Source organism: Ambystoma mexicanum, chromosome 9, assembly GCF_040938575.1.
Source record: "Ambystoma mexicanum isolate Mex_15411 chromosome 9, UKY_AmexF1_1, whole genome shotgun sequence".
Classification (NCBI taxonomy): domain Eukaryota; kingdom Metazoa; phylum Chordata; class Amphibia; order Caudata; family Ambystomatidae; genus Ambystoma; species Ambystoma mexicanum.
The window spans coordinates 459,808,145-459,952,323 of NC_090931.1; the positions used below are offsets into that span (position 1 = coordinate 459,808,145).

General features: G+C 45.8%; 1 long non-coding RNA gene across 1 annotated transcript; it reads right to left on the reverse strand.

Annotated features, from left to right (window-relative positions):
• Positions 1-41,453: 41,453 nt before the first annotated feature.
• On the reverse strand, positions 41,454-101,157 carry LOC138488187 (uncharacterized). The gene is made up of 3 exons (XR_011274603.1): positions 100,997-101,157; positions 48,202-48,360; positions 41,454-45,376 (listed from the first exon to the last, which is right to left on the reverse strand). It is a non-coding gene; the product is annotated as an uncharacterized lncRNA (long non-coding RNA).
• Between the last annotated feature and the right edge of the window lie 43,022 nt (positions 101,158-144,179).

Consider the following 144,179-nt stretch of genomic DNA (forward strand, 5'->3'; position numbering starts at 1 on the left):
AGCAAATCCAAGGGAAAAAAATAAGTGAAATCCATTGCTCCATGGTGAAATGAAAAAATAAAAAATAAATCCACTGTTCAACTATATACAAATCACCAATCCAGGGTCCATGAGCCCAACAAATGAAATGAAACCTACAAAAAAGACTACCTAATAAAGAACTATATACAAAAACGTGGTGCATTGTCCAAGTGCCCCAAAATAAACAAAAACAGAAAGGAAACCTAACACTATCTAACTATTTACAATGGCAGCGGGCTAGTCCAACGGCTCACTTATTGATGTCCCAGGCCAGGGCATCTTCGAACTCCCGCTCAATGTCCTGGATGCAGTCCTCTTCCATGGCCCTGAGGGTTCGCAGGGACGACGACATGTTCACCTCCAACTCCCTGCGAATTGCTTCGAGGCACTCGGCCCGCCTCAGGGCCCTCCGCATGGAGGTCTCCGCCGTGGCCATTGTGAGCCGTGCCTCTTCCGCCCGCTGCCACTCCGCATCTATGGTGTGGCCCAACCACTGCCACACGGAAGACACTTGAAATCCGGGGTCCTCCTGCCCTATGGCCGATGCCTGCCCCTCCGGTGTTGAAGGCCCCGAGCCATCATTGCTCCTACCATGTTGCTGCTGCTGTGCCTGTGCCTGCACCCTGGCTCTTGCTGCCTGCACGTCCTCCTCCGGCTGGGGTGCAGTTGTTGTGGTGGACACCCCTGCTGGACGTCTGACTCCCGACTGTGGCAGGGATGTGTCCTCCACCAGCCTGGCTGCTGGGTCAGGGCAGCTCCACAGGGTACCCAGGTGACACATGGGTGGGAAGATGGCATGGAGGACTGGCGCGTAGGGTATTCAGGAGAGGAGGGGGTCACAAGAAGGTCCAGCACACGGAGGAATCCAGCACCGGTGACCCCTCCCAGTAGGTCAACATGGTCAAAGAGGCATGCAAGACGACGTGCAGTCTCTCCACAAAAAGACTGCAGGTCACCTCACATGCCCCGTTGATGCAACGCTATCCCACTCAGGACAGGCTCAACACGGTCCTGGATAGCCACGTCCGCAGGGAGAGGAAGGCCAGTTGTCGTGCGCTCATCCCCTCCCTGAAAACAGGTCTGGACATAGGCATCCCTGCTGATGCCAGATGATGCAGTGACGGGATCAGGGACAGGATTACACACAGCCACCTCCGCGGCGGCCTGTGCTGCCTCCTGTCCCTGCCCCTGCACTGCACCACTAGCACCAGTGGAATCCCCACCTCCAGACCCCGTGTGTGTCCCTTCAGCTGCCTCCTCCTCCACCAAACCCCCCACCAACCTGGATGACTCTGTGCCATCTTCCTCCGTTGGACCCTGTGGGGTCTCAGCTGCCCCTTCTGCTGCTGAGGAGTCCACCTCTGACCTCTGCCTCCTGGACCTACCCTCGGCAGCTGCGGCCTGGGACGCGGCACCAGACTCCTCACTCCCCGACGAGATGGCAATATGGGAGGGGAGCCGGGCCTTGCGTCTCCGACTGGTGGTGCGATCCCTGCCGCTGTGCTCCACAGCACCCTCTCCGCCCTCTTCATCAGTTGATGTTGCAGGCAGGGAGAGATAAAACACAGACATCAGGGCACTGTACAATGGACTGATACACACATGACAGTTGCACATGAGTGGCAGTGTCAAACATCAGACATGGCATCACACTCCACGACACAAATGTCATTTCAACTCACACACATGAGCATTTCCACTGCAATATTGCACCAGGCAGCAACATCCATACACATACAACAGCGTGATCAGCCGAAGGTGAGCCTGACATCACATGAAACACAGGGAGTGCACTAGACACGCACACACGCCACCACACTTACATGCATGTCTACATCTCCTCCAACTGTCGCAGTGATGCGATCGCCATACATGTCACATCTGGCATTCAGCCTTCTACATATCAGTGTCACGTGCATCCATGTTGCATCACAGTTGCACACTTGTCAAATACAGGCACATACACATGTACACAGTGCAGATACATGCAGCAGGAACCACCATCCATGTATGACACCACAACCATGCCAACGTACATACACAGAAATTCAAACATGTGTGCTACCACACCTGCATTTGCACAGCATGCTTACCAACACATGCACCATCGATGTGACTCACACCTAAGAGGACTCACATGTGGCAGCCTCACACTCCTGTTCATACACATCCCTACATGGCCCTACGAAAACACATGTGCAACCTGCACACTACTGGCACACCACCACACGCACACAGCGTCCAATCAGTATGCATGTACACTTACTGCTCGACTCCAGACGGGTCTGCCTCTCAAGGACCTGGACATGGCACGCTGGGCATATGTGTTCCAGGACCCTCATCTGGTGGTCGGACAGGTGGCCCCGGTGCCCCTTGGTATCCGCTGCTGTCCTCAAGAGGCACCGGGCCTTGTTGAGGGTCCTGGACCTGAAGTCCTCCCAGCGCTTCTTGACATGGTGCAAGTCGCGGACTGCCACCCCCTCCGCGTTGATGGCAGTCACGATGTCCATCCAGATCCTGGTCCGTCCTTCATTGTCGGTGCGCAAACTTCCAAAGAGGGAATCATACTGCCCCAGGACTTGCTCCACCAGGACACCAACTTCCCTGGCACTGAAGCTGGTGGCCCTCTGCCTCTCTGGCTGGGGGTTGCCAGTGGTGCCAGATGGTGTTGTGCCCGACATGGCAACCCCAGAGGCAGGATTGGGTGGGCAACTGGGTTCTGGGGCTGGGCTGTGGAGCGATGGTATTCGAGTCGGGAGTCTTCGGTTCCAGCAGGGGTGGTCACAGCAACTGCACCCCTGGCTGACGTGCAGGCAGCAAATAGCAGGGCGCGTGGGCAGCAGGCAGTCAGGCAGCAGTAGATGGCAGGTGGGAGCGTGCTCGGGGCTCTGTGGGGCAGTAATTCGGCCTTCTGGGCAGGAGCATGGTCTTCCGTGTGTTGTTGTGTGGCCAGCTTGATACGGAGTGATTCGGCACGTGAAAATCTTGCACGTCAGCGTGTAATTCGAGGAAAGGCCCTTTGCGCGTAAGCGCGTCAGCACACATACGCGGTTTCATTGGATCAAAGGCCCTTAGCGCGTAAGCGCTTCTGTGACGTGACTCGCACCGGCGTTTCCCTCGTGACGTGGGCATAGTGGTTCAGAGTGCGTGGAAAAACTGCATGTCCACGTGTGGATGCGTGTAATCCGAGCAAAGGGCCTACGCGCGTAAGTGACGTGACGCGTGCGGGCATTTCCATCAACACGGGTGCATGTTCATCGTACACGTCCAAAAACTGCATGTCCGAGTGTCAGCTTGTGTAATTGGAGGAAAGGGCCTTAGTGCGTACATGCATAAGTGACGCTGTACGTGTGGGCCGCTTTAAAAGGTATGTGTAGGACCCCATTCCCTTGTACGTGCCTTTCGTAAAGAGTGAGTGGGTGAATTCTGTACTACTTGTCAGTTCACATGCAATTACTTCACAGAGTTTCAAGTTCGTACTCCTTGTTACCTCTGACAGCGTTCTTTATTTTTTTTGGGCCTGTTTCCTCAAACAGCGTTCACGTCTTCTTTTGTCCTGTCTCCTCAGACAGCGTACAGTTCTTCTTTTGGCGGGGGTGTTGCCTACGCGCACACGTGCGTTTTTTTCACGTTATTTTTCCAGGCAGACAGTGAGTCGCGCACGCATTTACCAACTGTGCTTGCCCCGTGTGTCGCGTACCCCTTCAGAGGTCATTGTAGGCTGCATGTAACACGCGTATGCTTGTTTTTGTGTTTCTGGGTGCCACAGCGTAGTGCGGGTTCATTTTTCCACGCACGTGGTCTACGAGGGGTTGCGTGCACGTTACTTTTTGTTTTTGGGGTGCCTGTGTGTTGCGTGACCCGTCATCTTCCCCCAGGGGTCACAGACAGCCTTGCTAGATCACTAAGGTATGAATTCCATCTAGTACCTTACCCCTTTCACCCCCAATTGTCCAGGACAATTGTTTACTGCAACTCCCATACGCACAACAACATTAGTGCCATGGTTGGGAGGCGACCTAGCGGTAAGGGAGGCAAAGGTGGCCGACCTCCAAAAGGTGGGTGTGGTGGGCACGGTAGGGGACGTTGCCAGGATTTGCAGGGTGCCCCAAGACCCCCATGTGTGGAGGACCAATCAGGGACACCCATGCCCCCCCCGGTTGAGGGAAACGTGGCTGACACCACCCCAGCTCAGCCCTTGTTGGACCAGCCCATTGTGGCACCTGAGCCGGCACAGGATGACTCCCAGGCTGACTTCCAGGTCAGCAAGTCTAAGCCACATGTGTCGGTGCAAGACGGTGTCACCAGGCCACGTATATCTGGGGCAGCGATGTCATCTGCTGCCCCAAGTAGGCAGGGTGGGGAGGCTGCAGGGGCAGCTGCAGCTCTATTGATCCCAGCTCTGAATCTCCCAGCCGGGACAGTGTCGGTCCTGGTCCATCAAACTGACGTTGCCCCTGCCAACATCACACTTCAGCTAATGCCTGCACAAAGTTCTATGGTCATTGTGCCTTTGCACACTCCCAGTACCCAGTCCACCTGCGCTTCTGCCCCTACTGACCAGAGCGGCGCAAGCCACTCAGGCTCATCTACACCTTTGAAGAAGAGGAAGAAGGGTGCTCTGGCACTACAGGCTGAGACTCCAGACACGGCTACACAGTCTGGCACTCAAGGAAGCCTAGCTTTAATGACCCCGAACTTGATGCACTTGTGAGCTATGTGTCGGCACATAGCCGCAAAATGTTGGTGACTGCAGGGTGCAAGACCACACCTGGTCAACGTAGGGCACACTGGCAGACCATCGTGGACCGCATAAGTGCCCTTGGATTTGTGAGGCGCACAGCTGATGATTGCTACAAGCGGTGGAATGACCTGAAACGCAGAGCAAAGAACAAGTTGGCCTCAAATCATGCTGCTACTCTGGTGACTGGCGGTGGATCTCCACAAGAGGACAACAAACTCACTGAACATGAGTCTTTTGCTGGGACCTTCTTCACAGAGGAACAGATCCAAGGTGTGGGAGAACTACCTGATTACGACGCATTGTCCGGTGAGGGCCCGTGCTTGTGTGTGTAATCCATGTGTATGTTGTTTCAATGACGGGTTCTGATTGAGTGCCAGGTGAGGGTGTGTACTCCTGAGTGTTATGGGTCACCCATTTGCTTCCTCCCATACATTCACGTGCCTTGGATTTGGGTATGACTGTATCCCTTCTGCCCACAGTTGCCAATTAGGCCCACATTAGTGCACTTTACCTTGAACTGTCATCTTGCAAGTACATTGTTCAGATTTTGTAAGTGTTCATTCAGGCAGCAGATTGTTTCCACTCTCCCATTTTTGCTACGCATTATTGTGCCCTATTGCAACATATGTGATATGCTTCGGTCATTGTTTACAGCCCACACTGGGACACTACTTTTACCTGGTTATGTCAATGATTACACCTTTCAGGCCGATGTAGTATTGGGCTGCAGACATTTTTTATTAGGGCCTGTTTGCATGTGGAAGATGACAGATGTTTCCTGTAATGTTAAAGTGACCAACCATTGATCAGCCCACGACTGTGTTAGACACTGGATGTGTTTCAGTGTGTGGCACATGCATATTTTGCAACACTATTCAGCATCAATCTTCGCATCATGTCGATGTGACATGAATGTGTGACAGTACTCATTCACTGACATATTGCTGTAGTTTTGTAATTTACTGTGGCTATGCTACATGACATCTGTGTGGTGGCATGTGTCATGTATGTGTATTGGACATGCCACTCACAGCCTGATGTGTGATACCAGTGCTACCCAACATGCTGCAAATGTGTTGCATATCCATCTTGCTCTCCCCAGTGTCTGCCTTTTTGACTCCACTTCAGTGGGGGACGTGGTGTGGTGGTGGGTGAAAACCCAATGTTACTGCAAACCATACTGTCCAGGGGTGCCTCTGGGTGCACCTCCCCAGACCTCTATTCAGGTGCTGAGTCGGATGATGAGACTTATGTGCAGTCGCAGGTAAGTGTTTCTGGCAGGGATTCTGTTCTGTCCAACCCACCTGGACCAGGGGTAGAACCCTCCATGGGGATGTCATTGTTGGTAGGTCCGCCTTTGGCGGTTATGGATGCAGGGTCACACTCCACAGCATCTGATCCTGTTCCTGGGCCAGCAGATCAGAGGGGGAATGCAGTCCTGCAGCCTCAGGCAGTGCCAGCAAAGCAAGGTGCAGATCGCCTTGCCGCAAACAGGTGTGGTGCCCGTCGACGCGGTGGCCGTGCCCCACCAGGCAATACTGTATGGGAAAACTCCATGTACAGTATGGCAACCCAACAGGCAGCATCAGTAGAAATGATGGCTCAGGCAATGGAAAGGGTGGCCACTTCCATTATCCACCCTGAAAGGCAGATGGAGCAACAACAGCAGGCAACAGACTCCATTTGACAATCACACAGGGAAGACATGTTGGCGTCCAACAGGGACAGACGGGCGGCACTGGAGACTCTGTGCAAATCCATATCAATAGAGTCCCAGGGCCACAGGGAAGCCCTGAGGGTAGAACTACATAACCTCAGGCAGACTCTGGTTGCACTTAAGGCTTCCAGTAATTTAAGGGCAGAACAGCAGCTGGAGCAGCTCACACGTTCGTTCTCAGCTGAGCTGCATGCAACACGTGAGGAGATCTGGGCATCACGTGAGGCCATGCGTGCAGAAATGCAGGCAACCCGTGATGTGCTGCATGGGGATCTCCGCACTTTAATCCTCCAGAATCAGACCTTCCAAACCCACATGCTTGCTGCCATGGAGGACCATGCCAGGGCTTTGCGTGGGCTGCCTCCCATAGTGCCACCGCCTCCTGATGCAGCAGCAGAGGATGAGCAGAGCGACAGCAGGTCTCCCACAATGGCATAGCCGTGCAGGCCATGAGCCCCAGGAGGTATTTCTTTTCTCGCAACATCCACGCAGGTAGGTGTTGGTGTGCACCCTGTTCTCGAACCTCCTGGGTGGCCTCCACCACCCCCCTGGCCCCCACATGGCCATTTTTGTTTTTTGATTTTTTTTTTACAGTGTGTTGCCTTGTGTGGCTCCCGTGGGCATCCACTGTGTTCCGGCTGGGCACATGCAGGCTTGTCCTGAGTTTGGGTTAGATGCTTGGAGTCGTGAGACACACACCCCTCCTGCTTCCCATTTCCATGGGCTTGCAAAGGGTGTGACCAAGTGACAGTGAATTACACAGTGACGTTGGGCTCCCATGAGCCGTGTGGGCAGTCTGTAGTCAATACTGTGTAGACATCCCTAGTGGATATTGTTGTTGTATTGTACACTGCATGGTGTATTGATATGTGCTTGTGCATCCATGTCTTCCTCCTAATCTGCCGTTTCCTTCCTCATGTCTTCACAAGGCCGTCTACTTTGCAGATGCAGTTCATGTTCTATGCAGTACACTGAGACATTTGCGTGGCAGCAACACTCTACAGTTTTAAGGGGTCGATGTGCTGGCATATTCAAGTTGTAAGACTACCACTACTTGAATTTAGTACTGTCATATTTTTGCATTTTCCCATGGTGTGTTGCAGCATTGTGTTGGTGGTAAGTATTTGGTAATGTGTGCTGTTAGTTATACATTACTGGAAGCATATTGTGTGTGAGCAGTTTCCATTAGGGACAGTGTACTTTGTGACACTTGTGTCAGGTCTTGTGCATTGCTTTTTTTGCTTTCACATTGCATGACATGCCATGGTGTGTTTGGTGGTGGAGCTGGGGAGGGGTTGGGTGACATGGCACTGTTCTCATGTTGTATTTAGCAAGGGGGTAATGAAATTAGCAGCATAGATGTATGTCTTTTGATGACACAGCATTGGTGGTGTTTGGGTAGGTAGGGATGCACACAATGTAACACTACCAGGTGACCAATCTCAGGCTGGTATGGTTGTGACAGTTGAGTGTCCCTTGTGTCATCATCATTGGTTGTCAGCTGGTATGTGCCACGGCTGTGTGCACTCCACAGGGTGCAATTTTATGTGAAGTAATTAGCCACCAGCTGCATACGGGCTGCCTCACTACGTGCCCTTTCCCCTCCCATGCACAGCGGGCGCGCATGTGGTTAGGGATGTGGGGGCACCACCATGTCCACCGGCAGGCCCCGGCGTGTTGCAACGTTGTGCAGGACACATGCTGCCACTATGATCCTGCACACTACTGGGGGAGCATATTACAGCTGCCCACCAGAGTGGTCAAGGGACGAAAGCGTGACTTGAGCACTCAGAATGTGCGCTCCACTATGCCCCGGTTTGCAATATGGGCTGTGTTGTATCTTACCTCGGGTGGCGTGGTGGGGTTCCGAATTGGCGTCATCATGTGGGTGCTCAGAGGGTAGGCACTGTCCCCTGGGGAGGTGGTAATGGGTATCATTAGTGGGGTTGTGACATTACTCAGTATCTGACATGCATGCATGTGCAGAGGCATTTATACTCACCAAGCAGCCATGTATCGGCATGCCGCCCAGCTTCTAGGTCCCTGTTTAGGGTTGACATTCTGTAAATGAAACTGTCGTGGGTGGACCCTGGATAGTTGGCATATACTGAGGGGATGATTCCCTTGACATCACATACTACATGGACGTTGATGGAATTCCAGTGCTTGCGGTTTCTATAGATGTGCTCAGATGCCCTGGGGGGACGTAGAGCCACATGGGTGCAATCAATGGCACCTAACACTTTGGGGAATTGTGCCACCCATAGAAATTCTGGACGACAGCCTGTCTTTCTGCAGGTGTTCTGGGCAGGTATATGTGCCTGCGGACCGATGGGCGTGCAGTCATGATGGCCAACCCCTGGTGTAGGCAGCATGACTGCGTGGCCTGTGACACCCCCCCCCCCCCACTATAGCACTTGTCCGCTGAAATGATCCAGTGGCCAAGAAGTGCAGTACATTGAAGACCTTCTCCATGGGGCTGAGTGCTTGGGAGCACAGGGTGGGTGATGTGAGGTCATCCTCCCACTCACTCACCAGGTCGAGTATTATGTGAGGTGGAAACCTGTAACTCCCATACACCTGGTCATTGGGCATCCCAAAAAGGCTGGTTCTGGGTGTAAAAATTCTGGGCCTGACTATCCTCCTCCTCCTGCGGTATCAAACGACCACTGCTGCTAGGAATGGTATATTCATCTTGGCGCCTGGGGTTGTTTGTTGTTTGCACGCACTTTTATACTGCGCGGGTCCACGTACGCCTGCTTCCTGCTGGCGTACGTGTTTCCGGATTAGCGCGTCTTTTTTGGCGCACGCATTAGCCCCTTTCAATTCCATGAATACATGTTGTAGACGCGTGTGTGGGTGTTCCGCGCATTTGCCTCCTGTACTTCCCCCGTGACGCCCACATTTTCACACGTTGTTCCCCGTTCCGCGTGTTACGCCCCCTGTTCCGCCTACTTTTGTTGTGTGCGCTGCACTATTTGTGCGCTTTTGCTGTGCACTTAGCGCATGCTATTTGGAGACGTGTGCGCCAGCCTGCGCCACGCAGAATTTTAGCACACATCCACGGATTTACACGCGCATGGACTTCCATGAATCGCTGTGCGCAGGTTTCGCTGCGATTTTCGCACTTGCACTGCAATTTGCACGCTTTCGCACGCTACGCCGAAAATTTCAGCGCTCATTAATTCCATGAATCGGCCTCCTAATGTTAGTCATGGCTGCAGCAGCGATTGTAAATCTGTGTCTGCTGATAGCCGTTCGTGTAAGTAAGATGGCTTTTTGAGTTGCGGTGGGCTGCTGCTGAGGGGTTCTATCGTATATTAGATATTGTTTTTAAGCTGGCACTTCGGTTATTAGAAAAATCGGGAAACCGACGCTGCCACAAATTATGCTAGGTAATCCCGCTATTAACAGGGGCGCTGCAATAAAACAAGCATTTTGCCATTTTGTTGCCTTGGCTATTGGTGGTAATGCTTTGAACTATTAACAGAAATTATTTTATTACCATTTGGTTGATCGCCATTATACAAGCATGATCTGCTATGTTATTTAAAACTTTGGTAATTTACACTTTTTATATTTCTTTATGCCGTTCCAGTTATCGGTATGTCCACTACATCATGTGGAACATCATTCCGTCCTGGCAGGATCTTCTCTTTCCTTTTTTCTCAGACATAATAATGTTTATTGTCGTCTGCAACACAATGCCAAGCTTGAATTTAATTTCGTCTTGTGCATTTACATTTAGGTGAGCACAATTTTTTTGATTATATGCTTTTTTTGGGAAGGACTGCAGGGCAGTGGTTTTGCATTGTTTTTCTTGGAGATGCTTTCAGCCACCAAATCACCCCTCCTTGTTTATAACATGTTCCAGTTTGTGTTTTTTGCAGTTCTAATTAGTAGAGAACTTGCCTTGCTGGCCTACATTCATTTCTCAGGATGTACATTTGGGTAAAAGTGACCAGTTGAAAAGGTTGAGATAACGGTAAATTGATAATTGAATTGTTAAACCTTTTCTCCCTTGAACAAGTATGGAGGGGAGTTTTTCCGGACACTTTTGGAGGGAGGCGGGTGCTCTGTTCGTTACCTCACAGACCATTTTTGACTAATAAAATATTTTTAAATATTCCTATGTATTGTTCTAGTATGTGAGTTTAGTTTAGTTTAGTTTTATAATACTTGTACATAACACATTTATAGTTTGATTCAATTGTGGTTCTCGTTTTTCTTTTTGTCTGATGTTTTAGGCAAAATCATGGATTCAGCTTGCATAATTCTTTACAGCTGAACGCATTATTGTTCTTTATATGCATTGTACCACACTGTAAATTTTAGTGGCATATATCGCAATGGGAGTGCATCGTCCTGAAGAAGATGGGCATCAATCGTGAAATAGCTTAGATGCTCTGTACCATCGAAACTACTCTGTGTTTTCATGTCAGACCTGGTATATGCAGTAGGTTATGACAGTTTAGTAGTTGACGCATGGCATCCTATTGAGTTCTAACTTAAGAAGTCATTATTATTGCCTTGTCCATATATTTGTGGTTGTTCTTATATTAATTAGCGTGGCGCAGTTTCTGACCACCTAGCCGGATGATCCCCTTCAACCGGCTTGTTGTTCAGATTGCCCGGCTACATTAGGTTGGTATTGACTGAATTATCAGCCGTGTTTTTAGACAAGCATTCTGCTTGATCATGCATTTTATTTGTGAATCAAATGTTGCTACTTAGATATGAGCTCGCAAACATGATTTAATATGTATGTTTTAAATGTATAATGAAATAAAAATAAAATGTTCATGTTTTCTAATTATTTCTCTTCTTGTATGGTCTGACCTGTGGTTCCGAATTTGGTGACCCCTCTCCCCGTCCTTGTTGCCGGACTCTTCCTTAAACTTGATTTCTTCCACTGACATAAATATGTGTACATTATTATTGTTAACTCCTCTTTGTCAGTGAAGTAGAGGTCTACCCATCCCTTGGTGCTTCTTCTAGTTCAATTGGTCTATTGCATGGTTTTAATTCTAACCCCTTCCTTTATGGTTACAGGTTCATTGTTTATTCAACAGTGAGACCATCGACTGCAATCCTTCCCATAAATTCTTGTTATACTTGTTGCACAGATTTTCCTCTTCTTTTCTGTGTTTCTTCTTTTCTGTTGTGTTATTTCACATTCAATTATCATTTTTGGTTGTTGAGCTGTGAACTTTTTTTTAGGATGGCTGTCTCAGACACTTTTTCGTTCAGCGAGGAACAATTGGCAGAGGCAGTTCGTGTGCCTTCCTTCTTTGATTCCTTGAACCAGGTAGAGGGTGAAGAATCTGGTGGTGGCATCACTAGTGAGAGTATACTTAAACTTAGGAGGAAAAAGTTTAGAACGGAAACGCACGGACACTTGCTTACCGAATATTTGAAGAAAAACATCATCCCACAGGGATTATTGGCAAGGAATGAGCCATGCCTCTTTATTGTCGACTTGGAATACAAAACTGCTTTTTCAGGTATAGGTATCAAATGTAGCAGAGATTGGATGCTATTGACCATCAACACCGCCCTTAAAAAAAGTATTGCGGTAGGCAACGAAATAGACGAGGCGGAAGCGGCCTTTGCACTTGATACTACAATCTTGAACATAAAAGAAAAACTGGAGCTTATTGATAAACACACGAAGGAATTTATCAAACTAACTACCACCAAAAAGATGGAGAAGCTTAAAAAGGCTATTTCCAACTTTTCCAAAGAAAATTCTTACCCAGATTACGCTGGTCCTGGGCAATGGCATGATCCAACTTTGGCCAACCCAGGCCAACAGAACTATAGAAAAAGAGTCACCTTTTCTGATAGCGCTTCAGATGGTAGCAGTTCCTTTCCCAATGAAAACCAAAGGGGCCAGAGAGGCCGCTCATGGAACAGAGGTCAATACAGGGGGCGAAGAGGATGCCAAAATTGGCAATTTCAACAATATCCTCAGATGCCCATGTATGCCCCGCAGGGCCCGTACCCTGGGATCCCTCCGTCAAACCTTCCTTTTCCTTCAACCGATCTAGGGCCCCCAACCATAGAAAACGTGATTCAGACCAGGAGGAAGGCATATTGGCGGTGAGTACCCCCAATAATCTTTCAGCCGTCTACAACATATCCAAACGGATACTCTCGACACAATGTTAAAACTGATATAATATTGTTTCGTCCTCATTGTATTTGTTGGCCTATGCCCAGTCGCTTTGCGAGGAAATCCGTATTGTAAGGTCGTGACCTTAAGTGAATCAAGCCTCCATTTTAGGTTAAAGCCGCCATTTTAGTTTATCGTGCAAAGTCACCCTGTGGCCTAAAATGGCCGACATATGTTCTCTTGTTCTTGCTTTAACCTCTTCAACCTCTGTAGGAGAGTTAATGTCCAACCTGCCTGCAGGCTACATGGTAGGGTCATGTAGACCTTGTCCTTTGTTGACCTCGGGATCAGGGGATTACTTGAATCAGCGATGTTAACCTACAAATATACAAGAACAATAACGCTATATAAACACGATATGCGAAACATCTGTTTGACCTGTATTAAAGCAATGTGTAAAGAGTGTAAAGTTAAACCTAGAGAATAATAGTGTTTGTTAGTAAATGTATTCAAAAGTAAACCGCATGCACGAGATATGTAAATTAGGAACGAACCTGGCACGACCCTAGCCCATTACATGATTAACTTATAGGAGGCTGGACATCGTTATAAAGAAACTGTATAAATACGCTGATGTCCAGCTAGAAATTCTTGTTCACTGCTCACATTGAACCCTGCTGGTGGTCTCTGTGATGTATTGATGGCCAAATAGCTATTTGTGTACTTTGTTTTGTAAACTGTGCAGAATTGCAATAAAGATTCTGGGAATGTTTACAAGCCCGTGTCAGTGTATTTCTCTTTGCATGGTGTAAAAGCCTTAGGGCCTCATTACATGGTAGGCGGTGAACCATGGCGCAATTAGCGCCATGGTCCATGCCAGTAAAATACCGGCACCGCCTTGGTGGAAAGGGGAATTACCGCCCCATTCCAAGGTTGGAGGGGCGGTAATTCCCCCTTCCACCATTGCCCTTCCCCATTCCCATTTTTGCCCCATAGGGCATAATGGGAATGGGGAAGGTGCTAATTACGGCACCGCAAATTGCGGTACCGTAATTAGCTCCCTGGGTCCCTTTGTGGGTTGGTTTTTAACGCCTGCAAAAAGCAGGCGTTAAAATCCCCAACCCGCAAAGGGACCTTGTAGTAAAACGGTAAGGATTTACCGGTACCGGTAAAATACCGGTACCGGTAAACCCATACCGCCTACCGTGTAATGAGGCGCTTAATATTGTATTTTCTGATTACACAGATGGTGCCCGAATAGGGACCCTCAAGATTGACTTCGTCTCGTTGAAGGTTGGCTCGGCTATCGGACCGGGATCGGACGGTGCGTCTGTACTGGTAAAGAAAAAGGCTAGACCTGCAGTATTTGACGCATTGCACAGTTGGAAAATAGAAACTTTGCAACAACAAAAGAGTAGAGAGAAACATATGCGTCGACATATGGCGAGTGTCAAAAGGCACAGTTATATGATGAAAATAAACAATTGGAATCAGTTAGGAACGCGGACAGAGCGTTTCAATTAGGCATTCAGAAAATCTACCCTTCGACAGATTTTCATATGTCCGATGAATTGATTAACAAACTTCTGCATGAACGAAGGCCCGATGCCTCTGCACCACCCCCGTACGTCCCTCCTCCTGGTGCTTTGCCCCTTCCTGTTGTTATTCCTCCTCCTATAGTTCCTCCGGTCCTCCCTATTGTTCTTCCCGTTGTTCCTCCAGCCGCCACGCCTTTGCCTGCCCCCTTGCCCACACCTGTTGACATTCAGAATGTGCCTACTCTTTCTCTTCCAAGTGATTCCGTATCGCTTGTAGTAATCCAGGGAGCGGGATCAAGGGTTGTGACTCGTAATACTGTGTCCCAAGATAAAAAGAATGAATTGATTGCTTGGGCTAAACATTGTATGGCGAAGGGTGAACAAGCTGATGTTTTTTCCACACTCGAAAATTTAAAAAGTATTCCTGAGAAAAATGTTTTTATTGAAGGGTTAGGAATTCAATTGAGCATAATGTGGAATAGATTAAATGATGTAGATCTCCCACAAGGGTTACGGGATTTGAACGCCTTAGCGTTGTCTAGAGATACTGCGGAGAAAGTATATGAGCATGTCAAGAGGATTTTTGTATATAAGAAGGAGTTGGAAGAGTTACAGAATGAAGAAATAGATGATGATAGTTTAGGCACTATGTTCTTACAGAAACGGTTTTCTCCTCGTCGGGAATTGATAGGTGAGGAAGCACGAATTTGTACAAAGGATACGATAAGATGGATTTCGGATATGTCGATAAGTATATGACACAAATGGTCAGTATACGTTAGAAATGCAAAAGAAAGTGATTCAGGTTATGGCAGAATACCTGCAGAATGATTGTGTAAAAAGAAAGATTTGTTACCCCGCAGAAATGTTGAGTGTTTATAAGAGAGCCTTTTCGATGGATACCTCTTCGACTGCCTTAGCGCTTGATTTGGCTCTGTTGCTTAGTAAGCGTTCGGAGCTGCCTACTTCTCAGTTGCCTATGAGAGAGGTCCCTCCGACATTTGTCCCGAAAGTTGAGATTGCGGCCAATGCTGCACAAGGAATACTTGCGGTGGACATTCCTGCACATTACGTATCGCAGTTTGTTCACGTCCCGTTCTCAAGACAGGAAGTGAACACTATAAAGCAATCTATTCCTGATATAAGAAAGAATCCAACGGGGTTCTATAAAGAAATAGAGTTGGTCTTACAATCATCGGTGTTCACCTTAAGTGATATTGCTTTATTATTTCCCGTGCTCCTGCCAGCTGATTTGTGGAAACAGATTAGGACTATAGATGATGTACCTGGGTTAGGAGATACATGGATAACATAGTTAGGCTCGACAGAGAAAGACCAGCTGGCGTGTGACCGCCTCAAGTGATATTAACTTTGCCTGATAGGATTATTGTAAAATTAAAAACTATAGTTCCTGAAAAAAGAATCATTTGGGACAAGCTTACGGCCTGTGTCCAAAGAAAGTCTGAGGGTGCAACCGATTTTTTCAATCAGTTTGAACAGGTATTTTCAGATTTCAGTGGACAAGACTTAGGCACAGAGTCAGGGAAAAGGCTGTTTGTCGACAAATTTGTACGTGGATTGCTGCCTGATATCCAGTTGCAGATTATGTCCTCCGAAAGCGCTTGGCAGGTGAAGTCTCATTCAGAAGTACTGCACATGGCTCAGTACTATGAAAATCGTGTAAATAATGAAAAGGAAAAACTTGAGAAAAAAAAGGGTGACCTAAAATCAAAAGTCCTATTACAACAGATTGTTAGAAACCTTAGAGGGGGTAATCAATTTAGAGGTCAGTATGTTCGACAGGGAAGTACGCCCCCTGGCGCCGGTAACCATTAACCAGTGTGCCTATTGTCGACAGGAAGGTCACTGGTGCGCACAATGTCCGAACTTGCAGCAAAGGTCATTTGGGAACATGGGTAGACCATCCAGAGGTTGCCCAGGGCCAGGGGGCCCTGAAAGAGGTCAGTTTGCACCAGAATCACAGCAACCTCCTTCACAGGATAGACAAGTATTGAGTGTGGATAATAGAAACATTTTTGATCACCCTTCTGCCGCGTACCTCTCTGAAGAGCTTCCTTTTGACGACATTCTGTTTCGCTAGGATTGCCCGAAGCAGGATTTGGAACCGACGCCTATTCCCGTTCATCAGAAAGGTCCCTACGTTGAGATGGCAGTGGGAAATAGGAAGCATCTATTTTTAGTAGATACGGGAGCACAGAAATGTTCCATTGACCATTCACGGGTTCCAAACATTCCCCTGTCAGGGCAGTCCAACGTTTCCGTAGGGTTTTCAGGCACACCTGTAGTTTGTCCGGTCTCTTTGCCGGTACCGATAACACTGGGTCCCTTCACAGAGCAGTGTCCATTTTTAATTACGACAAACTGTGGAGAGAATTTGCTGGGGATAAATTTGTTGAAGGAATTGCATGCAGTAATACATTGTTCCCCGGAAGGAGTTTGGTTAACAATTTCACCTCAGCAATCACTCGCCTCTCAGTTTTTGACTCGACCTTTACCGCCAGAATTCAATAATATTCCGGAATGCTTATGGACAATTGATGATAATGATGTGGGCATTCTTCAAATTGAACTTGTTAAAATTATTCTGAAACATGGAGTAAAATTGCCTCGCATCCCGCAATGTAAGATCTCAGTTGAAGGCGAACAGGCTTTGAAATGTATAGTCTCTGATTTTGTACATCGTGGAGTCATTGAGGAAATTACTGGTAGTTTGTGTAACAGCCCGATTTTGCTAGTATACAAAAAAGGCGATAATGCGATTCCCTTTCGGTTTATAATTGATTTGCATGCTATTAACAAAATTGTGGCTCCTCAATTTCCTATTGTACCTGATGTTACAACAATGCTAACCATGATTCCGGCTTCTGCCACTCACTTTAGCGTTGTTGACCTCAAAAACATGTTTTTCAGTATTCCCATACACAATGATAGCAGGTATTTGTTTGCGTTTACCCTAGGTGGACGCTCATTCACATTCACACGTGCACCACCAGGGTACACTGAAAGTCCAAGTGTTACTAGTAGGGCGTTAAAAGAGCAGCTCGATACCCTCGAGTTGCCTACTACTTGCACGTTACTACAGTATGTAGATGATCTCCTCTTGGCTGCTGATTCTGAGAGTGCCTGTAAAGAAGGCACCGTGTTGTTGCTTTGTCATCTAGCAAAACATGGCCACAAAGCTTCACTCAAGAAATTCCAATATTGTTGTCAGGAGGTCGCCTATTTAGGCTATCTCCTGTGAAAGGAGGGAAGAAGGTTGACACTGAACAAATAAAAACTATTTCTGGCATGTCTGTCCCAAATACGCAGAAGGAAGTTAGAGCCCTGATAGGTATGGCTTCTTACTGTAGATTGTGGATCCCTAACTTTTAGTTAACGATTAAACCAATGTTGGCTTTGACAAAGAAGGGCATTTCTTTGACATTGCCATGGACTTTGGAACACCAGACAGCATTTGACTTGCTCAAAACCGCGCTGTGTTCGGCACCGGTTTTAGGAACTCCAAATTATGAAAAGGCCTTCGTGTTGTATGTGCATGAACGTGATGGATGTGCTTTGGCTGTGTTAACGCAGGAACATGGAGGGAAGAATAGGTTGTGCGGCTATTTCTCATCCATCCTTGATCCTGTTGCATGCGCTTTGCCGAGATGTTTGAGAGCTGTCGCTGCTGCTGCTGCGTCTGTAAAACTGAGCGAGGGAATGGTCCTGGGCCATGCGTTAACCCTAATGGTACCTCACTCTGTAGATATTTTATTGAATAGAACTCAAATGCAACACCTCACTTCTGCACGATTGACAAGATACGAATTGATCTTGTTTGCTCCCCACATTCAAATTCAGAGGTGTTGTGTATTAAATCCGGCTGAACTTTTACCTGTCCCGCAAGATACTGTTGATGGTGACGAAACGTCACACGATTGCCTTTATACGACAGAACAAGAGACTAAAGGTAGAATCGATTTGAAAGACACGCCTTTGAATAACCCACAAGGAGAGCTATTTTGTGATGGCTCTTGTTTTAAACTTCCGAATGGTACATCCACGGCTGCTTATGTCGTCACTACTTTAAGCACGATTGTGGAAACCAAAAGAATTATGCATAATTCCGCACAGGCCGCAGAAATTATAGCGTTAACTCGAGCTTGTGAAATTTCTGAAGGGCTTACAGTAAATATATATACCGACAGTCAGTATGCTTTTCGGGTGGTTCACAACTTCGGTCGACTTTGGAAAGAACGAGGTTTCCTGACCTCACATGGCACGAAAATTCGGCATGGCACTTTAATAGTGCAATTACTTTCAGCGCTCGCACTCCCTGTTCAGTTAGGCATTATAAAATGTGCAGCACATCAAAAGATTACAGATGATATAGGAAAAGGGAATTCTTTCGCTGATCAGATAGCTAAGCAAACTGCCACTGATTTTATTTCAGAATGTATGCTGTAAGAGAAACTGTAAATATTTGCACTTTTGGTGAAAGTATCGATTCTGTAAAAGACATTCAAGCAGATGCTACTATAGAGGAAACCAAGAAATGGGCCAAGGGTGCAGGAAGATTGGATGATGATGGGTGTTGGGTGGACAATGTTGAAGGAAAATGGTTACTCCCTGACGACTACATTACAATGATGGTCATTATGGCTCATGGTCCGACACATTTCTGCGCGCGTAAATTGACTAAAATGTTACATAGTGTATGGGCCAATGATAACATTTTCAGAATTGCAGAGCGCTTTGTCCAAGGGTGCATGGTCTGCTTGCAGCACAATGTAGGAAAAGGTATCTCGACTCCTAGAGGAAGTTTCGCTCCACCTTCTGTTCCGTTTGAGGTTATCCACTTTGATTTTATTGAAATGGAACGTTGCAACAATCTTAAATATGTGTTGGTTGTCATTTGTGCCTTTAGTAAGTGGGTTGAGGCCTTCCCTGTTAGAGATGCAACGGCCATAACCATGGCAAAAACTCTGTTGAAAGAGTTTTTTCTTAGGTTTGGGCTGCCGAGAGTCATCTGGTCGGATAATGGGCCACACTTTATCGCTGCCATAATCATACAAATATGCAAAGGATTGCAGATTGATAAACGGTTCCATTCGGCCAGACATGCCCAAAGTGCCGGATTAGTGGAAAGACACAACGGCATTATAAAGAACAAGCTCGCTAAGACGTGTGCCGGCACCAAGTTAAAGTGGCCGGACGCCTTACCGATCATGTTGCTGTCGATGAGAACAACCCCTCAAACTAAGACTGGGCTCTCTCCCTTTGAGGTGGTAATGGGGAGGCCTGCTAATATTTGGGGTATGCCAAAAAGTCACTCATTGCGGGATATAGAGAATGTGCTTCTTTCAGATTACTGTAACCAGCTGACTAAAAATCTGTTTTCAATTTATCACCAGGTGCAGAAGGCATTACCTGTACGTTATGAGGGTCCTTGTCACAGTCTACAACCGGGGGACTGGATCCTCAGGAAAGTTTTCGAGAGGTCGTCTTGCCTTGCACCTCGGTGGAGGAGTCCCTACCAGGTCCTGCTAGTCACCCAGACTGCTGTGTGGGTAGCGGGTCGTAAGAACTGGATCCACGCGAGACACACCAAACGGATCCCGCAGCCCATGCCATACGATACAGAAGACACAGAATCCCTTTCCAATGCTGTAACCAACGTGCCTGAAACAGCAACAACTGACAAGAGAGTATCGGAGACCGTTCCAGAATTCGTAAGGCCAGACAAAACGACCATCTTGTCTCCGCACTCTCCAACAGTGGTACTTCCGGATCAATCATTTTCTGATCCCATTTTCGTTCACTCGCCACCTCCAGTGGGAAGTGACAACATTGTGTTATCCGATCCTTCGACACCAGAAATTGCGAAATATAATTTACGTCCAAGAAAATAGATGTGCGGCACGGTTTGACTGTGCGATTGAGGAAATCATTTGAGGGCTTGCCTTTTGGCCCGACTGTACGAAAGAATTCTGTTGGCTAAGGGTTGTGGGAAAGACATTAAGAAGACGCGCAACTGGAGTCGCCAGCAAACTAACAATTGGTGTTTTTTCGATTGAAGACTACAATGCCTGCACCCGCTACCGCTTGTACCAAACTTTTAGATAGATATGTGACTAGCAGAGACAATGATCAAGCATGTAAGGGGACCCTGAAAGTGTATTGTTGTTTTTTTTTATAATAACTGGGTTTTTAGTAACTATTGGTTTTGGGTTATGGTATCTGGAGGAAGCATATCCGCCAGAGGACTTTTTACCTGTTGAAAATGTATCTGTTTTCCCCACTCCTTCCATGCAATTGCATACCTTGTTGCCTAGAGATTCTTCGCATAGACGGAATTATCAGAATAATACTCTTTTGTTAATAATGAATGCCACTCATGCAATTTTGAATAAAACCAACTGCTGGATCTGCTCACATCTACCGCAACATGGGGATAAGGGGCTAGGTTGGTATATTCATCCTTTACCATTGACAATTGCTTGTTATGCTTCTCTTAGAGCACTGTTCTTTGGCCGATGGAATGACAGATTCTCAGGGAACTTTGATGATACAAATTTGAATAGTTTTGAAAAACGTGTTTTGATGCCCCTGTGATGCTCATTTTTTTTGCAAATAGGAGTAAGCCAAACGTTGCTTCTGTTAGGCCCTCTGATAGATTGTCTCGTCCTTTTCAGTCTTTGATTTCTTTCAAAATGGCTCCTATAGGCAATAAGGATGCCACGTCTCCATCTTATTCTGTTAACCATAGCCCCGATTCAGTATCCTTCTGCATACAGAGGAATGGAACACGGTCAATGGGTAATTTTAGAAAATGCACTAACGATGCGAATTTGACTAGTGAGAACAGACCTCTGTACGTAGGTGAACCTGTCTATTTTGTTTGCGGTAATGTGGCATTTCCATGGTTGCCCAGGGATTGGCAAGGAACCTGTTATTTAGGGATTCTATTACCTGGGGTATTTATTGCCAGTACTGCAGAAATTTCGAAGACTCGTCCACGACGAGGTGTGAAGGGGGATACTCCAGCGCAAACTCTAGGAGACATCATGAAATCCTTTGTGCCATTTTTTGGGCAAATTACGATTCAGAAGATATCAGGGGACTAGCAAGAGTATTGGAGAGAACCATCAACCGGACCACTGACATACTCTATAATATGACGTTAGAACAGAAAGCGATAAGATTAGTGGCTCTTCAGAACCGGATGGCATTAGATGTCATCCTGGCAGAGCGTGGAGGAGTATGTAAATTAGTGGGGTCCACTTGCTGTATTTACGTACCAGACTCCTCTCCGACGATCTTTAGGGCTATCCAAAATCTACATGTTCTTAGTTCAGAAGTGCATGTTCCTGAGGGAAACTGGGAACTTAGTGCATGGTTTTGGGACCTCCTACGGTTGTGGGGATGGAAGTTGTTTTCGGCCCTGCTGATTATCTTGGGTAGTTTTCTGTTCCTTTGTTGTTGTATACTGTGTCTCCCTGGTATATGTTCAGTATTAGGGGGGTGTTGCGCGCAAGTAACAAGTGTATTAGGGCATAAAATATATGCCCCAGACAAGGTTTCCAAGGAGTATGTGTTGAAAGAAACTCTAGTGTCTGATCTAATGGCAATAGATATGTCTGACAATGATTCGGGGTGTATAGACGTTGAAATGTGGAGTTAGTCGCAAAGTGATTGAAGGTAGTTATGCGCTTGGCATAGGCCAAAGGGAGGGTTTGTTAAAACTGATATAATATTGTTTCATCCTCATTGTATATGTTGGCCTATGCCCAGTCGCTTTGCGAGGAAATCCGTATTGTAAGGTCGTGACCTTAAGTGAATCAAGCCTACATTTTAGGTTAAAGCCTCCATTTTAGTTTATCGTGCAAAGTCACCCTGTGGCCTAAAATGGCCAACCTGTGATCTCTTGTTCTTGCTTTAACCTCTTCAACCTCTGTAGGAGAGTTAATGTATAACCTGCCTGCAGGCTACATGGTAGGGTCATGTAGACCTTGTCCTTTGTTGACCTCGGGATCAGGGGATTACTTAAATCAGTGATGTTAACCTACAAGTATACAAGGACAATAACGCTATATAAACACGATATGCAAAACATCTGTTTGACCTGTATTAAAGCAATGTGTAAAGAGTGTAAAGTTAAACCTAGAGAATAATAGTGTTTGTTAGTAAATGTATTAAACAGTAAACCGCATGCACGAGATATGTAAATTAGGAACGAACCTGGCGCGACCCTAGCCCAGTACATGATTAACTTGTAGGAGGCTGGACATCGTTATAAAGAAACTGTATAAATACGCTGATGCCCAGCTTGCAATTCCTGTTCACTGCTCACATTTAACCTTGCTGGTGGTCTCTGTGATATATTGACGGCCAAATAGCTATTTGTGTACTTGAATAATACTCCATTCCATTTAAAGTCTGTGTTCACACTGTCCTCTCAAATGATTTCTCCTGAAACCGCGATTTTCGAGCGGTCGGTACTTAGAGATTTCCATTCTATCTTCTCTACCTCCACTGATGCCAAACACAACAAGTCATACAATTTCTCTAAGAAGGAATGGGAATGCCTCAAAGAACATAAAGAAGATCCTTCTATTATTATCAAGCAGGCCGACAAAGGGGGAGGTGTGGTTGTCTGCGATGCCACATACTATGACTCTGAGGTAATGAGTCAATTAAATAACACTTCTTTTTACTTGAAACTCAGAGGAGATCCGACAGATAGTATAAGGGCTGAGATCCTTGCCCTGGGCACACGGGCACGTAACATCAGTATTTTGAGCCCTAAGGAATTTTCATTCCTTACTATTCAAGGCACTAAAGCTCAGCTGTTCTAAGTCCTTCCTAAAATCCACAAGGATAGGTTGAATCCACCAGGTAGACCGATAGTGTCTTTATGTGGCTCCATCTTAGAACCTCTGGGCAAGTATCTTGATTATTTTCTCAAACCTCTTGCTGCTGATACTCCCACATATTTGGCAGACACAACGGATGCCATTGTACACTTAGAGGGTTTACCCTTCAATACTGCCACCAACTTATTCAACACTTTAGACGTAGAATCGTTATATTCTAACATTCCACAGTCAGAAGCTCTTCCCATTATTACATTTTTTTGGACATGAGAGACGACCCTCAGTAGGTTCCCAGTGAATTCCTCATTGACCTCTTAGAAATCGCACTCACAAAGAACTATTTTCGTTCAAGGAGGACTTCTTTTTACAAATTAAAGGAACCGCTATGGGAGCCTCATTTGCTCCAAACTATGCAACCTTGTTTATGTGGGCTTTTGAGAAGGTTTCCATCCTTGATGAATCTAATCCCTAACTTCAATCTATTATCTTCTATCGAAGATATATAGATGATATTATAATAATTTGGGACAAAACTTTGGGCAATCACAAAACTTTTCTCACATGGATGAATTCCTTGATCGACCACCTTCGTTTCACCATGACTGCTGACAACATGTCAATAGCCTTTTTGGACCTTTTGTTGAAGGCGCAGGATGGGGTAATTGCAGTAGATTTATATTGTAAGCCCACAGACAGAAACACCATCCTCCACTTTGAAAGCTTTCATCCTCAATCATTAAGAGTTAGTATCCCCTATGGCCAATTTTTGAGGGCAAGATGTGATTGTTCTGACAAAACAGCCTTTTCCAAACAGGCCGACATTATTGAAAATAGACTTGCGGATCGGGGCTATCCTCGTCACATATTGCGACAATCCCGTAAGAGGGCACGCCATCAGCATCGCGAGATACTTTTAACAAAGAATACTCGCGACAAATCGAATCGGTCAAGAATGGTCTGTGTGATGACTTACAATACCCATCACTCGGCCATTAAGAAAGCAATTAGCAAGCATTGGCATCTTTTACAGCTGAACCACTCAGACTTGGTCCCTCCTATGTTTGCTTTTAAAAAAGGTAAAAACCTGAATAGCTGGCTTTCGAGAGCTGATAGGTTCTCCTTTCCAACCGGACCTAAAACCATCACTGAGATGTGGGGTATGAACAGAGTTCAGGGGCATTTCCCATGTGGATATTGTTGCCACTGCAGGGCAACAACAGCTACTACTACTGTGAACATCAACAACAGAGTATGGAAACTCAGGAACCATACTACATGCAACTCAAAGAACGTTATATATGCAGTTACATGCCCCTATGATAAAACCTAAATTAGGAAGACCTCAAGACCTGTGAAACTCAGAATTTCTGAACACAAGTCGAGGATCCCCTGGCACTCCACTTCTCACAACAACATCATAATTGTGAGGATTTACGCTGGTATTTGAACTATTTCAGTTCAGTAAAATAGTAGTTGCCCCCACAGGGCTTTACTTTCATTATTGTTCGGTCTGCATCTGCGCTACCATTTGGCAGTGCATTTATTTATTTCTGTGGCGCTGGTCAATGCCCCTGCGCCAACACAGTATCATTGAGGGCCTCCACCCAACCTTAGCTTACCGTGTCCAGCTGTGGCTCATTTGGCGCCGGCATGCCGACACCCTTGCTAAATGATAAACGCAGTGCGCTAACATCCACCCAATTGACTATTTAAACTCTTCGAGTAGACGGAGTGTAGGCGACCCTCTGAAAGCTCCAGGCCTCAGGACGTTCGCAAGGTTATGCGCGAACACAGTTAAGTTAAGCCGGGCTGAAAGGGTTGTTCGCTGGTCTGTTTATTTGTCTGCTAGACACTTAGCCACGTGCAAAGAGCGGGAGCATCGTGTTTCCATTTATACCGCGCCAAGTAAACACATCTACAGGCCGATTCATGGAATGAATGTGCGCTGAAAAAACGGCGCACGCATGCGAAAATGTGCGATTTGCAGTGAAATAGAGAAAATCGCAGTGCAAGTGCGATTATCGCATATAAAACAGCGCACATCTATTCATGGAAGTCCGTGCATGCGCAAAATGTGGGATGTGCGCTGAAAAGGTGCGCGGCGCACGCTGGCACACGCTGGCGCACGCTGGCGCACGGGTCATCGAACGCCGAGCGATAATGCCACAGCGAATTCGCACATAGCGCGGCGCACATAACAAAAGTAGGCGTAACACGGGGCATTACACGCAGAATGGGGAACAACTCGTGAAAATGTGGGCGTCACGGGGGAAGTACAGGAGGCAAGTGGGCGGAACGCCCACACGCTCACCTACAACACGTATTCATGGAATGGAATAGGGAAAAACAGCGCACGGCCAAAGACGCGCACAGGCCCATACATGTCCGCCACACGAAAGCAGGCGGTAGCGTCCCTGCGCAGGAAAAAAATGTGCGCCAAAGTTCTACACGCGCGAGAAGTTCCACACGCGATCGGGCCTGGGGGAGCGTGTGCGTGTATTTCAGAGGTGCGCGAGAAGTTTCACACGCGATTGGCCTGGGCGCGTGTATTTCAGAGGTGCCCGAGAAGTTTCACACGCGATCGGGCCTGGGGGAGCGTGTGCGTGTAATTCAGGGGTGCGCGAGAAGTTCCACATGCGATTGGCCTGGGCGCGTGTATTTCAGGGGTGCGCGAGAAGTTCAACACGCGATTGGCCTGGGCGCGTGTATTTCAGAGGTGCGCGAGAAGTTCCACACGTGATCGGGCCTGGGTGAGCGTGTGCGTGTATTTCAGGGGTGCGCGAGAAGTTTTACACGCAAATGGCCTGGGTGTGTATATTTCAGGGGTGCGTGAGAAGTTCCACACGTGATTGGCCTGGGCGTGTGTATTTCAGAGGTGCGCGAGAAGTTCCACAAGCGATTGGCCTGGGCACGTGTATATCAGGGGTGCGCGAGAAGTTCCACACGCGATTGGCCTGGGCGCGTGTATTTCAGAGGTGCGCGAGAAGTTCCACACGCGATCAGGCCTGGGGGACCGTGTGCGTGTATTTCAGGGATGCGCGAGAAGTTTTACACGCGAATGGCCTGGGTGCGTGTATTTCCGGGGTGCGCGAGAAGTTCCACACACGATTGTCCTGGGCGCGTGTATTTCAGAGGTGCATGAGAAGTTCCACACACGATTGGCCTGGGCGTGTGTATTTCAGGGGTGCGCGAGAAGTACCACACGCGATTGGCCTGGGCGCGTGTATTTCAGAGATGCGCAAGAAGTTTCACACGCGATTGGCCTGGGCGCGTGTATTTCAGAGGTGCCCGAGAAGTTTCACACGCGATCGGGCCTGGGGGAGCGTGTGCGTGTAATTCAGGGGTGCGCGAGAAGTTCCACATGCGATTGGCCTGGGCGCGTGTATTTCAGGGGTGCGCGAGAAGTTCAACACGCGATTGGCCTGGGCGCGTGTATTTCAGAGGTGCGCGAGAAGTTCCACACGTGATCGGGCCTGGGTGAGCGTGTGCGTGTATTTCAGGGGTGCGCGAGAAGTTTTACACGCAAATGGCCTGGGTGTGTATATTTCAGGGGTGCGTGAGAAGTTCCACACGCGATTGGCCTGGGCGTGTGTATTTCAGAGGTGCGCGAGAAGTTCCACAAGCGATTGGCCTGGGCACGTGTATATCAGGGGTGCGCGAGAAGTTCCACACGCGATTGGCCTGGGCGCGTGTATTTCAGAGGTGCGCGAGAAGTTCCACACGCGATCAGGCCTGGGGGACCGTGTGCGTGTATTTCAGGGATGCGCGAGAAGTTTTACACGCGAATGGCCTGGGTGCGTGTATTTCCGGGGTGCGCGAGAAGTTCCACACACGATTGTCCTGGGCGCGTGTATTTCAGAGGTGCACGAGAAGTTCCACACGCGATTGGCCTGGGCGTGTGTATTTCAGCGGTGCGCGAGAAGTACCACACGCGATTGGCCTGGGCGCGTGTATTTCAGAGATGCGCAAGAAGTTCCACACGCAATTGGCCTGGGCGCGTGTATTTCAGGGGTGCGCGATTAGTTCCACAAGCGATTGGCCTGGGCGCGTGTATTTCAGAGGTGCGCGAGAAGTTCCACACGCGATCGGGCCTGGGGGAGCGTGTGCGTGTATTTCAGGGGTGCGCGAGAAGTTTTACAAGCGAATGGCCTGGGTGCGTGTATTTCAGGGGTGCGCGAGAAGTTACACACGCGATTGGCCTGGGCGCGTGTAGTTCAGAGGTGCGCGAGAAGTTTCACATGCGATTGGCCTGTGCACGTGTATTTCAGGGGTGCGCGAGAAGTTTCACACGCGATTGGGCCTGGGGGAGCGGGGTACGTGTATTTCAGGGGCTCACAGGTGGTTTTACATGCGATCGGGCCTGGGGGAGCGGGGTACATGTATTTCAGGGGCTCGCGGGTGGTTTTACATGCGATCGGGCCTGGGGGAGCAGGGTATGTGTATTTCAGGGGCTCGCGGGTAGTTTTACACGCGATCGGGCCTGGGGGAGCAGGGTACCACTCACCGTCTGCCTTGCGTGTAGAAGAACGCGTAGCCAACACCCACCCGCTGTGAAGTAATAGCGTGTGAACCCCAACGCCTGCAAAACACACGCACCGCACCCCACGAAAAGCAATGCCCGTGCGCGATACGTCACAGATGCGCATACGCGCTAAGGGCCTTTGGTCCAATGGAATCGCGTATGCGTGCTGACGCGCTTACGCGCTAAGGGCCTTTCCTCGAATTACACGCTGACGTGCAGAATTTTCACGTGCCAAATCACTCCGTATCAAGCTGGCCACGCGTAAGCACACGGAAGACCACGCTCCTGCCCAAAAGGCTGAATTACTGCCCCACAGAGCCCCGAGCAGCCTCCCACGAGCCATCTGCTGCTGCCTGCCTGCCTGCTGCCACCGTGCCCTGCCATTTGGTGCCTGCACATCAGCCATCTGCAGGGGTCCAGTTGCTGTGTCCACCCCTGCTGGAACAGAACACTCCCGACTGGGATACCATCGCTCCACAGCCCAGCCCCAGGACCCAGTTGCCCACCCACGCCTGCCTCGGGGGTCGCCGTGTCGGGGCAAACACCATCCGAGACCACTGGCGACCCCCAGTCAGAGGGGCAGAGGGCCACCAGCTTCAGTCAGAAGGAAGTTGGTGTCCTGGTGGAGCTTGTCATGGGGCATTATGATGCCCTCTTTGGATCACCATGCGCCGACAAGGAAGGATGGGACAGGATCTGGGACGACTTTGTGGTTGCCATCAACGTGGAGGGGGTGGCAACCCGCAACATCAAGCAAGTCAAGAAGCGCTGGGAGGACTTCAGGTCCAGGACCCTCATAAAGGCCCGGCGCCTCGTGGAGGAGGGCCGGGGCAGCATGAGTACCATCCAGCTGAGGGTCCTGGAACGCGTACGCCCAGCGCTCCATGCCCAGATCCTTGAGAGGCAGACCCGTCTGGAGTCGAGTGGTAAGTGGCCAAGCATTGCTGTGTGAGACAGGGCATGTTGCAGTGTGCTGGTTGTCTGATGCTTGCCTGTATGTGTGACATAGGCCATGTACACGTGTGTGTGTGCAGGGACATCATGGTCATGCATGTGAGACCAGTAATGTGTGAAGCACACGGTTGGTGTATGTGTTTAAATGCAACATGGGGAGCCCTATGCAGAATGGACACATGAGAGCATGCCAGTGTCTGTTCCTGGACATGGGTGGGGGTGAGGGATGGGTGCTGATGCCATGTACATGTATGGTGTCCATGTCTGTGTTTCTGACCTGCGTGTCTGTGACTTTTGAATGCCATGGATGCATGAGACATGTCTGTGACAATGTTCAGAATCACTGATGCAGCCTAGTTATCCTTGCATCCACTGTGTCTGGGGTGTACGAGTCCAGATGGATGAAAGTACGTTGAAGTGTGTGCATGTGATAGGCATGACCCATGATGCATGTGAGTCCAAAAACAACATTGTATGCTTCAAGAGTTCTTTGGACATGTTTGCTTATGTCCATAGCATGCGCCATGCCTGTTACTGCATGTGTTTTGCCTGCACTGACCCATGTGTTGTGGAGGGACATGATGGAAGTGATCTTTGACAGTGGCACTCATCTGCTATTGCTTCCTGTCTAGGGGACCATTGTACAGTACCCTGATGCTTGTGTTCTATGTCTCCCTCTACACAGCGCAAAGTGAAGAAGAGGGCGGAGACGGCGCTGTGGAGCTAAGCGGCGGGGATGCCCCCACGGCTGCAGCGGAAGGGGTGGGTGAGCCCCCGCAGGGGCTTGCAACGGCAGAAGACGGTGTGGAGGCATCCAGGTTGGTGGTTTCCACAGAGGAGGCGGAGGCCGCTACTGAGCCGCACATGGGGCCTGGTGGGGGCATCCCTGCTGGTGCAAGTGGTGCAGTCCAGGGGCAGGGGCAGGAGGCAGCACAGGTCGCCGTGGAGGTGCCTGTGCATGTCACTGTCCCTGACACTGTGACTGCACCACCATGCACCAGCAGGGATGCCCCATCCCAGGCCCGTCCGCAGGTAGGGGGGATGTCCATGTCATCTGACTCCCCTCCACCTGAGGACGAGGGGACCCCTGGCCGTATGGAGAAGGTCCTGATTGGTGTCACGTTGCGCACGGCTGTCATCCATGATGAGGTGTGTGCTTCCCGGGGGGAGCACGCACGTCATCACGGAGAGCACCGTGCCAACGTGGCCCAGTTGGGAGCGGTCATGGTCGGGGGTCTAGTACATGTGTCGGGCACTCTGGCGACCCTCTCCTCCTCTGTGGAGGTCATGCGCCAGTCGTACTCCATGCCGTCTTCCGGCCCATATTCCACCAGGGCCCCCTGTGGACCTTCCCCGACCAATGCAGCCACCTAAGTGGGGATCCCATCCCTGCCACATTCGGGAGTCGGAGGTCCAGCAGGGGTGGACACACCAGCAACTGGACCCCAGCAGATGGAGGATGTGACGGCATCATCCGGCAGGGCACATGCACGACGGCGTCGGTGGATTCCATCAGCCGTCGTGCTGGCACAGGCAGTTGCATCGGAGGCATCGGCAGGCTCTACGTGGGAGGCATCATGGCTCGGGGCCATCAACATCAGGGGTGCAGGCATCGGCCGGAGGGCAGGAGAACCCTGGAATGGGAGTGGCTTCCGTGTGGGAACGGTTGGGCCAGCAGATAGGTGCGGAGCGGCAGTGGGCAGAGGAGGAACGGCTCACAATGGTCAGGGTGGAGAACTCCATGCGGAGGGCGCTGAGGCGGGCTGAGTGCCTCGAGGGTCTTTGCAGGGAGTTGGAGCTGGACACTGCATTATCCCTGTGAGACCTCGGGGCCAGGGAACATGCCCGCCTCCAAGCCATTGAACAGGAGTTCGATGATGCCCTGGCCCATGACAACAACCAGTGAGCCGTCGGACTAGCCCGCTGCCCTTGTAAATAGTTATGCAGTTAGTGTTAGGTTTCCTTTGCTTTTTTATTTATTTTGGACCTTTTGGACAATGGACCACATTTTTGTATATAGTTTTTTTATTAGGTAGTATTTTTATATAGGTTTCATTTCTTCAGTTGGGATCATGGACCCTGGATTGTTTATCTGTATATAGTTGACGGTTGGATTTTAGTTTTTTCTTTTGGATTTACCCATGGAGCAATGGTTTTCGGTTTTGTTTTTACCTTGGATTTACTTTCTTGAACTGTGACTTTGGACACCTTTCCTTTGGATTATGATTTGTGGTTTTTCATTATTTTACGGACATGCTGCTTTTGGTTTTTGATTCCCATTGTCATTTGTTTATTTTTAATTCCATTTATGCTGCTTTTAATACATTTTTTTCATCAAACTTCAATGTGTAGTATCAACACATTGGTATCATGCATATCATGATATGGGTTTTGAGATTCACTGACACCCATTGGGTGTATGTGAGGGACATGTGTTCATTTCCAAACTTGCAATTGGGGTTCTATCATGTTATTGCCATTTCTAAGTGGGTGGATGCAATACTCGGGTGGGTGTTTGGCATTTGGAGGCTGACCATAAGGGCCAGGGATCTAGATTGTGATGACATGTTGGCTGGGGCACATGTGTGGGGGCCTGGTGGAGGGTGCCCCGCAATGCTGGAGGGTGGGGGTGCAGGGGGACATGAGTGGGACATGAGTGGGGGCCTGCTGGCAGGTGCCCCGCAATGCTGGGGGGTGGGGGTGCAGGGGGACATGGGTGGGACATGAGTGGGGGCCTGCTGGCAGGTGCCCCGCAATGCTGGGGGGTGGGGATGCAAGGGGACATGAGTTGGTGATCAGTAGTGCAAGGAGACATGTGCCTTTGCTGGGGGGCCTGCCCATGTTGGGTGGGCTGCCTGCGGGACATGACCAGGGATGCAGGGTAGTCCCCTGTGGTGTGGGCTGCCTGCAGGGGCCGTGGAGGGTGTACAGGGAACACCTGGGAGGACCCACACTGCCAAATCACATGTAGGACTCCCCGGCACCCCTGGAATACACGCACCCAGCCCAATCACGTGTAAAACTTCCCACGCACTCCTGAAATACCCGCACCCAGCCCAATCGCGTGTGAAACTTCCCGCGCACCCCTGAAATACACGCACCCAGCCCAATCGCGTGTAAAACTTCCCGCGCACCCCTGAAATACACGCACCCAGCACAATCGCGTGTGTAACTTCCCGCGCAGCCCTGAATTACACGCACCCAGCCCAATCGCGTGTAAAACTTCCCGCGCACCCCTGAAATACCCGCACCCAGCCCAATCGCGTGTGAAACTTCCCGCGCACCCCTGAAATACACGCACCCAGCCCAATCGCGTGTAATACTTCCCGCGCACCCCTGAAATACACGCACCCAGCCCAATCGCGTGTAAAACTTCTTGCGCACCCTTGAAATACACGCACCCAGGCCATTTGCGTGTGAAACTTCTTGCGCACCCCTGAAATACACGCACCCAGCCCAATCGCGTGTAAAACTTCCCGCGCACCCCTGAAATACACGCACCCAGCACAATCGCGTGTGTAACTTCCCGCGCACCCCTGAATTACACAAACCCAGCCCAATCGCGTGTAAAACTTCCCACGCACCCCTGAAATACCCGCACCCAGCCCAATCGCGTGTTTAACTTCCCGTGCACCCCTGAAATACACGCACCTAGCCCAATCACGTGTAATACTTCCCGTGCACCCCTGAAATAAACGCACCCAGCCCAATCGCGTGTAAAACTTCTCGCGCACTCCTGAAATACACGCACCCAGGCCATTTGCGTGTGAAACTTCTCGCGCACCCCTGAAATACACGCACACGCTCCCCCAGGCCCAATCGCGTGTGAAACTTCTCACGCACCCCTGAAATACACGCCCACGCTCCCCCAGGCCCAATCGCGTGTGAAACTTCTCGCGCACCCCTGAAATACACGCAAACGCTCCCCCAGGCCCAATCGCGTGTGAAACTTATTGCGTACCCCTGAAATACACGCACCCAGCCCAATCGCGTGTAAAACTTCCCACGCACCCCTGAAATACCCGCACCCAGCCCAATCGCGTGTGAAACTTCTCGCGCACCCCTGAAATACACGCAAACGCTCCCCCAGGCCCAATCGCGTGTGAAACTTCTTGCGTACCCCTGAAATACATGCACCCAGCCCAATCGCGTGTAAAACTTCCCGCGCACCCCTGAAATACCCGCACCCAGCCCAATCGCATGTAAAACTTCCCGCGCACCCCTGAAATACACGCACCCAGCCCAATCGCGTGTGTAACTTCCCGCGCACCCCTGAATTACACGCACCCAGCCCAATCGTGTGTAAAACTTCCTGCGCACCCCTGAAATACCCGCACCCAGCCCAATCACGTGTGAAACTTCCCGCGCACCCCTGAAATACACACACCCAGCCCAATCACGTGTAATACTTCCTGCGCACCCCTGAAATACACGCACCCAGCCCAATCGCGTGTAAAACTTCTTGCGCACCCCTGAAATACACGTACCCAGGCCATTTGCGTTTGAAACTTCTAGCGCACCTCTGAAATACACGCACACGCTCCCCCAGGCCAAATCGCGTATGAAACTTCTCGCGCACCCCTGAAATAATCGCATGTGAAACATCTCGCGCACCCCTGAAATACATGCACATGCTCCCCCAGGCCCAATCGCGTGTGAAACTTCTCGCACACCCCTGAAATACACGTACCCAGGCCATACGCATGTAAAACTTCTCGCGCACCCCTGAAATACACGCACACGCTCCTCCAGGCCCAATCGCATGTGAAACTTTTCGCGCACCCCTGAAATACACGCACACGCTCCCCCAGGCCCGATCGCGTGTGAGACTTCTCGCACACGCGTGTTCCCGAAACCCGTAATACACGTTCCCCGCTTTGCGTTTGCTGTTTGCCAGTTCGGTAAACTGGTCCAGGGTTGGCGCAGCCCTTTGCGATGGTTTTGCAATCTTGATGGCTTTTGCTTGCGCGAGGGCGTTCTTGGGGGCGTAACTGGCGCTGCTGCAGGGTCGCTGCACCACTCTGCGCCACGTCTGCTTTTGGAGGCGAGAATCCATGAATACGCTGTGCACGGAAATTGATTTTATCGCACGCAGCTGGCGCAGACATTCGCACGGGCACTCTGCGCGCCAGCCGCGTGCGACACTTTTGTGCGAATTTCCATGAATTACCCTGATCTAATGTTAGTCACGGCTGCAGCAGCGATTGTAAATCTGTGTCTGCTGATAGCCGTTCGTGTAAGTAAGAGGGCTTTTTGAGTTGAGGTGGGCTGCTGCTGAGGGGTTCTATCGTATATTAGATATTGTTTTTAAGCTGGCACTTCGGTTATTGGAAAAATCAGGAAACCGACGCTGCCACAGATTATGCTAGGTAATGCTGCTATTAACACTGCACTGCAATAAAACAAGCATTTTGTCATTTTATCGCCTTGGCTATTGGTGGTAATGCTTTGAACTATTAACAGAAATGATTTTATTACCATTTGGTTGATCGCCATTATACAAGCATGATCTGCTATGTTATTTAAAACGTTGGTAATTTACACTTTTTATATTTCTTTATGCCGTTCCAGTTATCAGTATGTTCACTACATCATGTGGAACATCATTCCGTCCTGGCAGGATCTTCTCTTTCCTTTTTTCTCAGATATATTAATGTTTATTGTCGTCTGCAACACAATGCTAAGCTTGAATTTCATTTCGTCTTGTGCATTTACATTTAGGTGAGCACAATTTTTTTGATTATATGCTTTTTTTGGGAAGGACTGCAGGTCAGTGGTTTTGCATTGTTTTTCTTGGAGTGGCTTTCAGCCACCAAATCACCCCTCTTTGTTTATAACATGTTCCTGTTTGTGTTTTTTGCAGTTCTAATTAGTAGAGAACTTGCCTTGCTGGCCTACATTCATTTCTCAGGATGTACATTCGGGAAAAAGTGACCAGTTGAAAAGGTTGAGATAACGGTAAATTGATAATTGAATTGTTAAACCTTTTCTCCCTTGAACAAGTATGGAGGGGAGTTTTTCCGGACACTTTTGGAGGGAGGCGGGTGCCCTGTTTATTACCTCAAAGACCATTTTTTACTAATAAAATATTTTTAAATATTCCTATGGTTTGTTCTAGTATGTGAGTATAGTTTAGTTTAGTTTTTTAAAACTTGTACATAACTCATTTATAGTTTGATTCAATTGTGGTTCTTGTTTTTCTTTTTGTCCGATGTTTTGGGCAAAATCATGGATTCAGCTTGCATAATTCTTTACAGCTGAACGCATTATTGTTCTATATATGCATTGTACCACACTGTACATTTTAGGGGCATATATCTCAATGGGAGTGCATCGTCCTGAAGAAGATGGGCATCAATCATGAAATAGCTTAGATGCTCTGTACCATCGAATCTACTCTGTGTTTTCATGTCAGACCTGGTATATGTAGTAGGTTATGACAGTTTAATAGTTGAGGCATGGCACCCCGTTTGAGTTCTAACTTAAGAAGTCATTATTATTGCCTTGTCCCTATATTTGTGGTTGTTCTTATATTAATTAGCGTGGCGCAGTTTCTGACCACCTAGCCGGATGATCCCCTTATACCGGCTTGTTGTTCAGATTGCCCGGCTACATTAGGTTGGTATTGACTGAATTATCAGACGTGTTTTTAGACAAGCATTCTGCTTGATCATGCACTTTATTTGTGAATCAAATGTTGCTACTTAGATATGAGCTTGCAAACATGATTTAATATGTATGTTTTAAATGTATAATGAAATAAAAATAAAATGTTCATGTTTTCTAATTATTTCTCTTCTTGTATGGTCTGACCTGTGGTTCCGAATTTGGTGACCCCTCTCCCCGTCCTTGTTGCCAGACTCATCCTTAAACTTGATTTCTTCCACTGACATAAATTTGTGTACATTATCCATGTGCCTGTCTGGCCACATTTCCTCCAACCCTCGGGTAGATCTTGTGGAGCTTGGCTGGGGTTAGGTGCCATTGTGTCAGTAGTTTCATCCATATTTCCTAGACTTGAATTCTTCTTGTGAGTTTTGTTATCTGGTGCCATAGCTTCACCCATGCAGCTGTGTCTATTGTGGTTCCTGTGTCAGCGTCCCACTTTGCCATGTATGTCATGGTTGGTCGGGGCTCCCCCTCTTTAATGAGTCTGTAAATGCTTGCTATCACTTTTTTGTCCCCTGTATTTGTGTTTAGGGATTTCTAAAAACGGAGTGAGATCCCGGCTTGCTGCAGCTCTCGTTTTAGGGTGGGACAGCCAGTGCCTCAGTTAGACATATGTGAATCATTGGTTTTCCCCCATTTCGAAGTCTGCTTTGCACTGGCCGTAGGTTTTAATCTGGAATCCAGCGAATATGTCATTCACTCTGTGACAGCCTCCCCTTTGCCACTCTTGGAATGCGGTTGTGACGAGTTCCAAGGTGAACTGGGGTTTTCTAAGAAGTGGCATATAGGGGGAGGTGAATGAAGTAGTCACGGCTATGTATCAGGTCCTGCCCACCGTCTCCGTGATGTGGCTTGCATACATTTGTGGTGGTCTGTCCGCCTTAGGTTTCCACAGCACTTCCTCCAACTACGTTCCCACCACGGCCCTGTCCATATCTTGCCCCTGCGGTCCTTTTGCCAGTCTCTGATGACCCTTATTTGAGCAGCGATGTAGTATACTTTGAAGTCCGGCACTCCCATTTCCCTGCTCCCCACTGGAGTTCTCATCACTCTCCCAGCCGCTCTCGGCGGTTTATTGTTCCAGAGGAAACTGTCAGTTGCCTTATGGAGGTTTTTGAAGAATTGAGGCGGCATGTGGATCGGGAGGGAAGTGAAGTGGTAGAGGAGCCACGGCAGGACCGCCATTTTAGGACGTTGATGCTGCCTAACCAAGATATAGCTAGTGGGCCCCAGTCGATCAGTTTTGTTTTCAGCTTCTCTAGCAGGGACGGAAGGTTTTCTTCGTACAGCCCGTCCACTGTGCTGGTCAGAGTTTCCCCCAGATACTTTAATGGAATTGTCTACCCATCTGAATTGGAAGTTATGTTTGAGGTTTTGCACCTCCTGCTGGGTTAGCGTGAGGTTGAGGATTTCTGATTTGCTTATGTTAACCTTTAGGCCCGCCACGGCCCCGAAACGGTAAAGCTGTTTCTGAATTGCTCTCAGAGAAGTGTCTGGCCGGGTTCTGGAGAGGATCATGTCATCCACAAAGGCGGCTATTTTGTGCACCCCCCCGAATGGCATCCCTGATATCTCGTTGTTTGCCCTTATTGCCACCAGGAAGGGCTCTAGGTGTAGGGCGTAGAGAATGGGAGACAATGGGCACCCCTGTTTTGTCCCCCTTTGTACTAGGATTGGTTCAGATATGTGCCCGTTTATCGCCAGCTGCAGGAGAGGGCGCTGATAATTGGCCTCAACTCTTTATGGGAATCTTGGCCCGAATTCCATCATCCTCATGGTTGCGCAGAGGAATCCCCACTCCACTCTATCGAAGGCTTTTTCAGCATCTATGGTTAGTAGGAGAGCGGGGATGGCCTTCTTCTGGGCTTTTTTGATTAGGTGGGCTATTCGTCTTATATCGTCGCTCATTTGCCTGCCCCTCACGAAGCCTGATTTGTCTGCCTGGACTAGGTTGGGGAAGATCTATTCTAACCTGTTGGCCAGTATTTTAGTGTGGATTTTGGCATCTATGTTTATTAATGCGATGGGGCGGTACGATCCGCACTCCGTCAGATCTTTTCCCTTTTTGTGGATTAGTATGCCTTTGGCCTCTTCCATATTTTTCGGTAAAGTTTTGGATTTCTCTATGCAATTATGTAGGTTGGTGAGGTGAGGGATTAGGTCTCTTTGTGTAGTTTATAGAACTCAGCACCATATCTGTCGGGGCCCAGGGATTTGTTGAGTGTGAGTGATTTAAAGGCTGCCCTAACTTCGTTGCTTGTGATTTCCCCTTACAGCATATCCCTCTCTTCCCTAGTTTGTTGGTTTAGGTGAGCGTCCCCCAGGTACGCTTCCTAGTTTTCTAGGGCCGGGTATTCAGTGCTGTACAGATTGGAGTAGAATTTAACTAATTCCTGTTGTATGTCCTCAGTTTTGGTGCTCATCTGGCCCCCCTGCTGCCTAACGTTTAGTATAGTTCTGTCCCTCTCTTCTCTCCTAAGCATTCTAGCCAGCAGACTGTCCGATTTGTTGGCTTTGACATACAGCCTCTGTTTAAGGCGAAGCAGAGTATACTCCGCTGCTCTGGTCTGCAACTTGTCTAGTTGTCCTCTAATCGCCTTGAATTCCCTTTTTATGGCAGGAGTCTGTTACGGGCCCAATTTGGGCATCAGCTCTTTTAGTTTGGCCTCTAAGTTAGCTTCTTCCAGTCTCAGCTCTCATGAGTGCCTAGCTTTAATCACTACAATCTTACCTCTAATTCTTGTTTTAAGCACATCCCACCAATTTTACCAACTTGTGTCCCCAATCTTGTTGGTCTCTGCGTATCTGTCTATTTCCTCTGACACCTCCCTTGCTAAGGTTATGTCTTTGAAGAGGTGCCCAGGGTATCTCCATTTCCAGAGCCCCAGAGGGCCCCTGTTGCTACCCAACTCTAGTGTCATGGGCGCGTGGTCAGAGAGGGTGATTGCCCCCAGCGTAATGTCGGCTACATTGCCCATCAGGGAGGTGGACAGCCAGATGTAATCGATCCTGGAGTGTGATCTATGGGCATGGGAATAAAAGGTGTACCCCTCCCTCTCCCCATGTTTGGTATTCCATGTGTCCACTAGGCTCAATTGGTGTATTTTCCGTTTTAGATCTCCGGAGGGCAACACAGAGGGGCCTTTGATTTGAATGCTACTGTCTGAGGTGGGGTCCCAGGCCATATTAAAGTCCCCTGTGAGGATGATGGGGGATTTTGCGAACCTTTCTATGTTCTACCTTTTATTGAGTGTGTCACTCTTCAAGCTGTCAGGCCTGAACACATCCCAGATGATATTCTTGTAACATACTGAAGCTGAGATTTGATGTAGGGTATGATACAATACTGGTATAATCATTGAATATTTTTGCAAATCCTGGCCGCAGTTGCAGCGCCTTCAAGGATAGTAATTTGGACTGTTGGTTTGGAAGTAATGTTTTTTCCAGGTGTGAGTTCTTACAGGTAAATCAATAAATCAGACTTTGTTCCAGTTTTTAGACTGCTTAACTTCGACAGTGCTCGCAAACAGGCTTGGTTTTTGTGTCTAAAGAAATCAGCCAGATCTCCATTACGTATCGGTGATGCAATGTAGACTCTAGAAAATAGTGAGCAGTCATTCCTCAGTGATGTCAGGTGTAACTGTTTGCTTGACCTTTCACAAACTGGAGGACGGCCAAAGAGGTGGAGGTTATTCCGCTTAATAGGATCTGCCAAGTTTAATAAGCTTGTTGCTGACATATAACTGATACTGGTCAACTCCAATTTCTCGAATATTTAGCAATGTGTTTGCAACTGCTAGATGTACTATATTTCTGCTGTCAAGTACCATTAGATCACAGCTGATTTCACTAAATGGGTTTCCCATATCTTGTATTGCATGTGTAAGAGACTTGATATCTTTTGCAAAAGCCATCTGTGTATGCTTGTTGTCCTCTAGGTGATGCTCATCTTTTTCCCATCTCTTCGTCTTTGTAGAATTACATTCTTCAACAAAGTGGGCCATCTCAGGACCAGCGACCATCCAACTCTGTAGAGTTATTGGGTTTTCTCTGAGGCCTACAGCCCCTCCATCACCTTTGACTGATGCATCATGTTGTTCTTGGGCCTGATAAATGGCAATAACAGAGAACACATGAGTTGACTTTTTTGTGACAATTCCTTTCGTGAATTCTGCATAGGTGTTAGGGTGATGCTTTCTAAGTGAAACCATGTTACGTATTGGCCTGAAATTCATTGCGCATAGATCCAAGGAAAAGGACCAGAGAACAATCTTGCATAGCAACTTTAAATAGAGACGGAAATCTCTTTCTTGTATTGGGCTTACAAAAGTCATGAAAATGAGTTCTACTTTTAGAACGATGGACCAGAATCTAAATTGGGTACATACATCCTTTCTTTCTTTACATCAGTCTTCAAGTGACTTGACTGCTCTCCTCTGTGTCTTGGCTGTAGTCATTGTAGACCTGCTGCAAAAGTAAATAGAGACACTGGCTGTGATTTGATGAGCCATATGGGTTTGAGTCAAATGGGAACATTTTATCAACAAATCCACTTTTCCATTTGTGGCAATAACAGCCCGAATAAGTGCTCCAGTGTATCCACTTTCACCCAAGAGATTTCCAAGAACTTTGAGAACTGCCATTTCAATATGCAGCCCACCAAATATTACAATGAATTGATCTTCGCCATGAGTTGTTGTCCAGTTCCACTGAATTTGTTTTGCCAATGCGTAGAGTGGCTGGTTAAACGTAATGATTGGAATTTGCCCAAGATTAAGGCATTTAACTGCTGTCTTCACAATATCCATTGAATGGCTAATCATGACTATTGACATAGCATGATCTGGATCTAGAGGACGCATGGATGAAAGTGTTCATTCATAATCTTTTGGAGTTTTGTCTTGTTGATTTGCGTGGTATGCTGCCCAGGTGATTGTTTCATCCCCTTGTATGTTGTCACTAGCCAGAACGTGTGCTCCATGCTTCAGGTGTATTCTTTGATTCTTTCACCATAGTTTACAGCGTTCATGGTAGTCAACTAAGTTCTCATAGGTGGAACAGGGGGCATGCTGGTGTAGCACTCAGGAAGATGTTTAGTCAGTTTCTGCGCACAAGGATTTTTAGTCATAGTCCAATCAGTCCCTGTGAAATGATCATCTGAATGTTGAAATATTTATATTCCTGTACCATGGAAAGAGTCATGAGCTGTGGTAGCTTGGATTGGGGTCTATATTGCCGACGCACTAGTCGTGATGAGCCGTCCTTTTAACTGAAGAGGAAGGACAGCATTTTTCATGTGATAGTGATGACAAACTTCATTGACAGGTTCTAATGATATGTGTAGCACACAGTCATATGAAATGCATAACCGAGCTTGTGCAGGATTTCAACAAGTTCCCACTTGCAAGTTCTTGTATGGATTAAAATACCTAAGCAGATAGGAAAAAGGAGTTTCCCTTTCGCGGTTGTGCATGAAGGCTCTTCTAGACTAATACTCCCGACGTCTCACCAAATTGTTGTACATTAGTAACTGTGCAACAGTGAGGATTGGTTGTGGCATTGCTTAAGAACCTGACTGTGCTTTAATGTTTGGGCAGTTCATAACCATAGCAACCTGTGCTAACAGATGCAGGCACAGAGTCGTCCTGACACTTGTTATCAAAAGATCAGTTCAAGTGATTTTTCATTTTAAAGGTGTCTCTTCTCACAATATTTGCTGCTTTAGCAAGATTAACAGCATCACTACCTACATTGAATTCACATTCTTTGTTCAATGCAGATCCAATATCATTATTAAATATAAGTATCACATGACGGCCTTGCTTATGTGCTTCCATGTCAGGAAAGTAAGCAAGTATCCTGTTTTTCAGTTTCGTGGAATGTATATATCCTGAAAGATCACTGCCAAGTTGTTTCATCCTCATGCTGTACAGATTGCATAGGTTCAAATTGTTATACCCCGCACATCTATGTAATAAGGTAACATAAATCAATTTAAAATAGGAATAAGCAGAATTGTTCAATATAAGATAATAAAACTTGAGGTGTGGAGGAGAAATGGTCAACCCTGGCACATGGGTTGAAATACTGAAGCATAACGAGACCAAGTTCCCTATTAGGAAATTCCCATCCCCCGCACACTATCATAAGTCCAATATTGAAGCCAAACTTTCAAGAAACCAAGTTATTTGAATTAACTTAATCTTGGGATATTCTTTGTGTTTCAATGATAATTCACAGATAACAGTTTCATAAATAGCTATATTTCCTGTATCACTGATGTGGCATGAAGCAGTATTCAGTCAATGCAGTTTATATTTATTCATAAAGACAAACGTGTTTCGAGATAATCTTTCTCTTCATCAGGGGCGAATTTCAAATCAATTCTACACAAATAATTCAGACAATATAATTTTAGTAAATCATAACATTGTTTTACCAACCAAATTACTGATCGTTTCAAACAATAAATACATAATCTTCAATAGGTTTTAGAGCATAGTTTAGATAAATATTCCTAAAATGTTTACCAAAAAGGTCTAACCGCTAGTGTTCATGGAAGCATTTATTTACTAAACACATCGATGTCTTTAATCACCTAATTCTCATGATTGCAAATTGTTGTCACAAGCCTCCGTTACTTCAAACCAGTATTTCCACCAATAAAGTGTAGAAGGATGGTCATTGGCTACTGTTGTCATAGAACTCCTATGTTGGATCTCTAAAATAATTTTTTATAAAGATACTAATTATACTAAATGACATAGGGCCTCATTACGACCCTGGCGGAAATCGCGGTGCTAAAAGCACTGCGGAGCACGGCGGAAAGCTGCCGATAGCGCCATGGAGCTTGGCGGATTTTCCGCCCCATGCCGACCTTGGCGGGGCGGTAAATCCCCATTCCCCATTTTACCCTTCCCCATTCCCATTTTCGCCCCATAGGGTATAATGGGAGTGGGGAAGGCGTTAATTGCGCCACCGCAAAATACGGTGGCGTAATTAACGACAAGGTCCCGTAGCGCCATGGATTTCTCCGCCCGGAAAAACCAGGCGGAAAACGCTCCATGGCGCTACGGAATCTCGTAGTAGGGCGGACGGGTCCGCCGCGAATAACGCTGGCATAAACCCACTCCGCCAGGGTCGTAATGAGGCCCATAGAAGTGAGTTATGGCTCACCTTACTGTAAGTTGACCAAACGCCAAAATAGGTAATCCTTATGCAAATCTTCATCTTTTGGACAAAAGGGATCCTATAGTAAAGGGATGCTAGTTTAAGTATATAAAAGTCATTGTATATACAATAGGCGTTAGTTCCTCTACCAAAAAGTCAGGTGGAGATAACCAGGGCTTGTTTTCTTTGGAACATGTCAACATCCTGTGAGGATCTATAGATAAAATAAGGGTTTAAGAATGGGTCCCAAGTTGTTCTAAATCTAGAAGATCTCATTGTAAAGTATGGAGGATATCACTTACCAAGACTTCTTGCGCTGATCCCATAGTCCTAGTTTGTGGCTAAAATGTGCTGCAAAATGGCCACTTTAAATAATAACGTGATTACTTTGCTATGATGTTATCATGTATGACGTGCATGACGTCATGTATGTAAACAAAGTGGACATAAGTAAAGTTAGATCATTATTAGGGGTTCCCTCTTTGTTGGCAATTATGATCTTAAGTAAATAGGAACAAACGCTCCATTTGTAGCTCAAACATCATAATAATAATTTCACAATGTTAAAATAAAATAATACTCTAGTGATTAGTTCACCTACCGTCCTGGCCTAGTTAAATTAATGGTAATTTTAATGTTGTTGATGAGCATCTATTAACTCTCCCATTATGTTTTCATATACATTGAATTTGACTGTATACCCTCTGACTATAGCGGGATGCTTTTTCTAATGTTACTCATGCCCTTTCAATAGCTTCAATTTAAGCTGCCTCAGAAGAGTTCACATTCTGTTAATTCTTGATTGTGAAAGGTGTAAAGATGGAATTAACCTTGATGGTTATCTTGATGCCACATGTTACCAATAGAACATCATCATTAGGTAGGAAGAAACAACAGTAACCGATTTTAAGATTAAATTAACTAGACTTGGTATCTTGACGTCAATTTAAGCTGCCTCAGAACAGTTCACATTCTGTTAATTCTTGATTGTGACTGGTTCACATTTTGTTATTTCTTGATTGTGAAAGGTTTTAAGATGTAATTAACCTAGATGGTTATCTTGATGCCTCATGTTTTCAATAGAATATCATCATTAGGTAGACAAAAGGTAGTAATAGATTTTAAGATAGAATTAATTAGACTTGTAACTTGACTTCACCTGTTCACAATAAATAATATCCATTAGACGAGTAACAACAAGTTTAGTGTATACATGGTGTCCACATATCATCTATTATGGATAACCGATCATTTGCCTTATTTGTAACAGATAGACACATCCTCATTACTCATGTTTAGAGAAGTTACAGAGTTTTAAAGATTACTTTAGTATACCCATCTGTCTAATAGGAGTGCACAGTCTTACCCCAGATCACTGTGAGCACATTGTTAGAACTTTCTTACACCTTTCTAATATGTATCTTAGCCAATATATCTGCCACTTTACAGAAATGGGCCCTGGTAAAATTCCTCATTCATCCCGAGTGGGGCCATTGAATCTAAGTGGTGGATTCAAAATAGCTCTCTCTGTGAAAGGTGCCTACATAAATCCCCACCTCTCGGTAGGGGATGTACCACTTCCAATATTATAAATCTCACTGTGTTGTAGTGTGTTTATTATCTCTAAAGTGTCTGTAAACTAGAGATTTGGCATTAGATGTCCTCAGATTGGATTTATGTTCAGTCTATCTTTCTTTTGCTTTACATGTGGTTTTTCCTATGTAATATCTGCCAAATGGACATCTTAATGCATAGATTATATTCTTGCTATCACACGTGGCATAATCTTGTAGCTTTATCTTCTTCCCCATATTGGGGTGTCTAATGTATTCTCCCTTAATAATGCTTGAGCAGTGCTGACAATTCAAGCATGCAAATGTCCCACACTTGCATTTATGTAGTATTGTTTGTGTTGGTTTTCTTGGTCTCTCTGCTCTGACTAATGTATCCCTCACATGTATTCCTCTCTTATAAGCCAGCACAAGTAGTTCTAGCAAAAGGTGTTGTAAATTCAAATCGAGTGTAATCAAATCCCAATTTCTGTTGATACTCTTCTTAATCTGGTAACTCTGCGAGGAGACTTTAAGTGTATGGATCAGCCTTGTATGTTCTTTTTTATGGGCCCCTTTGAGAGATTCTCCCTTTTGTGTGTTTCAGATCGTGTTATTGCTTCCTCCAGAACCTCTTCTGGGAAGCTTCGATCTTTAAATCTATTTGTCATGTTCTCATATTCCTTCTGTAAATTTTGCATAGATCAACAAGTTTAATTATGGGTGCAATCTCATTGTCTGTTTGAGCATCTTCGATGTATTATATAAGTTCTGCATTGCCATGGGTAATTTGGTCCATCTCAGTTTCCTTTGTTGTTTTTTTTGTATATTGCTCTTTTATATAATAATATGAGGCAATGAATATGGTACATGGCATCTTGAGCAATAAGACCACCTACACTCAGTTTTTCAAGCAGGGGTTTGTCTTCTACTCTAAGGGCACAGTCATGAACGCGAGTATCAAGGCCGAATGTAGATGCTGTACACAATGATCTTCCAGCTGGGGCAGGCATGTCACAAAAAAGCATATTGGTTTTGTGTTCACTGGACTTTGTGCTTGAACACTCTGACGGGCACATTTTGTAGAAGTATCAGCATTATCCGAGGTTGATATCTTCCTATTCTCTGCTTTTTGCAGTTTTGTTTTATTGAACAGCAATCTAAATGATACATGAAACTGAGCTTTACATCATACCAATGCTGCCTTAATAACCCCACCTTCATCTAGACACGACAGATTAATTGTCCTTGGTAAACACCCAACACTACTAAACCCCACAAGTACATTGGATATCGTCTTATGACCAGCTCCCTTTGTATCACGTTTTGTTTCTGCTGCACAGCAGAAAAACACCAAATTGTCTTCTTGGCAGATGAAACACTTGTTCAACTCTGTTTATGTTATTTGTACAGAAGTATCAGGCTTGAACGGATTCATCAACTTAATCTCTGTATTTTTATCTTGTTTTTCTTCTTCAATTGTCATACAAACTCCTTCCTCTGTTAACAAAAAAATGATAATAATATTACATTACTCTTTTTTTTGCACCCTTGTTTTGTGTATGCATTTCTATGACCTATTGGATGATTTGCACACATATTTATAACATGAATTCATGGGAAATCACATTTAATATGGAAGTAAGAGCATCAAATAACATACTAAAGAGCACATTACCAATTTTCCGAGGCCGCCATTTTGAATGTCTGCCATTGCTGTTAGGGGGAAAATCTGGGATGGCCTCGAAGCCAAATTAAAACTTTTCTATGTGTTGTATATGTGCCCCAGGTTTCATTCTTCTATCATCACTAGCACAATTCTTCCAAACATTTCTCATATCTGTGGTACTAATATACCAGAACAACCTTCAAACGTGACGGCTCAGGCTTGCATGCACAAGTACCGCTAATGGATTCCAGCAACACCTTCATAGACCCAAATCCAACCGCACACGGGAGTCTCAACACCAAAACCGATATTTAGTTGTGGTTGGTAGACATTTCTATCTGCTAAGGGGAATATAATTATAATTATAATCTCCCATGTTTTTAAATTTTCTAGTATATGGATTCTACCATATCTGCTTGCTAAACAGACTTGCTTTCAGACTGTGCTCTCTGTTTTACAATCTCTTCTTGATGGATTTGTACTCCGATGGGCCTACTTGCTATTGAGAGTATCATTGAACTTGCCAACAACCATATATATATATCAGACATCCCCTGTATACTTGCTGCTGCTTATCAATAGTTGTCATGCCAGAAACATATTAGCAGCACTGGAGTGACACTTGAAAAAGTGCCCACATCTGGATTGTTTACTAAAAAAGTGTGCAAACTTTTTGGTTGCCAAATCTACTAATAAATGTGGTGGAAGTATACAATATGGAGGGGACATTCAGGAATGCGCCAGGAGGTTGCCCTCCAAAAGAGTTCTTGTTGGCATGCACAGCACCAAAGTTATTCTATTTTTCGAATTGGCTTTTTTTGGACTAAAAATGTGAATCCATTTGAAAGTAAACCAACAGTTCTAACACGAAATATAACTGTGTAATCCCATCGTCCGGTGGTAGGATTATTAAAGTAAATATGAGCTATATTTAGTTTTATACGGTGGTCTATGGGAATATACAATTATAAAGGCCAAAATCATTTGATGTCACTTTATCGGCAGCAATGTTGATGGAGTCATTCAACTTTGAAAGTTATTGTCTGCGCCTGTCTGGACTGGGGTTCACTCAAAACAAATTATTTCACCCAGCCCAGGATACTCCATTTTTTATTTCTCTGGCAAGGATTGTTACTTCTGTAAAGGACAGGAAATGTCCCCACTGTATTAGCTCGGAACTAGTGCTCCAAAGGCGAACCCATGGAGGTACAATGGACAACACCCACAATGGGTGTAATTACTGTAGTCCCTTTGAAGCAGAGCAAAGAATTAGAGGTTGGGGTTAGAGTGGCTCAAGAGGGAGATGGCCGGCAAGAGAAGCTTCCCATCATCTTGCGATATCTCAGGTCCCTGCAACAGGATGAGTATAGGTGTCTGCAGTACTGGATTCCCTCCTGCATAACATCTAAAACACAGGAAGTATGTGTACAAGCTTCCAGTCCACAGAAGAGTTAAAGCAGAGATTTCAGTAGCTTCCCTGGTGAAGACTACACATCCCTTCCAAAGAATAGATAGAGCACATGCACGAGAAGCACACGCTTCACTCTCACCAGAGAGGTACCTCAAATGGAGCAGCACTAGAAACATCCCTCTCTCACAGCATAAAAAGCACAGGCAACAACAGTACAAGGTTCCCAAACACACTCCAATTATACAAGTAGCAGCTGTAATCCATCACAAAACAGGTACACGCACCAGCTGTGCAAGCATCTATTTCAAAGAACAGGTACAGCACTGGTGGCAGCAATGAAAGATTCATTCAACAGAACAGGTTCATCAGAAGAAGCTCAGTGGAGATATCCACCAGGGATGTCGTTTCACCAAAATGCCAGGGGTAGCGGAAGTGACATCACAGTGCCACACCCCCAAGAGTGACATCACAGGAAGTGATGTCATTTGGCCACACCCCCACATGAAGTGATGTCATTAGACCACACCCCACAGGAAGTGATGTCATTAGACCACACCCCCACAGGAAGTGATGTCATTTGACCACGCCCCCACCATGACATGGCCTCATAAAGCATTATCCCTCAGTGCACTAAGAAAACAATGGTTATCATATCAGTGTATTGTGACATTTCATACAAGAATGGATCATCATATGTAGCAGTGTCAAGGTCCATGTTGCCACGTGAAGTGAATGAACCCCAATCCCCTCTTGATGTGGATCTGCCCTGTTATTTCAACAGGACTACAGAGCGAAATCACATTCTGGGGGGACAGGGATAGGGGAAAGCCAGGATAAAAGGGGAGAGGGAGAATATTTCAACAGCAAACATGTATGGAATCCTCAGTTTTTAATGATTCTTCTTCTTGTGTTATTTTGGCTGCCCAAAGATTCGTTCACAATGTGTTCAAATCATACAGTGCATTACTGAGTGATACAAACTTCAGTACCCAAAGCCTCATCAGTCCTGTCCTAATAATTTATTGGGGAAAAAATCTGGGCTGCATTTTGCATTCCTCCCACACTCACCAACACTCTTTATATGCCTAGGTTTCTGTTCCTACATGTTCATTGTCCTCCACACCCCGCACCTCTCCACAATGGTACACATTCCAACAATTAGTACTATTATACAGATTTTAAGATAATGCCCAACAGTTGCTCTTCCTTCACTCTGATCATAAGACTTAAAATGTAGTTTCTTACCATATTGAGCAGAACAGTGGCTTGATAGACGTACCGGTGCTGCTGTTTCAATGGCATGTGAGGTGAAGATTCTTACTCGAAGGCAGGTTGTTGCTTAGGTGACCGGAAACCAGAGGACCGGACCCATGGCACTTCTCCTCTTCCCTGCACTTGCGCAATCTGAATGACACAAGGCCTAGTAAGATCATTTTTTTGTCCCCCCCTCCTCGTCTTGTCACGCCTAGAAACACTTGTGTACAAGCGCGTTATAAATGTCACATCATATCATATCATATATCATACCTATAACCCAGCATATATGCAGAACTCGGATTAGCAGCCTCAAAGAATGTGCAGGTCCTCAAGCATGGATACAGGAGACAAATCAGAAGCAACGAGAAAGGCGCAGAGACCTTAGAATTGATAGTGAATACAGGTTACAAGCTGCCAGGCAGGTGCACACTTTGGGACTTGGACAAAGATTAGAAGAGCGTCATGGTTTTCAAGTGGTGTTGCTGTTACTGAGCTATGCAACGCATTACTTTATCGTGTCCAGTATATCAATGGTCACTATTATTATACGTGAAGCAACACAATAGCCAATCAAACCATGATTGTACTCCTTGAACTACATCACTCTTAGGGATTGACAATGTAGAAATATTTTTGGACTTGCAATTGTGACAGGTTAAATGAGATGCCCAGGATCACACACTTAAGTTAAGAGGTGAAGCTTGGACTTGAGCACAGCATGTCATTTCTGCACTTGACCAAACTGTTTTCCAGTTCTTGTCCTATAGCAAGGTGCTCATATTTGTGTATGTTGACGTTCATGAGCTAATACATATCCTGTTTTGTATACCGGATACACCATTCACAAACTCACCAACATTTAAAAATAAATTTACAGAACAGGCAGAGTTGGCCAACCACAATATGATCCCTTAACCTGGAATGAGCACAGGAAGCATTACTTGATAAATTGGTCTGAATGGAATGTACTTGTCAATAATAGCCAGGCAGAAGATGTCAAGCCTCAGCAGCAGTACTATAACATTTGCAGACGTGCCTTTTATGCTTTTAAAAGAAATGGGCAAAGAAATATTTTCATCTGCCCCGCATGTGCCTCCCCAAGGTGTGGGCCAGGAGCCCATTTTGCTCTCCCATAAAGCTGTCTCTGCCCCACCACCTCCCCTGTGACAGTTCACCATACCCCCGTTAGTAAAATGAATGGTGCTGCCGTCGGCACCAAATTCATTTTACTAACGTTGCAATTTATGTGCCGGCGGCAGCTTAACACTGCAAGCCGCCGGCGGCACATAAATTGCAACGTTAGTAAAATGAATTTGGTGCTGCCGTCGGCGGTGGCTTTGGAAAGCAAGCCGCCGCCGGCACGGCGGCACCGAATTCATTTTACTAACGTTGCAATTTATGTGCCGGCGGCAGCTTAACATTGCAAGCCGGCGGCGGCACATAAATTACAACGTTAGTAAAATGAATTTGGTGCTGCCGTCGGCGGCAGCTTTGGAAAGCAAGCTGCCGCCGGCACAGCGGCACCAAATTCATTTTACTAACATTGCAATTTATGTGCCGGCGGCAGCTTAACATTGCAAGCTGCCGGCACATAAATTGCAACAGTAGTAAAATGAATGGTGCTGCCGTCGGCGGCAGCTTTGGAAAGCAGGCCGCCGCCGGCACGGCAGCACCGAATTCATTTTACTAACGTTGCAATTTATGTGCTGGCGGCAGCTTAACATTGCAAGCCGCCGGCGGCACATAAATTGCAACGTTAGTAAAATGAATTTGGTGCTACCGTCGGCGGCGGCTTTGGAAAGCAAGCCGCCGCCGAATTCATTTTACTAACGTTGCAATTTATGTGCCGGCGGCAGCTTAACATTGCAAGCCGCCGGCACATAAATTGCAACGTTAGTAAAATGAATGGTGCTGCCGTCGGCGGCGGCTTGCTTTCACCAAATTCATTTTACTACATTATGTGCCGGCTGCCGGCGGCAGGCTTAACAACATTGCAAGCCGTCGCGGCCGCCGGCACACAACGTTAGTAAAATTAATTTTATGCTGCGGCCGTCGGCCGCGCGGCGACCACCGGTCCAAGACCACTCTGAGCTGACACGGCTCGAGCCTCGGTCACTTACCTCGAGTACTCCTCGAAGTCACTGGCCTGGCCTAGTGTGGCCTTCTTCTTCAGTGCGTGGTGGATCGTGGATGCCTGCCCTGGACACACAAACTGGTCTGGAGCACAGGAGCAGCAGTCCGAAGCACGCGTTCCACACGTGCAAAATGGAGGACAAGTTGGCAACACAACCTAGCGTCGCAGCACGCTGTGGCCACGCCCCCTCCTCCTCTGATTGGTCAACAGCCAGAGGTCGCAAGAGATTGACAGGGGTCGCTGGCCAATCGCCAGCGGTCGCTCTTGCGACCTCTGGCGACCCCCAAATGACGTCCCTGATATCCACCCGACAGAACATTTACAGAAAAGGCATACGAGCAGGATTCCAACTCACAGGACACTTACCGCACATGTAGTAGTAGTAGTGCAAACTCCCCTCACACATGACAAGCGAAGACGCCAGTATTTCAGGCATCCATCTAGTTTAAGAGGTGCTCCACAAAGAAGAAGGTGGCAACAGTTCAAGCTTCCCTCCTGTAAAACATGTATACCACAAGTAGCAGACTCAACATCATTCTGCACACACCCGATCCAACACCAGTACCAGCAATGCAAGATTCCCTCTCAAAACAGGTTGAGCACTGGCAGCACAGTACCATCTTCCGTCCCACACAACACACGTCACTAATAGCATGTGCGGCTACAGACAAGCATCAGGAGCGCACGCATTGCATCACTGAATAGGTACAGAATGTATGGCACCAGGGGAAAACTGCCTCTGCTCACCATTGGTAGCATTGTATTCTCTCTGGAATGCCCTGCTGCAGTCCTCTTCTAGGGCAGCACCAAGTTGCGCACCCGGGTGAACAGAGAGTCTTTTTACCATTTCTATAAACATACAGTAATTATTGGTCATGCTCACAAAAGGAATCCACCATGCACCCTCCATTGTCCGGGGCCTGGTAGCATATTGAGCTTGAGTGCCTGAGTATCCCCCATTATTCATGAGAATCCCTCTTTCAAATCCCAGCTTCTTCTCCAAGTATGATACAAGATCTAAGCTGCCCAGGAGACTTTCATGAGCCCTTTTCTCCTCTCTGCATCATTTTATTTTATTTTTTATTTTATTTTACATTTGTAGAGCGCTCTAGATCCCACGGGTGAGTCGCCATGCTGCTAGCTTCTGACTTGGCTCAGAGAGCCACTCAAGGCTTCAGTGAGTGCTTTCTATCACCCTGACGCTGGCTGCGGGAACTACTTAGTTGTTCTTGATTCGGATATGCATGTGCACTGTTTTTGGCCCTGAAGACGGTCCTGCTTCCGAAATGCATTGGCTAATGGACATACTGATGTACCTGTTTATCACATAATAACATACACGAGGATGGCCTGTTAGTTTAATCTATCCTCTAATCATTTTGTTTTGACAGTTACATAGTTCCCTTGGTTATATCAAGGGGGACCTACACATTTGAGCAAACTGCTTGAAACATATTGAGTATGACTGAATATGTCGTTTCATTACAAGGTTGAAGTTCTGTTCTTAAATGCATTATCAGCACATTTTTATGGTCATACTGTATAGTTTTATTAAGACAATTTAATTTCTTTTTAAATAACGTTTTCATATTCTGATGTATGGTTCCCTTTGGGCTGTATAGCAAAGTCCCAGCAGTAGCCATTTTAGGAATTTTCCCAATAGGCTGTTTAGATGAACACCCACAGTCACCTGTCCCTTGATCCCAAGAGGCAGTTTGACTTGTTCCGCCTAAAGAACGTCACTTGTGGCCTACAATGTGAGGGGGAAAGGGTGGGGTTAAAGACCATGGGCCTCATTACGAGGTTGGAGGTAGCCATGGCACTATTAGCACCAAGGCTGCCTCCAAACTCGTTCCGACTCCGCCCTGGTGAATGGAGCAATTACCGGTCCATTCCAAGGTTGGCGGGACCAGTAATTCCCCATTCACCAGGGCCATTCCCCATTCCCATTTGAGCCCCCATAGGGCTCAATGAGAATGGGGAAGGCACTAAAAACGGTACCGCAAATTGCGGTACCGTTATTAGCTCTAGAGTCCCTTTGCGGGTCCCATCCTTAACGCCTGAAAAAACCAGGCGTTAAGGAAGGACCCGCAAAGGGAACTCGTAGTAGGGCGGTAAGGGATTACCGGCATCGGTGCCCTTACCGGTGCCGGTAATCCCTTACCGCCCACCTCGTAATGAGGCCCCATGTGTGAGCGACATCATTGTAGTGACAGATAGGCAGGGAAATGTGAGGGACACACAGGAGTGCACTGTGAGGGAGAGAGGGTCAGAACAAGGGACAGGAGTCACTATGTGGGGGAGGTGTTAGGGAGACTGTAATGGAAATACATGTAGAAAAGACGAAAGGGACTAGGGCACACTAGGAGCATGAGGCTGTGCTGTAACCATGAGGCAGAGAGAGAGAGAGACTGGGCCTCATTACGAGAATGGAGGTAATGAAAAAAGGAAGGCGGAATGGTAATAGCGGCATCGTTAATGGGTCCGGGGCATTCCGACCCGACAACCTGCCAATACTGGCACCGCCCGTACCGTTCCCCTCATACAGGCATGGGCGCGTACACGCGCCCCTTCGTGGAGTAAATACCGGCAAGCCGGTAATTGGAGGACATCACAACCCATGCAGGCATGCAAATACCAGCATCCCGAATGCCGGTAATCAGGGCCTGCACGATGGCGGCCATACAGGCATCGCAGACCACCTGTAAACAGCAATCAGCAATCAAGCCAACTGCCACAGGTGCACACAATCACCACAGGTGGACTCAATGGAGTCTGGCCAAGTATAAAAGGAGTACACCCACACACCACACCCCTTCCTACACCAAAATGCTACCACTAGCTGTTGCAATCATGGCGCTTGAGGACATGCCTATACTGCTACAACTACTGCAACAACAGCAACTACAACAATAACTACAGCAGCAACAACAGGCAGCACAGAGGAGACGCAGGAGGAGAAGGAGGGTGAGACAGGCCCAGTAATTACCACCAGTGCAGCCAGTAGTACCTCGTAGGCAGCCACCAATCCTTTGCATCAGACCCAGCCCATTCAATCTAACCCCTGACCAGATCCACACCCTGTACCGGTTGGACCGGGACACCATCACCACCATAGTGGACATGATAGGCAACGACATTGCCAGCCTCATAGAAATACGCACTGCCATCCCCCCGCTACTAAAGGTGGTGTCTGTGCTCCACTTCCTAACCACAGGCACCTACCAGCACACAGTGAGCCAGCTGCATGGCATTTCACAACCACTATTTTCATGCATGCTGACCCAAGTGCTGGATGCCCTCCTGAAGCACGGTAGCACCCACATATCCCTACCATGGACTGCCCAGGAGATAGCCGACACCAAAGTAGGCTTCCATGGAGTGGCAGGTATGCCCAATTGTGTTGGTGCCCTGGACTGCACCCATGTAGAATTGGTAGTCCCCCATGCCGTATAGGCGGTGTACCGCAATCGCAAGCAATACCACTCCATCAATGTGCAGATGGTATGTGACTCCAGCAAGATCATCACACATTGCTGTGCCCGATTTCCCGGTTCAACACATGATGCCATGGTGCTGCGTAACTCCACGCTACCCTGTCACATGGAGCGACATGCTGGACCACGTGCCTGGCTGCTTGGTGAGTTGCCTGACTGGCCCATGGCAGTGCATCGGGGTAGTGATGTGTTGGGATGCATTCTCCACCTGGGTGGGAATGGGCGGGGGTGCATACTCTACCTGGGTGGGAATGGGGGGATACATACTCCAGCTGGGTGGGAATGGACGGTGAGTGGAGAATGCACGCAGAGCTAATGACTCTTGACCTCAACCCCCCAACCCCAACATGAAACATCATTGGCACACATCTGACCATTAACGTATATAAATGACCACATGTAAGACGCACAACCTGGCCACCATGTGTATGTCAAGCAATGCATGACTAAACAGGATCGCAACTGTGCCAATGTGGCTAGTGTGACCATGCACAGTGTAGTATACACAGCAAGCAAAAATGGGAGGTGAAACATTGTCCATTGTCGTACAACCACAGTACATCCGCCTCAGCATGCATTATTTCACCCTGCATCATCTATTCAACACCATCCAGACTACCACACCTCATAGCAGTATAGAATGCATCAGATAATATTTGTTCATACGTACAGGGACATGTGGATGTCCACACCAAATAGCTGCGGGCATGACTGTGAATCCTGAAGGTGGCAGCTCAGAGTGACACACACCTATTTGTATTTGCCTGCAGGTGATGGAGAATATCCCTTTAAGCCGTGGCTACTTACCCCTGTGCGGAACCCGCGGAACAGCCATGAAGAGGAGTACAATCAGGTTCACACCAGTACCCGTGTTGTGATTGAGCAGACCTTTGGCCTGTTGAAGGCGCGATTCCGCTGCCTAAGCAGGTCTGGTGGAGCACTCCTTTATAGGCCTGAGAAGGTGGCAAAGATCACCATGGCCTGTGTCATGCTGCACAACATGTGCGTCTGAAGAAATGTACCACTGCCACCTGACATTGAAATTAATGCACTGGGTGAGGATGATGAGGATGGAGACGGAGGTGAAGCAGCACCCCTGCCAGTACGTGATGCACAGGATGGCCATGCAGTACGTCAATCACTGATTCACGAATACTTCTGAACCACAGGGACTTTGATAGATATGTGTCAGTGACACACCATGGGTCCATGTGGAGATGCACACAGGGAATGTTGGGAGTTGGGCACTGAACACCGTCATACATGAAATGGATACACACGAAATGAACAATGTCCAGGCATTGAATGTTTTTTCACACAACGGGTGTATTGATTCAAACTGCAAAAATGTGACAACCCCCCCGCCCCAAACCCCCAGTGAACTCCCAAACCCCCCCAGTAAACTCCCAAAACCCCCCAGTGAACTACCAAACCCCCCCAGTAAACTCCCAAAACCCCCCAGTGAACTCCCAAACCCCCCCAGTAAACTCCCAAACCCCCCCAAGTGAACTCCCCCTAATGCTCCCATTCACCCCAACACCATCTGAGCCACTCCCATAGTTCTCCCACACTATTTGCGGGACTTCTTGCTGTCCGGGGGCAGCATTTCAGTGTGCCTCACACTCCTTCTCGTAGGACGCACAGGGCTGGGGGGTCCAGAGGAAGTGGGGACAGAGGAAGCAGGTGTGGTGGCTGGTGAGGAGTTGGTGGGGATTTCCACGCTGTTGTGGCCGCTGCATGTGTAGCAGGATGGATGTCAGGACCTGTGTGATGGCCCCCAGACAGTCTCTTATCAGCACTGCTGAGGCATTGACTGCGACTGTGTTGTCCGTTATGGCGGCTGTGGTCCCCGCTATGGCTGTGGCTATCTCCCGTCTGGTGTCCTCGCCATCCGCGAAGTATCGGCACAGCAGGTCCAACATCGACTCCTGTCTGGCCTCCACACTCGCCAGCCGTACCTCAAGGCTGTTGGTGGGTGCAGCAGTGGTCAAGGGTGCTGTCACAGGGCCTGCATTATCAGTGCTGTCCTTGTGGATGGGGCTCAGGTCGGAATCGTGCAGGCAGGGATCGGCACTGCTGTGGGTGGGTGAGGGCTGAGTTTGGGGTGGGAGGTGGAAACAGGGCTTGGGGAGTGTGGACATCACACATGCATGACTCCTTCCTGGTCCACATACTCCTTCACGTCATCTTCGGTGGTGGCCAGTAGTTTTAGGGCCACGCCTTCCACTGGTGTAGGTGTGGGCAGCTGGGTGTCCACAGTGTCAGGCGCACTGGGTGTAGGTGTGGCCAACTGGGTGTCCACAGTGTCAGGCTCATTGGGTGTAGCTGTGGGCTGTGAGGTTGCCCCGGAGGTGGTGGTGTCAGTTGCCCTTTACTGTGGCCAGGACGTGAATGCCCTTGTGGTGGTATCCTTGCTGGCATCTTCTCCATTGGTGCCTGGGGGGGTAGAAGAGATGCAGGGCATCAGTGATGGTGTTACATGCCAGATGCATTCTATGGTTTTGTGGAGTATCTAATTAATCATGCATTCATGTCTTACAGGTGTGTCACACAGGGTAGTATGAGGGGGCATTTTGGCATTTGCTGCATGGCAGGTGGCATGCCGTTGTATTGGGGTTTGTGTGATGTATTACGGGGCAAGGTCCATGTGTGTTGACTGTGTGTTGGTAATGGGATTGGCACTCAGCATGCATTTCAGTGTGGCAGGGTTTGCCCCTTCATTTGGACAAGAATATGTTCATGTGTATGTTGGGACATGCATTGCCTTGCCTAGACTCTCTTCCACATAATTTGTGCTATGTCAGGGTTTCCCCTATAGGGATCTGCAGGGTCACTCACCTCCATCTTCTGATGTTGCCGCACCCGTCTCCATCTCCCCAAATCCCTCGATGGACTCCAGATTGATGAAGGTGCTTGCTGTCTCCTCCCAGGTGGTCAGTTTGGCAGGAGAGCGGGGACCCCCGCCTGTAGCCATGGCCTCCCTCCTGTTGCTTGCAAGGATATTGCGGATCCTGAGCAGAGGTCATCCCACCTCTTCTTGCAATCCCTCACTGTCCGTGGGGTGGTTCCAACAGTGGAGACCTTGCAGGCTACCTCCTGCCAGATCTCCTTCTTGCGCTGCTGCACCTCACGCTTCAGGTTCTGGTCTTTTATCACATCAGCATGTGTGGCAAGGGTGTCCGCAAGCATGTTCAATTCTGAATCAGAAAAGCGTTTTTTCCAAAGGCGGGGAGTAGTCTTCCGGGTTGCCTCCCGACATGGTGTTGTATTGCCACTGGTCTCTCCTGTAAACAACTGTTGGTTTGGGAGGATTACAATGGATTGTGTTTTTAAAGATGGCCACCGGCGCATTTCCCGTTCCGACGCAATGACGTTACTTCCGAGTCCGGTATTACGAGCCCGGTATTAGAATGTTGTTATTACCGGGTCGGTATTAAGAGGTTCCTCCTAGGCGGAGGAGGTATCAGCGGGTCCCGTGATGGCGCTATCGGGGGGTTGGAGGGCCTTTAGCGGCATGCCGGTATGGCCATTACCGGCATGGGGGTTCGCGCGTGCTCGCGCACTCGTAATCACCCGCTATTAGTGGCGTCATACGAGCACGGACCCGCTCTTACCTCCATGCCGGTAATGACACTGTTTTTACCGCGCTACTCGTAATGAGACCCAAGGAGACCAGGAGGTGTAGTAGTGGCTCCTTTCAGTGAAATTCAAAAGCTCCTTTCATTAGGGTACTTCCCTAAGAGAGGTGGACAGGGCCCTTTCACTGTTGTACACTTGCTACTTTCTGTGAGATGCACAAGCTCCATTCAGTGAGAATCACAAACTCCTTACAGTGAGATGCAAAGTCTATTTTAGTGAGGCATTCCTCTCAGAGAGATGTCCTGGCCCCTTTCAGTGATCTACACCTACTCCTTTTAGTAAGAGGAACATGCTGTTGTCCCTGGCGTGCTCCTCTCAGAGAAATTCACCGTCCCTTTTCAGTGATGTATACCTACTTCTTTCTTTGAGATGTACAAACTTCATTCAGTGAGGTACTCCATTCCGTGGGGTGCACAAGCTCATTTCATTGAGAGGTGTATCCTCCTTTCAGTGAGACTAACCAGCTTGTTTTGGTCAATGCAAAAGCAACTTTTAGTGAGGTACTCCAGCCAGAGAGATGTGCCGGCCCTATTTCTGTGATGTAACCTTGCTCCATTCTGTGATAAGTACAAGCTTCTTTCAGTGAGGTACTCCATTTCGAGGGGTGCACAGGAACCTTTTACTGAGATTCACCAGTGTTAAGACAGATTTCTGAGCTCTGACCTGGTGGGCAGAGGTTCAGAAGGCCAACCTAGTTTCTTGGAACAAGGTAACTTTCTGGACAAGCCAGGCCAATCAAGGTAGCATTGGCAGCGGTCAAGACTAGGGGCCTCATTACGAGTTTGGAGGTAGCCATGGTGCTATTAGCACCACAGCCACCTCCAAACCGGGCTCCATTACCGGGTTCCTTCAATGAGGAATAACCGGGTCATTCCAACATTGGAGGACCCGGTAATTCCTCCTTGAAGGAACCATTCCCCATTCCCATTTGAGCCCCTATAGGGCTCAATGGGAATGGGGAGGGAGGTAATAACAGGCATATTACAAATGGTCCGTTATTACCTCCCTCTTCCCCTCGCAGGACCCGGAAAAGATGTCTGGTTTTACCAGACCCCTGGTCTGGGTCCCGCAAAGGGAACCTCGTAATCGGCGCTTCCGTAATGAAGGGTGCTGGTCCCGTACTGGCACCCTTCATTACGGGAGCACCACCCCTGTAATGAGGCTCAAAAGGTCTCAGAAGAGGTTAGGGTGACTGAAAGACCTCAATGAGCACAAAGAGTAAAGGACACTTACAATTCACTCCCAGTCAGGTGTGTATATATTAAAAATGCAAATACATTTATTTCAAGGCCTTTGAGATTCAACACACAAATAAAATCACAGTAATACTACTAAGCCAACACAAGCCTATCAATATACATATATACAAGACCGATGGGGTCTAAAGGGTTAATGCACAAAATGGGTCCACAACCTAAAAAGAGAAGGAAGCAGGAAGTGCAAATAGTCTTTAGACCCTTGGTGCACTCTGCACCAAACTTCGGTAGTCGAGTCCACTTCGGTTGCAGGTTCAAATGCGGCAATCTCGGTACTCTCCGGCTTTCAGCGACGAAGATACAGTGTTGATTCCCAAATGGGACAATGGCGATTTCTCCACTCCTGGTGGATGGATCAGGCCAGTTCCGCTGTAGCAGGCTTCAGGGCACAGAGGAGCACAGCGGCAATGAGATTGCAAAGTTCGTCACCACGGCTGGGCGACACGGTAACAGTGTGTACTCTGGATTGGGCGCGCTCTCTTTACTCGAGACCTGGGAATGCCAAGTGTATGAAATTCGGTGTGATAGTGCCATGAACAAAGAGCTTGTGATGTACCAAGTTTCGAGGGCCTCCTCGAAACAGGGGTGGTTCCAAAGCAAAGGTCCTGCGCAAGCTGGTCAGCCCACTGTTGGTCCAGGGACACTTCAGAGTAGGCTTACTTGCAGGGTTTGATGAAGGTGCCGAGCATAGTTGGTCCCGCTATTCTAATGGGTCAAAGCATCTTCGCAGACCTTCTAGGAGGACCAGATTCAGAGGGTCCAGCGGGACGACAGTGGACTCAGGTTGCCAAACCTTCCAGCAGGTCACCAGCTGTTCCTCGATTCGGCTTCTTAGTCTCAGGATACTTGGATCCCATCCTTTGTTCAGTGAAAACTCCAGAGATCGACCTGGTATGGGTGTTTGGAACCTTCTCTTATCCAAAATCTCCTTCGCGCCACAACGAAGAGGACCCAATGGGAGATCTGCTCACAAACAGGCATACCATAAGTGGACCAATCATGGACCACGGTGGTCCCAGGCATTCACAGCACACCAGACTCTCTGGTACCTAGGATGTGTATTGGAAGCAGACAGTCCAGCCCACATCCTGGAAGCACACACACACAAGGGATGCAGAAGCCCGCAAAAGCTTGGTGTTTCGCGGGAGAATGCATGCCCAAATAAGGACTGACCCGGGTCGGCTCGACCTGGGGAAGGTAAAGGGGCAAGATGGGCAAAGGACAGGACAAAGAACCTTGTGGCATGGCCATTTTGGAGCCAGGCCACCTATTTGTGCCAAACGCAGTAACCGCGGTTTACCTGGCAGGAAAGGGTAAAAAAATACATGAAAAGATAAGCTGCCACCAGCCCTGTCTAAGGCACATATGCACTTCTAAAGAATCCTTCGAGAGTATCTAGGGCCTTAAGAAATGACAGGAAGACCCAAGTGCACTGTACTGTAAGGTACTTTGTGCACTTGCAACATGTTGCAGAAAAGTTGCAACATCGATAAGGACTAAGGGAAGCAAAGTCTCCCATTACTGACTGTCTTTAAGGGCATGTCAGTTTCTCATAACAAAGTGAGCGAAAAGCCCAGGGGAGTGCAGCAGAAGGCTGTGCTCCTCTGGTAAAGTCAGACTATGGTGTTTAAACAAAGCAAAAAGTTGGGGGGTACACAACTGGAGGGAAATATACACATGAAATGGAAATCTTTCCTAACACTCGCCACACCCCTGGATTAGTCTCATGTTCAGTTTGGCATTCTGGATAACCAATCAAAGTAGCTACGTTGGACACCTGGCCTATACTCAATAGTGAGGTCAAAGCCTTGAAGGTTTCTGGAGCACCTGAGCAACTCTGGATTCTCTCCCTTCATGTTCATGAGCCACGTAGAGTGTTTATGGTCAGTTTGCACAGTGAAGTGGATCACATAGAGGTAGGGCCTCAGCTTTGTTAGGGCCCACACACCAGAGAAACATTATTTCTCCACTGTAGACCATCTGAGCTCTCTGTCCTGAAACTGGCGACTAATGAATCCAATAGGGTGTTCCTTATACTTCTCATCTACTTGTGATAGTACAGCTCCTATCCCAGTGTCAGAGGCATCTGCCTGCACAATAAAAGGACTTTGGCAATCAGGGGCCCTGAGAACAGGGGCTTGGCACAAGGAGTCTTTTAAGTCATTGAAGGCCTTCCCACACTTTTCAGACCAAGTTACCTTGTTTGGTTTCTTAGGAGTTGTGAGAGTAATCAGAGGGGCAACTATGGTGCCATAGTCTGCCATGAAATTTCTGTAGTACCCAGTTAGTCCTAAAAAGGCTCTCACTTGGGTTTGAGTAGTGGGGGTAGGCTAGTCTTGTACATCTTGTACTTTACTGGGTAGAGGCTGTATCCTCCCCCACCTATTTCATGTCCAAGGTAGACCAGTGAACCATGTCCAATCTGGCACTTACTGGCTTTTATGGTCAAGTGGGCCTTTTGAAGAGCCTGCAACACAATCCTAATGTTTTTCACATGATCCTCCAAGGGGGCACTGAAATCTGCTATATCTTCCAGATATGCCAGACAGAATTCATCCAACCCATTAAGGACATGATTCACAAGCCTCTGGAAAGTTCGAGGGCCATTCCTCAACCCAAAAGGCATTACCCTGAACTGGTAAAGACCCTCTGGTGTTGAGGAAGCTGTTTTCTCCCTGGCGTGTTCTGCAAGGGCTATTTGCCAATAGCCTGCAGTGAGGTCAAATGTGCTGAGGCATTTAGAAGCACCCAAAGTATCCACCAGCTCATCTGTTCTAGGCAAGGGGTGTGCATCTGTCTTGGTGACAGCATTCAGAGCTGTAATCCACAAAGTAGTTCAACTCAGTGGTACCTGCCTTTGGAACCAAAACCACAGGGCTGGACCAAGGACTACTGGAGGGTTCAATCACCCCAAGATCAACCATTTGGTTCACCTCTGTCTTAATCTAAGTCCTTACTTTGTCAGACATCCTGTATCCCCTAATTTTAGTAGGTACACTCTCCTGTGTCAATGTCATGTTTGCACCAAGGTGTCAAACCAGGAGTTTGTGAGAACAAGGGGAAAATTGCCTCAGCAAAATTCTTACCTCAGCTTGTTGATCAGAAGTCAGGTGAGGGGCCACTTTGACACCCTCAATGTGCTATCTGAAGGAATGCCTTGGAACCGGTCAGGAAGAAGTTCTGACTCCTCCTCCTCAACATCTGAAGCCAGCAGCAGTGCAGCAATTTCAACTCTTGGGATGAAAGCCTTCATTCTATTTACATGGAACACTTTTGGAGCTTGTCCAGACCTTCCAAGGTCCACTAAATAGTTTACCGCAGCCAGTGACCCCACCACTGTGTAAGGCCCTGGCCACTTGTCCTGTAAAGCTCTATTCTTTATAGAACATAAAAGTTGTATTAGAAATAAGAACGTAACAGCCCCGATGGTGGGTCATTTTCTGGCCATGGATCACTCCCCAGAGTCATTCACGTGGAGTGTACTGTCTCAGATGTTTCTTAAAGAAAACACAATGGCCAACAAGAAAAAACTGTTCAAAGACTGATTTATCTTTGTAATTCCGTAGAGACAGGTCTGAACGAATCTATTGATTGGGATAGACTGTGATAGACATTTAAGATCAATTGTCAATTTCTTGTTTTCTCCTCCAGTGTACGTTGTTGTAGCAAGTTCCTTCATTCCATATATAGGATGCATATACAGTACAGAGTCTGCTTTGCCTATGCATAATGCTGTCTTAATTCGGAGCAGTCTTACGAGTACCATGGTCGACCTCCTAAATGTATTAATTATAATATCTAAAACCGTTAATACCGGGTTGTGACGATGACAAGTCCTGTTGCACAAAGAGTTTCTTAATAAATATATAGGTTTGTCCCCTTCCAAGATGGCCCCTGTAATACACCTATTCGGATAAGTGGAATTTTACTCCCTTTTTTTGTTTCTATGCTCCGCCGTTTTCAGTGTGAAAAGGGCCGTAGTATCACACAGCCACGGAGTCGTGGTGCAGCAACACGACTGGTGAGACAACTGGGAGAGCACCACTACCCAATGTCGGATCCACACTGTGAGTATAGAAGTTGTTATTGGGCATGTTTACATGCCGCCCAGAGCTACCTCTGATTAGTGTACTTAAAACTCACATGAGTTTCCATTTCTGTTAGCCTGAACGTGTGTTTTCGCGTTTATGTTTCCGTCTTTAGGCGGTACAAGAAACGCTTAAACGTCCGGATTTACATTGTTGGAATTCATTCCCGGACATGTGAGGCTTCGTGAGGCGATTTTACCTTCGTCTACATGAGAACCATTAAGCACCGAGGACGACATCAAAAGGTTAGACTGCTGTATATTATTCTTGTTCCCATCGTCCTGCCGTTTCAGTGTTAGTCACACATTGGGGGCTTGGTATAGTCTGCCTATGCGGTTTTATTTGGGCAGCGGCAATGGTTTATTAGAATAGTTTTGTCTTCTTTTCCTTGTTTAGAAGTTAAACAAGTGAGTTAATAACATCAGTAACTCCTGCCCACACTGTGACGCTGTTTACATAATCCTGTTGAGTGTACTATGATACAAGATATTGAAGTAGAGTGTCGCTAACTCTGCATTTGACTTCCAAAAAAACTGTTTTGAAGACTATAATATAACTAGTCATTTTTTACCACGTTCAAGGAATTGCCTTTTCTTCCAACTTCCCTTTAGAGAGAGAACCCTCCATCCAAACAGACCGCGTGACTACCCCTGCTACTATTCACAAGTCGGCAGTCAGGTAAGCCTTTAATCTGTAAATAGATTTTAAAGGCACACAAAATACTAATAACAGTGTTTTGAAGAAGGGACACAACTGATTTGCCCTGTTGTTTTCCCTCCCACCCACTAGGTTGCAACTTCACAAACAAGAGAAGTCACCCTACATGAACTGCTCTCCTCTTGTTGCTGCAAGTGTCACAAATTGTATACGACATCTATTTTAGTAAATGACATGCTACCTGATGTTTGTAACACCACCCCCTGAAGAATTTCCCGCCACCTATCCTATCCAAGGTCAATGGGAAAGAAACATGTCGGGCTAATGTTTTCATTGTGAGAATGCTGTCACAAGTTTAATAAGGCATTCACAGCTGTTCTGGACTTAGAACCATAATAAGCGTTTCAGTGCAGAAACAATTTTTTTGATTTGACATCAAGGGTGTGTCTCATCTTATATGTTATTGTTGCACATATATTTTTTTCATGTCATATGGTTGTTTTGGTATACACTTATTAGTTGTGTTCTGCAAATTCTAACAGTTTTTCTTTTTTTCTCTTCTGTGGTATTCAGTTGTCTATTGGTATAGGGTTTCAGTTTATCTTTCCACAGTTTTTTTCGATGTTTTTTCTAGAATAGGTTGTCTAGTTAAAATATGGTTTACACACTTGTTTTATTGTTTATGATTATTGTGTTTGTTCAGCATATTAGAAGGTCAGACGGCTTTGTTACCGTCTTTTTATGAATTTTTAAAGAAAATTTGTTCTCAATAATTTGTTTTTCAATCTAATTGTATGCATTTAATAAAAAGAGAGATATATATATTTTTCCAAACATGATTTAAGTGTCATTTGTTGCAATTGAGGAGATCAGTTCATAGTGCCTCCCCGTAGATTAATTTAGATCTTTAAGGGTGAGTTTCTAAGAGACGTTAAGACCCTTTTGTTGTAATTTAAACAGTTTGTATAGGGCACTGTCTTAAGTCTCTCCTTTTCAAAAAAAACCCAGTCCTTTGTAAGTTTTTCTAGTCCTTATAGGATTCATGATCAGGACTTGCTGACCTGGGGAGAAATTGATGAGGGCAGCTTTCTGGTCGTACCAATGTTTCACAAGTGCTTGCCCTTCCTTTAGTTTCTCACTAGCAAGACCCATCAGGAGTACCATCCTTTTTCTGAGTCCTAGCACATAGTCTACTACATTGTTAGTTATGGGGGAGTGGGCATCTCCCATCTCTCCTTGACTATTGCTAATGGTCCCCTCACAGGGTGACCAAACAGAAGTCCGAAAGGGCTGAAGCCAACACCCTCCTGAGGTACCTTTCTGTAGGAAAACAGTAAGCATGGTAATAGAAGATCACATTTTCTCCTTTGGGGCTTTTCCAGAGACCAATCATGCTCTTTAAGGTTCTGTAAAACCTTTCCACAAGACCATTGGTTTGTGGGTGATATGTGGATTAAAACTTACAGGTGACACCACATTCCTTCCACATGGCCAGCATACACTTTGACATAAAGTTGCTGCCCCTATCAGACACAACTTCTTTAGGGAAGCCAACCCTAGTACATATGCCAAGTAAAGCTTTTGCAACTGACTTGGCAGTCACAGTCTTCAAGGGGATGGGCTCAGGATACCTGGTGGCATGGTCGGCCAGCACCACGATAAACCTATTGCCTGAGGATGTTTGGGGGTCAAGGGGACCAATGTTGATCCCTACCCTCTCAAATCGTACCCCCACAACTGGGAGTGGTACCAATGGAGCTTGAATTGTTGTGCCACTCTTTCCAGATAACTGGCAGGTGGCACAACTCCTGCAGTGACTTTCTACTTACACCCCCATCTAGGGCCAGTAGAAATTCATGGATAACCTTTGCTTGGTTCTCTTGATGTCAAGGTGACCAGCAAGGGGAACTTCATGTGCCAACTGCAAGAGGAAGGGTCTTACAGCAAGGGGCACCACCGACCTCCTATGGTCTCCTTCTGTAGACTCTAGGCTCACTGTAGAGGAGCCCACCTTCCCAATAAATCCTATGCTTCACAGGAGGTTCACCCTCAAACTGGGAGCTGGCCAGTCTCTTAGGTCTTCCAGAGATGGGCACTCACATTGGCCCTTACTGAATTCAATCCTGCCAGGACCACCTTCTACTAACAATCCTTGTAGTTCAGGATGGTCATTGGGATCAAAAACTTCAGGTAACACCTCTTCCTTGTCAGGTTCAGGTGTTTGACCAACTACCTCTTCTTTAGTGGTAGGTGAGTTAAGGGGAATATTTTCTTTCCCTCTTCTGTCTTTCTTGACTCCTTTTAGCCTTGGATTTTCCCTTTGACTTGGGTTGGGCATTGGACTTGGCCAGTGCAGCTTTGGTTTGTGACCTTGTGCAGGGTCTCTCTGCTGTATCTCCCAGACACACTAAAGCTCTGAGATCATTCCCCAGCCAGACCTTTTCTAGGACATCTCTCTGAATGCTCACTGGAATCTTGACCACTGTACCATTTTAGTAAATTTTATAGGCATAACTGGGAACTTGAGGGGTAGGCCATCAGCCAACTTAGTGGGTAACATAGGAGCTCTGGCAACTTCCTCTGGGTCTACCAAGTTAGAATCCACTACAGTTCTGCTGCACCCACTATCCCTAGGGGCAGGAGTATCTACCCCATTAATCAGCACACTGTCCTTAAAGTAGTGCTTGGTATTATCAGGAATCGTAGCATAAGCCTCTGAGACTTTAGGCTCCCAGTAACCATTGGAAATTAAGACTACCTCAGAATCTATCCCACTGGGGAAGGACTCTAAGGAGAAGGATGCCCCTGTAATCACTTCTTGCTTATAGGAGGAGAAGGCCAGATTAGCAGAGTGGACCCCCAAGGTTTTGAACTTACATATGGGGTCCCCCTTCACATGATCACCTGCTCCACAAGCCACACAAGATCCGCTGGGTCTTGGGACATAGGAAAGCTTACTGTAGCCAGAGTTGTGTTTTGGATGATAACCTCCACTACCCTGTGTGTTCTCTTGTGACTTACCCTTACATTTCTTTTTGTGGCTCTTTTGGGAGGAAGTTTTATCAGATCCCCCACCCTCCTTATCTTTGGGCTTTTTCCCCTCCTCCTGCTTACCAGGATGAGTCTTGTCCTTATGGGACACTCTATGTGACACCCACAAATCTGCTGTAATGGCCAGCTTGTTATGATCTAATTCCTTTGAATCTGCCAAATGCTACTTAAGCTCAGGGGACCAAGATGCAAAAATATGTTCAAGAATGACAACACATATCATAGCCTCAAAGGTCGAGATCTTATAGCCTTCAACGCAGCCAGTCAAGTTCTCTAAAGAGTCAGTCACATATGACACACAAGTACTTTCTTCTTTCTTTTTGTACTCTCTAAACCTCTTCAGGTATTGGGCAGGAGTATTCCCAAACTTTAAGAGTTTGCTTCAACATTGCAAAATCTACTCTTTCATCTTTTGACATTTCCATAATAGCACTGCAGCCAGAATGGGGTAGTCTGCTGAGCAACCATGCAATCTTATCAGCATTCATAACCTCTTGAACTTCATACGCATACTCAAATGCATTCAACCAGTTCATAGTTTCATTCTTCTCATCATACACACTGAGCAGATCCTTAGGACATCTTGGATGAGAGGAGGACCCAGATCCATGTCCAGATCCCTTGGATCGATTTGAAACTTGAAGCAGGCCGGTTCCAACTGGTGATTCCTCTCCTTCTGTTTTTCTGACTGCTCTATCTTCATCTTAGCCATGTGAAATTCAAGCTCCTTCTGCTTAAACCGCAGCTCTTGCTTCATGAATTCCAGCATGGCCTCAGCATCAGAGCTCTCAGAGGAAACATTGGACATTACCTCATCCCTGTCATCATGGGCACCATGGATGAGGGCAGCAAGTGGAAGCAGCTCCACCTCCTTCTGCACTCTCATCTGAGGCTATAGCACCGAGTTGCATCTCTTGCCATTCCATGATTTTCTGGATTGTTTCCAATTTTGTACCTTGAGCCAGTAAACCTCTCTCAGTACACATCTTTCTCAATGTTTCTGACTTGTTTACATTATATTAGATAGGTCTATGGCCTTCACAGTTATCACTACAAAGTCACTATGTATCCTGGGTAGGTGTCATCTGAAATGCCTTCACCAGTGTGCAACATGAACACCTTCAGTCCTATCGCACCGCTGTACACAAATTTATTAAAATGGATTTCTGAACTCTTACCTGGTGGTCAGAGGTTCAGAAGGCCATAACTGGGAACAGTTTCTTGGAACAGGGTAACATGGACAAGCCAGACCAATCAAGGTGGCATTGGCGGCGGCCAAGACTAAGTCTCAGGAGGGTGGAGGGTGACTGAAAGACCTGAATGAGCACACAGAGTAAAGGACACATACAAATCACTCTTAGTCAGGTGTATACATATTAAACATACAAATACATTTATTTCAAGGCCTTTGAAATTCAACACACATATAAAATCACAGTAATACTTCTAAGCCAACACAATCCTATCAATATACTTATATACAAGACTAATGGGGCCTAAAGGGTTAATGCACAAAATGGGTCCACAACCTAAAAACGGAAGGAAGTATGTAGTGCAAATAGTCTTTAGACCCTTCTGCATCAAACACAATCCTAACTGAAAGGCAGTACAATCCCTAAGATGAGGGGAGCCTAGTGCTCAAATGTACTTGCAATGCTGGCGCATGCAGTAGTGCAGATGGGTCAAACAGGGTGTTTTGTAGGGGCCCTAGCAGCTCAGGAAGGTGGGTGAGGTAATGCAGAATAAGTTCCCACTATTCGTGGACGGTTTCCCAACAAGGCAGAGCAGGTTCCAAGACTTGGGAATAGTTCGCTAGTTCACACTAGCAGTGGAAAGGAGTGGGGCCCTCAGGAGTCACTCGTGTGTAAAAATGGATGGAAGCGCTAGGGGCCACCAGTTAGGGTTGCAATTACTCACTGACCCCCAGTGCACTCCAGACCAAACTTCGGCAGTCGAGTCCACTTCGGTTGTAGGTTCAAATGCAGCAAACTCGCGGCTCTACAGCTTTCAGTGATGAAGATATAGGGCCTCATTACACGGTAGGCGGTGGACCAAGGTGCTATTAGCACCTTGGTCCATGCCGGTAAAATACCGGCACCGCCTTGGCGGAAAGGGGATTTACCGCCCCATTCCAAGGTTGGAGGGGCGGTAAATCCCCTTTCCGCCATTGCCCTTCCCCATTCCCATTTCTGCCCCATAGGGCTCTATGGGAATGGGGAAGGCGCTAATTACGGCACCGCAATTTTGCGGTGCCGTAATTAGCTCTGAGGTGCCTTAGCGGGTTGGATATTAACGCCTGCAAGAAGCAGGCGTTAAATCCTCCAACCCGCAAAGGGACCTCGTAGTACGGCGGTAAGGGTTAACGGTCACCGTTGCCATTAACGGTGACCGTTAACCCTTACCGCCGTCCGTGTAATGAGGCCCATAGTGTTGATTCCCAAATGGAACAGTGGTCATTACACCACTCCTGGTGGATGGATAAGGTCAGTTCTGCTGTAGCAGGCTTCAGGGCACAGAGGAGCACAGCTGCAATGAGTTTGCAAAGTTTGTCACCACGGCTGGGCGACACGTTAACTGCATGTACTCTGGTTCGGGCCCTTTCTCTTTACTCCAGACCTGGGATTGCCAAGTGTACGAAATGTGGTGTGAGTGTGCCGTGAACACAGAGCTTGCAATGTACCAAGTTTCGAGGGCCTCCTTGAAACAGCGGCGGTTTCAGAGCAAAGGTCCCATGCAAGCTGGTCAGCCCACTGGTTGGTCGAGGGACACTTCCGAGAAGGCTTACTTGCAGGATTTGATGAAGGTGTTGAGAATAGCTGGTCTCACTATTCTAATGGGTCAAAGCATCTTCGCAGACCTTCTAGGACGACAAGATGCAGAGGCATCCAATGGGACGACAGCGGGCTCAGGGTGCCAAACCTTCCAGCGGGTGACCCGGGGTTCCTCGACTCAGCGTCTTAGTTTCTGGATACTACCCGACAGCATGAAGGAAACCCTAGTGGTCCCAGTTCTTAAGCCGAACAAGCCAGCGGAGCACTGCGATTCATACCGCCCGCTGGCCATGCTCAACCACGATGTTAAATTGTTAACCACAATCCTGGCTCAGAGACTGTCCAGACAGATAGGAGACATCGTACACTCAGATCAGTGTGGGTTTGTCCCAGGCCGAAATACAACCATGAATTTACGCAGACTTCAACATGTTATTGCACAAACTGATACGATCACTGAACCCTACGCCCTGCTGTCACTAGACGCCATCAAGGCGTTCGATTCCATATACTGGGAGTGGTTATTAGCAGTTCTGAAGGAATTCGGGTTTGGCCCACGCTTTATCAGGTGGATCCGAATACTATACACCGAACCAAGAGCACGGGTAAAAACTGGGAGACATGTGTCAGAAGTTTGGGAGATATGCAGAGGTACCCGTCAGGGCTGTCCGCTGTCCCCCATGCTTTACATACTGGGACTAGAACCCATAGCTATCTATTTTCGGAAACAATTTTTCGATGCTGGAATAAGGCTAGGGACGACAGATCACATAATCTCACTGTACGCGGACGATGTGCTTTTGTACGTCAGGGACCCCCACCTCAACGTCCCAACCATGCTGGACGTCCTTGATAACTTTTCCAAAGTCTCAGGCATACAATTCAACAGGGCAAAATCCTGCCTATTCCCACTAGCTGGCCTTAGGGACAGATGCTCGGAGGAGCTTCCAACACTAGGGATACAGTGGCAGACCACCAGGTTCCGCTACTTGGGCATCCAGATTATGCACACCCCCCAATTGATGCACGAAAATAACACTAATGCAGCAATACCCGCGCTGCGAAGATCAATGTCCTTCTGGGCAAAGCTCCCACTGTCGGCAATGGGGAGAATTTCGGTGACCAAAATGATAGTCCTCCCTAGGCTCTTGTATAGGTTCCAAAATGTGCAATATTACATCAAGAGCTCATTTTTCCGCCTCTTGGGGTCCATAACACGAGATTTTATTTGGGGGCGGGGCAGGCACAGAATAGCACACTCCACACTAGTTCTGCAACACGCTCAAGGTGGAACCCAACTCCCGCACTTCGAAAAATATTACTTAGCAGCCCAGCTTAGCTTTGTGTCCAAATGGCTAGCTGACGAGATCACATCCGAGACTCCCCTGCTACAGTCCCTGATTCCTCCACTGCAACTTAAAGAACTCATTTGGGCGCCACAACACCTGCTGAAAGACACACCCTTCATAGCCACTCTGGGGAAACAAATCTGGCATAGAACGAAATCACTAAGGAATCTAACACACCTGTACTCCCCAGAGATACCACTGATCTGGGACCTGTGTAGGTCAGACTTGGACTTGTTACATCTCAGGACCTGGGAGAAGAAGGGGGTTTACACGTGGGGAGATCTCTATGAAGAAGGCTCCTTTAAAGAGTTCAACACACTACACAATGTAGACGGAATACCCACCAGTCAATACTTGTGGTACCGAAAGATACGCGAAATAGCAAGACACAAATGGGACACCTGGCCAGAAGAACCTGAGTCTGATCCTCTCACAACTTTATTATATAACCTAGGCGAGGGGCAACGGCCGGTCTCCCAAATATACAGCCACCTCAACGATAATCCCAACCCAAAGGGAGAGGCCCTGAAAAACAAATGGGAAACGGACATTGGCCGAGAACTCTCGGAGGCAGAATGGTCCAGGGCGCTAATATTCCCTAAGGCTGTGTCGAGAAACCACAGATTCCGCTTTATACAACTAAATGTCCTGCATCGGACATATCTCACCCCGCACAGACTGGCGACATTCAACAGGAATGCGAGCTCCGACTGTCCATGGTGCAGGGCAGAAGGGGCTGACCTCACACATATGTTCTGGAAGTGCAACAAAGTACAATCCTTCTGGGCAAAAGTCAAGCTAACACTTGAGAAGGCAGGAGCCTCCAAATACAGATGGACTCCTGAAGAATGCATCCTAGGAACGTACTCTAGACCGGCCAAACTTAAGCACATGGTGAAACTAATGGACCTATCGTGCCTTCTGGCCAAAAGACATATCGCCATGTCCTGGAAAAAACCAACAGGCCCCAGACATGGCGCCTGGCACAGCGAACTTATCAGATGGGCCGATGCAGAAACTAAGGCTTGGGAGGACAGCGTTTCCAAATCTACCGATGACTCCAGCTCCACCCTAGAAGCATGGAGGGAGATAGTTAGAACTATCACATACCCCTCGGACGATAAACCCCCGTGAACAGGCACTAGCTAGATTGTGCTGAACTGCAAAACCTAGAAACTCATGTGGGAGGCCCCCAAACACCTATGGAAACTGCTGCACTCAAGAGCCCCCCCCCCCATACCACCCTCTACAGAAGCCTTGGCAAAAGCACGAAGAAGACTAGATGCGGAGACGGTTTATGTTAATGTTATTGGTTTACTGTTTATTGTTTGGAACACCCCCCCCTCTTCCCTGCGCCCTCCCTCTCCCCTCTCTCTCTCTATCCTCCCCCCCTACTTTCCCCCCCCCCCCTTTTTTCTTTTCGCCCTTCCCCCCCTCCTCCCATCCCCCCCTCACCTTTGTTCACTAAGATATTACTGCAAAGAGTTAGCTTCATTTGGCACGATTGACCGGCTATGTGCTACTGATTTTATGATAAATGCCAATAAACAAATTTGAAAATAAATTAGTTTCTGGATACTTGAATCCTATCCTTTGTTCAGTGAGAACTCCAGAGATCGACCTAGTATGGGTGTTTGGAGCCTTCTCTTATCCAAAATCTAATTTGCACCAAAACGAAGAGGACCCAATGGGAGATCTGCTCACATACAGGCATACCATACGTGGACCAATCATGGACCACAGTGGTCCCAGGCATTCACAGCACACCAGACTCTCCGGCACCCACGATGTGTATTGGAAGCATACAGTCCAGACCACATCCTGAAAGCACACACACAAGGGATGCAGAAGCCCGAGAAAGCTTGGCATTTCGCGGGAGAATGCATGCCCAAATAAGGACTGACCTGGGTCGGCTCGACCTGGGGAAGGTGAAGGGGCAAGATGGCCGGCCTCGTGGCATGGCCATTTTGGAGCCAAGCCACCTATTCGTGCCAAACACGGTATCCACGGTTTACCTGGCAGCAAAGGGTAAAAAATACATGAAAAGATAAGCTGCCACCAGCCCTGTCCAAGGCACATCTCCACTTCTCCTAAAAAATCCTTCGAGTGTATCTAGGGCCTTTAGAAATGACAGGAAGACCCAAGTGCACTGTACTGTAAGGTACTTTGTGCACTTGCAACATGTTGCAGAAAAGTTGCAACATCGACAAGTACTAAGGGAAACAAAGTCTCCCAGTACTGACTGTCTTTAAGGGCATGTCAGTTTTCCCATAACAAAGTGGGCGGAAAGCCCAGGGGAGTGCAGCAGAAGGCTGTGCTCCTCTGGTAAAGTCAGACTATGGTGTTTAAACAAAGCAAAAATTTGAGGCGTACACAACTGGAGGGAAAATTACACATGAAATGGAAATCTTTACTAACAGCCAGCTGCTTTTGGTGAAATGCACAAGCTTCTTTCAGAGAAACACTACTCTCAGAGAGGTGCACTGGCGCTTTTTAGTGATGTATACTTGCCCCTTTTAGTGATATGCACAGCATCCTTCCAGTGACAATCACAAGCTCCCTTTGGGGAAATCCAAAAGCTCCTTTTAGTGAGGAATCCCTCTCCGAGAGGTGCACTGGCCCCTTTCATTGAAGTATACCTGCTAATTTTAGTGACATGTATACGATCCTTTCAGAGCGATACTCGGTAAGGTGCATAGACTTAATTCAGTGAGATTTGCAAGCTCCTTTCATTGGGTTACCTCTTAAGAGAGATGCACCAGCCCCCTTCAGTAATGCACACTTGCTGCTTTCAGTGAGATGCCTCAGCATACATCGATAGGTTGCCCAGGCCATCTTTAAGGACCAAGCAAATGAGGACCACATTTCCCAGAATTACCCTGTTACAGAGAGAACAATTTGATTGGGAAATTCAATTATCAATTCAATGGAAGAGAGCTGATGGGGAAAAGATAATCACTCCGAAGAAGCAGCCTTCTCACCATGAAGAGAAAAACTATGGGAGACCCACACCTCCCTACGTCAACATCCAGGGGAGCCGGGAGATGAACATCACATCAACAGATATTCAGAACCGGAGGGGGCTTCAGTATTGCTCTGTATAAAGAGAGACTTGAGAAACTGGACACTTTTCTTCCTATACAGCTTCAACCCCAGTACACGCAGAGTGCAGCACTGCATTCAGCAGAAACGGTTTCCAGACTCCCCACCCACAGAAAAGAGTTTACAGCACAGTCCTGCCACATGTGGTAGACAGCCACGCCAGACTTCAGGCGAGACAGGCTCTGCAGCAAAAGGGGGAGAGCCAGAACAGAGGTGCCCTCACATCAGTCAGCAGTCCTACGCAGAAATGAAATTCAAAATAGTTACATACCTCCAAGAAACCTTAGTAATGGTTTGCCATCATACCATAAAGCTCAAACTTGAGATCTCCCTAAATGGTGCACATTCAAAGCAAGTAACTTACTGTGCCTAGCTGGTTATCAGATGTACTTTTAACGGCACTTGGTGTACCCAGCTGTTAAGGAGTAACCTTTCTATAAAAATGCAAACATGTGTAACACTATCATTAGAGCAGTATCTTTTTTTTATTATTAAAAAAGGAAAATGTTTTTAGTACACATGGTACTTTTTACATTATATAACATGTAACTTTCACTTTCAATTTCCAATACACACTAAAACGAACAAAACACGAAATCAAATACACCACAATTGATCCCTCTAAAATAAGTAGACAAAATTGATCTTTACGCCCTCCTAATTAATCAATAAATCACTTACCGGTTCAAATCACATTCTGCATTTACCCGGATCCTTTAGGCTCTTTCTCCCACACCCTTTATACTGCGGTTAATACATGTAGTTCAGGAATAGCCCCAAGCAACCGCCCAAATTAGACCACCCCAAGTTTCTCAGCTTCTGATTTCCCTGCCCTCCTCACTTGCTCCAATCTTTCAAAAATCAGAATCAAGAATTTCACCAAAGCCAGTGTGAGGGAGTGATGGGACATTGTCAAGACCCTGTGCCAGAATTCAGCAGTTATGATGCCCGCTGGTGAATTGACAAAAGGACCTGCACAGTCTACAGGCTCTCATCCGCGGAGGGATCCCCGACTTAGGCCCCATAACTTCCAGCATCGGCAGAGAGTTAAATTTAAACTTTAGGTACCACTCTCGAGGCCTAGCTAAATGGGAATTTGTTAACGTATAGTCTGGGTTCCCCCATTGGTAGAAACACTGTTTTGTAACCCCTGTACCTTCTGAGTCACCCTATATCTCTCAGGCCTGCTATATTGTCCCATCTTTTATCCTTGCTTTAAGTAGGGCATCCCAGAACGGACCCCGTAAATCCAGCTCTTCCATAAACCTTTCACACTTTTTTTAAAGTTAGAAAGAAAGGGATTCCTCCCTTTCCCCATCATGAGATTTAAGAAGTAGTCTATCTGTGGATGTTCTGCTTTTGCCATCTTAAAAAACACGGTGAGACTGCCCTTCATCAGTTGTGCCCACTATGAAACCATACCCAACTCGATACTAATCAGACTCACAGGCACAGAGGTTGGCAGCCCTAGGGCTCTCTTCAGAATCCTCCCTTCCATGACATCAAAGAACTTTCTGCACCTGCCAGTTGTCAACTGACAGCCATACAGATCCACTGCAGATATCTTGGCCTGATAAAATTATATAAGAGGCAGGAGTGAATATTCGCATATAGTTCTCTTTACTCTCTTGGCTAAGGACAGAAATGCCCCAACCCTTTCTTCAATATTGCCTTCCTCAGTTCTCCTTTTTCTTTTAAAGCACACAAAGAAGCCCAGATATTGCAAAGATTCCACCTTCCTTATCGGTGACTCATTGATCTTCCATGTATAGCTGATTTTTTTCTTCCGCTTACTACGTGTCATTACAAGGGAGTTGGCTAGGTTCACCGTAAGGTGGTTTCTTTGCAGGTAGTTTCCAAGCCCAGTCAAGCAGCGCTGTAGTCCTACCGGGGTGTAATCCATCAGCACTACATCATCCACATAGGAAATGCATCCCACCCGCAAATCCCCCCTCGATGCATAACCCCCCCCAGGTCAGATCTTCCTTCCATACATTTCACCATATAGATTGAAGAGGGTCAGTCCAACTATGCAGCCTTGTCAGACACCCCTTGACACCATGATGCCGCCAGAAAGATCTGCCCTACGATTAAGACGGACTTTCGTCTTACAGCAGGAATATAGCATCTGAATCATGTCCAAAAAAAAAAAAAAACTAGGGTCAGTTTCCCAGTCTGATATCTTCTTCCAAAGATGTTGGAGATCAACATTGTCAAAGGCTGTCGAGAGATCTACGGTGGCTATATACAGATTTGCATGCATGCCACTGCCGACCTCTGAAAGGCAGGCATGAAGAGACAGTCTACTCTGTAGGGTACCCACCCTTCTCCTACAGCCTATCTGTACCGAGTGTAGCTGGTTTGTCTTCTCTGCCCAAGTGTCCAAATCACTAAGGATCATTGTCGCAAACACCTTGGAGGTGGTATCTATTAATTAGATAGGTCGATATCTCCCGGGGACCCCGTGTCATGCTTTTTAAAGATTGGAATCAGAACAGAATTGTGCCATGAATCCGGGTACTTACCTTTCTGAGCTATTTGCCTAAATACATACCCCAAGATGTCAGCCCATAGATGCAGATAATTTTTCATGACTTTATTTGTAATGCCATCTGGCCCACTTGCCCTGGAATTATTTAAGTTCTCAATAATTAAATACAGATCGTCCTATTCAAACTTAACATCCCACGCCTGCTGTTGTGCCTCGTTCAAAACCCCTTGGCTATATTGCACAGTGCCCTCACTAAACTTTGACTGGAAGTAATTTACCCAATCTTCCTCCGCCACACCTGATGTCTGTAGCACTGATTGAAGTCTACTCTTTTGATTTAATATCCACTATATTCCCCAAGTGTCTTTCTTGACCAACTTTAGTAGGGTGACTTGGTTGTTGTAAATATATTTCTGTATCTTATGGTGTTTAGTCCACAATGTGTATTTCTGTTTCAGGGAGCTTACGGCCCTTGTTGCCTCTAGCCCACTCTCCCATTAGGTTTTTTTCACTGTCCTGATTTCCTTGGTTAGCAGGCACTTCCTCTCGGTCACCTCCCTATCATGCTTGTGACAATGGCCTACATTATTTAACCTTAAGGAGCATCCCTGAACCACTTCCCTCGGTTTCCCTAGCTTCTCCAACAGGTTAGGAAAAGATGTCAGCAAGCACATTCCCCTCCTGTCTTCTAGACTTAGCCCATCCCACCATGCTGCCAGCCTTTTATTTAGTAACCCCACATTGGAGCTATGCGGGATCAATCTTTCCCCTTCACCCTCGATTAGGAGATTTGTATCACCCATAGATTCCATTTTTTCCAGGAATGGTGGCCATAAAACCATTAACACAGGAAGGAAATGATCACGCCGATTGGTTGGTAATATTTTCAAGTCTTGAAATCTATCAAATTCTATATTTTCCGTGAATACTTAATTGATGTTTGCAGAAATAAATATATTATCCCAAGTCGGGGTATCCTTTAGACGCCTGTCCCCCATCAGATTCGTTTGGGTGAAATCCCATCTGGAGAGGAAGTGAGACCATTCCCGCCCTATGTTTTCCCTTCTAGCAGACCTTCAGTCCCCCTCCCATCCAACTCCAAAAACTCTCCAAGTGTAACCATACAATTACAGTTAAATTCTCCTCTTAAAACAATGGGTCCTCCTTACACCTCTTTCTCCCAATCCAGCAAGGCATTTTCGATCTCATTAGTAACTATCTCAAACACACTTGACCTAGGATTACAATAAATGTTAATTAAGAGGGACTATTTCTTTTGTCCACCACACATGTCGATTACTTTTAAGATCAACGTACCCTCAGTGCTCGTTTTCACTAGCTGAAGAGACCTCCGCCTCTCCATTTTTACTGCCACTAAGAGCCCGCCCACTGGTCTCCCTTTCACCCCCTTCTTGGCATTATTGCCAAAAGACATGTAGCCGGCCAAGGAGGGGTCTTCCTTAGCCAAGTCTGCTGCAGAAAAATGACACCCGCCCCCTCAAATAGTACATTGAGATCAGAGTTTATAAAGGAGTTGTGGCCTCTTGAGTTCCAGCTACAAATAACAAGGGCAGTGTTGCTAGAAGCCCAGGCATTTTCTTGGGCAGATTGGAAACAAGCTAGATAGCCAACCCCATCTTGATGTGTCCTCATTCTGTTCAACCTGCCTCTGCTGATATTGATCTTAGAACCATTGAATAGTCAAATTCTCTGTCCCCCTGAGTGACCTACTTCATTCACCTTAGGTTAATGGGTTTCAAAACGGTTTAATAGCAGCTCTTCTTGACAGTCACTAACTTTTCAATGAGCCTTGAGTGGAAGAAGCTGCACATTTGCCGAGCCGCCGACGGTCAAACAAAAGGAGTAACCTTTCTTGATAAAATGCAACCAGGTGTAACACTATCATTAGAGTAGTATCTTGGCCGGCAGGGCACGTTACCAGCGAGAGAAGTTTTTAAATCCAAAGGCAATTGAGCTATGCTATATTGTAGAAAGCAGCAGGGCTTTTGATAGGGAAGAAAATCGATTTTCAAAGGGCTTATTGCATCTGCCCCAAAGTACCCCTAATGTTCCCTTACATTTGGGCATAGGCATGTATCCTGCCAGTTACATGGTTCTAATAAAACCAGGCATGCTAGCGGTTGGGCAACAGTTAAGAGTTAGTAGATTTACTGGAAGCAATGTGGGAGGTCATTAACTCTCCAGAGGAATCTAATTGGAAATGGTATAATCATGTAAAACACATGCTTTTCTGCAGCTAGTTCTTTGCATAAAGATGTTCACTGACAAAAGTTTAACGTCGAAGAACCTTGGGCATTATCTGACATGATTACGACAAGCGTAGGCAGCCCACAAGTTATTCATTATCTCATTTATAAAGATTGTTTTGGTTCTGAAATATATTTAAATATGATGACACCACTCTGCTAAGTAGATACTGTATTTGAAATTAGTTTAAATATTTTTCCATTTGCGGACTTTACTACTGTTCATTGGTACCCCATTTCATGAGACAAGTGTCCTCAATGCACAACAACAAAAGAAGCAATGTCCCACTTTTTGTTAATTTGCCTGGTTTTTGATTACATTAAGAAAAATGATTAGTTTACTTTCGGAATACAGAAGCAATAAGGATGTTAAGGGATGGGTTGGCCTTTTGCAAGTTGGCATCGTTAATAGTAACCATTTTTGCTGTTTCTTCCTATTTCTACAAGACATGGAACAGAATGACGAAGTTTCTGTGCCTTGCCCAGTGAGTTGTTAAATCCAGTTGATCACTTATAATTATTGCATTGTAAAAGTCAGGGTAAGCTCAGCCAATAATTTGAGTGTTATTTTAGACATATATCTTTATGGTCATTGGGAACAAACTGGCACACATAATTACAGAGAAGGGGATTGTTCCTACGACTTCTATAGTGTTTAGGATTTTTAAAAAGGTATTCTATTAGAGTTTTTACTTTTAGGGTATTGAAAATGTCTACTATCTGCATCATGAAACTAATTGATCTTAAAATGTTTTAATTGTTTATTGTGTGTTTATTCATTGTATGTGCTTTGTATGAAGTTTAAGGGACTCAGTGTGCGCGAAATAAACTGTTCTGAATCTTCAGAAATCCAAAATTGTGGCTGACCTATTCAAAGGCTTACGGTCTAGGTCGACAGGGCCAACAGCATCAGTCAGGAAAAACCTGTGAGGCCTGGCACTAAATAGGGGTCATCTCCCACGAGAACAGGGAAGGAGAGGTGTGGCATCCAGAGTTGGAAAAGAGTAGTGGCAGAATTCTGATTGACTGTGGGAGAAGGAGATTAGGGCTTCAAATAGTGGAAGAAGGTGGAAAAAGGAGAAAATTCGGAATGCGGAAGAAGGTGGAGAAAGGGAGAAAGCCCAGTGCGTGGAAAAGGTGGAGCTAAAGGGAATGGTGGAGCATGAAAGGGTGGCAAGAAAGAGAAACAGTTGAGAGTGGAAAGAGTTAGAGACAATGTGAAAACCAAGTGAGTAGAAGAAGGTCGATGGAAAGAGAAAACTCGAAGAATGAAAGAAGCTGGAGAAGTGGCATAAACAAAGAGGGTGGAAGGTGATGGAAAGAGAAATCCTGGGGAGTGGAAGGAGGTGGAGAGAAAGCGAAAAACCCTTGAGTGGAATAAAGTGTAGAAAAAGAAAGCCCAGAGAGTCGAAGAAGGTGAATAAAAACAGAAAAACTGGAGAGGGAGTAGGTGGAGAGGAATATAGAACCTAGGGACTGAAGAAAAGAGGAGCAAAAGAGATCATCTGGGGAGTGAAAGAAAGAGGGAAGAAATAGAAGATTTGGGGAGATAAGCAGAATATTAAGAAGGAGGGGAGGAGGGAGAGCCCTTTGTTCCCATGACGAAAAGAAGGTGAAGAGCATGATATCCTATGAGAGGAAAAGTAGTAAGCCATCAAGTGGTGTCAAAGTAGAAGAAGACAGTGTGAAAAGCAACCAACCCCAAAGAGGAGGGGAGAGTGAGTCAGGCATTCATACCCAAAGAGGCCACCAGAGTGACTTCTCAAACGTGGATGATTCCATTGACTTTTTCTAGAAAAGGGAAAAAAAGTATAGATAACACATTGTTTGTGTAGCAAAATAAATTCACAAAAACAAATAATTCAAATGTTATCACTGAATGAACTATTACCTTCATAATCAAACAAAACATGTCATATGATACCTGAAAGATAAACCATGTTTCTTTCAGCATATTATTATTTTGTTTGTTTAATATTATTTAAATGGGTACAAAAAGATTACAAAAATATTTATAAACAAAAAAACGTAATTTCTAAATATTTTAAGAAAAAAAATAAACATGAACAAAAAATGCAATGAAAAACACTATTTTACTAACGAATGAACCTAGCAATCACATATAAAATTAATAAAAACACCTGTGCTGAAATCTCAACACAACTCTTCTGTTAGAATATAATCAATGCAGTACACCTGATCTGTACTGGTCAACTAGCTTTGACAAAAAACACGAATTATTTACAGGCCTCTTCTTCCTCAGGAGGACAGCGAGTGAGCTGGGCCCTCATACCTGAAGATGGAACAAAAGAGTGACTTAGGCACTAATGACAGAGAGCCTGTTATTGTTTGGAGACACTTTTAAAAACCTCATAGAAACTCTCAACCTTTCTGACAAATCAAATAAACTCATATAGACTAAACCCAACATAGGATGGTCTTATTTATTCTTATTCTTGACTATTCAATATGTGTATTTTAAATTTAAAAACATATGAAATTGTCTTAATGTGTGAATTTCTTTTTCTTTTGTAAGATGTGTATGTTTTTGATTAAGTGTTTTTGGAAAATTAAGTATGTATTTGAAAATTGCTGTTTGTTATGTAATAAATATTTATTTGACAAGGTGTGTTCACAAAGTTTACGAATCTTGATTAGTTTCTGTAATTTGTAAATTGAATTTGAATTTTTTACAATTATAGATAATTGTTCAATTTGTCCAATGTGACACACTTTCTTGATTACTATGTGCATGCCTTTCAGATGCCATAATGCTACCAAAACCGCTAGCAATCATGAAATACACAGTACATCAGGTACTTAATGGCAACGCTTTAACAGACACTGTTGCTAAATAGACAGCCATTTCCGGATTTCAGGATTAATATGTATAAAGAGTAAAGAGTTATGTACAGACCTCTAATTTCTTGTCCTTAGAAAAGCTAGCCCTTATCCGAGAAACTGCCACAGAGTCAAAAAAGGCTATCAGTCTAGGATGGGTTGTGCCTGTACTCTGACATCCTTTGTTAGGATGACATGGTCTCTTCATTGCCAATAAGGTACTATTATCCTATTTTCCTTGTATTAATCTCAGATTCGGCTATCGAGGAAAGGAGTATGATTAGTTCCCTGAATCAAGACGGATATTCATGATATTCATCTGTGTTTTCAGCTGTAGGTCAAATTTATTGTAGACAATGTATTATTTGCCAGCAAAATAATGCTAGGAAGACTATTAAAGCAGCATAAGGATCCCATGTGCGGCATTTTGGCCCTTTTGTGAACATTCAGGCCAACTTCATTAAACTCCAAAATGGCAATGGCTACCAGTATGTGTTAGTGCTGGCAGATACCTTTTCAGGCTGGGTGGAGGTTTGCCCCTACCATAAGGCATACAACCTCACTGTTGTTAAACTCCTTGTTACAGACTTTGTTCCTTGATTTGGGATGCTGGTGAACATTAACCTTACCCACTTTACTGGCCAACCTGTCAATGATCTGGCTCTGCACTCCAAATGCAACTTCCATGCCCACATCATCACCAATCTGCAGGACAGTCAAACAACAAAATTGGAACATTAAAAATTAGTTGGCGAAAACCTGTGCATAAGTGGGCTGAAGTGGGCGATGCCTTGTCCCTGGTACTTTTTGTAGCACAGTGTAGAGGAGGTCCCAAACAAGGCCTGCATTCCATCCACCCATTTCGAGATACCAGAAGCATACTCGCCAAGATACGTGACGTATAAGGAGCAAATGAACCAACAGAGAGCCACAGTGGGGCTCTGTCCAGTACCCATCAGAAGGACTTGTATACCTATTGAAGCGCCAATAACCAGACAACCATGGACTGCAAGGTACCCATTAAGACAACCATACCAGCAGCTGACGCGAAATGAAGACCACTTACAAACTGTCCCTGAAGAGACCCAAAGGGCTCTTATTGGAGGCGAATGGTGATGACACAATGGCCCGGACAGACGGTCAGATGAAAGAAATGACAACCAAAAAGGAGATAAAACAAAGACGAAATGTTGCAAACCATGATGTAATGGACATAGAAGAAGAAACAATGCTGAACTTTAAAGAAACATAACCACTGAGAGCAAGATGGAAATGTGTAACTGGTCAAATGCTTGTAAATAGGCTTGGAATGCAAGAAGCGAAGGAAACGGTACTGCTTGCAATGCTTAGTAGGAGGATAGAACGGCAAGTGCCAACTATATGTCTACCTCAACAAGCACATTATACAAGTGCAACTCCATTTTACGAAAGCAGAATTAAACCCAGGATGGTAGGGGCCTAACAGGCCAGGATTCATGTACCAGCACAAAGACGGAGGAAAGAGCGGAATCGAAACTTAGTAAAAAGCAGCTCATGGCTAGGAATTCAAGGTCAACCCATGGAAGGGAGGAGAGCAGCAACTCCAAAGAATTGAAACCTAAGAGCATAGAAGCCTGTCCCGTGAAGATCGGGATAAGGAGGCCCAGGCAAGTGACGAGGCCGAACAAAGAATCAAATACTCAAATAGATGGAAAATGAAGCAGCTTCACAGTGTACTGACACGTGACCAGCCAAGTGCAAAGAGGTACCAACGTCTGATGTCACCTAAAACCGGAAGATGCCATAACTTTCCCCGATAAGAAGCTACAGTTTCGAGGCCATCCTCAGCCAACTAATTGACACATGGGCCTGAGGGTAGTGATTGATGGAAGGGAGGCAGGGTGAATCTTGGGCCATCCCGCACCTGGGTGACCATTCTGCATGCTGCTAATTAAAATGAAGATTTATGCCTATGGGTGTAACCCACCCAATCACAATGGACCAAATCATCTAGGATCCTATAGGTAGTAGAACCAATGAGACGTCATACTTTTAGTGACGTCTATCCCGAGTGATGTAGAGGGATGGGCATAGACACCCACCCGATAAGAGTTATCCAATCACCACACTCTGCTACCATATACAGAAATAGTACCTATACTAAAGTTACCTTTTCCGACCAATAGAATTGCATGTCAAACTTATGAGTTTTACACATCAATGATGACGAGAATTTGCTATGTAAGTTACTGTTTGCATGAAGAATTTGGAAGTTGAAGCGAGACAGGCGATCGCAGCTCTGATGATTTCCATTTGTTTCCCCGTTTTTTGTACTTGTCATTAAACAGACTTCCCTTTGCCAAACCATTGACTTGTCCTTATTTAGTGGTGTTGGAGTAAGAGAATCCAGCACCCCATCCTCCTCAAGGTGAAGCTATCTCGACTTAAGGTGCCGGAGGGCGAGCTCTGAATCTCATGGGCCCGTTCAGAGGTCGCTTCGCCCTCCAGTACAACAGTGAGCAAAGGGACAGTTTGAGCCTTCTCCAGATGCTTATGGGGCGTCCTATGCACCTTCTCTCATCTCCGCAGATCAAAGATGCCTACACAATTATACATTTAGTTGCCGATAATGTACTGGCATAATGCAAGAGGTTAATTTTTCCTATAATGTCTTGCGCAGACATGTACGAGAGGAATTACCGAAGCAATTGGTGGAGGTCTGCCACTCGCTGAAGCCCGGGGGCTTTGTTGTGTCACGGTGCACCAAAGGAACACTGTGCTGGATCCACTGTGGAGTGGGGGTCATACCAGGTACTTGTTGTTTATTAAACAGCCATACAAGTTTAAGACATACCGGTGTGGGTGCATGTGATGTTCTGCAAATGCAGTGTTGAACCAAATATTTGAGAACATGTTAATCCTTGTTAGGTTTTTGGTGAGACTCTGCTATGTTTTGACTCTGTTTAATGATTTGGAATGACAGAATGGGCAATATCGACTAGAAAGCTTAATGAGGAGAATCATGAATGGTGTTACTATTCCTGAATTCAAGAGATGGCCGTGGCAGCGTAAGTGCTACGTCATGGACGGGGAAAGGGGGAAACTGGGCCTGTGGTGGGGCCTGCCAATGTTGGTGGACTTAATATGGGATTGTATCCCTTCTATGGAAGAGAATAAGGAAGGTCAGGTTATCTCTACTTATCACACCATCCATAACAGGATTTATGATGATAAGCATGCTAAGGCAATAGATGCTCCTTATGAAGCCCAAACTCCATCCCCCCAAATTTGTCAGACTGTTTCTGTTAATGAACATATACCATCTCTTGTCATTGATGAGTTTAGGTGGCCATCACATGAAACAGCTATACACTCATACTGTGTCAACAATGTGTATTTTACAGAGAATTCATGATTTTTTAGAAGACTGTTGCGTGGTACACAAATGGCATGGTATATGTGACATGGGATGATGTTACTCCGCATGTCATACACAAGAGTGTTGCTAGTAGTGGAGTACCTTAGCCTAAAGCAGTTGGCATTGAGGCTGGGCTATCCGTGAATATTTCGACTTATAAAGGGACATAGGTAATTTACAAAGACCTTTCTGTTTCCTGGTTACCGACTGCAAATAATAAAATGGTCTAGTACTATTTGTTAGGAAAGATTTCACAATTGTATGTAATTGTCCCTCCATGTGTACACCCCCAAACGTTTTGCTGCTGTTTAGACACCATTGACTGACTTTGCCAGAGAAGCACAGCCTTCAGCTGCACTCCTCTGGGCTTTCACTCACTTTTATGCGGAAACTGACATGACCTTAAGACAGTCAGTACCGGGAGACCTTGTTTCCATTAGTCCTTTTCCCATGTTGCAACTTTTGTGCAACATGTAACAAGTGTGCAATGTATTTTCCCATACAGCACACTTCAGGTCTATAGTCATTTTCCAAAGGCCCTAGATACTCTCGGTGGACTTTTTATGAACTGTGCAGATGTGTCATGGACAGGACTGGTGGCAGCTATCTTTTTGCATTATTTTTAACCCTTTCCTGCCATGTTAACCGCGTTAACCGCTTTTGGTACGAATAGGTGGGCTGGCCCAAAATGGCCATGCCACGAGGTTCTTTGTCCTGTCCTTTGGCCATCTTGCCCCTTCACCTTCCCCAGGTCGAGTCGACCCAGGTCAGTCCTTATTTGGTCATGCACTTTCTCGCGAAACCCAATGCTTTCGCGAGCTTCTGCATGCCTTGTGTGTGTGCCTCCAGGATGTGGGCTGGAACGACTGAGTCCAATACACATCCTGGGTGCCAGCGAGTCTGGAGTGCAATGAATGACTGGGACCATCGTGGTCTGTGACTGGTCCATATATGGAGTGTGTGTTTGTGAGCAGATCTCCCATTGGGTCATCTTCGTTTTGGCGTGAAGGGAACTTTGGATAAGAGGAGGCCAAAAACACACCTACCATGTCGATCTCCTAAGTTCTCACTGAACAAAGGATAGGATCCAAGTATCCTGCAACTACGAAGCTGAGTCAAGGACCCACTGGTGTCCCGCTGGAAGGTTTGGCACCCTGAGCCTTCTGTCATCCCGTGGGACCCCTCTGCATCTGGTCGTCCTAGAAGGTCTGCGAAGACGATTCAACCCATTGGAATAGTGGGACCACTATTCTCGTCACCTTCACCAAAACCTGCAAGTAGGCTTTCTCAGAAGTGTCCCTGGGCCAACCAGTGGGCTGACCAGCTTACGCAGGACCTTTGCTCTGTCTCCGCCGTCGTTTCGAGGAGGCCCTCGAAACTTGGTATACAGCTAGCTCTGTGTCCCGGCACCCTCACACTGAATTTCGTACACTTGGCATTCCCAGGTCTGAAGTGAGACGAGTGCCCCAGGACTAGAGTAAACACAGTTACCGCGTTAACCTGCCGCGGTGACGTCATTTGCGTGTATGCTGCATTTGTGAACCTCTTGCTCCTGAAGCCTGCTGCAGTGAAACTGGGTCGATTCATCCAACTGGAGCGGAGAAATCACCACTGTCCCATTTGGGAATCATCGCTGTATCTCAGGAACTGAAAGCTGCAGAGACGTCATTTTTGCCACATTTGAACTTGCAACCTGAGTGGACTGAACGGGCGAAGTTAGGGTCCAAGTGTGCCTGGGACAGGTGAGTACTTACAGCACTAACCGGTAGCCGCTGGTGCCTTTTACGTATGAGTGGCCCCTGGATGCCCCTCTGCTTTCTCCTTTCCACTGCTAGTGCAAACTCCATCCCGCACTCTGGAACTGCCTATGCCTTCAAGTGGAGGTCCTCTCTGAATAGTGGGAACTTGTTCTTCATCACCTCATCCTCCTTCCCGAGCTGCTAGAGACCCCTGAAGAGACCCTATTTCTCCCATTGGAACAACCATGTGTGCTTGCATTGCATGTTCTATTGAGCACAAGGCTCCTCTCTTATTAGGGCTTGGACTGCCTCTTAGTTAGGTGTGCTGTCGATGCCAAAGGGGCCTAAAGACTATCTGCACTGCCTGTTTCCTTCCCATCTAGGTTGTCAACATATTTTTTGCATTTAAACCCTTTAGACCCTAATGGTCTTGTATACACATTGTATTGATAGTGTTGTGTTGGTTTACTTAGTGTTACTGTGATTCTTTTGCTATGGTCTATGTTACAAAGGCCTTGTAATAAATGTGTCTATATTTTTGATATAACACCTGTCTGGAGTAATTTGTAAGTGTCCTTGCTTTGGGTGCTCATTGAGGTCCTTCAGTCACCCTCACCCCTCCTGAGACCTATTCTTGACCACCTGCCATAGCTACCCTGATTGTTCTGGCTTGTCCAGAGGTTACCCTGTTCCAAGAAACTAGGCTGGCCTTCTGAACCTCTGCCCTCCAGGTTAGAGTTCAGAAATCCATCTTAACCCTTTTGAACAATATTCTATATATCATGCTATGGGAATGAAGGTGTCACCATGATATCAAGCTGGGAACTCTGGCATGAAATTGTAGCTAGTCTAGATAGATCAGGGCGTAGGTATACCTTTGTGATTTGTTCTCTATGTACAATCAGCTTCTCATTTCCTTTGTCTGCTTTTCAGGTCATATCACAGTATTCAAATTGTTCCATAAGGGTGGCTATACAGCAGGCACAGCAAAGGGCACTGTTGTCCATGAGGAGAAGAAGGTGTATGGAGGATTGGGTATGGAATGGGGCAAATACTTATCTTGCCACTTGGAATGCTTACAGAGGCCAGTTAATTAGCGACCAATTGTGGAGCATAGAAAAGGCATAGGAGATTTTAAATGGGCCACATATTTCAAATATTGATGTCAATCCCGGATTACTGGACATAGTATCTGGCATCTGGAGGGTGACTAAAGAAATCCTGACCAATCATGTCTGGAAGATCACGTAAGTAGGAGAAGTTGTGCAGTTGGACCTCACCTCTGTCCAGGTGCAGGGCTTCCTGAACAAGCAGCTGCTGAGGATTTGTGAAGACATGCAACATCAGACCTGGCCTTGGGAATTTACCAGATATTCTGGAAACCTTCAAACATGTTGGCCCTTAAAAAGGAATCTGGGTCCTCACCAGTTAGGTACTACCCAATAATCCCCTGGGATGGATGTATATGGGATTGGGTTGTGCACGTTATTTGTGGAAAGTGAAGCTACCAGAGCAACCAACAAGATAACTGATCAGTGCACCAGGCATAACCTCGGTCATCCGGGCAGAGTTCCAGTCTGCTCCAGTCCCTGGCTACGAGAGGACGTGTGTGCTGCCTCCTCTGCTTTCCTGTTTTCGGCTGAGGCTGGGCTTTTGGAGAAAACAAGCCCAACCTCCATAAAAACCCCTCTGCCGCGCGGAGCGCGCGCGGAGTTCCGGGCAGAGTTCCAGTCTGCTCCAGTCCCTGGCTACGAGAGGACGTGTGTGCTGCCTCCTCTGCTTTCCTGTTTTCGGCTGAGGCTGGGCTTTTGGAGAAAACAAGCCCAACCTCCATAAAAACCCCTCTGCCGCGCGGAGCGCGCGCGGAGTTCCGGGCAGAGTTCCAGTCTGCTCCAGTCCCTGGCTACGAGAGGACGTGTGTGCTGCCTCCTCTGCTTTCCTGTTTTCGGCTGAGGCTGGGCTTTTGGAGAAAACAAGCCCAACCTCCATAAAAACCCCTCTGCCGCGCGGAGCGCGCGCGGAGTTCCGGGCAGAGTTCCAGTCTGCTCCAGTCCCTGGCTACGAGAGGACGTGTGTGCTGCCTCCTCTGCTTTCCTGTTTTCGGCTGAGGCTGGGCTTTTGGAGAAAACAAGCCCAACCTCCATAAAAACCCCTCTGCCGCGCGGAGCGCGCGCGGAGTTCCGGGCAGAGTTCCAGTCTGCTCCAGTCCGCTCCGGGAGCTGGGGCTGTGGGGGGTGACTCCCTGACTCACCGCCTAAGAGTGGTGTACGAGAACTGTACGAGAACTGCCAGGACACAGAGGTAGGCGTTTAACACCCTCTCTTCGCCCTCCTGTTCCTCCACTGTTCCTCTTTTCAGGACTTGATTTGAACTAACCTGTTCAGGATATATTTTGAATAGATCTGTGCTCAACAGAAACCGAACTGTGTTTGACAGCCACAGAAAATAGAAACGAGTGCGGGTCATAAACGTGAGGCCTGATCCTCCTCGGGCCCCACTCGGGTCCACTCGGCCAATCCATCTCTGCTGCCTGTTATCACTGCCACCGTATCCTTCCGCTCCCCACCCTATTTCACCCTATTCCGTCCCACCCTACCCGGTCTTTCCCTTCCCCTTCCTCTCCCCTTCCCTTCCCGTCCTTGTGTCGGCCCTTCGTCCTGTCCCGTCCCACCCTTTCCCACCCTTTCCCCTCCTTTCTCTGCCCCCCCCTTTCAGCAGCCTCTATTCAAGATGGACGAAGACTCTGATCAACGATTATTAAGGAGTCATATGAAAAGGACTCCACTTACCTCGACCCAGCCTCCTGCAGTCTTAACGAATGGCCTTCCCCAAGACCTACGACAACGCTCATCAGCATCAACCGACGATGGCCGCCCCCTCACCGCTTCGGCGAGCGACCCAGGCTGCGTGGGAGCCGGAGGGCCCCTGCCAGGGGGTCTGAGGGTGGCCACATCGATGACGGGCCCCGCGCCCGGCGCCTGCCGCCAGACTTCTTCGACTACCATCTTAAAGCCAACGGCCACTTGTGAAGCGCCCAGCACCCGGGACGTCACGGGTAGACAGGCACCAGCCCCGCTCGGCACAGAAGTGCCGAACTCCACACCGCGGACCATCAATTCTCCTGAGGTGGAGATTCCCCGCAACCGGCAGAAGAGCCTGCTCCCCCGGACCACCACGGCCCAGGTCCACCTGGCCCAGGAAGCCCAACCGGGCTCACTTGGCGCGGGCGGCACCACTGTTCCACGGAGCCTAACCATATCAAAGGGGGATGAAGAGCCTGCCCTACACTTGTCCCCTTGCAGGTCTACCTCGCCTCTGAGGGCAACGACCACTGTGCCCCCCGCAGACCCAACTGGCTCTCCGGTAAATGGGGCCTACGACGTCACGTCAGCTCACTCCGACACTGATCCTTTACTTGTGAGTGCCTTTCATGAGGAGAGTCTGGACTTAGACTCTGACCTCTCCAACGGCACACTGGACAACTCCGGCTCCAAACTTCCCATCAACCATCCTGCAAAAAAATCAACGCATAGGATTAAAAGCAAACTGTCACATAAGCCCATGGCGGCTGTAGCCACATCCGCCAAAACGCTTCCGATAAAGAAACATCAAAACCCAACGTCTGGCTCTTACAAAACTAACAATCAGCATAAAAGGGGCATTCCACAGCAGACACAAAGGAAAAAGGGCCACGCAAAACTCGCTCTATCCACCCCGCGTCTGTCCAATGTTCTAATGAATTTTTTCAAAACACAAGGAAAAAGAAAACTGCCCATTGACTCTGAACTATCAGACGCGGAACTCCTGGAAGCTTTTGACGAGACCTCTCCACTGCTCAAATCCACGAAAAGCCCAGCTCCTACTGTGCCTCATTTATTCTCAGCCGAGCAAATTCTGCCTCTAAGTCCTCCACTTCTTGGTCCCGCATTGGACGCACAGACCGAGTTTCACCCGGGCTCTGACGGCCCATCTGCTGACACTCTGGTCGGACCTTCAGACCTGCTGGCGAGGTCTCAACTACCACCCTCCCCGGGGCGGCTGGTGTCCGCGAATGTAGATCCAACAAATACCACCAGATCGTCACTTAAGGGCTTTACGGACATTCTAGAGCTATTACAACCAATAGCAGGGTCACATAGAGAAGTGCTTCCCCACCTGCAGGCAAAGCCCGTTTTAACTCTTGCCTCGCCCAAGTCCAGTCATCCAGTCCCTGCATCCCAATTCTTTTGCCAGGACGACCCCATTTTCGAACCAAGACTACCAGCTTCAAGATCATCGTCTACGCAGGACGTCGGACCCACCAATTCCACTCGTAGACACTCTCTGGCGAACCCCATATCTCTGGGAATTAGAGACACACCACTGAGGACGGGAAGAAGACGGGACCTTCCTCCATCGCCCCATAAAGAGTCCCCCAACAATAGAAAGGATCTGACCACAATCATGTCAGCCATAACCATCGCCATGGCCCCATTCTGTAAGCTGTATGAAACGCTAAGTGACGTCTCAAAAGACAACACGGCCATTTTGGCGAACATTCAGTCTAAACTTACCTTCTTAGAAGGGTACATAACAGCTATCGATTTGAAGTATGACCTAACACACACAACAAGTCAGGAGGCAGGTTCTGGGTCGCCCATGACCACAGCTCCCTCATGTTTGAAAAAAGGTTTCGCCCCAAATATACGATCACATAAATCAACTCAGACCTCTCCTCTGATAAATCTTAACGACTCGGTCACAACATTTGCGAACAAGCGACAATCATCGTCAAGTTCAAATACGACCATAACTAAGAAAGTGCTAAAATTAGCCACGTCGGATCAACCATTTGGCCTAGCCCAACAACGGACCCAACGAAAGGACGAGTTGGGAGTGCTGCCGATCAACCGCACTTCAGACGTGGGACCCTCTGTTTGTGGGCTTACTAGAGCGACCTGTGTAAGGGACCTACCCAAGGCCCTGGTCCTAACAGAAGATCCCTCAGACTCAAGTCTTATACTGATGGAATCATCTGACGACGCTCAAGCAGTGCCTGAGGCGGGCATCTCCAAAGGCATTCCACAATCATCGCCGCTTACTGCAACCCTCAAGCACTCAGAGGGCCCCCACCTTCAACCAGTGACGACTCAGAGCCCCATTAAGCCCACTCAGGGCGTCGACAATATAGACCTTCCAAGACACTCGACGGTCACACAAAGAAGTCCAAGTGCAAGAACTAGATCAGCGAGATCGCCTGTGTCAGGCACCTGCCCATCCCGACAGCATCCACCAAAACAAGCTGATAATACGAGGGCCAACCCCACCCGCATCTTCAAGCTAGAACAAATTTCTAGCAAAGACAAATACATCATTCTGAACAGAAGAACTGTACTAACGATAATATCGTCCTTACTGTCCCTAAAGACTCTAAACTCGGCTGACTTCAAGTGGATTGAGCCTTACCATAGAGACAACAAGGCTAAAGCCTATCTCCACATTTACTCCTCTGCAATACAAGATATCTGCCGCCAAGCCGGGGAAGACTTAAAAGCCCAAGGTCTGTGGCTTTCGGAATTACCAACTAGGGATCCCAAGCTCTTTAACAGAGAAACACACCATAATAAAGGAAGGTCTGGTGCCGTTACTCCATCTAATCGACACGACAACCGTAGAACTGAATTGAAATCTCACTTCATACTCTCACCCGGGACATCGAAAATGTGCCTAGACTCATCTGCCCGCTCGACACGACCAGTCTGTGAACATCCCGAGCTAAACTGGTCACCACAGAAAAGTCAAGCTATTAGAAAACAAGACTCTGTTAAAACACGTCCGTCCTATTCTCAAGCCCTCAGACCACGCCGGGAGAACAGAAAGCTTAGCTGGAGAGACCAGTCCCCGCGAAGAGTCCGGCTCAATTACAGCCCCCGAGCCCAACGCAAACCATCTTCGTCGACGGCTAGTGCAAACTCGACAACTGCACCTGGCCCATGGGAACGGATAAAAGAGGCCCTATCATTAAAGCGCTCCAGATAGCAATCATCAAAAGAATCCGATACTCAACTCCACCAAAAGCCCTTATCTTTGGCCTCCTGGAACACCAGAGGGCACTCCCATCTAACCGATCATAACGCTGTAGACCTGGGTCAATTTGACATATTTTGCCTCCAAGAAACATGGCTCCAGGATAAACCATCTATGGATGGTTACGAAATTGTGATTTCGCCAGCCGTTAAAGGCCGACTAGGCCGTCCATCAGCAGGCCTTCTGATTGGGATTCGGTCAGATCAAAACCTGAAACTCATTAAAACAACGGCAAGATCCTATGAGGTGTTGGCGGTCTTAATTGAATGGAACCCGGCACACGATTCCTTGACATCACAAGCAAAGCTGCCCTCATCCTTACAGCTCGCTCTGCTCACTACCTACTGGAATCCACAAAGGTCTTCGACATCGCTTTTCTGTCAAGCTATTGCTGAGGCAGTTGATGAGATCCTTAATGAATGGAACACCCCCTACTTACTTATTTGCGGGGACCTTAATGCGAAATGCAGTCTACCACAAAACATTCCCCGAAACTCGACCACTGTTACAGCAGCGGAGCTCAGGGGCCAAGCTTGGATGACCCTGATGACATCAAGAAACCTGCATAACACCGCCTGGATCTTAAAAGACCAACCACAGCTACCGACTTGGGAGAGAAATCGTTCTTCAGCCACTTTAGACTACATCTTCGCCTCCCAAGCACTGTGTGCAATCATTCAAGATTTTCGTGTTGTCAAAACCCTACCAAGCGACCATAATATGCTAACAGTATCCTGGCCTTCGACAGGCCGCAGTGTACAGAGCTACTTGACACAGGTCGAAACGAATCCCCAACAATCGCGCCTTCGCTTGACATCGTCTAGCATCAGAATGATCACGCAACAGTTTGTCTCAGACATCTCGTCAGTAACAGATTGTGCTTCATCACCAAGGCCAAACTACCTACCTATGCTTCTCAAGCACATGCATCAGGTGAAACAACGGCCGGTGTCCGCTATAACTCATACCCACCACTATGATAAACAAATAGCATTGAGGAAAAAAGCACTGAGATTACTCAGAAGACGCGCCAAGGCGGACAACACCACTGCTGCATGGGCCCGATGGAAAGACGAAAATACAATCTATAAATCATGGATAAGAGCGCGCCGAGCGGCACTCTACCAGCACGACGCTGAATCCATGACGAAAGTTTTAATGTCGAAAAAAACTGCAGACTTCTGGTCCCTGGTAAACGCCTCTCATGGTAGTACAACTTCAACCTTGATCAACGCTGTCCCGGAACAAGTCTGGGTCACATTTTTCACCAATCTTTTTGCCAGCCCGCCCTCTGCCACCAATACGTCTTTTGATACTACGGCCGCCCCTTGGATTGACCTGTCAATTCCAGCAGACATAAGTGCGGCCATTCTAAAACTAAAATCGTCACGAGCCCCGGGCCCAGACGGATTGACGAACATAGACCTAAAGAAACACCACCTGGAATGGTCTAGCTTCATCAGTATTCTGTTTGACCACTGCCGATTCATTAGAAAGATTCCAGCATCTTGGTCTAAAGCAATCGTCATCCCAATTTTTAAGCAAGGAAGCAGGGAAGCGCCTGAAAATTATCGTCCAATCGCTCTACTGGATATAATAGGCAAACTTTTTGCGTCTCTCCTCTTGATCCATTTCAACCGATGGGCGAAACTGGCCCCCTGCAGTGACCCGTTCCAACTAGGCTTCAAGAAAAACGGCGGTACAGCACTAAACATCCTCATACTCACTATTCTGAAAGCCAAAATAAAGCAAGGGTCCCCCACAGTCTACGTGGCGTTCATTGACCTCTCTCAGGCATTCGACAAAGTGGAGAGATGCAAACTGTGGAGAAAGTTGGAAAACTGGAACTGCCCAAAAGATGTGCTACTACCAATAATAGCCCTTCACACCAACAATAGACTCAGCGTCCGGTTGAACAGACAGGGAGCACTGTCTAAAGAAATCCCCGCTCATAGAGGAGTCAAACAAGGCTGTCCATTAGCCCCGGCCTTGTTCGTGGCTTTCCTGGGGGACTTTAAAGACTCGGAAGCCCAGGTCCGAAGCTTCCCGCCAAAGCTTGGCAAAAGTTCACTTTCACGCCTTCTCTACGCGGACGATATGATTCTGTTCGACCAGACCCCGATCGGCCTCCAGCGGCAGTTGGATAATTTAGAAACCTACATGACCACCAATAATCTCCAGATCAATCAGTCGAAAACGAAAATTATGATCCTCTCCAGATCGGGCCACTCCAAGAAAAAAATACGACCCTGGTCAATCTGCAAAACCAACATTGAAGTGGTCTCGCACTTCAAATACTTAGGAGTGACTTTCGACGGCTCCTCGCAGGAACTCACAATGCAACAGCGCCTGTGGTCTAAAACCAAACAACTTACATCACAACTAAGAGCGATCGACAGAAAATATGGCAAATTTTCGCTAGTACCGGCCATTAATTTCTATAAAGGTAAAATGGTACCGACCCTGACCTACGGCATGGACGCAATGTTCACTGTTCCACCCACACTGTGGCGATCTTTGGAAGCCTACATTTGGAAATCACTCCTAGGCCTACCCACCGCCATTCCAATCGAAGCTATTAGACGGGACCTGGGCCTGGTATCACTAAGCGCCACCGTCAGTGGGTCTTCATTGGCCCTCTTTAGGAAGACTCTTATTAAGGACGACCTGCCTATCGCCAACATCATCGCCCAAGAACTTGAGTCTTCGAACTGCAAGGCCGTCAAAAAATGGACCCTCCTTCAAAAAACCAAACTGGAAGATTTGCACTGTACTTTAGACGACCTGATCTTAAACCCGCAAAGAGTCAGTGAAAAATTGAAGCTACAAGATTGGATCAACACTTCTGACAAAGCGGCGGCAACTAAGTTTCTCAATCATCTTCCTCCGACTTTTAATAAACTGAAACTCCCAATGGCATACTGTTTGAGATTCCCGGACAAAAAGCTGCGCACTATATTTCTAAGAGCGCGCTTAAACCTGCTTCATACGCGGGAAATCCTAGCAATGAGAAGGTTGGCGTCTGAGACTACATGCAGACTGTGCAAACTTCCGGACTCTACTGAGACCGTGCGCCACCTGCTCCTAAACTGCTCTGCTTTAACTCAAATTCGCACAGCGTTCCTATCTCCCCTATGGCTGGACTCGATACTGATTGATGAGCAAACATGGTGGCATCGCTTGATATCTGGCGAAAAACCCTGCTGGGCTGTTGCGACAGCCAAAATATTGGAGGCTGCTTTCAACAAAATCAATGCGGCAACCTAGGTTGTTGAGACTAACACTGTACACGACACGCTCCGATCTCTTTGACATTCTTGTAAAAATCTTCCTCTTTGATTATATACAAGTAATAATAATAATAATAATAACCTCGGTCATCTGGTTAGGCATAGGAATTGATTGGTTATAGTGGCCCCTTCCGCTTTCACTGCTGCAATGCATTAGAAATCTTTGCCTGGTCAGTTAGTTGCTGTATGTAGTTGGATATGTTGGTGGGCCCAATATTTCTCCATAGAATAATCAGGGTTGTTTGCTATGAATGATAGCTGTATCTGGGTCAGCGGTATCCCCCTCACAAGACATATATTTCATTATTATGATTCATATTAGATCACATAATGTGTTTTGGCCTTCAGAAGGAAGACTCTTGGTAAGTCTTAATTAGCTGCCAATTAATTGGTCTACTCTATTACTTTATAAGATTCTGTCCCTTTTAGGGCTTCTGCCCCAGGATTGACAAATAACTGATGTAGGTAAAGAAATCCATGGCTTGGAAAGCCATATTTGATGAGAAGAGGTCTTTAAAGGTCGCTGACCGGCATTATACCCTTTGAACTCCTTCTGACATACTATGTTTAGCAACTGAAAATTTAAAGGAATGATTCTTCCTTTCTTTTCTTTAGGTTTAATTGTAACAATATTCTTCATTAAGGGTTGTGATATATTGCAGCTGTCAGTGTCAATCTAACAGTGCAGGACTAAATGTATATACTGTTAAGCCTCCCACCACAATTAAAAATATGTTTTATTTCAGACAATGTGATGAATATAATATTGATGACCAATTTAAAAATGAAACTAATGCTCTGATGAATATTGTTAGAAAATATTTCATTTATGTGCAATTTTCCCTCCAGTTATGGACTCCCCAAACCTATTGGTTTTTTATTGGCTTTCATATCCTGACTTTTTCCAGTGGAGTCCATTATTCAGCTGAACTCCTCTGGGCTTTTGCTCACTTGTTACGTGGAAACGGACACGTCCTTCAGACTGTCAGTACTGGGAAACTATGTTTCCCTTAGTCTTTGACTATGTTGCCATTTCTTGGTAACTTTTTAACAGTACACAATGTATCTTCCAGTACAGTGCGCTGGGGTCCCTTTTTGTTTTATTGCCCTAGACACATTCAAAAGATTTTTTTGGGTATTGTACGAGCGTGCCTGGGACGAACTGGTGGTAGCAGTTACTTTTTATAATGTTTTACTTCTTTTTACTGAATCATAATCGCGTTTACCGCGCTTGGTCCAAGACTGTGGCCAGGTCCGAAAATGGCCAAGCCACAAAGTCTTTTGTTCTGTCCCATGGCCATTTTGTCCCTTCCTTCACCCAGGTTGAGTAACCAAGGTTTTTCTTTATTTGGTCATGCAGCCTCCTGTTAAAAACAATCTCTTTTGCAGGCTTCTGCCCGTCATGTGTGTGTGCCCAGGAAGCAAGCTGGGACTGTCTGGTCCAATCCACACTATTGGTGCTAGGATGTCTGGATTGCCTGAATGATTGAGACCACTGTGGACTGTGATTGGTCCATGACTGTGATGCCTGCAAGAGAGCAGATCTTCGATTGCAAGTCCTCGATTTTGGCGCAAAGATAATCTTGGATAAGAGAAGGGACTCTGCACCCATTCCAGGTCGATCATCTGAGTTCTCACAGAACTACAGAAGGAGCCAAGTCTCCTACATGAAGAAACAGACCTGTGAAACCGCCAGATGTGCTTTGGAAGGTTTTGGCACCCTTCGCCCTCTGCTGTCCCGTCGGACCCCTACTTTCTTCTTTGATCAAGAAGGCTTGCCAAGGTGCTTTCCACCTTTGGAGTAGTCCGAACAACTACTCTTGGTGCCCCCTAATTACCCACCGAACGAACCCTTTCGGAAGTGTTCCTGTGCCATCCAGTGAACTGTCCAGCTCGACCTCAAGGTATCCCACAGAACCGCCGCTGTTTGGAGTACAAACCCAAGACTTGGGACATTGCTTGCTTGTGGTCCCGTGCATTCGCCCACAGAATTTTGCAGGCCTCTGGGTCCCGAATTAGGAGAGTGCGTAACGCTGCCCACACCTATGATTCCCGCCACACTACCTGTTGGTCACAGTCACTGTAGATCCCTTGCTGTTCTGGTTTCCTGTGTCCTGAAGCCTGTTACACTGGAGTTGTCTTCATACCTCCTTCGGAAGCTGAGAAAAGGCAATTGTCCCATCACGGTTGGTCATTCTCCCCTGCAGCCCCTGAGAGCCTGAGCATTGCGAAACTGCAGGACTCGAATCTACTAGCGACCTCAACTAAACTGGCAAAGTTTGGTCCAGGCTGTGCCGAGGGTCAGTGAGTACTTGCATCACTTACACGTGGCCCCCTGGCACAACCGATCACTTTTACACACGAGTATCCCTTAAAAGGTATTCAAACTTGGCTCGGTTAGCCTGCTCACCCTAGTTATTCTCGCCATTTGAACACTGCTTTGCCACCAAGGGAAGGGCCTACTCGAATAGTGGGAACCAATTCTTTATCGCCTCAAGCCCCTTCCTGACTTGCTACAGCCCTCCCAAGAACAACCGCTTTTTGCTTCTCCTGCGCTATTGTGCGTTTTTACGCACACCTGTACTGTTGAGCACAAGGCTCCACTCTTCTTAAGGCTGAACTTGAAAGTAAGGGACCAACTCTGAAGAATTGCCTAAAGCTATTACTGTGTTCGTTCACACCTCTCCTTACAGGTTGTTGCTGTATTTCATCACTGTACTGCATTAGGAACCTTAATGTATATATGTTGTATAGTATAAGGATTTTGTGTGATAACTGTTTTCAAATTACTAAAATTACTTGTGTCCGATAATATATGTAGATAATATATGTATAGATATTTTTCATATACACTTGTCTAAGAGTAATTTGTGGTTCGTTGCTGTGTGCTCATTGTGGGCTTCCGATCACTCTCATCCCTCCTGAGACTTTGGGGCTGATTCATGACTTTTTGCGCCAAAAAACAGGGATTTGTACTCCATTCTGCCCGCAAATCCTCATTTGTCAAACAGGGATTTGCGGGCAGAATGGCTCACAAATCCCTGTTATTCGGCGCAAATAATTCCATGAATCAGCCCCTTAGTCTTGACCACCTGCCAAGCTACCTAGATTGGACTGGCTTGTCCAGAAGGTTCCCCTGTTTCTCTAAACCGAGGGTGGCCTCCTAAACCTCTGCCCCCAAGGTACAAGTTTAGAAATCCATCTTAACAAATATCAATATTAAGATTGTAGTTTAGGAGGTCATAAAGGCAAGTCGGCACTGGCGGTCCCCATGAAACCTATTGCAATGTGACAGAGAAAGGTAAGAGGGATTAATAAAGTGGCTGCATATAAAGTGCAAAAGTGGGAATTGTGGTGACATATTTGAAATCTGTTCTTACTCATGAATGAATATTTTTATTTTGGATAATTCCAATTCATACAAAATTCAGCAGAAAAGAATAAAAACACTTCATAAAAGTTACAAAGTTAACATCCTAAACTTAATTATTCGTTGATGTATCTAAGAAACAATGAGACATTAACAGTGCTACAGTGCCCCATAAATATACAAGATTTGTAAGTAGTTCTTATGTGATGCATTAACATCCCAAACTCATACTCCATTACTTTCCATGTGCAAATATGCTGACCAAGGTTTACAAAAACACAATATTAGTACATTCCAATTTTAAAACATACCAAATTAGTTTAAATACATGTCCAGCCACTACAATGTAAAACTACGCTAATATTATTTGAAAATGTTTGATCCTTACAAATGTTTTTTTAAAGCAACCAAATAACATTTTAATTTTTGAAAGGTGCTTTATTAATACAACCCAAAAATCATAGCTAGGTGTTTGTAACCAAGAACCACTACCCAATGATATTTAAATTTCAACCAACCTTTTCTGTTCCCTAAGTCTCCATGCACTTCTAATGTTCTTTTTCATCTTTATGTTATGCGCTGCTTTGTGCTGTTGAATATTCTTTCTGCCCCCTTCTCTTGCAGCTCAGAACTTTAAATCGCAGGGACTATAAAGTATGTATCATTGTCAAGAAAGCCGTTTTTTGGTCGGAGTCATGGTGTGCCTTATGAGACCTCAGTTTCAGAAGTGGTGGTGCATTATTCGATGGAGCAGTACGACATTAGTTGACTGACTTTAGAACCGCTGACATTGCATTTTGAGGCCTACGTGCCTGGAGGGGTCACATGACACCTCCATGGCACCTAGGCCTCAACATGCAATGTCAGCGGTTCTAAAGCCTGGTTGGACAGTACTAAAGCCAGTTCAGGACACTTGGACAGTAAAAGATTGTGGTTTTGTATGAACAAATGAAAATGTACTTGCATGCGTGGAAGGGGGATGGTCGACTATTGGTGGCTGCCTTTAGACTGGACTACTGTCTAGAAAGTTCTAGGTCAGGTGATGGATGTGAAGAGTATAACTGTATCCGCGACAGATTATTGAGGACATTGAAGAAGGACTGGTGAGGCCGGACAAGGCTGCCATTGTGCTGTTTATTAAGGTTTCAGTTTTAATTAATCACTTCTTGGATTTCTAGAAAAGTCTGGCTCTCAGGGCGGAGGCTAGGCTGTTGCTGGAAGATATGGGGGATTTTACTATCTGTCTTTATTGTAATGCAATGCAATGCAACAAACTGTCTCTCTTTCTTTACAATTTTGTAAAATATATTTTGTGAGCCTGGTTGCGCCAACATCCCTAGGATCTATCGCTACAAAAATATATGCATATTAAAACCCTAGTCTAACTGGCATGTATATAGAATAAAAACAGTTGTGCAATGCCACACTCATACACACATACACAATTCAGTTATGCGTATAAATGATCGGAAAAGAAAACCGAATGGATGAAAATGCAGAAGGCACGGTACCGCACATAACTGAACTGTTACATGGGGAGAGACAAGGACACAAAATAGTCCCAGGATCACAATAAAATGGTCTGACATTAACAGATCACAATTGATGACTTTCACAAAAAACATTTTTTGTAGGGCCTCTACTGCCTAAGGAAAATGTTTGAAAAAACAGAACAGCATTTTAGAAAACGTTGGTCGAATAATATTGGTAAAAACCTCTACTGTGCACTAAGTCATTAAAGTGATTCGCAGTGGCCCTGAAAACAGGATCACATTTACCAGTCTTGCCAGTCCTTCAGCCACGATTCTGTTCGATCCGTTTGTTAACAAGCCACCAGGTGTCTTTTGAAAGCTCTCTCCCCCATTGCTGCTGAGCTGTCTGTGCAGAGAACTGTGGTCTGCACGAGGCCCACACAAATCCCACAGACAGCAGGCATGCTCAGATGTCTCCCCCAGAGTTAATGAGCCAGACTGGGTTTTGAATTTCAGTTGCAAAGCGGGAAAGTACAGAAAAAAAACCAAAGAAACCAAAACAATCTCTCAGACAGTTCTGAAAAAAATAACCTGTCAAGTCAGACTCTTCGCAGAGCAGAGGGAGTGGGCAGAACAGGAGGCGAGCGACCTGCGCCAGCAAGAAAAAAGCAGCCAGGGAGGAAATTCTGTCTTGACAGCCCCGGGCTCTGACCCGCTCTGCGCATGTCAGGCACTCGAGCCACTCCAGGGCTGAAATGGCACCGGAAATAGACCAGTACAGCCAGAATCAGTAACATTGGTCGACAGTACTAGCACTAAGTCGTCAAACTGCTCTACCCAGAGGGGCCAGTGCCCCTCAGAAATATTATGTTTATTCTGGGGGCTCAGTATAAAAAAGTTTGAATAGCAATGACCGAGATAGAAACCAGTGTGAGACTGATTGGAGCTGTGCGCGAGATAGAAACCAGTGTGAGACTGATTGGAGCTGTGCGCGAGATAGAAACCAGTGTGAGACTGATTGGAGCTGTGTGCAAGCTTGATTGCCAAAACCATTTGATGTAGGTGTTCTAATGAGAGTAGTAGCAACCCATGCAGTTACATGTTTGCATGCTCTCTTCGTAGCCTTTGTCCGTTTCCATTACCTCAATATTCGGGTCAGTTTAATTTGTGTATAGATCAGGGTAATACAAAGTGTGCACGTGTTTATTCTCTTCCACACTGAACCAAGTATTGAACAGCGATCCTTTAACCAAAGAGTATCACCTGTGATATAGTTTAACTTTGGATACGAACAATTGAAAAGACTTGAGTCCTTAATACGTAGTACACAGTTGTGTCAATATTTGTGGTACTAGCATTAATAGATCTAATATTAGTAAAACAAATATTTTGAGCACAATAATTGCCAGAGGAATCCAGTTTCAAGGCATTCACAGGCTGCTGTAAAAACTCTGACCAAGAAACAATGGCTTCACGTTTGGACCATAGTTAAGAGGTGGGTGAAGGGCCTGCCCGACCACCGGCCTTCAAGATGAAAGCTAGATGATTGTCACACTGGCATACATGCCAATATGCCCCTTTCAAGTTGGGAGATTTAATCATTATAAATCCAATACTACAAGGCGCAAAATGCACAGAAAAACAGGCCTGGACTACCTTCTACTGAATGGAATGGTATGGGGGATGTTGGCATGAATGGACTGTACCCATGGGTATAATGGGAACTGACTACGGAAAGGATTCCTGCCGGGCAGTGCAGCTGTTACAGTAAGGCAATCATAAGCGGATGCCTTGGGTGCCACCAGCAGAGAGGCAACATGGATGACCATTATGGCTCTAGAATCATCAAAACTGTAAGGGGTTCAGCAAACTAAAATTACACTTTGCTTGGTGAGACGTTGCATACATCTGGTATGATGTGGACGGCTAGAACCCAGCCAAGTAAACAAAGAAGGCCTGCTGTGAGCGTGGTAAGCAGGCATCTTCAAATCTGGTCCTTATGATGCAAATCCGCTCCACATTTCCAGGGTATCCACACAAAAATCATTTGAATGCAGTGAATATGAATGGAAGTACGTTCACATAATGTATTTCAGAACTAAATTGTTCCATCCTAGTTTCATAAAATACACACATGACTACATTTCATCTGCATTTCGAGCATAAAACATATACATTTTACACAATGAAAATGTTTACATTAAAATTTAAAATCTGCTATTAACACTTCTGTACTATTACAGAATAATCAGTAAAACCTACCACAACATTCTGTTAACAAAAAGCTGCATAATGTGCAACTTCCTACAAAGCATATAATTTCTAGTGGAAACATATATGACCCTAGGTCTAATCTCTTAGGTTTCAACAAAGGCTTCAATCCGAAGCGACATATTGCATATCTTTCTACTATATGCTCTAAAACAAAATAGTCCTTAATCGATTCTTTGGTTGCTAATGCCAGATATTCCAAAAGTTTCCTTCTTCTGCCTAGGGCATGTCCTGCATAAAAGTGCAATACCCAAGGTCCCGAAACAGTTTGGGCGGATAGAAGGAACAAATGTGCTGGACGACATTGCCTGAAACTGTGCAATTCAGTTCAGGAATTACAGTAACCCTTCCTATATCCTCAAATGTTTTGCAAAAAGACAAGAAGTGCAGTTAAATTTCAGGGTTTCCCTAAAATAAAATAGCACAGAGCGGACTCTTCTGATTTTCCACATTTGATTCTGAACAATTAATTCCAATGCAGGTAACTTACAATATTTTACAAATGGGGTTAACTTCAAATATGTCTATAGGCCAGAATAATTAGAAATTATAGCTAATGCCCCATTTGCCTGTTTCTGTAATTCATAATTGTCTCTGGTTATTTAACAATCAGCATTTATTGTTTTAATTTCTGTACACACTGCTTTGCCCATTCTGGCTACATCCTGAAAGAACGTCATTTGTACAATATTGATACATTCTGTTAGAATATGGTCAAGCAAAGGGATCAGCAAGGCATTACTTTATTTGTTTATGGATCTTGCAATCTGATGTGTAAGCAAGGATCTTGGGTTAGTCCATATAAGCAGAACCAGTGGAAGGTTCTATGTTCATTCTTCAACTGTTTTTTGTTTGCGTCACTTTTTTCTGTAATTATTTTGCTGATAATAAATCATCACATGTTTTTCTTTTCTTGGGGGGTGCTCCCCTGATCCCTCCTCCCCTATTATTTATCTCTATACACCACCCCACCCTAGCCCTAATATGCTGACCTCCATCCCCCATATGTTTTGATGTTTGTTCATCAAAAATGTTTCGGCAAAAAGTGCAGCGAAAAGAAAATGGGAAATGAATAAAGTGCAGCGAAAAGAAAATGGGAAATGAATAAAGTGCAGCGAAAAGAAAATGGGAAATGAATAAGGTGGAATAACCTGCAATTTAATAGAATCTTCTAGATGGTGACAGTCCGGTTCTTTGTGAGCTGCATAGGTTGAGTCCGATGCTGGGACCCTTCGAATTTCACTGCAAAACTTATTTTCTTAAATCTGATAAGTTCCCATAGCACCAAATGTCTGCCCCATAAAATGCTACTGATACCACTTTGGCTTGATACATTTTATAATCTATTGGTTGAGTTTCTTTACATGTTACAAACATGAAACATCCCTGCAATTGCTTGAGCCATCCTGTCTTCCAACATTTTATAATGATGTTACCCATTAAGGGTCTCATTGAATGTCACCCACGGATAATTATACGAAGTGGCCCTTGGAATCATTGTTTACCCTGTCTTAAATTTAAAATGGGGTTATTTATTTCGCACCCCTTGCAAGTGCTACTCCTTGAGATTTATTGCAATGATCCTTAAGAACAGGTTAGACATATATGCACTATACCCATTAAATCATTTCTGTGAGCCTATCAGAGTTCTGGCCAATGAAACTACAGCATCTGCATATGCTTGGTGAGTCAGAAAGTATCCTTGTCTAACGCCAGCATGGATTTTAAACTCTGTGGCTGTAGTTCCGTCATATGTCATATTTAAACCTGACAACGGCTGAGTTATTACTATGCAGAGCCACTATGATTCTAAATAGACAAACCAGAGTGCCCATGTTAAATAAAAATAACCAAAACTTTGGTGCATCAATCGGGTCAAATGCTGCGGCTATATCCATATATGCCGCAAAAATTGTTCCTTGTTTATTTAAACCGAATTTACTAGCTTTAAAGACACATTGAGAGACTGCATAAACCCTCAGAACCTTCTCTGGATCCTAATTATATATATGTGACATTAACCTCATTGTTTCAATCCAATGAAACGCACGGCTCCAGGCATCAGGCTTCAAACACAGACCACACCCTGTGCCCCCGGGGAGCAAGGATTACAGACGGCCCCCATAAGACAAAGGGAGACTTATACACAGAGAAACCCAAGCACAGACTCATACGGCCTAGTGCTCACGCTGGAACACGAGCACCAGTGCAGTCCCACTTCTGACTTTTAAGTACAGAGGAGGACACAGGATTCAATCAACACATCTCCAACTCCCAGAGGTTCTTCATTGATTCCTGGAGCGAGATTTACGCACCTCACACCAGGGTGGACAATACTGTCCCCCTTTTGAAAAACAGCAAACAGTCCTTTAACCCGCTACATCCAGTCCTGGGAGCCTGCACGATCAAGAGTGTTCCCACAAGGTTTCTGTGGTCTCTCCATTACAGGGGTCGCTCAATCTCCCTGAAGAAGGCAGCTTCCACGTCCCTTTGATTTGTTTGCAAGATGGACGCTACTGCCGCCGAAACATCACTTTCAAGCAATGGGGCTTATTGAACCAACCTTTTGTGGTTCGTGACTAATACTGTATATGTGATTCATACGCATTAGGTGGAGTTTCCACCACTCTACCCCTGCGACGTTGGCATCTAGGTATTTTGGATCAATTTTTCCCAATAGAACCTACTATAACAGGCATTCAACCATTGGGACTACTCTTCTTTGATAGAACCCACTAAAACAGCTAGATTTAAGACTGATGGAACTACCTAAGTATCCCATAAAAACTTTTTAAACAAGGGTGCGAGGCAGCCTGATGTATGCACCAGGCACTCTGAATCTCTGTAGTTTCAAAGAACATAAGTTATCGATAAATATATATATGTGTTACTTTATTTGCACATTCAAAACATTTATTAGCTTTATTTAGGCTATATGTTTTATTTTGAATTTCCTTCAAAACACTCACGCTTAAGTTGTATTGGTTTGTTTAAAATATTACTATTTGTTTTTGTTTACAATTCAAAAAAATGTTTTGTACATATATGTAAGCGTTTGCTCCAATACAAGCTATCTATTTCCTCAGCCCCTTGTGTGTATGTGGGTTTTCCTTCTGGACATTTTCTATGGGCCATTTTCTTTAGGATATACTCCATTAGTAAAATTAACAAAGGTTCCTTGATACAACAAATAGGTCTTGCTTTATTCATTGACAAAATCAGGATGAGCCTCTATCAGTAGCAGTACTATTTTTTTCTGTATCAATCCAATCTTCCAACTTGGCTGGAATTACTTTCCCAAAAATGTTTAGAGTGCTGTCTCAATTATAAATAGTTTTATAATGTTCTGGAGACAACCTACCCCCTTCTTAAATATGGGGAGTAGATCAGCAACATCCCTTGTATGTAGGTAAGAATTAGATGAAATAATTACATGAAAAACATACCATAATAAAGGCGTCCAAACTTCCAACACCATCAAATTCGGTAGCCCTATTGGCTGCCATCCTCCACTTGTTATGATTTTGTATCCACTTGCAGAACTGTTGGCTTATTTACATTTTCAAAATGTTGAACCCAATACTCTAGACTAACATTCAACACTGCTGAACTATTATTTGGAATGGAAGTCATGTATGTAATTAGTGGTTATCCAGAAAACCTGATGTGATTGGGGATCTTGAGAACTGGTCTTGGAGACCCCTCTATATATTATGTTATGTTGATATGATATGTGTACTGCACACGTTTGCCATTTGCAAAGTTCTAAGAGAGGGGGGGCAGGTTAGGATAGTGAGGAGAAAAGAAAATGCAAGGTAGCTTTCCTTAGTGTTAATGCATACACATCGAAAGTACCCTGAGCTCTCTGTGAGTGTCTGCATGCCCATGATGCAAGGATGCATTGGCTGGAATTGCAATATGGAGGTTGAATGGAGTGTTATATTTTTGATGTCTTCTGTGAGGGTTATTCAATTGTCATCTGCAAGTGGCTTAGTTAGTATGTGTACAGTCTGAGTGTAGATTTTAAGATGGTTATTGTGGTTATATTAGTGGGTGGCCAGGTGGGCAACTTGGAGCATTCATCCTGTGTGGCGATGGTGACATTTTGTCCTGTTAGCAAGGACATTCTACCGTAATCGAACACCAACCCTTCCCCTCCCCAGAAACCTCAACCACCAGATGAGAACCACACTATGAAATCCCACTGCCCAGAGAAATATAGGAAGACAAAACAAGGAAAGGTATGGCTCAGGCTCTTCACAGGTTCCCTATAGAAATTAAAAGACAGAAATTAGAAGCTGGCGTAGATCAATAATGACCAATAATCATTATACTGCAGCAGAGGACTGACACCATAGAAGGTTTAAGGGCAATGTGTTCCGCCAACACCCTCCAGTTCCTCCCTTTCCCCCATAGTGACGCCGGGGTCGGAATAAATCCTTGGAAGTCCAATATAAAACTGCATCTGGAATACTGTGCCCACAGAGGGTAAACTACAAGGTGCTTTGGCAGGGTACATGAGAGCGAGTGATATAAGGAAGGTGGGAACGTGTTGACGTAGAGATATAAGGGGAACCGATGGCAGAGAAGGAAAGATGGAAACCGTGAAAGACTCTGAACCAACAGCTGAATGGAGAAGAACGCAGGAGGCTGACACAATGGCCCTCATTACGACCCTGGCGTTAAGCAATGGCGCTATTAGCACCATGGTTAACGCCGGTAATTTACCGGATCCGCCATGGTGACATGGGAAATTACCGCCCCATTCCAAGGTTGGCGGGGCGGTAATTCCCCATTTACCATTGGCCCTTCCCCATTCCGATTTTAACCCATAGGGCTCAATGGGAATGGGGAAGGGGGTAATTACGGTACCGCAAAATGCGGTACCGTAAACACCTTCAAGGTCCCATTGCGGGTCCTTACATTAACGGCTGATACAGACCAGTCGTTACGGTCGGGACCCGCAAAGGGACCTCGTAATCAGGCGTTAAGGGATTACCGGTACCGGTATCCTTACCAATACCGGTAATCCCTTAACGCCAGGGTCGTAATGAGGGCCAATAAGTCTTGGAAATAACCAGAGAGAGTAGCTTTGGGGGTCTGGAACTGCACCATGGGGACGATCCACCGAAGAAAGTTGTCAAGTAATCCTCTAACTATTGTGCCCGCTATTTATAGTCAAGTCCAGGATCCCCTTGTAGAGCTAGTCTTTTGTTAATTTTATTTCCAAGTGTCCAATCTTAGATTGATGCCCAATTCCTTTATTTATTTATTTATTTATTTATTTATTTGTTTATTTATTTATAGTGCACTGAAAGCCACCACAGTGCAGGGAAAGCAGAAGAATCCATAGGAATCCATAGTGAATACGGAAGCCAAAAATCCATAATCAGTACAATGTCAAACCAAGAAAACATTATCATTGGAATAGTAAATTCTTAAGTCTTTTTTTTTAATGTCAGAAATAAGCCTAAATTCAGAAGGGATCTAAATCCATGAGGTTGGTGCTATAACATCAAAGGAGCGACCACCACAGCATACCAACTTAAAGTGTGGACTCTGTAGCAGTGCTTTGGTAGGTTATGTAACCTGACTGGTTTATAAAAAAGTGATGCAATTCTTAAGATATTGAGGGGCACTGCCTTGAACACATTTATGAATAACAGTAAGCAGTTGGTGTTTGATTCTAGCTGCAATAGGTAGGCGACCAACCTGGCAGCAGTGTCCTGCACCACTTGCAAACGTTTGAGATCTGTCTTGTTAGTTCCAGTAGGCAATGCATTACCATAGTCAATTTTGCAGGTGGCGATTGGCGTAGCAATAGTAGCTCTATGTTGACAAGGCAGAAAAGGACATAACGGTCTTAACTGTCGAAGATAATAACTACATGAACTAATAGTAGCGTTTATGTGTCCCGCGATGGTCATTGTTGAGTCAAGAGTAACTTTAAGGGATTTAGCTTTGCGTAAGGCCTTGCTGGAGCAATTACCAACAGTGAAAGTGTCAACATTTTCCTCAAAGTCTTACCCTAGTAGCAGATGCAAGTAAAAGTAGTTCAGTTTTTACACTGTTGAGACACATGCTATTATCATTTATCCACATCTGAACCTTCGACAAATGCGATTCAGAGCTGCAGAATCAGTTTGATAATTGCCTGACAATTCCACTAAAATCTTAGTGTCATCCGTGTAATTCTCAAATGCTAAATCTTGATCCAAAAGATATCCTAAAGTGGTTTCCTAAAAATATTAAAAAGCAGTGGTGTTATAGCGGAGTCCTGAGGAACACCACAATCAAGAGGAAGATTGGGAGAAGAAATCTGTCCAAACGCTACCCTGAATGTTTTATCCTTGAGAAAGGAAATTGTCCATCTGGTAGCACGCAGACTGAATTTGGCGACCTTGATTAGTCTATCCCCCATGATCTCAAAATCTACAAGATCAAAGGCAGCCAACAGGCCAGGAAATATAAGGAGACCTGCCTTGCCACAATGTAACCGCTGAAGAATAGTAGACTGAAAATAAAGCATAGCTGTTTCAGTTCTGTGTGTCTTCCTGCAGTCAGACTGATGTAACATGAGAAGACCATGTCCATAAATATAACTCTGCATTTGTTTATATATAAAATGATCAAGATGTTTGAGAAGAAATGTTGTGTTAGTGAGTGGCATATAGTTAACCAGATCGGTTGCATCGAGCGCAGGCTTTTTTAAATGTGGGGTTACACAAATATATTTAAGCAAATTGGGAACAATATTGTTCCTAAAAGAATAATTGACAAAAGCACACAACGCCGTAATGAGGCAAGTAGCATATTCCTTAATTTGATTAGTTGGACAAAAGTCAGTGAAGCTGGTGGTAGGCTTTAACATTTTCATTGCTTCTGAAACCTCATATTCACTAACCTCTCTGAAATAAAATGCAGGAGGCCCAGCAGGAGAATTACCTGTGCCTTCAGTAAAAATAGAGGATGACCCAAGAAAGGAAGTGCCAACATCACATTTATCCCGAAGTGCCTTGACTTTGCCATGAAGTTTATTTTTAATGGAAGAATACTCTTTGATGGTAGGATAAGGCAAATTGTTATTGGGAATAGGTATCTCAAGTTCACTAATGTAGCCCTTAATCCTTTGGTTTCCTCCCTGCCTTTGCATCGAATTTCCATTGGGCCATATCTTCTAACCTCCATGTACGCCCCTTTAAGTTGAACTCTTTTTCTACTTACTCTTGTCCTTTGAATCCTGATACATCATGGTAGTGGTGCCTTTCTAAAAAGTTAGTTATGAGGAGGTAGTCTATGGAACACTAGAGTCGGATGGTATCACTGGCAGTGGACCGTGTGCAGAGACTGGTCCTTTAAGAGAGTTTGAGAACACAAGGTGGAGTAAGACATAAGGTACGAAGAGCACTGGCAGCATGTAGGCACTGGGTGAGAATAGCTCTTGAAGGGATTCCAGCAAAGGGCAGAGTTCAGGTGGGGTCTCGAGAAACAACTGAGCATGGTGCAAGGTGATATCTAGGAGTAAGTCACATTAATTATATTGGGCATCAGAAGTAGAAGGGGAGAATTTTAAGTTATCAGCAGTTTTAATGACAAAGGGTGCTAATGGTCTTGAATACAAATAGATGTATAATTGTCTTGGTTTCACTCTCTGGTGCATTGCATGTAGGCTTGATGATGTCATCAAAATGTCTGCCAACAGAAATTGGAAAAATCTTCAATATCTCAGTTATGTAGGGACAGATTTCAGTTTTTACAGTCTCCTTTGAAAGATAATTTCCGGCCTAAAATGTGGTTATAACAACATTTAGTCTAAAGTCAATGGTGTCTCACAAAATGCCCACAATCAAATTGTGAAGCCTCGTTTGGACTCTTAATTGGATGCTCCACATGAAAAAATAAACATAACAACATTAAATCTGAGTTATTGCTACTTAATTTTATCTTGTTATCTTGTTAACTATGATATGATATGACCTTGAGATAACTCTTGCTAGCTTCCCAGCCATTGCAGCCAAACACTGGAACCTTCTCCCACCCACTGTGAGAGCAGAACATTCGTATTGGACTTTCCTGAGAGCACTAAAAACGTGGATGTACACCTAATTTCACCTTCCACCTGAAATGCACGTTGAAGCTGATCTATCCGGCTACAGAACCCACAATGCATGTAACATATTGCTTGTACTATCCAGAAAGTAACTCATCAATGCACAACACCTTGATGCCTCTGAGCGTAGCGCGCTTTATAAATGTAAAAATAAATAAATAAAATAAATAACATCATTTTATAGAATCTTTTAGTAGGTCACTAAATGATAGCAAAAGAAATCCTTTATCATCTTCACCTAGTCTGCTAACTTTGGTACAGTGTTAAAATCAATATGACATAGTTCATTCCTTCATCCACGTTCAAGTATGCGTGTACAAAGTATGTTGTTTGTAAGCAAGTAAATGATGGACTGCACCTGTTCTCAGCACATGAATAGCTTATCAACTGCAAAACGAAGTCAAATCAAATGGCATTTCAATGAAACAGGAGTTCCTGCTCTGTGGACTTTGCTGGTGGCTATCTTGATGAAGTCATCACTACTGCACACCATGCACCACAGAGGGGCACTATGTAATTGATTCCCCTCTGGGCCTAGAGACCCAAGCTACTCCTTACTGATGTGGCCCAACAAGGATGAAACTTGTTTGGGGATGCTTGTGGTCCCGTGCAGAAGGGATGAGACTTAGCAGTTTGGGCTGGACTGCCCCTTTTGGGGTGGGACCTAGCCTGATTTGAATTTGGTCTTTCCCCTTCTGTAATGGCTTGGCAGTTGAAGAACGATGGTCTGGAGGGTTGCCCAGAGCAATGCCAGTGCTTAGGATTGATTCTAAACCTTCCAGCCATCACCTCTTGAGTTTTGCTAAAGTCACCCCGAGTTGGACGGATATGCCCAGACGTGGGTCCCGTTCCTGCTGGGCCCAGAGACCCAAGATACCTCACTTATGAGGCCCAACAAGGCTGAAACAAGTTTGGGGATGCTTGTGGTCTCATGCAGAAGGGATGAGACTTAGCAGTTCGGGATGGACTGTCCCTTTTGGGGTGGGACTTAGCCTGATTTGCATATGGTCTTTCCCCTAATGTAATGATATGATATGATAGTTTATTTATATAGCACCTATACACAATTATTGGGCCTCATTATGAGGTTGGAGGTAAGGGATTACCGGCACCGGTAAGGATGCCGGTGCCGGTAACCGCTTACCTCCGTATTCCACGGTCCCTTAGCGGGAGCCGCTAAGGGACCAGGGAGCTAATAACGGGCCGGCTATTAGCGGGCCCGTTATTAGCTCCATCCCCATTCCCATTGATCCCCATGGGGCTCGAATGGGAATGGGGAATGGTTCTCGGAATGGGGACTTACTGGGTCCTCCAAGGTTGGAATGACCCGTTAAGTCCCTATTTCGAGAACCCGGACCCGGAATGCATTAAGGGGGTAGCCATGGTGCTAAAAGCACCATGACTACCTCCTACCTCGTAATGAGGCCCAAGCACTTCATGGCAAGTAAGGGAACAAGGGAAAATACAATTGCATTCTTACAAGTCATGAACAACAAGAAGGCGAAATTAACTATCGTACTAGGCCTGGCGACATTTCTGGCCAGAGATTTACAAGAGGGGAGGCAGAGGGGAGGAGAAAGGAGGGAGAGAAACAAAACAAGCGACTATCGTACTAGGCCTGACAACATTTCAGATAGTGCTGGAGGGGCAGGGGAGGAAAACAAGTAAGGGAGGGGGGGAGACATGCATTTGTTGCTATCTTACTAGGTCCAGGGACACTTCTGATAGAGTAAGTGAATAGAAAGTAAGAGAGGGAGTGGAATAAAGAGGGAGAAGGAGAAGGGAGAGGAGGAGGGAGCTCATATGAGGCTGTTCCTGGTATGGGCATTGTGGAAGAAGGGCAAGCCTTTTTATCCCTTGAATGGCCCCCAAGGCACCAAATCATTAAGTTGCTCCTCCCACATTTTTCCCCACTCTTTTCTGAGTTTGCATAATGACGATTTTAAAAGATTGTTTTCTGTTGTGGAGATATTGCAACAATTGCTCACAACATGGAAGCACTTACTAAAAAAAGAAAAATAGAAATGACTCTTGTTAGGTGAATAGCTGATGCTCAAGTGCAACCCATACCTAAATATTATAACATATACTTCCAGAGTTGATGTTTATTTCACAGAACTTCAACCTCAAACGGGAAGCACTTACAAAGGTATAAAACGGAGGTGCCAACTTTGAAGCTGGATTTCTATGAGGTTTCAATACATCTGTTCAGCCAGTCTGTTTGCATCACTGTTCTCATCTGATGCTGTTCCTGGTATGGGAAATGATTTGGCAGGTGCAGAACGATGGTCTGGAGGATTGCCCAGAGCAATGCCAGTGGTTAAGTTTGATTCTAAACCTTCCAGCCTTCACCTCTTGGGTTTTGCCATTGATTCCCCTCTAGCCAGATTCTGATAACACAAAACCAGTCCCACATTTCTTCACCAAAACTGCCATGCATGCTCCTGTACTAAGAGTAACACAATGTTGAAAGATTAAAAGAATATTGAGGCTTAATACCACATAAACGAATTACGCCAGTCAAGAGTTCTAAGGTACAAGTACACTTTATTTAGCAAACAGCTGTCTTGCTCTCAACACCCCGCAATGTGTGCAAGCAGATACCGTGAGATGAGAGAGTGCTGGACATTTCAAAAACACAAGTATTTATACAGTTTTCTCACAATCCCAGACATATCGTGCAGCCCCTCTTTGTGTAACACATTTACCTAGAGTTCATTACCTTTCATGTAAAAACATCTTTGAATAGTTGGCTGATTTCCATCAAACATTACCCATGTTTTCCAAACATGAGGCACAAAGGTAACAGTCCTTATTTCATTTGCTTATATTTGTCTACAATTTGTTCTTGAGTTTAAAGTCAGCTTAGTTTCAAGGAGCGAAAACAAAGATTTCTGCAAAAGCACATGTTCAGCTATTCATCATTCTGTTTTGCTATTTGAAAGGGGAAGACGCTGGTGGTACAGATGGCATCTAAATTACTGATTAGTACGGCTTTTGTTTAGCTCCAAGGTTTCCTTAGTGCAGGACAAATAATCCACCTTAGCAGCTTCAGCATGCTTATCTACTTTGACACAGTACAATGTTCATTTTGCTCTGCTTGAGCCAAAAACATAAATTCTAACATGGGACAGAAAGCAGGAGTTAATCAAAATGGCGGATAACTTAAAATGGCGGCATATTCAGCCTGTTTTTAGGTTCATTCATGCGATTTACAAGTATGGTGCAAATATGCTTAGGCCGATGTTTGCTATCAGGCGGTATTCATGCAAAATATACTTTTACAAAACCCTCCTTTTGGCCTATGCCAAGAGCATTACTCAAGCATTAGCATCATCAAAAGGCCATGTACCATCGTCAGAACATCCTGAATCGCTATCTTCAAAAGCATTGATCACCATTAACTCCTTTAAAGTGATATCCTGCATTACCAAGGTATTAGTATTTTTTCCCGGCATGCGTCTTAGGTTCTAGTTTACCAACCGCTTGTGCACAACTTCCCCCTATCATGGAACAAATTACAGGAAGACACTATGCAACAGCAGCAAAACAGTACAATGCCAAGGATCACCATTAGAACTGCAAAGATTTTCCAGCCCCAAGATCATAACAAGTCCGAGAACCATGTGCCAATATCCCAGTTTTCCTCTGGAACGTGTACTTCAGTGCTTAAGGTGTGCAATTTCTTCATTGCCTTAAATATGGTGGGGGAGGAATCGGGTACCAAAACACCACATGCAGATTCCACCATTTTGCACATCCCATCACAGTCAGCTAGAATGGTGTCTAGCACCAACCTATTTTGAAGAGCTACTAATCTGATAGCCTTTTGCTCTAGTGTCATGTTATAGAGGATGTCAGTGGTTTCATTGATGGTTTTCTCTAAAACCCTTGCCAATTTTCTAATATCTTGGGAGTTTATTATCTGTCCCCAAAATGGCACAAAGGATTTAGCAAAGTCACCCAGAATGTGTGAGGGAGTGTCACCATCCTCCTCCTGCCTGGGATGAGTTCTAGAAACTTCAGCAGTGGTGGCAACATATACACCTGGTAATAGTATACCTAAATAACAATTACCCTCCCAATCTCTTGGCAACCAAGGATATGCTTCATTACTGCAAACAAAGTAAACGTGATCTCCTACATATAGATGTCTATCTTCACTAGTTAGCACACCAACGTTTGTAAATCCCTCAAATGTACCCATTGGTTGGGAACCCTCTCTTCATATGCAAAATGGAACAGAGTTTGGACTATGGTTAACAGTATAGGAAGGAGGCATGGCATCCCTATTACCTATGGGAGCCATTTTAAAGGTAGTAATTGATTGAACAGGTCTGGAGAGTCTATCAGAAGGCCTAATAGAAGAAACATTTAGCTTGCTCCTATTTGCAAACAGAGAACATCCTAGAGGTGCTAAAACTCATTTTTCAAACTCATTAAGATTAGTCCCATCAAGATTCCCAGTGACAATATAGTTCCATCGGCCAAAGAATAATGCCCTAAGTGAAGCATAACATGAAGTAGTTAGAGGGAGTGGATGTATATACCAGCCAAATCCCTTTACCCCATGTTGTTGCAGATGTGAATGTATCCAACAATTGGTCTTATTCAGAATGGCATGGGTGGCGTTCATGAACATCAGGAGGGTGCTGATATGATAACCCCCTTTTTTAATTGGAGGTCTCGAGGATGTGGATAGTGGAAACACTTGGAGTTGGAGATAAAACATCAAGCGGATGTACACTCTCCAGATACCAAAACCTGAATGTCAATGTAATTACAATACAAGCTGTTATTGTGATCAGTATCCATTTGGTCCTCGGGGACCACGACCCTTGACGGGCGGACTCATTATCAGCAAAACGATCAGTATCCTTATTAGTACGAGTGGCCTCTAAAATAGACATAGTTTCTCAGCGTCCGTTAAGAAGCCTCACTGTAAGGCTTTTTTAGTTCATCTGTGGGTGGCACTTGGCCACGTGGCCTATCTTGGTTGAAGGTAACTTTGCCGGTCCCTGCCTCTTATTGTATGCATCAGAGGAATGATGAGGGACTGGCTAAACAGTGGTTTCTTGTGGGTTTCTTGTGGGCACAGAATCCTAGCTGTACTTTCCTATTCTATTTACATGAATGTAATGTCAGCAAACTCTAAATCTAAATTATGTTCGGTGGTCGCAGATCATACCTTACAACTCCAGGTACTGAATGATCGGTGAACAAAGCAGTTGTGGTTTCCTGAACAAGATGAAGAAGCAGAAACAAGAGTGATCGATGGTGAAGAAGAAAATGAAGAAGCAGCAATCTCTCCAGGCCCCACGAACTCAGAAAGGACTTTCGAAGAAGAAACAACAATCTCCCCAGGCCCCAAGGCTCTGGAAGGACTTTCGTGACACCCTCAGTGTCGATCAAAGTAGGCTTATTGTGAGCGCCAAGATCATCAATTCTCTTCTCCTCCTTTTCGTCATACGGCAGAGGAAAAGGAATCCTCTTCACATGTGTTGAGTGGATCCAGTGCCAAAAGGATCTGGTGTGGTCCTTTCCAACGGGGCACAAGGCAGGTACCCCTCATGAAATTCTTCACCAGGACCCACTGACCAGGTCAGAGTCGATGACCTGGACCCTTGTATTTTACAGGGAGGGCTGCTTGTACCTGTTGGTGAATCAAACGTAGGTTTTGAGTCAACTGATCGCAATAGTCAGACAAAAGCGGGTATTCAATATCTTTCAACTGCTTTGGCATCGGTGCATCCCATACATTGGCTGGTCTCCCCATGACAATCTCATAGGGGGAGTGCCCTTTCTTTGATTGTGCGGTCGTCCACATTGATAGTAAGACTATTGGCAAAGAGTCAGGCCATTTCAGATTGCTGTGCGCACACACCTTGGCAATTTTGTTCTTTAGTATTCCGTTGTGGCGTCCACAATCCCGGCACTCTGAGCATGTCTGGCCAAGTGGAACCATTTATCAATCTTTAATCCCGCACATATTTGCAGGATGACTACAGCGATAAAATGTGGACCATTATCGGACCAAATTACTCTCGGCAAGCCACCCTAGGAAAATATTCCTTAAGCATGGTCTTTGCAGTTGACATTGCTGTGGCATCTTTCAGTGGGAAAACCTCAACCCATTTGCTAAAGGCACAGATCACAACTAGCAGTATTTCTCACTGTGTGATCAATACATTTCTTTTTTTTCAATTATTCTCAAAAAAGAAAAACATTCTTCTAAATGGTCAATCAAAAATAAATGCTGCACTCATTTCCATTAAGAATTTCAAAAAACGTGTTTATTCACATGGTTGCTGAGGGAAAAAAAGACCCAATGGGCTGTTGAAAAACTCTATTATGCCAATTAATTTCACTGCCATGCACCATCTTTAGGGCTTAGTGTCCGTACGGGGGCTTAACGTATGTGATCTCTCCTAGTAATCTTCCAACGGGCAAGCTGCCTCCTGCTCTCTCCACTCTTTAGCCTGCACTGCAAACCCATACAGTGCAGATTTGACAGATTTCTAGGAGAGATCACACACATCAAGAATCCTCTCTCAGCCCATAGTCGACCACAATTATGAACCACCCCACATGCGTACTGACTATTTGTATACATATTTACACTAAGTCCTTCAGAAATTTCACAAGCTCTGGTTAGCGCAATAGCTCTGCGGCCTGCGCAGATTTATGTGGAATTTGTTTACTTTCAACAACAGTGCTTAATGTGGTGATTGCATAAGCAGCGGTCGATGTACCATCCGGAAGTTTAAAACAGAAGCCATCACAGAACAGCTCCCCTTGTGGATTCTTTAAGGGTATATCAATTAAATCAATTCTGCCCTTAGCTTCTTGTTCTATAATAAAGAGGCAATCATGTGACATTTTGTCACTGCAATCCTTCTCTTGTGGAGAAGGCAATAGTTCAGCCAGATTCAATGAACACCATCTCTTAATTTGGATATACGGAACAAATACAATCAGCTTGTATCTTGTTAATTGGGCTGATGTGACATGTTGCGTCTGCGTTCTGTTTAATAGAACGTCTACAGAGTGGGGTACCATCATGGTTAAAGAATGACCTAAAACCATACCCTCGCTTTGTTTTACGGATGCAGCAGCAGCAGCTATAGCTCTCAAACATCTTGGCCAAGCGCATACAACAGGGTCTAACGTGGAGGAAAAATAGCCGCATGGCCTATTCTTGCCCCCATGTTCCTATGTCAAGACAGCCATCCATCACACTCATTCACATACAAAACAAAGCCTTTCTTGTAATTTGGTGTGCCCAAAACTGGTTCTGAACACAGAGCAGCCTTAAGCAGATCAAAAGCGTTCTGGCAATCAATGTTCCATGGTAAAGGCAAAGAAATGTACTTCTTTGTCAGTGCAAACATAGATTTTATCAACAAAGAAAAATTTGGGATCCACTGTCTACAATATGAGGCCATGCCTACTAAAGCTCTGACCTCTTTCTGTGTATTTGGAACAGAAATATCAGAGATGCTTTGTATCCGTTCATGGGTCAGTCTTCTTCCCTCCTTCGCCAGGAGATAGCCCAAATAGGCAACCTCCTGTCGACAATACTGAAACTTCTTCAACAAAGCCTTATGCTCATGCTCTGCTAAATGAAGAAGCAGCAACACAGTGCCTTCTTAGCAAGCAGCTTCAGAATCAGCAGCTAGAAGTAGATCATCAACATATTGCAACAACTTGCAAGTGGAAGGTAACTCAAGCATGTCAAGCTGTTCTTTCAACGCTCTACTATATATGCTTGGACTCTCAATGTACCCTTGGGGCACACAAGTGAATGTGAACGAGTGTTCCCGTAGGGTGAACACAAACAAATAACTGCTATCAACTAGCACAGGGATACTAAAGAAAGTGTATTTCAAATCCACAACAATAAAAATTGTAGCCGTGGCTGGAATCATGGTCAGAATTGTTGTAATATCAGGCCCAATTTAAAACTATGGGGCAACAACCTTACTAATTGCACACCAATCAATAATAAAATGAAAAGGAATTGCATTATCCCCTTTTTTGTAAACACACGCTTCCTGCAATTTCCTCAACTACACCTCGGTGTACAAAATCAGAAATAATACTCTTCAAAGCCTGTTCACCTTCAACTGAAATCTTATACTATGGAATACGCAGCAATTTAACTCCTGGTTTCAACACAATTTTAACTGGTTCAATTTGTACATTTCCAACATCATTATCATTAACTGCCCCTAAACATGTCGGAACCTTATTCAATTCAGTTGGTAAAGGCATAGACAAAAATTGTGGGGCGGAAGTTTGTTGGGGCGAAATCGTTAAGTACACTCCACCTGGAGAAGAGTAAATCACTTAAATCCCAACAAATTCTCGCCACAATTTGTTGTTAATAGAAATGGACAATAATCAGTGAATGGTCCCAGTGAAATTGGTACCGGCAGAGGGACCGGATTTACCACTGGCGTCCCAGAGAACCCTACAGAAATGTTGTTCTGCCCTGACAGTGGAATACCTGGAACCCGTGAATGATCAATAGAACACTTGTGTGCTCCTGTATCTATCAAAAAGAGATGATCCCTATTCCCAACCTTCATTTCAACGTAGGGCCCTTTCTTATCGACGGGAGTAGGTATCTGTTCCAGACCCTGCTTCGAGCTGTCCCAACGGAACAGTATATTGTCAGATCCAAAATCCTCAGAAAAATAGACATTCAAAGGACTATCAAAAATATTCCCACTAGTAACACTCTGTTGCTGATTATCTTGTGATGGTGTCTGTTGATTCTGTGCAAACTGACTTCTACCAGGACCCCCTATTCCAGGATGGCATCTGGGTCGTCTACCCATGGTGCCATATGTACTATTTGATCTCTGCTGAAGGATCAGGCATTGTGCCCACCAATGACCCTCCTGTCTACAATATGTACACTGGTTCATATGTATAGGACCCAGTTGTGCACCACCCTGTCGTGTAAATTGGCCTCTGCACTGTGTATTCCCACCTCTGGCTCCTCTAGCTATTTGCTGTAATAATACTCTAGTTTTCAGTTCTCCCTTCTTCTTTTCCACCTTCTCCTTCTCTGTATCCACCCTATTTTCATAGTACTGAGCCATGTGTAACACTTCAGATTGTGATTTCGCTGCACTCTCAGAAGTCATGATCTGTGATTGGATTTCAGGCAATAATAGATGCAAAAATGTATCAATGAACAGCCTCTTCCCTGGCTCTGTACTTAAGTCTTGACCACTAAAATCCCAAAATACTCTGCTCAGATATGTTAGAATACTCAGTTGCACCATCTGACTTCAATTGCATGCAAGCCGTAAGCTTATCCTATTTGATTCTTTTTTCAGGAACCAGAGTTTTCAATTCAGCTACTATTCTATCTGGCAACATCAGTTCACCTGTGGCGGTTTCTCACCGGAATTCCTTTCCCCATCCACTCGTACTAAGTCATCCCATGTATCACCCATCTCTGCCTGATCATCTACAGTTCTAATCTGTTTCCACAAATCAGCAGGAAGGATCACGGGAAACAACAAATCTACATCACCCACCGTGAAAACTGACGAACGCAAGACAGATTCAATTTCTTTATAAAATCCTGTTAGATTCTTCCTAATATCTGGAATTGATTGCTTAATGGTATTCACTTCCTGTCTAGAAAATGGAACATGGACAAACTGTGAGACATTATGTGCTTCAATAGTAGTGGCAGGTGTTCCTGCTGCAACATTAGCTGGAATCTTTACTTTTGGAACAAATGTCAGAGGAACCTCCCTCATCGGCAATTGTAAAGTAGGCAAATCTGAAAGTCTATTAAGCAACAAGGCTAAATCAAGTGACAAAGTAGTCAAAGCAGTATCGGGCAAAAATGCTCTTTTATAAATAATCAAATCTGTAGGACAACATTCCTTTCTCTTCAAAAATTAATCTTGCAGATACTCTACCACCACCTGTAGCACTTTCCTTTGCATTGCCGGAGCATATTGACTAAACGTGTCATGCACTTCAATGGGGGAAATTGAAACATCCGAAATCCATCTAAGAGCGTCTCTTGTGCAAATGCGCATTCCTTCACTCATTGGTTTCAATGGAGGAGGAAATTGCTTCTGCACATATGAAGCTTGCCATTCATTACCATCCATTTCATATTCCTGTAATCGATCTAGCACCCTTTTAAACTGAAATACCTTCTCTACATGCTCATATACTTTCTCTGCAGTGTCCTTTGAGCGGGAAAGGACATTCAAATCCCTCAACCCCTGTGGGACATTCATGTCCATTAAATCACTCCATATGGCAACTAAATACGTTCCCTCCGTTCTATCAAAATATTCTGTTCAGGAATACCCCCTTGGTCAGAAATCGCTACTAAAACAGCCAATTCATCACCCTGTTCTATGTACTATTTAGCCCACATATACAATTCTCTCTTTCTGCCTTCAGATACTGTGCCACAAGTTACTATTCTTGGATCAGCTCCCGCCCCTTCAACCATCACAGGTGGAGCAGAACCACCTGGCAGAGAGTAAATAGATAGCAGAGGCAATACCACTGGCGGTGCAGATGGAACTATGGGGACGCCAACTGTCGGCAAGGGTGCAGGAGGGGGAGCAACAACAATGGGAGGAAGAGGAACAACGATGGGAAGCGGAGGAACAACAACAGGAGGAGGCCCATAAGGAGGTGGTGCAGTTGAAACAGTTCTACGTTTATTCAATAATTTATTAAGTAACTCATCTGATTTATTAAAATCCTGAGAGGGATATATCTTTTGCACATGTAGTTGAAAAGCCCTATCCATACTTCTAATGGATTCTGAGTGTACCTGCTGATCATGCAAAAATGCTTTCTCAGCATTCGTCATGTGTCTAGGTGCATGCTTCTCTCTACATTTGAGTTGCTGCATAGCTTCCTTCCTCCAATCTCTAACTGCATCAAATGCTAAATGCTGTGTCAAAACTACCATAGACTGGCCACTGAAGTTCGGAAACATGTCTGGTATGTCTGTGCCAAATTTAATTAAATACTATAGTTCCTAGACCATACTTGCAATACATTAAATAAGCCACCGACCCATTGGTGGCGCCAGTTGGCCTTGTTTCAAAGATTGTCTCTCTCTGGGAAATAATACCCTGAAACAGGATGAAAATTTCCCAGGCATATCAAATCACTGTCTTTACCTGGCATTGTTTGTATTTACAAAAACAAAACTGCAACCAATATGAGGACTTTTAAGAATCGGGGCACAGCTCACCTGATTTCAAATTTCAAAGGGGTCCGATCGTATTACAAATTGTCATGGCTAGCGTTTTTGCAAAACAGGCCTCGATATGGGACCTTTGTCGTGATGTCCTACTAAACGCTGCTCACCATCCAGGGATCGGGCGTGCAGTACTGCAGAGGAATCGCGTCTCACTTTGCAGGGGCCCCTGTCACTCTCTGATCCCGGTCCTGCAGCCTGTCTTCATTTAGCGATGTGACATCAATACGGAGGGTCCCTATTCGGGTGCCATCTGAAAGATTAAAAGAATATCGAGGCTTAATACTACATAATAGAAATACGCCAGTCACGAGTACTAAGGTACAAGTACACTTTATTTAGTAGACAGCTGTCTGACTCACAACACCCTGCAATGTGTGCAAGCAGACACTGTGAGATGAGAGAGTGCTATACATTTCAAAAACACAAGTATTTATAGTTTTCTCACAATCCCAGACACATCGTCCAGCCCCTCTTTGTGGACCACATTTACCTAGAGTTCATAGCCTTTCCATATAACTAATTCATGTTAAAACATCTTTTTCCAAACATGAGGCACAAAGGTAACAGTCTTATTTAATTTGCTTATATTTGTCTACCATTTGTTCCTGAGTTAAAAGTCAGCTTAGTTTCAAGGAGCGAAAACAAAGATTTCTGCAAAAGCACATGTTCAGCTATTCAACTTTCTGTTTCGCTATTTGAACGGGGAAGACACTGTTGGTACAGATGGCATCTAAATTACTGATTAGTATGGCTGTTGTTTAGCTCCAAGGTTTCCTTAGTGCAGGACAAACAATCCACCTTAGCAGCTTCAGCATGATTATCTACGTTGACACAGTAAAAAGTTCATTTTGCTCTGCTGGAGCCGAAAACACAAATTCTAACATGGGACAGAAAGCAGGAGTTAATTAAAATGGCGGAAAACTTAAAATGGCAGCATAGTCAGCCTGTTTTCAGGCTCATTCAAGTGCAATATACAGTATGATGCAAATGTGCTAGGTCAATGTTTACTATCAGGCCGTATTCATGCAAAATATACTTTTACAATGTGGGACACTTGTTGCGATGGACACCAGAAAGCAAAACCACAGTCGGATACCAGGGAGTGCAACCTTACAGAGGCAACAATACAGTGGAACATATCTGAGTAAATTCTAGTATGAAAACCCCAAATACCAGCCCTGTGCCATGCCAATGGTCAAACATTGGCATCATATAAACAGAGCATATAATCTATTCAATGAGCCTGGAAATGTACAGCTATTTTAAAATTCCTGTGATTCACTGGTTTCATTCTCGCTGTCTGTTTACCTATGTGAGCAGGAAGTGTGGGGTATGCTTACATCTCATACCCAGGTAATCTCCTGATACTTCATGATGGAAGGCATTTCGTTATGTTCCCACCTGGGAGGGTCAATCTCCCTGGACACTGGACCCCATCTTCCCGCTCAGGCTCCCTTGTTACTCCTTAAATTGCATTTGCCTCCCTTCTTCCAATGCATAACGTAACTCATGTAGGTGCTTGTATGTTGGTTAATCGTGTGTCTCGAGTAGCCTCAGTTTGTTGGTCTCATCTGTCAGTTATACCTAAACCTGTAATTATACATTTTTGAATTTCTTACCAAGTGTGGTACATATTTATAATCTTACAGTTTTTCCACATGTGATATCTTCAAGTTTCACTTCCTGGTGCCTTTGTTCCCATTTGCATGTACCTTGTAATGCATTTGTATAGTAAAATTGTATCTGGTCTGACCATTCGTCCACTGAGTTCTGAATATTGAGTTCTGTATATTGCTTCAAGAGACACCAAAAAAAGAAATAAACAACCCTGCAGTGTCCTAAGCCGGAATATTAAGAAGGTCCAGTGTCGAGACCTATAGGAATGTATCGACATCTTACTGCCTACTTCTTACTCCGACTCCCCAGGCTTCCTAGCTGAGGCCTACAGATCTTCCCTGACATTTATGCTAGACCGTATTGCTCCTATGAAGATGAAGATAGTAAGGGAAGGTACATGCCACAATGCCCGATTTACTTCACACCTCCACGCACTTGAGAAAAAGAAGAGACTGGCAGAACGAGAATGGTGGAAAACAAACTCAGATCTTCTCAGGAAAACCTGGATGTACTATCAGAAATCATACAAATTTGCTGGAAATAATACCAATAAACTTTTAAAAATACTAAAAAATCTAGAAAAATCCATGGCATGAGCCCAGCCTTTTACTCCAACTAGTTCAGACTATGTTAGAAACCAGCATGCATAATCCGAAAAAATCTGCATGGCTCAAGATAAAATTAAAAATGAGCTACGTATTCATTCACTTCTTAATGAATTTGACCGACACACCACTTTTTCGAGCAACCATCAAATCTTGTCACATTCCCTAAAATTTTCGTTTTATTTAGTGATTGAAACAGAAAAGACCCTATGTGAAATGTCACCTAACTCCTGTCACTGAGCTCTCATCCCCTCAAAGATAATCTTTGAGAACAAAAGGTTGTTCATGTTGTTTCTGGTGCGATTTATAAATGCATCTTTTATTCACAAATTTGTCCGGGATGCGATAAAAGTAGTTTCAGTCAACCCTTTGGTGGAAAAAGCAGGGTTGAATCCAAATGACGCCATCAACCTTAGGCACATTTCTAACACCTTTTTCCTGTTGAAAATAATTGACAAAGTGGCCACAGCCCAGCTTCAAGAGCATCTAAATTCTGCCTGTAAGTTACACACCATGCAATCCGGTTTTCAGCTAAGTCATAGTACTGAAAGCGCTCTGCTAGATGCTCGACATCCTGGATGGAGGTAAATCGGTGCTCTTGGTGTTGCTGGATTTATCAGCGCCTTCGATCTGTTGGATCATGAGTGGTTCCTGAATACCCTTGTATCAGTGGACCATGGCTCCCAGAGCACTGTGTGCTGGATATGCTCATTCTTAAGAGATCGAAGGTCTTCGGTTCGTTGGGGTCATGCAACCACTGACTCTGCCCTTATATCTTGCGGAGTACCTCAGGGTGCCTGTCTGTCACCTACACTATTCAATATCTATATAAAACCTTTAAGAATTCTTCTAAGCGAGACTGGAGTGTACTTTACCAACTACGTTGATGATACACAGCTACTACTGGAGCTCGATGGAGACTATGGAACCGACGCAGTCAATTTGGCTTTTATCTATAAAATGGTCAAAGCTTGATGTCTATGCACTGAATGTGCTTTAACAGCTCCAAAACGGAGCTCCTAATTTTTGGTTGTTATGTTATGTTATGTTATTTTGCACTTATATAGCGCCTTATATACCATTGGTATGGTCTGAAGGCGCTGGTAGGTTGAACGCCCTTGGGAACCGAAGTTCATATCAGTAGAGATAGTAGAGAGAGTCAAAAAGGTGCGTGTGCGCACCGGGTATGTGTACAGCTTGTGCGGTATCGGTGTAATAGCTGCTTTCTAGCGGTAGGTGTGGTGGTTGAGAGGTCAGGAGTATGTGTTCGTTCTGGCAGGATTTATCCAGATCGGATGTGGCTGCGTTAGGCCTGAGGAGAATGCCACGCTGGGGGTGCGTAACCAGCAGTGATTACTTAGAGTGATGTGGGGTGAGTGGCAAATGTTGATATGAGAACAGTTATACCGAATGGTGTCATAGTATCTCTGTGCTCTATTTGAGTGGTGATGTAAGGAGAGGGTAAGCGTGTTGGTGAGATATGATGGTTACATGCCCTTTCAGAGACTTCTAAATTCACAGAGAGGTTATTGGATACACTTCTATATTCAACTTTCCACGGGAGGCTATTGGGCGTACTTCTTAATTCACAGAGAGGCTACAGGGCACACTTCTAAATTCAGCGGGGCTGTTGGGCACATTTCTAGAATCACAGAGAGGCTATTGGACGCACATCTAAAATTCAACTTTCTAAATGTACTTCTAAATTAACTTTCCACAGAGAGGCTATTGGGCACACTGTTAAATGCAAATCTATATTCAACTTATCGCAGAGTGGGTTCACTTCTAAATTCAACTTTTCACAGAGAGGCTGTTGGGTACACTTCTAAATTCACTTTCACGGAGAGGCTATTCGGTATGCTTCTAAATTCACTTTCCACAGATAGGCTATTGGGTACACTTCTAAATTCACTTTTACAGAGCGGCTATTGGGTACACTTCTAAATGCTGCTTCTAAATGCACTTTCAATTCAACTTTCTAAATGTAATTCTAAATGCAACTTTCCACAGAGAGGCTATTGGACACACTTCTAAATGCAACTTCTAAATGCAATTCTAAATTCAACTTTCACAGAGTGGGTACACTTCTAAATTTAACTTTCACAGAGAGGCTGTTGGGTACACTTCTAATTCCCTTTTCACAGAGAGGCAATTGGGTATACTTCTAAATTCACTATTCACAGTTCTATCTAAGTGTGGGCATGCTGATATTCATAATTCCATCTAAGAGTGGACATGCTAACTCTCACAACTCCATCTAAGAGTGGGCATGCTATCTTTCACAATTCCATCCAAGTGTGGACATGCTAAATTTCACAATTCCATCTAAGGGTGGACATGCTAACTTTCACAATTCCATCTAAGAGTGGACATGCTAACTTTCACAGTTCTAACTAATTGTGTGCATGCACAATTCACAATTCCATCCAAGTGTGGACATGCTAAATTTCACAATTCCATCTAAGGGTGGACATGCTAACTTTCACAATTCCATCTAAGAGTGGACATGCTAACTTTCACAGTTCTAACTAATTGTGTGCATGCACAATTCACAATTCCATCTAAGAGTGGACATGCTAACTTTCACAATTCCATCTAAGAGTGGACATGCTAATTTTCACAGTTCTAACTAAGTGTGGGCATGCAAATATTCACAATTCCATCTAAGAGTGGACATGTTAACATTCATAATTCCATCTAAGAGTGGACATGCTAACTTTCATAATTCCATCTAAGAGTGGGCATGGTAATTTTCACAGTTCTAACTAAGTGTGGACATGCTAAACTAGAACCCAAGTACACTAGCTGGACTATTGAGGGCCATAACTTACAAACGCTTTTGCAGGGGAAAAACCCTAGGTGCCCACTTAGAATCTTCTCTTGAGGCCGAGACTCACACCAGTCAAATAGTCAAAAGTTGCAAGTACCACTATAGACTCTTCTGGCACATCAGACCCTTTGTGTCTGAGAGAAACTGTCCCACATTAGCCTGAGCAATCATTCTAATAAGAATTGCCTACTGCAACATACTTTCAACTGGGGTAAATAAAGTCTGCAAGCAAAATTACGCCATCCGCATTGTAAAGGATGTTCCCTACAGAACTCACATTTCCAGCATTAGGAAAAGCATGCACTTGCCACCCAGTGACTGCCGGGATACAATTTAAAGTGGCTAATCTGGCACATAAGGGTTTCCCAGAAAAATCCCCTGTTTATCTTCAGTAAAAGCTTGTCAAACACGAACCAAAAAGAGCCTTGTGATCCTGCAACAGGAATCTCCTGTGCTGTCCTAGCAGTGGTCGAAGTGAGCAGGAACGGTCGGGAGCGGAGTTCCACTACTTTATATTTTACTGTTAACAGCTCCACTACTTTTTTCAACCATTTTCACCTTTCCAGAACTGTTCTTTGTGAAGTTAAAGCACATTTCTCCACTTTATCACCCAATAGCAATTACAGCTGAACTGAAATCTGTTTCAACTCAGCAGCATGGCTGCAACCCTTGAAAAATGTGTTGCACGTTGCTCCCCGCCCCAGTCACAGTTCCACTACTTTTTCTGGTGCACTTCTACCATTCTGTCCTACGAATAAACAGACCAAAGGAAAAGGTAGCTCCTTCCCAGTCCAGGCAAGCATAGTCTGGAACGCACTTCCTCTCAATATAAAGCAGAAGAAAAAGTTCTCCTCTTTCAGTAGGTTATTGAAAACTGCATTGTTCAACTAATCACTGCTTTCCGCCACTCCCAGAATAGAACTCCTCTCGTCTTTGTCTCGTTTTTGATGTTTCTGTCTCAAATTTCTTGGTGCCCCCTGTTGCCTGCAGGCTTTCGGTGTGTAAAAAAAAACAATCCAGGACTACAAGTCCAACAATGCAATGAAAGAAAACCAGAAAACCAGGACCGGATAAGTACCTCTAGAATGGAATGGGGCAACTATGATGTAGTTTCACCCGGGAATCTGTGTTTTTATTTTGTGCTGTTTAAAGAAGGCAGAATTCACAGAAATCCTTCATTAAGTCTTGGACCACACCAGCAGGTGCCCCCCGAATTAGCTGATGATGTAACTCTTTGTATCCAAACTACAAAACCACTATCTATACATTGGCAAGTACAGAAATCATCATTAAAGTTGAGGTTAGGGCTCCACAGAAACATACTCATGTTTAAATCCAAATTTAATGATCAGTATTTTTCACTCATGTACTGTTGTGACTATGTGGCTCATTCAGCGTTGTCTGAATAGAGTAAATATGTACACATGACATTACCGCAAATGTTACCACATTCCCTTATTATGAGATGGAATTTTGACAATACCATACCTGCTGTAGGTTTTACCACATTCTGACAAACACTAAATGAATTTAGAAATAATTGCTTTACATTTATTAAAATCACGTCTCATATTCTAGAAAATTTAAGAAACAACCTAAACCCTGCCTTGAGTATTATTCTAGAATTTTTTTTCTTGTCCAATAAACGTCTAAAATTATCGTTCTGGAATACATTTTTGGAACATCGTTTTTCTTTCTTATCGAATAATGTATTTATAGAATCTAGTTTTTCTTTCTTAGCCAAAACGTGTTTTCGTTTCCTATGTTCTTAAATTAACCCTCAGTTGAAATGTGTATGTAGTTTTAGACATTGTTATACAAGCGATCTGGCATACTTCGGCGCACGGCTTGGGCAAAATAATAAATAAATTATGGAAATGCAATTCTGACTGCTGCTTTAAGCACAAACACGGGCAGGCAGGTCCAGAAACCCTCGAGGCAGGCCTCCGTCATGGCTGACTGGTTGAGTAATAGGTGAGCCATTTGTCTTTGCAGTTTATCACACACTGCTGAGCAGGAATTTAAACTGGATATTATGTGCGCTGAGCAGAAGATCCGTCACGCAGCACAGTAGAAACATTGCAAAATGAATATCCGGGGCACGTAGCTCATACAGCGAGCATAACAGGAGGGAGGGCAGAGAATGCAAACATACGGGCCCTCAGGCATAATTTACTTCCGCCCCAGCAGCCCACGTTTCAGCTACTTCCTTTATCGATGGGCAGTCAGTGGCCTTTTTGGAGACTCGATGTTTCGTGTGTACAATCACACATTCATAATGGAAGAGGCTATGTGATAGTAGAACAAGGTCAGGCCGGGCCAGTACAGGTATTCATACCTTTCAACTCACGCTTTTGGCTGATGTCACTCACCAGCCTTGTAATCAGGTTACACACCTTCCGAGCCCTTACAAATGCATACATTTCAATGGGTTCCCACCTGCCAAAAACAAAATCTTGGGTTTTCACCAAATGTGTCTTCTGGTGAAGAAGACCTCAGAAATACGTTAGTAGGGAAGTTAACTTGTTTACTTAAGTTCCAGGTGACAAGGTAAAACAAGCAGCTAAATTACAAGGTAAGTATAAGGTTAGACGCAGGAAATCATCCACCGGCTCCCACTCTCAGAGGATCTCAGCTCCAACTGACATTCATGGAACATTCAGGGGCTCTGACACATTGGCATTCTCCACATCAGCATTCCATCCAGCTTGCACTCACACAGCACTAGGGAAAGAGAGACACAAGAAACAACATATCTCCCTCCTCAAAAAAGACAACAGAAAGATGGTACAGAACAGAGCGTATGGGGAAAACCATCTGAGAAGGCCAACAGAAGTCTAACATATCCAACCACACTCCCAATCACACTCAGACATGAAGCATAAACTCCCGCAATCCTTCACCCCATTCCTGAGAACAAGCAGCACAACTCCCACCTGCCTCATCCTCCCAAAGTCCTGCACATGAACAGGGCAACCCGTCCAAACACGACTCACAGTCTCGTTGTGGGCCCAAAGTGAGATACCCTAACAAAGAGAACCAGCCCAACATCACAACTCACCACAAGTTGATAAGGTCTCAGGCGGAGTCAGGGCAGAGTCTGAGGAGCTGTTGGAGTGGAGAGTCTGTCGGAGAGTCTGTCTACCCTGTCTACCACTTCCTGTGGGTGTGCCTAATTTACAAAGACTCATTCCCCCCGCAGAGCGGACACAGAGTCAGGGCAGAGTCTGAGGAGCTGTTGGAGTGGAGAGTCTGTCAACCCTGTCTACCACTTGCTGTGGGTGTGCGCCTAATCTACAAAGACTCATTCCCCCCGCGGGGCGGGCGCGGAGCCAGGTCAGAGTCTGAGGAGTGCGAGGAAGTTCGTGGATCTAGTGGTCCTGTCTGGTCGACTGCTGTGTGCTCTTTTTGAACCTTGCAGCTCAGCTTAACAATGTGCGATGGCCCGCAGGTCGGGTCATTCTCTAAAACCCGCGCCCAACGCAAGCTGGAAGCGGCGGCACCTACAGAGCAAACACCCTGTGTCAAGGAGCGTGTCCCTGTCGTATGCTCAGCGGTGCTGCACGCCATGCTGCCCCCTGTGAGTGCCTCCCCGAAATCGACACAGCCACTCTTGCTGCAAGTGAGTGCTAATGCGCACGAAGAATGTATAACTGACATTAACTGTACTGAACAGTTTACAAACAACGGTACCTGCGCGGCGTCGTCTTCCCTTGCTGCACTCTCAAGCACCGTGTTATCAAAGCCAGGCGGGGCTGTGGGCTCCCTGCGAATGCGGATGGCGGGGACGGAGAGGGTTTAGGCAGGGGGGATGAACCTGCTGTGTCTGGGGAGTTCTCTAGCGCTGAGACGGCCCCTAGCCGCCTCGCGTTACCGGACGCAGGCACGGTCTCTTCGCTGGGTGACTGGTCTGTGGGTCGGAGCGATGGGCGGAGCCTTGTTGTTCTGGCAGGTGCCAAGGGGCGGCTACCCAGTGAACCCAGTGAACTTGCATTTGCTGCGGTTGGGGCACCGCTTGCCTCAAGCGGTTGGTACTCACGCCCCAAACCAACTCTAAAACCAAACCTTTACCCAAACGTAAACCCGGAGTCACCAGGGAATAGGTTCTACAGTGCTCTCGACAATATAGGCACCTCTGACGACATGTCAGCTTTCCATTGCGAAGCTACAGCCACTTGTGGAGACGTGGCTGTTCCCGCCTGTGTAAATGAAGTTGCCGTGTTTTGCGCCCCACGTCAATGTGAGGGTAGGGGGGCTGCCCTAGATCAAGGCGGCGCTCAGCCCCATCAGCATGGAATCCCTCCATTCCTGAAACGACATCTGGATTTGAGAGAAGAAACTCACTGGATGTGGCCAACAAACTGCTAATTGACCTTATCAACAAAGAAAGAGCCTCCAAAAGTACACCAGACGGAGGTCCTGTCACGCAGAATCATGAGAAAGGTACTCCTGCTGCTGATTTCTGGCCCTCTACAATGCAGCCACAGGTGCAAACTCTGAGGGCAAGTTCCCTAAACAAACGCAGGAGGCTTGATGCAAGTATATTGCCTAGCATAATCTGCTCACAGAACAAAAAACTGAAAATGTCCAATATCTCTCCCAAAAATTCCTTGGGCTCTCCAACTGTGCACCTACCACTGAGGCAGGCCACTGAAGCCCTTTCCCTCACAAGTGAGTCTTCATCAGATCAAGCTTCTACTGACTCATCTATAATGGAACGGCCATTTCCGAAGATCAGACGACCAGTATACCGCGGCAGGAGAGGCCCTCGGTTTGAAGGCAAAGACATGGAAGAACCAGGAACAGCTCAGCATGCCAAAGACATACAAGCTACTATAATGTCTTCCATGGCTATATCTATTGCGCCATTCATCAAAATGTACGAAAACCTTAACGAGAACATAAAAGACCGCTCATCGGTGGTCACTGTCATGAACAATAAACTATTGAGCATGGAAAACAAAAACTTCCATTGCAAGGAAGTGCTCCACGTGATACACAAAAAGGCAGACTGGGCCTTGGAAGCCTTGCCTGAACACGTTAAAAATGCAAACCTGGACAAAAAACTCCTAGCAGAAGTAGCAAAAGAGGCATTGGGCATCTTTGAACAGCAAAGAAAAGAGCACGGTTGCCCTGCGGAGGACATCACTTCTAGTCCCAACCGATGGCTCTTCCCGATATGCAACTGCCATCTAGGAGTTCCAGGGTGTCGGCTATGATTAATCCATCCGAGAGTGAGCCAAGACCATCTAGCAGCACAGCTGTCCCTATCAAACCCATTGGATCTCCTCATGTGCGAGCTGAACTCACGTCTCGGATCATGGAAACCCCAGAGTCTGACGCATCTCACCCAGACTCATCCAACCACCTGGACCTCGTCTTGCTGCCCCGGTCCACTGAGAAAGACAGAAGTCCCTCCACCCTACAGCACTTAAACGTCCAACCTTTGGACGTAAATCAGTCTTGCAGCATGTTTGCTGCTGTTGTCAAGGAGAGTCAGGCCGAAGCGAACTTGGCACTTCAAAATCCACAACAGGCCTCAACCTAAAAAATAACCATCAACCAAGAGTCGCCTTGTCACCGTCAATGACATCAAACGTGCGGGCTAACCTTCCTCCTGCTGTATACGACATCTTCAAGGACCCAGCGGACACTCAAAAGGCGATTCCAGCTAAGCCTCAAGCAACGAGCGGTTCGGCCAAAAAAACTAAAAACCAACCGTCAAGGAAAGTGAGACACGGAAATGACTCTCGAAAATGTCTGCGCAACATCAAAATAGTTAACGTAACTGTCAACGGCTCCATCGTCAAAGACAAAATCATCGAAAAAAAGCAGGCTGTGATTATCGATAAACCTGTTTTAACGGAACTCGAGGAGTCACATCCCTGTATTAGCGACGTCTCAGATGACCTGAAGAACGTATCTGTATATGATGATGAATAACTCACTGCCACGGACTTGCCAGTGGCACCTGTCCAGGGTACATCCAAGCTGCCACTCGCTTCATCCTCTCAGAAATCTCAAAAAGAGATAAATAGACCAGCACTGGGCGCTGGCAAGACCCCACTTGCCACACCTCCGCAGGCTTCCCAACAGGGGCTCAACATTGTGATCCCTCCCAAGAAAACATCCAGAACCTGCCAACTGATCCAACCACTGCCTTTGCCCCAAACAGAGAAAGGTATCAGGAGCCTCTCTTCTTGACTTTGGATGCCAAACGACTGATGCTCGCCGCTAAATTCCCTACAAGGGGTCCTCTGCTAAGCGCGCAAGTTGCCACAGAGCTCCTGTTAGGCAACAACATGCTGCAAGCTGCCAAGCGAGTGGTACACCTTGTGCCTACCGGCGCACTAACAGAGAGGAATTCTAAGAATAAGCTGCCTCCCACTACAGTCAATTACCCAAAGATCCAAACAGAGAGGCAGAACAGCACAAACACACACTCCCAAAACACAAATACGAAAGGGAGAAAACCACAACCACTCACGTAACAGGCTCCCCATCGCCTGATACTAGAACGAATAGAATCTTCCGACGACTTAATTCTAAATCGACATAACGTGCTTTGGCTCTGTCATCTGATTCCCAGCTTAAGAGCGATTGAATCGGAAGATCTGAAAATTGTGGAATTCTTCAACGAAAAGAAAAATTATGCTGTGATTCTACACCTACAGTCCAAGCTCATAGCAGATGCGCTGCTAGACGCTGGACCGCTGCTGATGTCTCTGGGGTTCGACATAGCCAAAGCAGAAGGAGGTGTCCGGCTTGAATCTCCTAAAGAGGGGGCCTGCAGCAAAACAGGCCTTGCAGCGAGTCAGAACCTAACACAGGAAATGGAAAACAGTACAGCTACAGACGCAAATGAGGTTTTTGTGTCCGAACTTCATCGAAACGCTGACTTTGCAGAGTCACTTCACACGGGCGAACTGATAAGAATAACAGTTAATGGAATGGCGAGTCCATCCACCTTACAAGATGACGCAAAGACTCAAGACACTACAACCTACAAAGCCGACGACTGGTCCTGCTGGCTGCAACCTTACACATGGAACCGAAGAAGTAACGCCATGAACCGGGGAGACCCAGCGTTTGCATCATGGGCTCTTGGAACACAAGAGGCTTCATGCACTTGTTCGAAACAACAGGGGCCACAGATGTGGATCTCTTGTGCTTACAAGAAACTTGGCTAACGCAAAGTCCGTTTTTGGAAGGGTTCGAAGTGGTAATCAATCCAGCGATAAAGCAGCAAAAGGGCAGACCTATGGCTGGTCTTCTCTTGGCTGTAAGGAAAACGTCTGGACTTCGGATCCTGAATTCCCGCAACCCATCTCCATTCATTCAGGGCTCTACTATCAGTGTTCCACATAAAGGTATCAACAAGGACACACTCCTGTATATCATCAATCTAAATTGGAACCATCTGTCCAATGATGAGCTGACTTTTATCGACCAAGTAACAGCGTTGATCGATGACTTACTCATAAAGGAGCAGCCGATGGACTTAATCTTATGCGGAGACCTAAACATTGTCTGTATTCCAAACACAGAATGAACTGTTGGCAAGAATAGGGGCATGAGCAAACGCGAACAGGCTGCGTCCCAATGGTGTTTGGAAATGGACCTGCGTGGGTTGACAATGCTCAATGGCAACATGGCAGGCGATATCCTGGCCTGCCCTACGTGGAGACGACTTGACCAAAAATCAGTTCTCGACTACTTTTTTGTATCTGAAAACATCCACAAGAGGTTGATGAAACTAGAAGTCATCAAAATGAAGCATAGCGACCACAACATGGTACAACTCTCAATTGACTACCAAATCTCCTGTGCTCAGGCATGTTGGCCATTTGCGGTGAGCATGGGTTCTGGTAGGATCCGACTAAACCTCTTGGACGGAGAAGTAGCTGCTATCACAAACAACTTCCAACAAACATCCCTGGAATACCAACACCTCTTGTCCAACTTTGAAGAACGCAAACACAACTCGAAACACGTCAAGTTCCGACCAAAAGACAAATTTGACGTGACCGTTCTCCAACGGAAAAGATCTATGCGGCAAGAACTAAGGAAACTAAAAGGGCCATGTACCGCCTCTACGCGAGAGAGCAAAAGGGTGAGCAAGCAAAAATACAGGAACTGGCTTAAAACACATGCAGCCACTATGCTGCAAAACAACTCAGAAGACATGCTGCTAAAAATGGCTGGCATAAACTCAGCCGACTACTGGAGACTGATAAACAACACCATGGCTCCTCAACATGCTTTACAGGCCAACCTATTTACAGAAGCAGAATGGGCCAAGTTCTACACAAATCTATTTTGTAGAGACGCATCGACTACAGTTTGGGAACCCACGGTGCTAAAGCAATGGGACTTGGTGTTTGAGCGAGACGACATACTACACGCAATCAAAAACGTGCGTGAATCTAGAGCTCCCGGGCCCGACGGATTAACAAACTATACGGTCAAGAGAAATCCAGAACTTTGGACAGACTTCTGCGTAACCTTGTTTGACAGAGTCATCAAGAGTCAATCTATCCCCAAGTCTTGGAAAAGCACCATGGTGGTCCTAATATTCAAAAAGGGGGACCAAACGAACCCAAAAAACCATAGACCCATAGCGCTCCTCGACTTTTTGGGGAAGATTTACGCCACTCTTCTTCAACAAAAACTGTCAAAATGGGCTAAAAAATCCAATCACGTAGACCCTAGACAAGCTAGGTTTGTAAAAGGGGTTGGATGCGGTATAAACTTGCTACTGCTGAACTTACTAAAGATGGAAGCAATCAGATCCAATTCTAAGATCTACCTGGCCCTGATAGACCTGTCACACACGTTCAACAGCATAAACAGAGAGATGCTGTGGAAAAAACGTACCGGATGGAACTGCCCTCCCAGCATAGTGGACGCAATTTGTGAACTACACACGGACACTTCCATCAAGATCCGTTTGGACGTGAATGGCACGCTGTCTGTCCGTATCAGTACATACAAGGGTGTGAAACAAGGCTGTCCTTTTGGCAGCCATTATTTTCAATCTTTTCATATCCGACGTAAACAAGGCATTCAACGGCACAGCCACGTTTCCTCCAAAACTTCATGGTTCGCCCATTGACTACTTGGTCTACGCTTATGACCTTATTCTGATAGACTTGACTCCCATAGGTCTTAAGCGCAAACTGAATCTTCTCGACACCTATATAACATCGAATGGGCTCCATATCAACAAACAAAAATGTGAAATCTTAACTCTTGAGAAACTACAAAGAAGTAGTGGACGAAGAAAGAAGTTCAGCTGGTGCCTTGCTAATGATCATCTGCAGTCTGTAAAAAACACCACATACCTAGGTATGAAGATCAGTGCCAGCAGAAATGATGCACCATGGGCTGAAGTTGCGAAAAGTAAGTGCCAGCAGATGCCTTGCCAAGCATAGTTGATCAATAAAAAATTTGGGAAATTCTCATTAAAACCAATCATCACGTTTTTTCCAGCAAAAAGTTGTTCCAGCCCTAATCTATGGTGGTGAAAACGCCTTTGGCTGCACAAGTGACTTGTGGAATTTACTTGAAAACATATTCTGGACTCGAGTCCTACAGCTTCCTAAGGGCACCTCAACTGTCTGCCTACGGTACGAATTGGGCCTCATCTCAATCCATGCAAGAGTCACATGGAATCTATTGAGCCTGTTCAGAAAAACGATGGTGAAAGCACCAGTGGCCCAATTCCAAATACTGCACAAGCCCGACAGCGACAAAGCATATACCATACTTTTCAAATGGAATCTCCTTTGCAAGATCTCTTAAAAGAGTATGACATCACCCTCCTAACGCTAATAGAAAATCCAGATCCGGCAAAGACAAAGATTTGGAGAGCAGACTGGATCAACACCTGCGATTTAAGAGCAAAATCGAAACTGATGCACAAGGTCCCAGGAGAAGCCAAAGCCTATGGCCAGCGACATACTTACCTAACTCGCCTTCCGGACCAACACGCACAATCTTTGTACATGCGTTTTAGGCTAAATATGTTAGCAACGAAAGAGTGACTGAGCACCTGGCCGAAGTACGCCAATATTGACCTCACGTGCAAATTTTGCAGTAAGAACAAGGAGACCCTAAAACATCTGACGATGTCTTGTCAGGCATTCCAACAACAAAGAGGAATCCACTTTGGGCCAATGATCAACGAGTACCAGCTCATGTGCGCTGAAAAATGGTGGAAAGCACTCTTTGAGGGACCTAACAGAGCAGTCCTATTTGCACTAACAAACTTTCTTCGAGTGCTAAAAGGCTGCTTGGATGAGCAGAAAGTAAACTTAGGGTCTAAATAAAGCTTGAGAAACCTGGTGCAGGAGTCATCGGACCCATTAACTGATCAAGACTTGCTAACTATAATCTCAGGATCGTTAATGTGAAGAGGAGGGAGGGAGGGAAAAATGTTATTTTGTTTTCCCTTTAAAGGTTTGAATAAACCAATAAAAAAAATAATAATAAGGTCTCAAGCCACAACCATCTCACATCATACTACCAACAACTGTGGTGCACTGAGAGAACAATACATCCCACAACTACTACAATGCAAAAGGTGCTAACCTAGGCTACACACACCAGAGCACATGGCTTTAGGTGCCCACGTAAACATACTAGTGAAGAAAGGGGACCACCCCACAAGTGTACCGGGTGTCCGACTGAGTGTCTCCGAAAGCAAAGGCAGGTAAACCTCCCAGGTAACTTCCACCAACATATGGGTGTCAAACAGCCCACCACCACAACAAAACAATAGGCTTGGGTCCATAACCCCAAAAGTGCTGGGTGTCCAACACCCCAGAGGCCCGTGCCAGGTAAAGGCACTCCAGCGGACGTTGCACCACACAACACAACATTCAGGTCGAGGCCACGGACGGATACAGCATCATTAAACATCACACAAGGGTTGGGCCGCCACAAACCCAGCAAGTGGTTTGCTAGGCCACAGGCTGAGTTTTAAACAAGATGCACAGCATACAACCTCACTACAAAAGAAATGGTAAATGTGCCCACTGGGACAGGGTAAGCGAGAGATCCCTTCTCTATCAAGCCCATGTCCTAAGCTACAAAGTCATCTTATTTGGTGGTCCTGTGGAAGTAAAACTGATTATCATAAAACACAAAATCTAACATGTTACATTGCTGTCACCATTGGTTAGGCAGTGGCTTACTAAACAGAGGCTACAACAAATATTTTTCACTCTCACAATCTGGAGTCAACTGACACAGCCAGGGTTCCAACCCAAACTCACCACAGCAACCTCCAAAATGATAGCCATGTCTCATAACCATAAACCATGTCAAATCAGAAGGCTAGAAAATACAGTTACAGGCCTCACATGACAACTACCAATGTAGGTAAAGATACTAACTACTGATAGAATGATTAAACTGGTTTGCCAATGGTCAGCAAAGCGTCTCTAAAGAGCCGGAAACCACCTGCAGAATAGGCAACCTGCAAATATGGCCAGTAAAGAGTCTCTCATGGCTGATAACGTACATTTCCGAGATCTACCCACAATGACAACACCAGCCGTAAAACCGCACCACCAGAAGCACTGCAGTAAGTGCAGCGCGATTACAGGGTGTAGACAGCTTGACTCCGCTCCAATTTCCCAAACCCCAGCAGCGCTTAAAATAAGCCCATGTATGCCGTGCCGCTGTGCTGTCGTGCTTCCTCCAGGTCCCCACACAGTATCTCAGGTGCTCACATGCTGCATCTTTAAAACAGAAGCCGTTAAATTCTCCCTTTTCGTCAGGCAGCACTTTCTGATGAACGCACACATACCGTACCATCGAACAGCACCCAGTCCCACCGGGCTGGCATCTACAACGATCTCTGACTCGGCGGTGGGGTCAAAATACTCCATTGTTTCCCGATCTGAGAGAGCCCTCTTAATCTCTAGGAAGGCCTCCTGCTCTCTCTTGTCCCACACCCGTGTGGCATCGTTTTTTGTCAAGGCTTGGAGAGGTTCGGACAGGGACGCCAGACCTTTGATGAACCGCCCACAGTAGTTAACCATCCCCAGGAAACTACGTACCTCCATGGGGTATTGGGGCGCCGCAGCCTCGCGGATGTCCTTGATTTTCCCGGGATCTGGCGAAACCCCATTGGCATGGAAAATGAACCCAAAGAACCCAATGCGATCCTTGAAAAAGTCACACTTCCCTCGATGTAGGGTAAGGCCCAGCTCTCTCAGCCTCTGTAAAGTGGACTCCAATCTCTTCATATGCTCGGCCTGGGACTCAGCGAAAACCAGAATGTCATCACTCATATTGAGTACCCCTTTGAGACCAGCTAGCGCTCCCCTCATGGCATTTTGGAAAACTTCTGCCGCAGAAGAAATGCCAAAACGTAGGCGTTTAAATTGATAGAGGCCCTCATGAGTGGTAAACGTCGTAATATACCTCGAGTCCGGGTGGAGCTCTAGCTGGTGATACCCCGACCTCAGATCTAGCTTGGAGAACACCTTGGCCCCCTGTAGCTCTCCCACGATGTCGTCCAGTGTGGGTGTTATGTGCCTTTCCCGTTTGATGGCAGCGTTCGGGAGACGCATGTCAACGCAGATGCGGACGGCACCTGGCTGTTTAGGTTTTCCCGTCCTCGTGGCCAATGTGATGGGCCGCCCGTACTAGCATCCACACCCACACACTCACTGAGTCAATGAGGAACAAGTCTGTGTCTTACAGGGTCCCGGCGGCAACTGCTGCACGGACCGTCTTTATTCATATCGCACATGCGTGGCCCGAAACGAGGCTCGCGCATGCACACCTTTAGTTAAATACATCACAGTAGCTATGAAAACTGTCCCTCATTGTCCGGTTTCCTGCAACAATGCAACAGCTGCTAGCATGCCCAAAAGGAAAAGAGGACCCTGCTGCGTGCATGCTACTATGTCATCATTTGTGCTCCAAGCCGGTCCGATAGCACAGTGAGTAGTGCACTCACTTTTCTATCTGTGCAGAGCCTGCTGACGCAGGTTCGATTCCCGTCAGGGCCAAACTCAGCCTTTCATCCTTTTGAGGTCAACAAATGAACACCACACACCGTGGGTAATAATAAGCAGTGCTCAGGTACCAGGTGGTTCGTAGCGCTATATTAATGCTAAATTAAATTTTAATTATTAACCCCCTACGGCTGACTGCTAGATCCAAGAATTGGCAGCTCCGAAGACGGCAAGTGCCAACTCACTTGTGTACACTCATCACCAGGCTGCCAATGCACCCACCCTCTTCTTCCTGCTTGCTGTTCCTGCCACTGCAGGTGACGGTTCTCTCCTTCTTGCTGGCAGCACGTCCTCCGAGTTACCAAGGGCTCTGCCCTACAGCTGCCACAAATTCTACTGATGGAACAGTGGTTTCATCCAGGTGCCCAGGCTCTTTCTGGCCTCACTACACACATAGCGCTGAAAGTCTTAACCAGGCTGTCAAAGTCGACTCATGTTCTCTCCGAGACTGCAACAGGCACCTTCTATGTCCTTTCTATTATCTGCCAACACAGAACGGCCCAACTAACACCACAGGGCCCTTTTGCTGCCCCTTGCAGCCAAATACTCGCCCAAGCTGCCCCTTATTAGCCAGACTGCCACTGCTGCTCCAGTATCTTAGCCAGGGCTCAGCTCACCTTTGTGGGGCGGAGGGGCCGGTGGATGTTCACTCTCCTAGTCTCAAGCTTCCTTTCCTTCTTGCAGCTGCTGCTCTCCCTGGACAGCTGCTGCAGGTTCCTAGCTCTTCCCCTCAAACCAGCTCGTCCCCATTGTAAAGATGTGTCTTTTGGTGAAGACGACCTCAGAAGCGCCATGTAGGGAAGTGAACTCTTTTACTTAAGTCCCAGTTGACAAGGTAAAAACAAGCAGGTAAATTACAAGGTAAGAATAAGGTTAGACACAGGAAATCATCCACCTGCTCCCACTCTCACAGGATCTCAGTTCACTCCATAGAACATTCAGGGGCTTTCGCACATCAACATTCTCCGCATCAGCATTCCATCAGGCATTCCATCCAGCTTGCACTCACACAGCGCTAGGGCAAGTGAGGCACAAGACACAAAAACCTGCCCTGGGGACGCAAAAGGTTGAGAGCCATGGGTATTTATGCCACCTCAAAGTGCCTCTTTGACGCCCATTAGTGGTATCGCATGAATTCTTGACAGCATGCACATGCATCTAAAACCCTACCATGTACAGCCCAGGGGTTCCTGTGTGCTATGCTGTGATCTGAACAGCATGTTGGGCCATGGCGAAAAAAGGTTGGGCCTTGCCTAGGGTTGCTACCTTTTCAGAAAGATTTCAGGACCTTTGTTGTCAGTTTGAATATGGTTTTTGGGAGGTTATCCCTCCAACCATTCTGTGACAAATTGGGTCCAAATTGTGCATTTTAAAACACATTACTCCAATGCTATTAGGCAAAAATTGATTTATTTGAAGACACGCCCCAGCAAAGAGTTCAGACTACTTTTGCCCTGGGCAATAGGAGGCTACAATGTTGTTTAGAAGCACCCAGAGGGACCTAGTCAGTGGCAGAGGAAGCTTTGGTGCCAAGGGGGAAGGTGGTTGCCAAGGGGGCACAGTCATTCTAAATGATTCAAAGTTATATATAATTACATTTATTTATATTTATTTATCCACACAAAAGAACAATGCCTTTTTGATCACAAAAGAATATACACCAGATGAGAAATCAGATTTGACAGGAAGCAGTGTGTTTCTTACGATAGGGTGAGTTTGAGTGACATTCTGACGAGGTTGTAGAGGGGAGTAAATGGAACAGTCACCAGGGACAATCTATGTGTGTACTTACATAGATTAAGAACAGTCAACCTAGACATCGTTAAGTGCAGGTAGGCAGTATGGCCAGTTGTGTTAGGGATGCAACCATGATGGATGAAGTGCTAGAGTTCAGGCAGACAAAGTAAGGGTCATCTGAGAGGCAAGGAAAACTGTTCAGCAAGAAGGCAGATGAGAGGTAGGTTAAGGGGGTAACTCAGAGGCAATGTGGTAGGCTTTTAGTTTGATTTTCAACAAATCAGTGTGTACTGTTTCTCGAATGTCCGGGGAAGAGAATTCCATGCAAGTGGAGCAAAAAGAGAGAAAGCAGTGAGTTTCTTACGAGGGGGTGAGTTTGAGTGACATCCTGACAAGGTTGTGGAGGGGAGTAAATGGAACATCACCGGGGACAATCTATGTGTGTACTTAGATAGATTAATGACAGTAGACATTAGACATTGTTAAGTGCAGGTAGTAGGTACGGCCAGTTCTCTTAGGGATGCCACCATGATGGATGAAGTGCTAGAGTGGAGGCACAAAAAGTGAGGGTCAGGTTAGAGCCAAGGAAAATGTTTAGCAAGAAGGCAGATGAGAGGTAGGTTAAGAGGGCAACTCAGAGGCAAGATGGTAGACTTTTATTTTGGTTTGGTTTAGTTTCATGATAAAAAGTATGAGTAGTACCTGAGGCACCTTATTGTGAGAACATTCTGCAAATGGTGCATTTTAAAGCACATTGGTGCAGTAACATCAATAAAAGGTAACAGATGCACAGTTTTAGTTTTGCATTGTGTGCAAACAACTTCAAAATGTTTCAGCCCAGTGCGCTTGCTGAAACTTGAGTAATGCTCAGAGTTACTGTACATCTGACAATGTTTTATGGTTCTGACATATCAGCCATGATATCCCATGTAAATCCCACTAAATCTGATAGGAAGAAGTTTAAAAAGGACATCCTGGTCTCCAACCCAGGCCTCCGTATCACTGACACTTATACCAGTGCCTCATCTAGGTAAACCTTCAACGACATCCTCTTTGTCATTCCCTCACCAGACCTGTGGACTTTTCATATGGTCTCTGTGCTCTCTCCTTTCTCTTCTTCTCCCATTAATGGTAGCACCTGGTGGAAGGCCCTCCTGTCCTCCTTCCATTCCTCTAAGATCAACATTAATGTTTATGTGAATGGCACCGTCTCGTCTTGGTCCAAGGCCCTCAGGCCAACCTTCTCCTCTTCGATAGACGCTTCCTGCATCTCATTAATTTCCTTTCTTCTCCTGCTGTCCCCTCTCCCACCTCCATGGCTTCCTGACCTGCTCCCTTGTTCCTTGACTAACCTGCCCTCTCCCCCTTCCTCTTCTGCCCCCACTCGGGCTTCCTCTACACCTCTGCAGGGCGTACCTCTGATTTGTACCCCTCCCCGGAAGTCTTTCAAGGATGGCAACCTTCTCCATATTGCCAATCTTAACTCTCGCTCCGCTGTCAAAGACTCCTCTGACATCTGCTGCCTTCTGGAGGAACTTGACCTCAATGTCCTTGGTCTCACAAGACATGGTTCACGGCCAGCTCTGTCACGAGATTTGACACTCTCCTCCCTGACGGCTACAAGATCCTCTTAGAGCCCAGGCCCAACTGTTCTGGAGGGGGTGTAGCCCTGGTCTTCCCAGAGTGGATTCCTGCCTCTGTCATTCCTATGCAGGCCTACTCCTCTTTCGAATGCCTCATCTGCAGGCTCTCTCTTCTCCTAGCCAGTCCCTTACTGTGGCCACTATGCCACTATCTATCGGCCACCTGGTCAGCTCTCCTCTTTCCTCTCTGAGTTGGTGGACCTCTCCTCTTCCCTCCTAGTCTCGACCACTCAACAACTCCTTCTTGGAGACTTCATCATCCACCTGGATGCTTCCTGTCCCTCCTCTGGACTCTTTCGCGACCTCTGTGACTCTCTCTCACTCACTATTCTCCCTTCTGGCCTGACTCAATCTGCAGGGCACACTCTGGATGTTC